At 39.9% G+C, this 119859-nt stretch overlaps 6 protein-coding genes across 8 annotated transcripts; 4 read left to right on the top strand and 2 right to left on the bottom strand.

Annotated features, from left to right (window-relative positions):
- Positions 1–5640: 5640 nt before the first annotated feature.
- LOC309395831 (olfactory receptor 2F1-like) lies at positions 5641–6569 on the bottom strand (the record flags this gene model as incomplete). Its single annotated transcript, XM_081960417.1, has 2 exons — positions 5641–6030; positions 6132–6569. The coding sequence occupies 2 exons, from the start codon at positions 6567–6569 to the stop codon at positions 5641–5643; spliced, it is 828 nt and encodes a 275-aa protein (XP_081816543.1).
- Positions 6570–16190: 9621 nt separating this feature from the next.
- On the top strand, positions 16191–17109 carry LOC309395756 (olfactory receptor 13H1-like; the record flags this gene model as incomplete). The annotated part of the gene is given in 2 exon segments (XM_081960290.1): positions 16191–16900; positions 16902–17109. Coding segments are annotated over 2 exon segments (918 nt in total).
- Positions 17110–33621: 16512 nt separating this feature from the next.
- LOC309395693 (olfactory receptor 13H1-like) lies at positions 33622–34554 on the top strand (the record flags this gene model as incomplete). The annotated part of the gene is made up of 1 exon (XM_081960162.1): positions 33622–34554. The coding sequence occupies one exon, from the start codon at positions 33622–33624 to the stop codon at positions 34552–34554; it is 933 nt and encodes a 310-aa protein (XP_081816288.1).
- A 1537-nt stretch (positions 34555–36091) lies between these two features.
- Positions 36092–39899, top strand: LOC309395624 (olfactory receptor 13H1-like; the record flags this gene model as incomplete). Its single annotated transcript, XM_081960045.1, has 3 exons — positions 36092–36144; positions 37200–37350; positions 38949–39899. The coding sequence occupies 3 exons, from the start codon at positions 36092–36094 to the stop codon at positions 39897–39899; spliced, it is 1155 nt and encodes a 384-aa protein (XP_081816171.1).
- Positions 39900–41717: 1818 nt separating this feature from the next.
- LOC309383717 (lysozyme C, milk isozyme-like) lies at positions 41718–100296 on the bottom strand. Of its 3 annotated transcripts, XM_081936554.1 has the most exons (5): positions 100278–100296; positions 90253–90432; positions 89311–89472; positions 89137–89215; positions 83312–83522 (listed from the first exon to the last, which is right to left on the bottom strand). In XM_081936554.1, the coding sequence occupies exons 2-5, from the start codon at positions 90386–90388 to the stop codon at positions 83459–83461; spliced, it is 441 nt and encodes a 146-aa protein (XP_081792680.1). In that variant the 5' UTR covers positions 90389–90432; positions 100278–100296; the 3' UTR covers positions 83312–83458. The 3 variants fall into 3 exon arrangements, with proteins under 3 accessions (XP_081792679.1, XP_081792678.1, XP_081792680.1); XM_081936553.1 differs by lacking the exons at positions 83312–83522; positions 100278–100296 and adding an exon at positions 41718–42000 and having other exon boundaries at positions 90253–90438; XM_081936552.1 differs by lacking the exons at positions 83312–83522; positions 89137–89215; positions 89311–89472; positions 90253–90432; positions 100278–100296 and adding exons at positions 41781–42000; positions 42935–43013; positions 43649–43810; positions 44591–44760.
- LOC309384123 (olfactory receptor 13H1-like) lies at positions 81688–82632 on the top strand (the record flags this gene model as incomplete). Its single annotated transcript, XM_081937315.1, has 1 exon — positions 81688–82632. One exon carries the CDS (start codon positions 81688–81690, stop codon positions 82630–82632), a length of 945 nt encoding a protein of 314 aa, XP_081793441.1.
- Positions 100297–119859: the final 19563 nt, after the last annotated feature.

Below are 119859 nucleotides of genomic sequence, written 5' to 3'. Positions count from 1 at the left end.
GTCAAATATTACTAATAAACAATCAAATTACACTAGGAAACAATTAAAACAATATAAAATTTAAAGATACAAAGATAAAAATAGATACATCAAATGAGGAAAACAACTAAGTATAGAATTCTTTTCCATACTGTAGTTTTTCTGTTCCACTTTAAAACTTCTTGTGAGCCGTAGTGACCACAGTCTTCCAGATTTCCTATTCCCACACAGATATCTCCTTTTAGCTGATCCTTCTATCTAAAGTTATACAGCATTCTGGTAATTTTTGTTTGCATTATTTACTAGATGACAAAAATGTTTTTTTCTTAAATATCACCAAGGATTGTCACATTGTGTGCTGTTTCCTCTCCAGAGGACTAACAATTGCCAGTGCATGGGTTTTTTTGGGGGTACTTATTTTGCTGGGTCATGGTCTGTAAACATAATCGCCTAAATTCCTTCCTTCATAGGTGTTTGAAAGATAAGAAAATTTGTTAGACCACAACTGTGATAAAACACCCAGACACAAACTGAGCAATGTAGTATATGCAATACAATGCAATGAGACATGTGCAGATCTGTACATTGGGGAAACAAAACATACACATCACAAGTATGTAGCACATCTTTTTTTGAGTTTATTCCTCACTATCCAATCAGAGCTGAAGAAGCTTCTTGGATGAGAAGTAAAACATCTTCAAAGAAAAAATAAGAAAATTCAGTTGCCTCTTGAAAAAGCACCTTTGGGACCAACTCTAAAATCTCCAACAGGAAAATAAGTATAATAATGTAATACATGGAGCAGTAATCATATTAACTATTAAATTAATACAAATTAAATGAACTGAAATATAATGTTCTCTTAGCACTAGTAAGAATAGCCCCATTGTTTCTGCTTGCCCCACTCGATCTATCAGTGACATTGTGCTCCATGTCTCTTTCTTCAAACAATAGGCCCATCTTGTTGGACTCAGCAATTCTTTCTTCTCTATGGCAGGGCTTATCCTGTGGAGCAGCATCTCTCTAGAACACTCAGATGGTCCCAACCCTGTTAGATGTTGCAAGGCACTGAGGATCTGACTGCTCTCCCAGGTGTTTGACAAGAAAGTTAATCAAGGTCTACTGGCTAATGTTGTTTTTTATAAAGTTGACATTATGTTTTGACTTGCATGTTGTGTTAAATTATGTGCTAACTTTGTATGCCCCCAAGAATGGGCAGCCGTATAAATAATATCAACAAATGAATCTTTGTGTTCTAGTCATCTTTAAGGTTTGGATTGTAGTTTCAGTATTTCTCCCAACCTTCACATACCTCCACCCTGAAATGTTATACATACCTGTCTTCCAGCTCTCAAAGGTTCTTTATTTCTAAGGGAACAAAAGTGATCTGCCCAAAAAGTCCAAAGCCAAAAAACTAACCCAGTGTCTCTGTTGGTAGCTGAGATACCACTTCAGTTATTTGCTACTCCTTCGACGGGACAATAATTTGTAATCTGAGATCAGCAGAAGAAAAGTGGCCAGTCACAGTTTGATTCTGTCAAATCATTTCCCTTGAACCCAGATACCCAAATCCAGCTAACCCCTATGTCCTACTCTTTACACACTATCCATTTGCATATGGACAGATTCTGAAAATGAATGATAAAAATACACTACCTAAAACAACAGATTTCCCACAACATCTGGGAAAGGATAATTTCACTGTAGTAAGTCAGTGCTTGCTTAGATGAGAGTTGCAATGTTGTTTCTCAACTGTTTATATTGTCTCTGGAGATATTCAGGTTCATGATGTCATAACTGAAGATGTGAGGTGCCTTTGGGAGCTTGGATGGTCACCTCCTGAGATTATTCACCAAGGAGAGCATAGAACAAATATTACCAGCATATGCTTCATTGTGTACCAACTAAGTTACAAAAGATACTTTAAGAGTTTGTGAGATTATTCAAAGTACAAATTGTGCTGGATATGATAAGACGTCTAGTCAAGTCTAGTTCCTATGTTGCAAAATTGGCTTGAATATAATTGAATTAAAACAAAGCACTTTTTGTCTCTGTATTCAACTGGAATTAGAACTACAACTGAGAAATTGCAGCCCTAAAGAAATATGAAATCATTGTTGAAAGGAAAGTCAGATTTGAAGCAACTGTTGAGGGAACTTTAATCAGATCACTGTAGTTTAGAAAATACATTCCTATTAATTATAAATTGCTGCTTGATTTTGCATAACAGAGAATCTGACGTTAATCAACCAAAGGCAAATTCATTCAAATAAATTTTTATTCATTCATTTGTCTCTGTATTGCCATTTGAGCCTTCCTTTAAGCCCTTTGAGCCCTCCAAATACTCAAAGCAAATTATATAATGCTACTCTGTTTTCCCCAAAATAAGACCTCCCCGGATAATAAGCCCAATTGGGTTTTTGAGCGCATGCACTCAAAATAAGAGTTCAGCCACGTCCATTGTACCCTGGGACACCATAAAGTGAATTTTACCACAGCTGTCCAAAAGAAGGTTACAAGCCTTCAACTTGACCCTAAGGGATTATCAGGGGAACAACATCACCATTATTGGAAGTGGCAAGTTTAGAGTGAAATACAAAGGATTCAGCGGCTGACTGCCTTTGATTTTAGTTGAAGAAAACCTGCCAAGCCTCCTGGGCCTTGACTGATTCGAATTCTTGAGCCTCAAGATCAGTGGAATAAGCCTCATACAGCATGCAGACCTGGACATTTTGGAGCAAGAATTCCCATCCGTTTTTGATGGCAGGCTGGGCACATACAAAGGAAATCCAGTTTCTTTCAACCTGGATGCCAAAATAGCTCCTATTCACATGAAACCACGGCGAGTCCCTTTTGTGCTTAAAGCTAAAGTAGATGCAGAGCTGATCACACAAGGAATACTTGAACCAGTGGACCATTCAAAATGGGAGACCTCCATAGTCACCCCGATCAAACCTGACGAGTCCGTTCACATCTGCGCAGACTACAAGTGTACCCTAAACCGCACACTGCCAGCCAACACGCACCCGGTGCCTATTGTCTAGCACTTCCTGCACTTGCTGGATAAGGGCAATATTTTTGTGAAGTTGGACTTGGCTCAAGCCTACCAACAGTTGCTGGTAGATGATGAGACAGAGGAGGCCCAGGCCATCATTATGCACAGAGGGGCACTTAGATGTCGCTGCCTCCAATTTGAAGTCAGCGTCGCCCCGAGGCTTTTCCAGAGGCTGGTGGAAAGGTTGCTGCAAGGGATCCATGGGGTCATCCCTTATTTCGATGACATGCTCACCTCGGCAACCACCCGTTCCAACCTGATATTTCTGTTGGAATAATTCAGTTGTAACCTGCCAGTTCTTGTGCTTTCTACTCTGCAATTTCATTATGGTGAAATAATATCAACGCTAACATATCAATTAACCAGGTAGATGTAATTGGAAAGAAGTGGTCCCTAATACTAAACATACATTTTATTTCTTAGCTAATGATCACAATACCTAGTTTTTAACTGGTCAACCCCACACAACCAAGGAATAAAAAATGCACCGTAACAAAGCTAAGTTTCACAGGGGTTGCCTAAGACCATCGGAAAACACATATTTTCAATGGTCTTAGGAACTGAGACACCAATTTTATGGTTGGGGGTCACCACAACATGAGGAACTTTATTAAAGGTTTGCGGCATTGGGAAGGTTGGGAACCACTGCTCTATAATTTAATTAAATAAACAAACAAATGTTTCAGCATTTATGTTTCATTTTAGTCCAACCTTACTTAAGTGAACTATTTAGAACTTTTTCTTTTATCTTCTTAAGACCTTGGTGACCTTTTAGGAAATAATGTTCCATGTAATAATTCTTTAGATATAAGATATTAAACTACTTAAGTGCCTCCAACAATTCCAACAATACACTATCATTGTTGCTGCATTATATGTATACATGTAAATGCATATAGACACACACACACATATATAAACATTAACACAAATAAATAAACAGTAACAGAAGCAAAGGAAGGAAAAAGAAATAGAAAAGAAAAAGTGCAAAAAGAGAGAAGCAAAAGAAATAGAGGCTTCCAATTTCTTCTGCCGCAAATATAAATACAACTGCAATATTAATTATGATTACAACAAATCACACGTATTTATCTTATCCAGATTTCTCTAATCATCAAAATCATGAATGCATTTTCTCTGTTTTAAGCAAAAAATCTAAGAGATGTTTCTAACCAGTTATATTGTTTTTCCACTAATCAGAGATTAATTTAGCCATCTCTACAAGTTCTACCATCTTCACCAGCCATTCTTCCTTTGTGGGTAGTGTCAGCCCTTGCACCTTTGAGCTCATAATAGTATTGTTGCAGTTATCTATATAAATAAAAATGTAATGTTTGTTCAAAATCTCAAATCTCCGAAAGTTCTTTATCAATTGCTTTGAAATTTTGACACAATGTTGCATTCGACTACGCGCATGTTTTTATATATGTATATTATATAGATGTCACACCTGTGACAGGTAAAAACATGTTTTTTTGTAAAAACATGCTTTTTTGAAAACCAGCACCATCTGCTGGACGTAAAAGCAACACACGCTATACCATAGCATTCATTTCTTGAGTATAGTATATTCGGAACAGTTCAGCCTCTCTCCAGCTTCGTCCCGATGGTCCCTTTATATGTGTCGCTGGGCTGCGGCTGCACCCTTTCCCCTTTCAGCCCCTCCTCCAACAAGCTTCGCCATTTCCACCTAGGAGAGCCAAAGCCTTTCAGCCTCCCCCTCCTCTCATTCTCCTCCCCTCCCACCAGGCCTTTGCTGTCTATATGGGCGATGCCTGCCCCATCCCTCGGCTGCCTCCTCCCACCCTTAAGCCGGCCTCCCCCTGCCCAGCCCAGTGGAGCTCCAGAGGAGGTGGAGGCAGAGCATCTCCCCAGCCCGGCCAGCTGCACGTACTCTCCAACCCCCTCACAGGGAGCCAGCTAAGGCCTCACCAAGGCAGCTCCAACAGGGCAGCGGCGGTGTCAGCCTGAGGCGCAGCAGGGCTGGGGTGGCCTCTGGGTGCCCCGTGAGGCGGTGACTGCAGTGGCAACAGCGTCTCTGGATGGGGCCATGGCCAGTGGGGGTTGCCTTGTGTCCGTGTCACCAGAGGCAGCTCCTTCCTCCTCCTCCTCCTGCTCCTCAGGGGACGCAGGCCATCTCCTCTCACCACCACCGCTGAGGGAAGCCGGGTCGGGGGCGGAAGCTGCCTCCTCATCCTCCTCTCCTCTTCAGCTCGGCCAGGCCGGGGCCTCCATGGCGTCTCATGCAGGAGCCCCCGTGGCTCATTTCCATGCGGGGCCCACCTCTGCTGGGGGACGTGCGCTTTCTATTTTCTTTCTTTTCCATTTAACCAGACTGGGCCACATCAACGCGTGGCCGGGTAAAACTAGTCATACATAAAAACAAAATCCCATAACTGTTTTTAGTTGCCTGTCCATTTGCAATCAGTTCAATTCTTTAGTGATTTCATACTTATCAGCCTTAGCTAGCATGGACAAAGAGGGGAGAGGTGATATAGGATGATACTTAGAGAATGACACTTCACAAAGTCCTCTCTCATAAAATGACAAAACCACATGAAAAAGACTGGCTTGTGGAACATCTATCAACCTGGTTCCTGGGTGGTTTATTCCTCTACTTTCTTCCCAGCCAGTCTGCAGAAGGCTCCCTTCACATCCCTGTTCCTCAGGCTGTAAATGATGGGGTTTAACATGGGGATCACAACTCCGTAAAAGACTGCCACTACTTTTTCCCTATTGGAGAATGTCTTGGCTTGAGGCCACAAATACATGGCCAGGATGGTGCCATAATAAATGCTCACCACAGTGAGATGAGATCCACAAGAGGACAAGGCTTTGCTCCGATCTTGTGTCGAATGGATACGCAAAACAGTGAATCCAATACAGCCATAGGTCACCAGGATAAAGAAGAAGGGGAATGCTAGTGTAATGGCACTTGTTATTACCATGGTAATTCCACTGGCATGGGTATCAGAGCAAGCCAGTTTCAACACTGCCTGCATTTAAAATGATTCACCATGTTTGGCCCACACAAAGTTGCCTGCATGGTGAAAAAGGGTATAATAGTCAAAAGGAAGGCACTGACCCACAGACTCACAGCCAGCTGGATGCATAAATTACGACTCATGATCGAATTGTAGTGCAGAAGGTAGCATATTGCCACAAAACAGTCATAAGCCATCACAGCTAACAAAAGACACTCCAGCACAGCTAATAGGAGAGCACTATACATCTGAGCAAAACATCTGCCCAGTGGGATAGTAGGCCTGTCCATGAAGCAGTGGACCAGCATCTGTGGGACAGAGGTGGTGATATAACTGATGTCAATGAAGGAGAGATTGCTAAGGAAAAAATACATGGGTGTGTGGAGGTGGGAATCTACGATAATCAGCACCAATATGAGGCCATTGCCAGCTACAGCAATGAGATAGATAACCAAGAAGAGGACAAACAATCCAGCACGAACTTTGAAGTTTTTAGAGAGCCCAATAAGCACAAATTCAGTCACTGTGGTTGCATTTCCCCATTTTTCCATGTTACCTATAAGAGTGAAACAAATTTAAAGGTAAAGGTATTGTAAGTTCTTCTGAAATTCTTCATAAATATTCCACACAAACATGGGGCTTAAGAATGGGAGAGTTGCTTTTAAAAGAGGAAGCTAGCTTTGGGAGGAAATGATTCGAGGATAGATATACAGTAGATATACAGTATAGAATAGAATAGAATAGAATTCTTTATTGGCCAAGTTTGATTGGACACACAAGGAATTTGTCTTTGGTGCATATGCTCTCGGACTATTTAAAGTATAATAAAATAGAATACATTCATCAAGAATCATAAGATACAAAACTTAGTGATAGTCAAATATTACTAATAAACAATCAAATTATACTAGGAAACAATTAAAACAATATAAAATGTAAAGATACAAAGATAAAAATAGATACATCAAATGAGGAAAACAACTAAGTATAGAATTCTTTTCCATACTGTAGTTTTTCTGTTCCACTTTAAAACTTCTTGTGAGCCATAGTGACCACAGTCTTCCAGATTTCCTATTCCCAGTTATCTGTAAGAGTGAAATCAGTTTTCAGAACGTGATAAAATTAGTGTAAATTGTTTTGGACTGCTGATTAAATGATGAACACAAACACTAGTTATAAGAATGGAAGAGCTGCTTTTAAGAGAGGAAGCTAGCTTTGGGAAGATGTGATTCAGAGAAAAATACGATGGGGAGGAAAAGAATTAAATATGCAAGCCTCCTATACATTTTCTCCCTCCATTCAAATTTTTCTGAAACATTTTTCTTGCTCTTTTTTAAATAGAAGCCCATTCTTTTTAAAAATTTCACACCATTTTGTCTTTTGCATTTAAGAAGACCATCTGATAATTGGGAGAAGGAAAAATTGGTATCAAGCAACTATCATCCATGGGTGGACAAGCTGAAATTTTCCTAAAGTATTAGCAATGCCACCAGAGCTGTTTAAATTTTGTTTCTAAAACCATGTTTTTCAATGCTGTATGGTGGAAGTTTAAAATGATTTAAAACATAGCAAAGTATCATGGTACTTAGTGAAATTTAAATAAAATCGACAAATCCATTTTAATTCTTTCCTTTAGTTTACTCATTTGCCTAATTTACACAGATTCATTCATATGCTATTTCATTGTAGGATATATGGACCTCTAAGAAAACGTCCATAACTAGCATTTTTTTCACTTTGTTGAATTTTTACAAACACAAATAAATTCTCTTTTTCACATACCTTTTAAAAAAGATTTAATGGATTTTTAAAAGGTCTCATATGCCCCTTAACATTAATCTTGTTGAATAATATTTTAGTATTTTTATATTTTTATCCTGATAAAATATTATCCTGACATTTTTATCCTGACCGAAAATGCCCTAAAGGCTGACTTACAAAACAAATATTAATAAAGCAAATACAATGGAAGTATTAATATAACACTAACATACTACTAAAATAATAACACTTCAGGAATCAATTTTAAATTATAAAATCTTGGGGAGATGGAACACAAAAATATTTTTACAATTTTTTACCTTTAATAGTAGCAGTTTTCCCACTATATATTTTAAACTTCTATTTTTTAATATACATTCCCAGATTCAAGAATTTTCTATACCAATAACAATTCTGAAAATTGTCTTGATGAAATCTATGCACTTACCACAAATGTAGAAAAAATAAACACCAAAATAGGGATGCTCTTAATATTTGCTTCATTACTCCTATCTGATTCATATAATTATTTTTAAAATTTTTCAGCATACATTACTAACTTTTCAGAAAGTCGTTCCAGCATGATATAATATATCCTGAAAATGGTTTGTTTTTTTAATTAAAGTTTTTTTATTGTTTTAATTAAACACACACACACACACACAAACCATTCTTCATTACATCTTCCAGAAAGCATGTCGATTGGTTACAGATAAATTTCATGTGTTACTACCACAATCATTCTTTATACTTCATTCATATTGGATTATATATTTTAAATGAAAAATCATTATACACCATCAATGTACCATCACTCTCATTTAACTATATTTGTTTAAACGTGCTTTTATCTAGTGTTGGAAGAAATGTCCTTCTGGGTTCGGCTCCAAGTGGGGAAAAAGACACTGGAGACATGGAGGCTGCTTGGAAAGATGGTTTTAATGGTGGACAGAACTGCATGGCTTGAGTCCTGAATAGAAAAGGTGATCACATGCTTCAATGTTGGTGGAGAAGAAGAGAAGAGAAGGGAAGAGAAGAGGGCTTGCAGGGATTTTTATAATCTGTTCGGCCCCACCTATCTGTTTCCTGTTCCTGTGTAAGACATGTATTCTGATTGGTTGCCAGGCTCCCATGGGCCCGTGCAAGGGCAACCCTCTAGGCTGAGTTTTGAATTCAGGTTTGATTGAGTTCAGATGCCATGTGGTCAGTTGAGTAAAGGCTTATATTATCATGCCTTCATTGTCACTGCCAGAACTCTACACCCATCCCCCTGGAGCTGAAGGGGAGAACTCTTTATTATGTAAAGTGGACTAGCTTGGCCTTCTTAATGGCCCATTGATAAAGTGAGGATGGCAGGAAGCTGTAGGAATTTACTTTGTGTTTAAAATGTGTTTCTCTCTTTTTTCACATCCAGGAAATATAATATTCTGCCTTATCAATATTTCCTAGGATATTTCATTTTTCTGGGAGAGGGCTCGGTGATAACTTCCTACACTAGAATCATTTGTATTTAAGGACACAACCACATACTGGCATTCGTTAGCTATTTCTATAAATTTCAGGCTTATATCCAATTGCTTTCACCAATGCCAACCCATATAAAATCATTAAACATTATCCATTAACATTTCGTTATTATTATTGTAGTTATCTAACATCTTTATAATAAATCTAGACAAAATTTATTACTAGAATTTATAAGTACCCAGGAAAGATTACATCTTTATAAAAAATGGTTTGTTTTTTGTACAGATTTGGTCTAAGGGTTATCTACTGATATCACCTAGGAAAAGATCAGCTCACTGTAATAATTTAATACTTCAAATAAAAGTTTTCACTTTGTTCTACAAACATTTATACTGTCTCTTGAGATTTGACAAGACATTATATTTGAAGATGTGAGTTCACGCCTTTGGGAACTTGAATGGTTCATCTTCAGAGATTCTTCAGAGATTCTTCACCAAAGAGAGCACGGAGCAAACTTTACAAGCATATACATCAACAATTGGTATCTTCAGGGTTATTCAATGTATAAGTTATCCTACCTGGAATAATGGATTAAAGATAGTGGTGTTACAGCCATCTTGAGAGTACCAAACTGGTGAAAGCTAAAAAGTACGAGATACTGATATCAAACATAGAAGATCGTGGCATCACATCAAAATACTGCTTTTGCATGTTGTTTTTGCCTAGAAAATAAAATTAACACCCAAAATTGCAGTTGTGTTATTGTGATCAGAACTGGATGCAGTATTCCAAGTGTGGCCTCTTTAGTGCAGCATAGAGTGGTACTATCACTTCCCATCATCTTGATGCTGTCCTTCTATTCAAGCAGCCTAGGACTGTACTGGCTTTTTTGGTATCTGCAGCACACTGCTGACTCATACTTAAGAGGTGGTCTCTCATAGAAACTACTATTCCTTTCATAGAAACTACTATTGAGCCAGGTACTGGCTATTCTATACTTGTGATTTGGATTTCCTTGCCTAATTACAGGATCTTACTTTTCTCACCGCTGAACTGCATCTTGTTGGATAGGGCCCATTCCTCATGTCTGTCACAATCCTTCTGACACTTCAGTTTATCTTCCAAAGTGTTAGCAATTCATTCTCACATAGTGTCATCTGCAAAGTTGGTGAGTGTCCCTTCAATCCCCTCATCCCTCCATCATTTATGAAGATCTTGGAGAACCCTGAGCCCAAGACAGAACTTTGAGGTACCACACTGAATCAGCATGATGAACAAGTAAGAAGACAAATAATGTAGCCTGCACTTCAAATCAACTGAGCAAATCCACAAGTACAATTTAGTTATGTTGTTTGTGTTATCTGATTCTTCTATCTTAAGGTATTTTTAATAATAGAAAATCACATTAATGTTATGTTCTCTCTTAGTTATAGTTCTCATTTGTTCAAAGTTGCCCAAAGAATTTTATTAGGAATTTAAGGTTGGGGGTAACACATGAAAGGTAAAACAAGTAATTCATATTAACAATTTCTCCATTAAGAATCAAAATAGTATTTTTCTGAAATGTTGATACAATTACAAATAAAAAGAACAAGATGTACCCAAATGCTTATATTAGCAGGTTACATGTTTAATTCTTTAATTGTACTATAATTCACATGAAGGAGGAGTACCTCAAAATAGAAAATAAGACTTATTAGATCTTTAGAAATATTTTTTTCACAGAATGAAGAATAGATATTATGGAAACATTTAAATTAATAAGCATACAGAAAGTCATAACTTCATGCAAGAATACTGTGTTATTGCTTTGATTCCATTGAGACCATATCCCATGATGATAATTAGTTGAAGCAAAACAACATTCCTCCTGCTAACTTCTATGGAACTTGAAATAAAATAAAATCAGTATGACTACAAACTCATTAAAGGCCATTCAGTAGCCTAGCTCAGCCAAGACTTAAGCCTAGATAAGATTTATTATCTTTTTACTTGAATTACATTTGGACAAACCAGGGTTTAGTGTGAAGTAGGACCCATAAATAATGCTGTTGTTTCCCATGTACTGATGTCTAAATCAATCACAGACAGTCCTTGTTAAGGAACACGACTAGGTCCAGCAACTTGATCACTAAGTGAAGCAGTCACTAAGTGAAACCATGACTGTGCTTATTGTTAGATCGGGTAAAGGAAGACACAAAAGACTAGCGATAACAGCTCTTTATTGAAGTACATGCAAACATCCACTGAGGAGATGATCGGCCAGCTCCCCTTTTTAAATGGGAGCTGTCCAGCCTCTCAGCCAATCAGGTGCCCCTCTGTTCCTGCCGGCAATAGAGGACCTGAGTGGAGACTTCTATTGTTTAGCCGCAATAGAGGGGGAAGTATCTAACACTTATGATCTTACTTCATCATTCCTTTGTTTTACAGATACGAGAAGTTTGTGAATGTGAGAATTGGTTCTAAAGTTCCCTTTTTATCACTGTTTCTGTCGCTAAACTGAAAGCTACATCAGCTATTCTAAAACATTATATGTATATGCAGGAGACAGTATGCTCATAATCAAGTCATATTGTGCAATCAGATTGCCCCGAATCTGGTAGCCATTATCAAGACTAGAAAAATGGGTGAGCCCATTCTTTATTGTATTCATTAGGGATGTCTGTTATGTTTTCTTCATAGCTATTTTATGTTATTTATAGTTTTGCTTTCTCTTTTTTGTTTATTTTATTTATATCCTGCCTTTATTACTTTTATAATAAAGCATATAATATGCAGCAAACATAGTAATACTTTCCCTCCTCCTATTTCCCCCATAACTCTGTGAGATGTCTCAAAGGTGCTTTTCCAAGAGGCAATTTGATTTTCAGAACAACTCTGTGAGATGAGTTGGGCTGAGAAGAGAGTGATTGTCCCAGAATCCCCCAGTTAACTTTCATGCCTGAGGCGGAACTAGAAATCCTGCTCTTCTGGCTTCTAGCCTAGTGCCTTAAATACTAAACCAAACTGGCTCTCTTTTATTTTAATTATTAGCTGCTTAGAGTAATGTATTTGAGATGGCTGGGCACATACATTTAACAAATAAACAAATAGTTATCCACAAATGAAATCTTTTCACAACCTTTCTCAAGAAGGAAACTGGGGGAAGGTCAAACTGGGGGCAGGTTGGTGTAAGGATGGTTTATTAAGGAGGAGACATATCACCCCCCTCCTTTAAGGAAAGAGGGACAACACCCACACTCACCTCCTAGGTAGCCTTGACCAAGCAGGAGGGGCCAGGACCTAATGCAGAGATCTCCAAACTTGAAATTTTTAATATTCGTGGACTTCAACTCCCTGATTTCCCCAGCCAGCATGTCTGGCTGGGGAATTCTGAGAGTTGAAGTCCACAAGTCTTAAAAATGCCAACTTTGGAGACCCCTGACCTAATGTGTAAGTCACAGCACTAACACTGATAAGAACCTATTTCCTTGAGACTTAGAGTTTCAAGCTCTTCCCAATAGGACAAAAACTTTCCTCAGTCAACTCTGCAAGACTTCCCCAGCCTGAGTCCAACTGAGTGATTTCATCCAGTGCTACACCACTTATTATCCAGTACAATCCACTGCCTATTGTGCCATAAACAGGTCCATTGTAAATCTCCCCTGCTGGGATTCTCAGCACATCAGTCCAGTTGCTGCCATTGTCAACCAACTACTATGCCAGGCATTTCTCCTAGGAGACTATCAAGGCTTGCGACTCTGTGCCTCTGGTGCCCCAGGCTTCATAGCCCTTGATGTTCCTACTCACTACCAGCAAGGGACTGTCTGGCAGATGCCAACTCTTTATTATCTGTTGCTTTTTTTCTGTCATTGTTGAATTTACTTGCTCCCGACAGTTCCAGACCTCTCATTACCTCTGCTCAAACTTTGCAGCCACAACAAGCCACCTACAATTTTTGCTCATTATATACACCATTTTGGATTACCTCTGACTTTTCCAACTATCAAGTGTCTCCAATGGTCATCAACAGGCATAACCAACACTGTCTCCGTACTGTCTCTTCCTTGCCCAGTATTGGCTCTGCTTAAAATTCTGTTAAGCAGAGTTTTGTTATAATGATGCATAAAGGGATATTAAGTAGGGCATTTTTAATTCTGTGAATGATTCCTACTAATGGATGTGAAAGCGGAAGTTTTCTTATTGCCCAATTTTAGGAACATGTAAAGACAAAAAATAGGGTAAGTCTTCTGCCTTAAAAGCAAAATGTGTGTGATTTTCCACAGAGTCCATTTAAAGTCCAGTCCTTGAATCCATTCTGGGCCAGCCAGTCTTACTGTTAAGTGGACCATCAGCAGTAACAGAACATGTCAGGAATCAGGGAGTAGCTGGGAGCAAAATTGTTATCTTTTCTAACTACAAATGTGGAAGCTTTTTTGGTCAAGGATGAAGAACAGTTCATATTCCTTTTTTTCTCTATGAACCTATTTTTGAAAACATCTGCTGTAATGAGCTTTAACACCTCTTCCTACTTTTCCCATTCATATTGTTTTTTTTTTGTGATTGGCACTGCTCAAATGCCAATTTTTTTATTCTCTACCAGCATTTGGAAATAAAGGGAGTTTTCTGATCCAGATCTATTGGTATTGACTTTTGAATTCAACATAACAACTGACAATGCGACCTGGATTTATTTTCTGAAATGTTCCAAGTAGCTGAGATTTCTCTGTCTCTGTCTTTCTCTCTGTCTCTCTCTGTCTCTCTCTGTCTGTCTCTTTCTCTCTCTGTCTGTCTCTCTGTCTCTGTCTGTCACTCTGTGTCTGTGTCTGTCTCCCTGCCTCTGTCTGTCTCTCTGTCTCTTTCTGTCTGTCTGTCTTTTTCTGTCTCTGTCTCTCTCTGCCTGCCTGCCTGCCTGTCTGTCTCTCTGTCTCTGTCTGTCTCTGTCTCTCTCTGCCTGCCTGCCTGCCTGTCTCTCTGTCTCTGTCTGTCTCTCTGTCTCTCTGTCTCTGTCTGTCTCTGTCTCTCTCTGCCTGCCTGTCTGTCTGTCTCTCTGTCTCTGTCTGTCTCTGTCTCTCTCTTTCTGTCTCTGTCTGTCTGTGTGTCTCTGTCTCAGTCTTTCTGTCTGTTTCTCTCTTTCTGTCTCTCTGTCTTTGTTTGTGTGTCTGTCTCTCTCTTTCTGTCTTTGTTTGTGTCTCTGTCTCTGTCTGTTTGTCTGTGTCTGCCTGCCTGCCTGCCTGCCTGTCTCTGTCTCTCTGTCTTTCTCTGTCTCTCTGTCTCTCTGTCTCTCTGTCTCTCTCTGTCTCTCTCTCTCTCTGTCTCTCTCTGTCTCTCTCTCTCTCTCTCTCTCTCTCTGTTTCTCTCTTGCTCTTAAGCTCAGCACATAAGGCATTGGGACTGTCTATAGAGTAGATAGCTTTGAGTCTCCAGAGATTACCTTGTACATTGCAGAATGTAAAATAACTCCCTTCTATATCTATTATAAAAGTTTTCCATCTAAAATAGATGGAATGGGGTACCTGATATTGGATTTATTTAACAGTTGTATAATACAATAGGTTGTACCTGACACATCCTTTTCTGATTCAGGAAACCTTTATCATATTCTGGGTTCATTTCCCCCCTTTTTTCCTCAGTATTGAGGGACAAGTCTTTCTTGTTACTTGAGATATTTTTTCCAGTAATATAGGTTTGCAATTTAAGTATTTCTATAGTTTTTTTTTTTAAAAAGATAGAAGCTGAGTGTCAGAGTATATGCAGCTATTTGCAATCAAACATTTCAATAAAGCATTGCAAACACTGTCCAAATGCATATAATTTGTGGCAATTGTGCTTATTCTGTAATTGGTCTGAAAATGTGGATTTAAAATGAAAAATGTACAATCCCTAAATATGAATAAAACTGGAAAAGTTTGAAATTAAGTTGAAAGGCTGAACAAAAGTTGCAATTAGTCATTTCAATTCTCTAAAGTTTTTGGAGCAATTTCTCTATTTTACATCACTAGCAATAAAATTGTTATAAGAAAGGAAAAAATAAACTAGGCTTAAACATTTCTAACTCCATGCTGTATTCAGATTATTGAAATCACTGGACTGAAATTCAAGACATAGGAAGATATATATGGCATCTCTAGTTGAACATACTTATTGAACCTCTGTATTGATTCCTTCACTTTCATCCTTTTAATAAAAATCTTACTTGTTTTCCATTAAAAATTTCTGACTTTCAAAAGGCATGAATGCTTTTTGGCTCCAGAGTTGTGGGTTCTCTGACACTGGAGGTTTTAAAGAAGAGATTGGATAGCCATCTGTCTGAAATGTTATAGGGTTTCCTGCATGAGCAGGGGGTTGGACTAGAAGACCTCCAAGATCTCTTCCAACTCTGTTATTCTGTTAAAGTGTAATGAGACTTAGTATGACTTAAGAACAAGAAAATAATACTATTGAACAATATTTAAGGTAGCATTCAGTAAGTTATCACTCATTTAAAATTTAAGTACTTTTCTGGAAATGCTAAATATTGAATTAATATTTTGAAACTTGATATGCAGAATTATCCTGATGAATTATAATGCATAGCCCAAATATGCTATAAAAAGGAGGAAAGGGATAAGCCACCATTTATTATTTTTTTCTACTAAATGTATCACTGTATAACTGTTCCGATTTGTGTTAATACACAAAGTTGTCTATCTTTATTTACTGTTTGAATGCCAGACCAGTTGAGACTGAAATGCTGTCTTTTACTCATTTTTATTAATCAACACAGCATAAATTTCTATTGAATAAAATAGGATTTCTTTCAGGGGTTGAATTTAAGTCTTAGATTGAGGATCTTATTAGACATATCTGTCATAGGAATCAACTTGTTTTACTCCCTCTCATGTATTAATAGAAATATCTAACACCTCCTTTAATCTAACTTTATTCCTTCTTCCATGCAGAAAGAAGAAGTATATAATATTGTTATGGCATCTACTAATGAAACCGTGGTAATAGAATTCATCTTAGTTGGATTATCTGACCAACCTAGAGCCCAGATGATCTTCTTTTGGCTCCTGTTGATGGTGTACCTTGTTAGTCTTCTTGGCAATGGCCTCATCATCACATTAATTATTGTGGACTCCCAACTTCATACCCCTATGTATTTTTTTATTGGTGTCCTCTCCTTGATAGACTTCATTCTCATCAACAATGTAGTTCCCGAGGTTCTCATCAACTGCTTCATTTACAGGCCCACCATTTCATTCTCCAGATGTTTGTCTCAAATGTATCTGGGTCTGCTGCTTGTCTCAACAGAGTGTCTCGTCCTTGCTGTCATGGCTTATGATCGTTTTGCAGCTATATGTAAACCCTTACACTACATGCAGGTCATGAGTTGGCGATTATGTTTTTGTCTGATGGCTGTGTCTGTAAGTTTTCCTTCCCTGACAACTCTCACCAATGCACTATTGCCACCCACTAACCTTTGTGGTCAATATGTCATCAATCATTTTGTATGTGAATTACAATCTTTCCTTAAACTGGCTTGCTCTGACACACAAATTAGTGAGATCTTGATGCAAATTGTCACCTTCACGCTTGTAATCCCACCATTTGGCTTCATAGTGATGACTTATGGGAAAATAGGTCATGCTGTATTGCGTATCCATTCATCCCAGGGTCGTAGGAAGGCCTTCCCATCTTGCTGTAGTCAGTGTCTTTTATGGGACAATTATGATCATGTACTTGATGCCACAAGGGAAAACTATTTCTGACAAGGAAAAGATCCTATCTGTAGTCTATGGAGCTCTGACTCCTATGTTGAATCCTATAATTTATAGCCTGAAAAAGAAGGATGTGAAGGGAGCTTTTTGGAAAGTGATTGGACAAAAGATGATAGGATAGATTGGAGGCCTCTGTTTTGTACAATGTAGAGACAATAGTACTTACCGACTGTTAGTAAACATTATTTCCTTCCACCTGCTTTGTATGATCATTTCAACCAAGCTACACTTCCTAATAGCAATCAGGTGTAATTGAAAATGGTGAAATTCCTCATTTGTGTTAGAGAAAGATTTGTGACAATCAGACAGCAATAGTTTTCTCAGGCTAAAAGCCATTCTCTCCATCATAGGCAAATAGATACCAGATGACTGTGATAATTGCTTACTATTCACGAGAACTGCAAAACTGAGATCATACTTGAGATCATAAATAAAATCACATTTGAGAAGGATATCCAACAATCTACCCTCCTGGAGGCTTTATGGCACTGTTCCATAAGTGAGCACCATTTACTATAGATTTAGTCTGGTGAGATTTTGTATAAGCAAATAAAGAATTGGACTTGACTAGATCTGACTGTCTCAACTCTGAGCTTGGATCTGACATCTGTACTGTTGGTTGAAATATGTTTATCATAAGTAAAGCTTCTGGAAAACCATTTTGATTCCCTAGTAGTTTTTCTTATTGATGATGATGTTGAGATCTACTACTGCTATTATTGCCAGTTTACCACAAATGAGGAACTTAGCTGGTGAAATTTCTGCCTTTTGACATGCCCTTGAAAGATCAAAACCATATTTGCAACTGATAACAATTTCTTAGCTGTCACTCTATTGGTCCAATTTGCTAATAGCTGATATCAGGTGAGAATGCAGTACCTATTGTTTTTAGTTCCCAAGATCAATCTATATCTATCTATCATCTATCTATCTATCTATCTATCTATCTATCTATCTATCTATCTATCTATCTATCTATCATCTATCTATCTATCTATCTATCTATCTATCTATCTATCTATCTATCATCTACCTACCTACCTGCCTATCTATCATCTCTCTATCTCTCTATCTATCTCTATCTCTCCATCCCTCCCTCCCTCCCTCCCTCCATCCCTCCATCATTCTATCATTCTATCATTCTATCATTCTATCATTCTATCATTCTATCATTCTATCATTCCATCATTCTATCATCTGTTATTTGCCACTCACCTTTCTGTTGGCTTACAATCTGATAAAACTATAGTATAAAAGATTAAAATAGTAGAACAATAAATACATTAAAATTAAGTAATTTTAGAGTAAGTAATTTTAGAGTAAGGTTCTACATTTAGGCAACAAAAACAGAATGCACAGGTACAGTATAGGTGGTACCGTGCTCAATAGTAGTAACTGTGAGAGGGATCTTGGAGTTCTAGTGGACAACCATTTAAATATGAGCCAGCAGTGTGCAGCAGCTGCCAAAAAAGCCAACACAGTTCTAGGCTGCATCAACAGAGGGATAGAATCAAGATCACGTGAAGTGTTAATACCACTTTATAATGCCTTGGTAAGGCCACACTTGGAATACTGCATTCAGTTCTGGTCGCCACGATGTAAAAAAGATGTGGAGACTCTAGAAAGAGTGCAGAGAAGAGCAACAAAGATGATTAGGGGACTGGAGACTAAAACATATGAAGAACGGTTGCAGGAACTGGATATGTCTAGCTTAAGAGAAAGAAGGACTAGGGGAGACATGATAGCAGTGTTCCAATATCTCAGGGGTTGCCACAAAGAAGAGGGAGTCAAGCTATTCTACAAGGCACCTGTGGACAGAACAAGAAGCAATGGGTGGAAACTAATCAAGGAGAGAAGCAACTTAGAACTGAGGAGAAACTTCCTGACAGTTAGAACAATTAATCGGTGGAACAGCTTGCCTCCAGAAGTTGTGAATGCCCCAACACTGGAAGTCTTTAAGAAGATGTTGGATAGCCATTTGTCTGGAACGGTATAGGGTTTCCTGCCTAGGCAGGGGGTTGGACTAGAAGACCTCCAAGGTCCCTTCCAACTCTACTATTGTATTATTGTATTAATGAAAAATAATTAAAATAGTGTGGGGTATTCAGTAGAATAGAGGTGAGATCTTCTATTTAATCCAGTAACCACATCCGGGATGACATGCTACTATCTGGGCATCAGGCCAATAGGCAGAGCTAGGTTTTAAGGCCTTTACGGAAGGCTAAGAGGTTGGAGACATGTAACTCTAGAGGGAGGAAGCCATGGCAGAAAAGGCTCTTCTCCTGGATCCTGCCAGCTGAAATTCCTTGACCGATATGATCCACTACATGCCCCTTCTGCCAGTGCAAATGGTGCACGGCGATCTCATTGGAAGGAGATCCTTCTTCAATTAAGCTGGACCCAGGCTATTTCTTTTGATAGACAAAGATAGAGAAACATGTGTACTGATATGAATGGCTTACTCATATACAAGGCATTTTTCCAAGGATGAATGAACTTGCAAAAACCATGTTTAGATGGATGTTAAATCATTGAGCATGTTTTGAATATGAGCCAAGGTAGTTTTAAGAACAGTCCTTCCTTCTGGGCAGAGAAATAAAGTAAATCCTTTAGCTCAGGCATCTCAAACTATGGCCTGCGGACAGGATATAGCCCGCCAATGCAACGTATCTGGCCCATGGAGTGGTGGGATGAAAAGTAGCTGTCAGATTGTAAAGTAGTGCTTTAAAAGTCTTTAAAATGCTTTAAAACAGCCTTTTAGATGTTTTTCACAGCCATGTGATCCAGGGCCAGTGGGTGAGTAGGGGAGGGGGTGGTGGCGGCTGGTAAAGCAGCTGCCAGCTTGTAAAGTAGTGCTTTAAAAGTCCTTAAAGGTCTTTAAAAACACTTTAAAAACAGCCTTTCAGATGTTTTTTACAGTCATGCGATCCAGGGCCGGTAGGTGAGTAGGGAAGGGGCTGCTTTTAAAGTAGCGCTTTAAAAGTGGGTGGGTGAACATCAATGGTATCAACTCACTAGCCAAGCGAAAACAAACAATAACAAGACTCATAGACAGAATATGGATATTATCTGCCTACAGGAGGTCCATATCAAAGAAAAATATGGTAATATTCTAGAATGTCCCAAATTAGAAAAGCTGCATTTGGCATTAGCACAAAATAAGAAAAGAGGGATTGAGGTATACATAAAAGATTGGTTAAATTCGAGGAAAATATTCAGTGATAGAGAAGGCAGATTTTTAATGAGGGAAATAACAACAAATCAAAAAAGAATTCTGCTACTGATAATCTACGCTCCAAATATAAATAAAAAAGAATTCTATAACAAATTACACAAGAAAATAATTGAATCAGATTGGGAAAATGTCTGTATAATAGGTGATTTTAATGCGATGGCAGACAACAAAAAAGATTATAAGAATACAAAAAAGAATAAAAAGAAAAGATGCCAATTACTGAGGATCTTCTTTGAAATGGTGCAAGAATTAAATTTAAGGGATGCCTGGAGACAGCTAAATCCAAGGAAAAAACAGTATCCCATATATTTCAGAGTATAAGACGCACCGGAGTATAAGACGCACCAAGATTTTGAAGAGGCAAATTTTTAAAAAAGTTTTTGCACTCTGCAGACCTCCGAAAACCGGCCCGGTTTTTTTTTTTTTTGGAAAAATGGAACTGTTTTCCCCCCCCCAAAAAAGGGCATGACTAGACTTTAGGAGGCTTGTAGAGTGCTCCTGTTGGTGGGGAGGTGGGGCAAAAATGAGCAAAAAATGAGCTATGCATGTCTTTTTTTTGTCAAAAAAGGGCACTCATAGCTTTTAGGAGTGCTCCTTGGGGTGGGGGCAAAATTGAGCCAAAACCAGCCTATTTTTCGCTCATTTCTGTCCTCCCCAGCCCCCAGGAGCACTCTGAAAGCCCCCTAAAGGCTATGCACTGCCATTTTGGTGAAATGGTTAGGGTTTTGGGAGGCAGAAAATGCTATATTCAGTGTATAAGATGCACCCAGATTTTCAGCCTCTTTTTTGAGGGAAAAAGGTGCATCTTATACTCCGAAAAATATGGTACTCCCCCCCCCCCTTCTCACAATTCATGGTTGTGAATAGATATGGCATGGATGAACCCAGAATTGATTAATAACATAGAAGATATCGAGATTTTGCCAAATACGTGGGCAGACCACAATTCACTAATGGTAAAATGGAAAGGTCAGAGGAAAAAATTCAGATGGACGCTAAATCAGATAATTATAAAAGAAAAAGCATATATACAAATGATGGATGAGGAATTAGATATTTTTTCAAAGAAAATAAGAAAGATCAAACAACACTACAAAACTTATGGGATACCACAAAAGTCTATGTGCAGGGTATAACAATACCATATACGGCAAGGAGAAATAAGGAAAAAAGGAAACAGCAAACACTATTATAGGAGTAACTTAAAGAATTGGAGACTGCGTTGTAGAAAGAACCGCAAAATACTAAAATCAAAGAAGAGAGAGATTTGGTGAAACATAAAATCCATTTAACATGAAAGAAGAAATGATACGGAATATAAAAATGGCAAAACAAAACTATTTTGAAACAGCAAATAAACCAGATAGATGGTTGGCCCACAAATTGAAGAAAGAAAAAATAAAAAAGTTAATACAGCAAAAAGTTTTTGAGCAAGCAAATAAACCAGGAAGGTGGCTATCTTATAGATTGAGAAAAGAAAGAGAAAAAAGATTAATATATCAACTCCAAGAGGAAACGGGTGAATTACAACACACAATGGAAGGAAAAAAAAGATTGTACATAAATATTTCGAGAAGTTATATAAGGGGGAACAAATAGATGACAAACAAATACAAGAATATTTAAACAGAGAAGAACCCCCAGTAATACCGGAAGAGGTGAAAGAAATGCTAACAAAACAAATAACAAAAATTGAACTGAAACAGGCAATTCAAAAACAGAAAAATAATAAAACACCAGGCCCAGATGGATTCCCAGCAGAATGGTACAAAACGATAAACGATCTGAATGAATCAATAGAACCCCTAATGCTGGAGATGTATAACGAAACATTGACGAAACGAAAAATACCGAACACATGGAGGGAAGCATACATTACATTAATATATAAAGAAGATACAGACCAAAACCAAATTCAAAATTACAGGCCAATCTTGTTGCTGAACGCGGACTATAAAATATTTGCAACAATAATAGCGGAGAGACTAAAAAAATTACTAAATGACTACATACACCCAGATCAAAATGGATTTCTCCCAACAAGACAAATTAGAAACAATACCAGAATAATAGCTAATATCTTGGAGTATTATGAGGTGCATACAGAGAAACAAGTGGCACTTGTATTCCTGGATGCACAGAAGGCATTCAATAATTTAAATTGGCAATACATGAAACAACAAATTAAAAATATGAATTTAGGAAATAAATTTGAAAGATTAATAGAAACAATATACTCCACCCAAAAGGCAAACATACTATTGAATGGGGAAAATACAGAGTCCTTTGAAATAACGAAAGGAGTAAGACAGGGCTGCCCACTATCACCTCTGCTTTTTATTTTGATGCTAGAAAGCCTTCTGATACGAATTAGAAAAAAACAGGAAATAAGAGGAACCAAAATTAAAAATGAAGAATACAAAATACAGGCCTTTGCAGATGACTTAGTATTTATTATAGAAGATCCATTAGAAACAGGGAACAGGTTAATGCAAGAACTAGAAAAATATGGAGATGTGGCAGGACTAAAAATTAATAGAGAAAAGACCAAAATAATAACCAAAAATTTGAAGGAAGAACAGAACAAAGAATTAGAAAAAACAATAGGACTCCAGGTAGTAAAGAAAGTCAAATATTTAGGAATATGGCTAACTGCAAAGTGCTCAACCATAAAAGAAAATAATTACACAAAATTAGTGCAACAAATAAAAAAAGACTTAGAACTATGGGGGAAATTACAACTATCATTACTAGGGAAAATAGCAACTATAAAAATGAACATACTACCAAGAGTCCTATATCTATTTCAAACGATCCCCATAAAATTAGAGAAAAAATTCTTTACCGAACTGAACAAAATAATACTAAAATTCATCTGGCAAGGGAAAAAAGGTAGGATAAAACTGAAAGCATTACAGGACGATAGAAGCAGAGGTGGTATGGGGCTACCTGACTGGGAACTCTACTATAATGCAGCAGCACTAATTTGGATTAAAGATTGGATAAATTTAAAAAACAAAAGAATATTAGCAATAGAAGGCCATGACCTGCAAACAGGATGGCACTTTTTCTTATGAGAAGAGAGTAAAAAGAAGCAAAAATATTTCCATACACATTACATTAGAGAAGCATTGATTCAGGTCTGGAACAAAATTAAAGCAAAACACTATATGAAAATACCGGCATGGCTTTCCACCATGGAAGCCATGACACACCCCAGTACGCTAGATCTATCAAAAATGGTTAGGTATAGTGAAATTTTAGATAACCAGGGGAATCTGAAAACAAACCAAGAACTAAAAGAGAACAATATCAATATAGATTGGTGGCCATACCTCCAATTACAATCAAGATACAAAAAAGATATAAAAGAATATGGAATATATACAGAACTGCAACAAATAGACAAAATCTTAATTGGCCCAGAAAACAAATTTATAACGAAAATGTATAAATATTTGCTAGAAATAAACTTAGATGAAGAAATAGTTAAAGGCTGTATGATAGCATGGGCCAAAAATTTTGGTTATAATATAGATCTAGCGGATTGGGAAAAAATTTGGAATATAAATTATAAATTAACAAGATCAGCAACACTGAAAGAAAATATATACAAAACGTTTTATCGTTGGCACCTACCACCAACAAGATTGGCAAAAATGTACCCAACACTGAAACCGACCTGTTGGAAATGTAAAAAAGAACAAGGGACCTACTACCACATGTGGTGGACCTGCCCGGAATCGCAAAAATATTGGAAAAGAATCTGGAAGTGGGCACAAGAAATTACGGGGGAACAAATAAAGTATAAACCCGAAACCTTCTTACTAGGAATAATTAAAGGGAACTATACAAAAAAAATTAAATATCTACTAACACATATATTAACCACAGCTAGAATTGCCTTTGCCCAATGCTGAAAGCAAAATAATACACCGCCAGATGAATTAGTGATAAAAAAAAACCTTGGATTGTGCAGAGATGGACAAATTAACCCTAAAATTAAAGGACAAAGAATAGGAATACTACGAAATTTGGAATAAGTGGTATGAATGGTTGGAAAATAAGAAAAACAATTAAGCCAAAAACAATATACATAAATAAACATAGAACTGTATATAAAAGTAGGTAAATATGTAAAATATCATAAAAATGTATAGATAAGATGACATAATGATTGTAATATATGGTAAAGAGAGGAAAACATACATAGATACGACGATGTAACATTGTACAAACTGTTGATATAAAGATTGTAATATGTGATGAAAAGACAAAAACAATAAAAAAATATTACAAAAAAAAAGAAAAAATCAAAAAGTTAATACAGCAATTACAGAACAATCATGGGGATTTGTTCCATAAGACAGAAAAGAAAAAAGTATAATCCAAAACTTTTTTCAAACTCTATACAGTCAGGAAAACATATCAGAAAAAGAAATCCAAAATTATTTGCAAGAGAGAAACCTACCAAGTATTTCAGAGGAAGCTAGAGAAATGCTAAATGAAAAAATTACTCTAACACAGATGAAGGAGGCAATTAAGAAACAAAAATAATAATAAATCACCACAGAGATATATAAAAAATTCCAAGAAACTTTTGAGGAAATCATGTTCAAATTGTACAATGAGGTATTAGAACAAGCAAAAATGCCAAATTCATGGACTGAACTGAGGCATTTATAACATTAATCCCAAAAGAAGAAACAGGCAATCAATTGATCCAATATTATAAGCCAATCTTGCTGCTAAATGTTGGCTATAAAATATTTACAATGATTATTGTGGAAAGACTCAAAAATATTAAATAAAAGTATTCCTTTGGACCAAAACTGATTCCTACTCAAAAGACAATTAGGAAACAATACTAGAATTATAATGAATGTATTAGAATACTATGAAGCACATCCAGAAAAACAATTAGCATTAGTATTGGTAGATGCGCAGAAAGTTTTTGATAATTTAAACTGGCAATTTCTTATTGCACAATTAACTATTGTGAAATGTGGAGAATTTTTTTTTAGAATGATTAAGGCAATATATTCAAACCAGACAGCTAAAATAATGGTGAATGGAGAACTAACAGAGAAAATCACTATAAATAAAGGGGTCAGACAAGGATGCCCACTATCTCCTCTTCTATTATCCTCTCATTTGAGGTTTTACTAACACAGATTAGGGAAAAAGAGGAAATAAAAGGGTTAAAAATTAAAAAAGGAAGAGTATAAAACACAGGCGTTTGCGGATGACCTGGTCTTTATAATAGAAGACCCCCTTGAAACAGGGAAAATATTAATTCAGGATGTAGAGGAATTTGGTAAAGTTGCAGGCTTAAAAATAAACAAAAATAAAACGAAGATAATTACTAAAAATCTCACACAACAGCAAAATGAGGAATTAGAGAGAGTATTGGAAATACAAATAGTTAAAAAGGTAAAATATCTTGGAATCTGGCTAATGGCTAAATGTTCCACTATAAAAGAAGACAATTATTCAAAATTACTACAACAAATACAAAAAGACTTTGAAAATTGGGCTAAATTACAACTATCTCTGATTAGAAGAATTGTGACCAATAAAATGAATATCCCATCAAAATTTTTATTTTTATTCCAAACTGTACCAGTAAAATTAGGGAATTTTTTTTAATGGAACTAAATAAAATAATTTGAAAATTCATTTGGCTGGGAAAAAAAGCTAGGATAAAATTAAAACTACTACAAGACTCTAGAATCAAAGGAGGATTCGGCCTCCCAGATTGGGAACTTCACTACCAGGCAGTAGCGGTAACATGGCTCAAAGAATGGATAGTACTACAAAATAAAAGAATATTGACTATTGAGGGCTATGATTTACAGCTGGGCTGCCATGCCTTTATTTGGGAGGGAGAGATAAAGCCTAATAAATATTTCCAGAGACATCAGGTAAGAGAGGCCTTATTAAAGATTTGGATGAAAATCAAAAGAAACTTATACACAAAAATTCCTAGATGGATATCAACCATGGAAGCAATGATTTACCCCAATGTAATAGATTTGAACAGGATATTGACATATAAGGAGTTATTGGATGGGCAAGGAAAACTTAAAACAAATCAGGAGTTAAAATTACAGGGAATTGAAATAGGCTGATGGCCGTATCTACAGATTCAAACAAGATATAAAAAAGGTTGTAGAACAGTACGGATTTCAAAATGAACAACAAGAATTGGACAAAATAGTAACAGGAACAGAAGAAAAAAATGATTACAAGAACATACAATTGCCTTTTAAAATTCAAAATGGAGGAGGAAACTGTGAAGGAAACAATGATAATTTGGACTAAAATCTTCGGGTACAATATTGAATTGGAGCACCGGGAAAAATTATGGGGAAAAATATAAATTGACAATGTTGGCATCATACAAGGAAAACATCTACAAAATGTTTTATAGGTGACATTTACCCTGGGCGAGATTGGCCAAAATGTTCCCAAATAGACCTCCAAACTGTAATCACCAGCAGGGGGCCTTCTATCATATGTGATGGTCATGTCCGAAAGCCAAAGAATTCTGGTCAAAACTCCAAAAATGGTTGGAAGAAGTAAGAGAACAAAAAATTGATATGAAGCCTGAGCTGTTTCTTGTAGGAAGAATAAAAATAAATATTAGTAAGGATATCCAATATATAATGCTTCATATAATTATTGCAGCCTGTATCTCAATTGCCCAAAGTTGGAAACATAAAACTATTCCCTCAAATGCAGAGATCATAAAAAAGGTGCTAGAATGCACCGAAATGGACAAACTAACAATGGAACTAAGAGATAGAGAGGAAACAGAGTACTATAAGATATGGAACAGGTGGTGAAACACTGCCCCTTCACCAAAATGGCTGTGCATAGCTTTTAGGAGGCTTTCAGAGTGCTCCTGGGGGCTGAGGAGGACAGAAATGAGCCAAAAATAGGCTGTTTTTTGCTCAGTTTTGCCCCCCCCCCAGCCTCCAGGAGCACTCTATAAGCCTCCTAAAGGCTATCCATGCCCTTTTTAAAAACAAAAAATGGGCCATTTTTTGCTTGTTTTTGCCCCCCCTCCCCAGGAGCACCTTACAAGCGTCCTAAGGCTATTTGTGCCCTTTTTTTGAAAAATAAATGGGCCCGTTTTCATGAAAAACTGGCCATTTTTGGGTGTTTGCAGAGTGTAAAAACTTTTTTAAAAAATTTACTTCTTCAAAACGTTGGTGTGTCGGAGATCACTTCTTGTTCCTGCTGGCGACGGACGTGCTGTCTGCCGCTCGTCTCCTTGGTTGGCTCCGTAGGGAGCACAGAAGGCCTTGGAGGGGTCTCCTGCCGAAGGACAGTTCACTGAATCCCCCTGGACTTGGTGGCAGCCAACGGGGGTGTTTTCAGCCTCGCCCAGGAGCCGAGGAATGGAGGGGGGGGGCATGGTACAGCTTCGGGCTGTCCGCCCTTTTGCCGAATGGATTCCAGGAGGAAGGAGTTAATCTAGGAGTGGCTGAATGCTGGTGGAGGGGGACCCATCCCGATCTCCTTAATAGTCCTTAAAGGATAAGCAGCAGACTACTGTAAGTTTGTGTTCAACTTATTTGAAACCGAAGATTAGAGTGGTGTGGTTTTTTTACACCCCCCCCTCGGACAAAACGGCATTTAAACTATCTCTCTCTACATCAGAATGGAGAAAAAACAAAGGCTGACTTGCCACTTGAATTAACTATGGGAGAAAGATCGAAATCACAGTTGCAAGAGGGGATTGCTGAGCTGTTTTCTTAAAGAATGGAAACTTTTGCTCTTCTCCCTGCGAAAGGAGGAGTCAAGATGGCTTCTCCCCCCATCTTTGTGTTTGTACTTATAAATGAAGTCTGCCTTTTGAAACCACCTTCGGGAAAAAAAATCTCTGGTATCGTCTTAAAACCTCCCCTGAAGGTGCTCTGGACTTCTCCTATTGCGTGGTCTTCCTGGATTTTGATTATTTGACTTTCCCCTTTTTGGGGTATCTCCGTGCCTTGGAACAGTGAAGGAGAACTAACTTCTCACTTTCGGTTTTGCCTGCCACCTTGGATCGGCCTGGCTGCACGCTCCGCTGACGCCATTTTCTTTGTAAAAGACTTATCATCTCTGAATTCAGACAAATGGGACCTAAAAAGCCACCAACGGGCAAGTCATTCTCGGCTCCTGCCTCTGCAACCTCCAGTCCAAGCATGCAGCAGACTAAAATTACCTCATTGTTACAAAAAGAAGGGGCTGGAGAGAGCTCAAAAGAATTATCTGTCAACCAAATGTTTCAGGAAATTATGAGGGGTCAAAATGAGCTGAAGAAGGAGGTGGCAGATCTCAAAGACAAACTCAGAGGGGTACAACATCATATTACAGAAAATAAACAGAGAATTGTGATGTTGGAGGAGGGGACAGCTAGGCTGGAAAAGAGGTTAAGGCAGCCCGGAAGGGAAATTTAGAATTGGATAACCTTATGGCAAAAATAGAACTTGAAAGAATGTCCTTTTTTCTCCAATTCCAGAACCTACCAGAAACAGAGAATGAAAACCTTAAAGATATTATGAGTACAATTTTAGCAGAATATATCAAGACAAATAAAGAACAGTTGTGGTGGGATATGGATCTGGTGTATAGAATTAATTCAGCATATGCTAGAACCCATAACGTTCCAAGGGAGGTACATGTTAAATTTCTTAGGAGGACCACGAGGGATGAGGTGCTAGGGGCCCAAAGGGAGGGACCATTAAAATATCAAGATAAAGAAATTACCATTCTTAAGCAAATTCCCCCCCCCCCCCAAAAAAAATAGAGAGAAAGAAGGAGGAAGTATTCCTCCTTATCAAAGAAATTATACAATAAAGGAGTTTGGTTTAGATGGTTATTGCCAGAGGGAATGCTGATTTTCTGGGAGGGAAACAGAATTAGAATTAACACAGTGGAAGAGGCTGAAGCCTTCACTAAAAAACATTTTTCTCTCCTAGAGGATGAAAATAAGGGAGGTGGTGAAAAATGCAGCAATGTACAAGACTATGGGGGAGGGGGAGGCGTGGCTCCACCTGTGGACGGGGAGGAGGGAGCAATATCGAAAAGGCTCAGATCACAAAAATAAATGTATTTGAAATACTATTGTAATTGTTGATATACTAAAAAGTGACAAAGAACGAGATGATTGAAGACATGATTGATATAATGTAAGAATTCTGTTTATGCTTATCTTTTAAACGTTGTTTTCAAAATTGAAAAAATTGTGAGATTTGGAGGGATTTCTACCACTAGCACGGGAGCTGCCAAATTTTTTTATGTACCTTTGTACCCTTTCCCCATAAATGTTTTAAAAAACCAATAAAATCTTTTTTTTAAAAAAAATCCTTGGTGTGTCATACTCCGGTGCGTCTGAAAAATACAGTATTTTTTTTAAAAGTGGGTGGGTAGATGGATGACATGTCTCCACATTTCCTAGCTTTTGAATTAACACTAATTCAAATGCAACCACAGTATAATGCCTGAAGGAGAATTCATCCACTGCTTTGATTCTTCCCATATATAAAGTATACCAAATTAGTTGCGGAACAATTTTGGTAGATATTCATGTGTGTATATACACATAGTGTGGCAAAAAGCAAATCAGTTTGTGAAATCTCCTCCAGGCTTAAAATACCTTTAGACCTGTAATCCCAAATAAGCAGGCCCATACTTCCCATTGAATTAGTAGTATATGTTGGTTAAAATTGTTCTTCATTTTAAATATTGCATTATCTCATGATTTTTTGCACAGAAATGAAGATATGGGCAGTGTTCATAGAAGTTTGTTCATTTTTTTCAAACTATAGTTAGATCCCCAACAATCTGAGGGACCATTATCCATCCTCAATTCACCATTGGAGTGTGTGTGTGTGTGTGTGTGTGTGTGTGTGTTGATTCTTGGCTTCTTCTGCCTGCTTCCAATGTCTCTCAATGCCCATCTTGGGGCTTTTAGTTGCAGTCTTAATTGGTGCAGTTCTCAGTCTGGTTTATTGTGTGGTTATCTGAAACATATGATCAGGAGCTATTTTGAAGGAAATTGTGTTTTTTTTTTTAATGGCTTATTTTAAGGAGCCTGAAGCTGCTGTTGTAATGAAGTTAGGCAAGTAGCAAGAAAGTTTGCGCTGTTTCCTTTGGGGGGGAGGTCCTCAGTAAATAGATTCCTTGGGTTGAACAAGTACAGCAAGGGCAAAGGCAAAATGGACTGCTAAATTGGCCATGCCCACCCAGACATATGACCATCTAGCCATGCCCACCCAGCTGGTCCGGCCCCCAACAGTGTGAGGGACTATGAATCGACCCCCTGTTCAAAAAGTTTGAGGACTTCTGCCTTAGCTCAATGGACCTTGCATGGTTAAAAACGTATAAGGAATATCAAACACATATTAAAGTTTTGGCAGTGTGAAAATATTATGTATAGTGTGCCTGTGAAAAAGCAAAGACATTTTGGGCACAAATTCATACAAAGATACAAGATTATTATATGCACAAAAATGAAAGAGTAAGGAAATGCCCGTAGTTAAAAAAATGGATTATTGATGGAACTTGCGGAAATGGCAAAGCTAACAGTTTGATCAAGGAAAAAAAGATAAATACTTTTTTGTTGAAGGACTAGAAAACCTATATGTACTTTTTTCAACAAAGGCTGAATTGTGATTTATGGATTTGGGAACCAAAAAGGGCTAAAAGAAAGGGCATTACTAAGTAAGAAAAAAAAAAGCGGAGGAGAAACAGTAAGATGATAATTTCATATAGAAAGAAGGAGAGAAATCATAATTCTATTCCTCCTCCTCCATTTGGTTGTTTAAACTTTTATTGTAGTTAAAATTCTAATAATAAATAACTTCACCAAATAAGGAAGAGGCATGAAGGTTTATTCATGTTAAACATTGATTCTGGGTCTTATGCTGATCGCATTGCTACCTGTAGTTGCAAGATAATTAGGGGCAGTTTTGCATAGTTCCTAAAGTTCAGGAAAGTGTATAATAGCAAGTAATCCTGGAGAGTAAAGAGATTCCTCATGGAATTCAAGTAGAGTCCAGTCCATAAATAATTTCTGGGCCAACCCTTCTTACTCCATGTGGACCATCAGCAGTAAGAGTGCTTGTGACTCACTAAGAAAGAGCTTGAATCAAAATCATCATCTCCTTTTTCTCCTTTTTTTGTTGGGGCAGGAATGAAGAATGGATCATGTAAGTATTTCCATACACCCCAACCTATTTTCAAAATATCTGCTATAGGGAACAGAAATATCCATTTTTTAATTTAAGCAGTGTTTTTCCTTTACAACTGATATTGCTGCTCAGCAATCATATTTGTGTATCAGTCCTAATCTTCTTCTCTTTCAAAAGTGTTTTGGATTAAATTGTACATATTACAGAAGAACTGAATCTCATCTCAGGGTACCTTTGCTGAAATGAATATTAGGTAAATGATTCCACATTTGCAACAGAAGCATGAAAGCCTACCACTACAAACCTATACCTAAGTGTATGCCCCATATTATTGAATAGGAGATTATTTCTAAATAAACGAGTTTCTTTGATTACTGCATAACTGCCACTTTGGCTTGCATTTTATTAAGTTTTGAATATCATTTATTTATAAACTTTCTGTTTTTACCCTTTGGCAAATGTTCCCTAAGAAGAAACCACTTATAATTTAAACTTGGAGTTGGGGATAGCCAGTAAAGTAACAGAAGCCAAGGACAAGACCAATTTCTTTACAAACGGATAACTAGACTGCAACACAACAGATTCTTTTCCAACCCTGGAAAGGTGACATCCTGCACCATGGCCTGAAGACAGCAGCAGGTAAGCTTAGGGAAAGGAAGTAAACCGTATATTTGCAAAGAAATACAATCCTGTCCTTAACGCATTAACTCAGTTCATGAATTTTTCATCACACTTTTTGCACGACCTAAGATTCAGACTGAGTGGACCAAACACAGGTCTTCTCTGTTGAACTTTTCAGATTTGGGAAGTGCTTATAGGATCTATGACATTTGTGTATTGATTTTTTTAAAATTAAAACTATTTGGGAAAAAATGATAAGACCAGAGTTAAGATCCAGATTTGGGGTCTGAAAGGATAAGTAAGAGGGGGCCCTTTGCAGAGTCAACAGTTTTCTACAGCTTGTAGAAATTGTCATACAAATATACAATATGTCATGGTGGTAAGGCTAATGCAGGATGCTTCAAATCACTCCTTGCTTCACTTCATATATTTTACAGAGTGAGAGCATCCCTCAGTTTGACTCCACTGTAGATTTTTTTTTTAATGGAAGAATAAATATTGAGTTGATTCCATAGCATTTGTCCTTCCAAGGTTCTACAGGCCAGGAACCACCCACATTTGTACCCCTAAACTCCGTGACGCAATGATTTTTAGCTTCAATTCAGGTCATAGAAATTGTGATTTATCACTCTCACATTATCACACATTTATCACTTCAAAACCGTGAAATGATTATGATGCGCTTTCTTGAAATATACTGTATGGTAAATGTATACCATAGATGACCCCCGTTAAGGCATCCACCTGGTATCCAATTTCATGGGTCTATGAAGCTTAAGGCAATAATTATAAGTGGGTGAAGCCTGACTCATTATGGCCTCATGTGTCCATGAATATTTGTCACCAGTTTTCTCTGGTTTTTTTATTGCACTCCAGTCCAGTCTCAAGCTCAGTGATTTTTCAGATGTCTCCTATCCAAATACTATCAGAATCTGCTTATCTTATGTTCTCAGTCCAACCCAGACTGAGCCTGAGCTATGTTTTCAGAATATATTTCTCTCTTATTACTCTTCAGAATTGTTCTAATTAGGAAACATATTTAACTAAGACCGAAGAGTTGATCAGACTGGAATATTGATCTAGATTGGAGTTTTACTTTCTTGTATTGATCAATAGATCTACAGTTTTACTGAACAACTTAGAATATTTTACCCAGATCCAAAGTAAACCCTAAATTAAACATGTATTATATTATATGCATCTATTGCACTCACTACTTTCTTTAACACAGAGACATTCTCATCCCTAAAATATGAATAGCATTATCTAATAAGTACTATAAATACATATATAAAATAACTTCCTTGTGGTTTTAGGTTTTTTTTTTTGTTGGAGTATTTTATCAATGAATTAATAACAGTTTATATATAACATGCATACTTTATCTTCACTGTGAATAATGGGGAGTTTGATGGCCATATTTATTTGTAATCACTGAATATTTATTTGCAACCACTGAATAAAAAGAAAAAGATAAAGAAAATGCCCACGTCTTTTAAAGATTATCAATTATCTTAATTTCTTCTATAGTCACCTGCAAAAATTATTTATCCCCACCCCTTACAGGAGACAGAGAACACCTAATGCTACTATGGCAACAACAAATGAAACAGTGGCAGTAGTATTCATCTTAATTGGATTATCTGACCAACCCAGAGCCCAGGTTATCTTCTTTTGGCTCTTGTTGATGGTGTACCTCGTTAGTTTTGTTGGCAATGGACTCATCATTGTATTAATTATTATGGACCACCGACTTCATACTCCTATGTATTTCTTTATTTGTGTCCTCTCCTTGATAGACTTCATTCTCATCAACAATGTAGTTCCTGAAGTTCTCATCAACTGCTTCATTTACAGGCCCATTATCTCGTTCTCCAGATGTTTGTTTCAAATGTATCTTGGTCTGCTGCTTGTTTCAACAGAGTGTGTTCTCCTTGCAGTCATGGCATATGATCGCTTTGCAGCTATATGCCAACCCTTACACTACATGCAGGTCATGAGTTGGAGCTTATGCACTTTGCTGGTAGCCACATCTGTGACACTTGCTTTCGCGTTTACCTTGATCAATGGGCTTTTGCAGCCCACTGACTTCTGTGGCCATCGCGTTATCAACCATTTTGTCTGTGAGCTGCAATCTTTTGTCAAACTGGGTTGTTCCAACTCACATATCAGTGAGGTCTTGATGAATGTTTCCAGCCTCTTTCTCTTAATCCCTCCCTTTGGCTTCATAGTTGTGACATATGGCCGCATAGGCCGGGCTGTAATGCACATTCGCTCAAATCAGGGTTACAAAAAGGCCCTTTCCACTTGCAGCTCACACCTTGCTGTTGTCAGCGTCTTTTACGGGACAATCATCATAATGTACATGGTGCCGGAAAAAGAATCTGTTTCTGACAAGGGAAAGATCCTATCTATAGTCTATGGTGCTCTGACCCCTATGCTGAATCCTGTAATTTACAGCTTGAGAAACAGGGATGTGAAGGGAGCTTTTTGGAAACTGGTTGGAAAAAAGATATCAGATTAAATCTCTGCCTATTACCCAGAGGCACCTGTAGCTGGCAGTTATTCATAACTACCAGTAATTATTGTAGGTAGTAAAAATTAGCTTTCCTCCCTTATCACTGTTTCAGCCATGGAACAATAACCTACAAAGAACTCATATCTGGCTGAAAACAGTGAAATCTCCCCTCTCAAGAATCAAGAATATATCCCATTTTTGCAGTTGAGAGTGAGGTCTTCTGCCTATTTATATATAGTAGCTTGCTCTACAAGTTTTGGGAGGGATTTAGTTTCTTTCTTGGTGATTCCTTGATTAGAGCATTGTAAATCTAATAAAGTTCAGACAATACCTGTTTTGACATCTGGTGCACCATTTAAACAGTGATGTAATTACATATCTAAATATGTGTGGCAGTGAAAAAAAACCTGCAAGTTAAATATAAGGTGCTACAAGATGCAAAGAAAAAAGGAGGATTGGGTTTAGTTGATATACAACAACAAATCATTGGTTTGGATGATAAGTGTTGCTGAGAAATAGGATGTTTGTAGAGTAAGAGGTATACGACCTGGGATATGGGGGCATGGATATTTGTGATACGGCAAAGTCAAAGTTAATGTGGATTTTAAAAATTATTAGATATGCCATATTGAGAAAATGGAATACATTGAAATCCATGTTGTGCCCCAAAACATCTATGTGGCTCTCAGCACAAGAAGCATTTTAAAAATGAGAAATAATAATAAGTGAACACAAATGGCTGACTTATTGTGAGATATTAGAATTTTGTCAAGGGGAATGTAAAATAAAATAAATAAAATTCTGACCATTTGAAGTTCTGGGTGGCCTTCAAGGGCAGCCCCACGTAGAGTGCATTGCAGCAATCCAAAGGGGGAAGTGACAAATGCATGAGTTATCATGAGAGAGACCTTGCAGTTCAGGAAAGGATGCAATTGGCACACTAGATGAATCAGTGCAAAGCCCCACCCCACTAGAGGTGGTATTCAGTCAGTTCTGACAGGTTCTGAAGAATGGTAGTAGAAATTTTGAGTAGTTTGGAGAAGCAGCAAAGTCCTCCCCATCCAGACTTTTGCTCTTGACTTCTGCTCTGCAACTGAAAGATATTGTAGAACTTGAAGGGCAGGAGAACATGATTCATTTCAATGATTCAAAACAACACAAAATACCTCTATCTCTGAATTGCATAACTACTTATATAAATCAGTGCAATTCTGTGCTACTCCACTGTAGTGGATACCTTTAAAATGGATCAGAACATTGCTCGCAATCAAATTCCAAAATTTGGGATTTCAAATAGGACGCAACTGTTCAGAGGTCTCTGAGGTGGCTTTTCACGTAATGGATTGTGTTTTGTGGGGCTGAGATTTTAGCCTGAGGACCCCCAATCTCAACCTCAGAATATTGCATGTTAAAACTGTAGGTCAACAGCACAACATACACCCGGTCCAAATGAGTGGTCAGGACACTGAAGGGCAGCAAGATTTAGAGCAACATGACTTCCTTCTAGAATGGGAGGGGAACATGGTGAAGCAGCTAGATTGGGATGGTTTATTCAGAGGCATTCAGAGTAAAAAGAAATGACAAACGGGCCATCCAGTATGGTCTCCAAGCTGCTTTGGTTCTCTGTCTAGTATTGGAAATCCAGATTAGAATGTAGCTTTATAATCATTCTCATTTAAAAGACCCTGGGAATAGAAGAAAAGGGAGGAAAAAGGAGACACACACAGATAAAAAGGCAATTTTAATATTTATACAGTAGTATTGTGTTGAGAGCTTTTACATTATTTGTATACCTCCTATGACACATCCAGAGTACTCCTTGCCCTTGAGTGAGAATGGCCCATTAGCCACTTCCAATGAAAATATCCACATGCTGCTATTACTTGTACTTCATCATCCATCTGTGGCTGAGGCTCCCTGCGGATAGCTTTAAGCAGTGGATCTGTAAGTGATGTTTTCCCTCATCTATCCAACCTTCAGACTCTACCAAGAGAAAATTGATGTGAATAAGGGTAAAGAATTTGAAATGAAGGATTCCATGTCAACAAAGGTGTGTCTCCCATTGGTTCTGCCAGCTTCCTGAGCGACAACCACCATTCTATGTGGTCATTAAACTATTATCCCACCTCTGGATTCTAATTTGGTTGTGAAGCACACCAAAACACTGGCTTCTACAGCCATTTTATGTTATAAATGTTGTCAGTCTCTGAGAAACTAAAAAAACCATTGGTTTTGCTGTAAAGCTGCATTTCTGGAAAATAATGCCATAGTTGAACTTAAATGATGAAATAATTTATCTATTCGACTTTAAACTTAATGGGAACTTAAAGAAAATTCCCTTGAAATTCAATTAAAGACCTATCCTTGGACTTTTATCTCGGCCTTCTTCCAGCAGAAATGCCATTTATTAGCCACTGGGGAAAAGATGAGAATGAAAAAAAAACCCTTTTACCTCAAGGAACTGGCAGTGTTGTTCTCAATGCCAAGGCAAAGAACAGATCTAAGACACTATCCTACTGCTAATATATTTCCCCTTTAAGTGCTTGTTTTCCTTTTGGAGCTGTTGCTCAGAAGTAAAAGCAACCACAATGAGGAAGACTACACTTAGCAAAAATACACGATGCAAAGATAGTATGACTGTATGATGCTAGAAAACTTCAGTCCACAAATCTGGATCTAAACTTCACCAAATCCCCAGTTTCTTTGAAAGCAAACAGCACCATTTTTTCCACTTTTCTTTTCACAATTACTTTGGAAGACATAAAAAAAATATTTGATCATTTATCACTGGAAAAACACTGGGTAAGCAAAACTTCAGAGATAAAAAGACAAATACAGAAGATAATTTAAGTTTGGTAAGTTGCTCTCTGTTTGTATTTGCAAAATAAATCATGGAGTCCTTGATCCAGACAGGAGACTTTGAAGCCGTGTCTTCAGAAGGAGCTTTGCCTGGTGGCAATCCCATGCAATTGCTATGAAGTGAGCACAAGGAGCATATGTCAAACTCCATCATATCTATGGGTGGGTGGGGACTGTTTGAGTGTCTGTATTTCAATGCGCATCTACAGATATAGCAGTATTATGTCTTATGTTTCCCACTAAATGATGAAACAGAAATAGGGTGAATGACCTTTAAATTATCCATCTGAACAAAGCTAATTCAAAAAGGGAAGAAGGGACAGAAAAAGAAAGTCTAGATGTAAATTTTAATTAAAAGAAGATTGGTGCCGAAAAAAAAAAAAAGGAATGAGAATGGAACTGCGACTGAAATGAATTGTGTTGTGGTCTGGTTATTCTAATGCTTATCTTTCTGATAAGGTTGGACTTGTTGCTAGCATCTCTTCTCTCACTACTCTCTTCACCTTTCATTCTGAAAATGTTTTTCCTTTTGTGAGATTTAGTTCTCTAACCAACCTTTATTCTCAATCTTAACCTTTTATGAGAAAGAGGCCAAGAATTTGATTTATAACATCTGCTTTGGATTTTAATACAGCATAAAACAAGTGTTCTGGAGAGTTTGAGAATGGACTATCTAGTATTGTTAGTTTTTTCCTAATAATAGCATCAGCCTATTTTCTATTCTGAATAGTAACGTAATTGTTTTGCAATCTTTCCACCCTCCCAATGAATGAATTGGTGACATTAAGTGAAATTCTGATCATCCTTTAACTAACAATAATTCCAAAGTATTATCGTTAAAATATTAGTGCCCTCTTTATAATAAAGCAAAGAAAAATAAATATCTCTCTTAATAGTGATACCTCATGTTTAGTAACAACATTATGCCCTGCAACAAATCGTACTTGCTTACAACGTACCCTGCGTGCCATTCCTTCTTTTTTTTGGGGGGGGGGGGGGGCTTTGTCAAATCCAAAAAAGAAAGGATGGTGTTCTTGATTCTGCTTTGCTTTGTGAGTTATCTAAACATTACCTCATTGCTTGTAATGATTTGACTCAGGACATTTTTGTTCAGTATCTACTGTCCTACTGGTAAATTAGGGATGCGGATGAAGCTGCCTGTTTGCTGCTTTCATTACTTTTGGAAAAGGATTTCTTCATTTTCTATCTGGGGTTGGGTCTGAATACCTACAGTAGCTATGAGACAGAGTGTAGCTTATTGAGTTTTGGCTTAGCAGTTTATGCTCTCATTGCAGTTTGCAGACAACATGTACCTTAATGCAGTGTGTGAACCTACCCATGTGAGAATCCAACAATTGTATTTAATAAATCATGGTTAAAACAAATTCTATCTAAGCATGATGTGCAGAGCAATTTTCAATCACTTTTTATTGCATTTATATTTTCTCTATACAGAAAATGGCAATCTAAACCCTTAAAGTGAAAGTATTGCATCTCTATTGAATGTACTCAGTTATCACACCATTCATTATTTCCTGCAGGAGAAAATGAGAGAAAATAGGATAGGAACTTCAAATGAATCACTGGTGACCAAATTCACCCTGATTGGATTATCAGAATATCCCAGAGCTCAGATCATTCTCTTTTGGTTCCTCTTGATGGTGTATCTCATTAGCTTTCTGGGCAATGGACTCATCATCACGTTGATCATTGCTGACTCCCGGCTTCATATTCCCATGTATTTCTTCATTTGTGTCCTTTCCACAGTAGACTTTATTCTTACCAACAATGCACTTCCTGAGATTTTAGTGAACTGCTTCATCTACAGGCCCACAATTTCTTTCTCCAGATGTTTGGTCCAAATGTACATAGGCTTATTTCTGGTTGTAACAGAGTGCATTATTTTGGCAGTCATGGCATATGATCGCTTGGCAGCTATATGCCAGCCGTTATACTACACGCAGATCATGAGTTGGAAATTATGCTTTTATCTAGTTGCCATGTCAGTGTCCCTTGCCTTCATGACGACACTGGTCAATGTGCTCTTGCAACCGACAGATTTCTGTGGCCATCACACCATCAACCATTTTGCATGTGAGCTGCAATCTTTACTCAAACTGGCTTGTTCCAACACAGTCAGTGAGCTCTTTATGCATATCTCCAGCTTCTTTCTGCTGTTCCCTCCCTGTGGCTTCATAGTTGTGACATACGTCCGCATAGGCCTGGCAATACGATGTATCAGCTCTACCCAGGGACGCAGAAAAGCCTTCTCCACTTGCAGTTCTCACCTTGCTGTGGTCAGTGTCTTTTATGGAACAATCATGATCATGTACTTGAGACCTGAAGGGAAATCCATTTCTGAAAAGGACAAGGTCATATCCTTAGCATACGGAGCTCTGACTCCAATGCTCAATCCTCTGATCTACAGCCTGAGAAACAAGGATGTCAAGGGGGCATTTTGGAAGCTGGTTCAAAGAAAAATCTTGATATAATGTACATGTATGCTCACCATGTCCCATGTAGGTTTTTACTGCTGACAATCTCTATTAACCTTTTAGGTTAATAGGTGCCAAAATACACTCCTAAAAACACCACTGTTTCAGCTTATTGTATATATAGTAATACTTTTTTAAAAAAAGATTTGTTATCCCATATGAGTTCACAGATAAGCCATCCATTAATAAATTGATCCTTGATTTTCTAAGCAAAATACCTGTGCTGGAATATAATGAGGTGGATTCTGGAGAGGGAGGGGGGTGTATTTCATAGGAATAAAAGGTGATTCAATCCAGATATTTTGTATGAGAGAAAAATGGGTGAAGACAGCCGCTCCCTAATAGTTTGCAGACTAAGTTGTAGAAGCTGACAGTAGCATTTTTAATAGGAAAGATTTTGTCCGTAGGTGTGAATATTAAAAAACTCGCTGGCAAAAATTACCTTGTGTCATTCTTGATTTCGAGCCTGGCATTTTTATGCATAGCCAGTTTAGTCTCACAATTAAGGCACCAGGCTAGAAAGAAGGAGACTGTGAGTTCAAATCCTGTCATAGCCATGAAAGCCATCTGGGTGGGTTTGGGTCAGTCACTCTCTCTCAGCTCTACCTACCTCACAGGGTTGTTGTGGGGTAATAGGAGAGGGATGTTGTGTTGGATATGTGTGCTGTCTTGAGTTATTTGTCAAAATAATAAGGGTGGGATACAAATAAATAAATAATAAGGTGACCAACCGTCCTCCTTTAGGGAGGACAGTCCTTCTTTTGTAAGTTCTGTCCTCCCTCGAAAAGTGTCCTCCTACATGTCCTCCTTTTCGATATTTGAAGGCTAATCTGTTGCGCGTTATGTGACGTATTTTATTAAACAGTTTTTAATGGGTTTTTTTACTTCATCGCAAGTTTATTGAACAGATATTGAATCTTGTGTTGAATTTTTATCTAAAGAAATGCTAGACATTAAAATAGACGACAATTGTCTCTTTGAAGAAATTAGAAGACTGAATGTATATTTAAATTCTGAAAAATTAATACAATGGGAAAATCAACATGTTGAAATTGATAAAAGATGGGTGGATATTTTCAGCCATTTCAAAAATGAACATATTCCATGTGAACATTTATTTATACTTGTTCAATTTACGTTGTGCTGCCCTGGAACTAATGCAGCAGTTGAAAGAGTGTTTTTCAATTGCCAATGATTTTTCGACAAGTGAGAAATCGAGATTGAATGCTGATACTCTAGCTGCAGCACTTGCTGTAAAATTTAATATGAAGGATATTTCTTGTTCAGATATTTCCAATATATTGTTAGAAGATGATACATTTACAAAAAATATTAATTCAATGGAAAAGTACTCATTTAAATAATAATTAACAGGCATGTAAGCATAATTACAATATAAAATGTTGCAAATGTTTTTATTATGCATATATCATATTTTAGTGTATTATTGTTGCAATGAATAAAATATTTCTTTTATTTACGATATATTTTTTCCAATTTATTTGTCCTCCTTTTCATTGTAAAAAAGTTGGTCACCTTAGCATTTTGGACAATAGAACGTGTTTTGTCCTCCTTTTCATTGTAAAAAAGTTGGTCACCTTATAAATAAGAATTTAAAGAAAGTTTACAAATATTGTATGAAGAGATGCATCAGGATCTCTGTCAGGTGAAGTTAAGCTTTGAACCTATAACATTTGTGTTTGAATAGATCTGCTGTGCCAGAGGAATGATTGTAGCCTGTTCAATTATGCAGGAATCATGAAGGATGAAAGAAAATTTAAAGAAAGCATGAAACAGGGAAAGGAATAATACACAATACACATTTTATTAAAGCAGGTTTTGAGGATTTGAAAAAGCAGACTCATTTCCTCTTCCCCACCCAGAAACCTTTTAAAAACCATCATTTATATGCAAAGAAATCCATTCATCCCAACTTGTGGAATACAAGGATAGAATCAAGTTGTTAAGCAGTTATATAAGAAATAGCATTGTTTTCATCCCAGGAGGAGGAGGTGAAATGCAGGATCATCACTCTCAGAGGTTGCAGCCCTGAGTCCATCTTGACACATCTCCTTGGCAGTTGCTGCTCCAGCCATACCTAGGAGTAAAATAAGATTATTGCTTTCCTTTCTACAATGGAAATGCATGATTGTTCCTTTGATGATTACTTCAAGAGATTCAGGAAGTTTCAAGGGAGCTAGTTTTTCATTGAATGTCCTTTCCCCCATCTTAAAATCAAAGGAAAATAATTGTTTTAGCTAAAATAGTTCCGAGTTTCTATTTCTCATAATAAAGCCTATATGCCACTGACCAATAGATAGTTTGGACTCCCACATAATCTTGCAAGAATCCTTGTTAGGATTGAAGAGACTTAAAGTATGTGGGGGCACCAGAGGCTCACAAAATCCTTCCCAAAACCAAGGTTGACTCAGCCTTCTATCCTTCTGAGGTCAGTAAAATGAGAACCCAGGTTGTTGGGGGCAATTTTCTAACTCTATAAACGGTTTAGAGAGTGCTGTAAAGGACTATGAAGTGGTATATAAGTCTAAGTCTTGGGATCAGAATCCTGGTGTTTAAAAGGCCATTTGCCAAATTCTTTTCCTGCCTGTCCCAACTGGTGTTAAACCTCAATGGTGTTTAAAAAGATGTATAAATAACCAGCAAACAAAAACTGGTTAATGGATGTCAAATTATGGGAAGAAATTTTCCAGCCCATAAAAATAGGCCTCAACATTCACCCTGCTAATCTGTGTGCCAATTACCCACCTTTAATCTCCTTTTAATCTACTTTCAAACTGTGATTTAAAAGACCATTAAACCCAAATTCAAAAGGCTGTTAAACCCCTATTCTAAAGCATCCAGAATGGAAGTATAGCAATAAAAATACAGTGTGTCATATTCTGAAAGTATTTTTCTCCACGATTGTTAAAGTTGTACAATAATCTAAAGAAAGGTAATTATTTTTCATGAGCAATAGTTGATTTGCTACTGAATGCTACAAGTAGAAAGATGTTAATGAGAGATGGACTCACCAGGCATACATCCCATTGGGATCACGCACAATTCTCTTAGCACAAGCAATATCATCTGTGATGTCATCATTTGTGAAATCTGATGGGAGAAGCAAATAAAAATATGTCCCATCCCAGATGTTTCAACGTTATTTTCAAACATTTGCATACAATTATTGTATAAAGCAAAAAAAAAAGTAAGAGAGATTGTGAGAATATTGAGCCATGTGGGACACTAGGACCTCATCAAATACGAGTCTGGTGCTCATTAAAACTCAGACCACACTGGATTGGGTGGTGTGGAGGCACAAAGTCAGATATGTCTTTGTAGGGGAAGGTAGACAACTTGTGAGGAGCAGATTGAGGAAGGATAACAGGTCAACAAAGAACAATATGTCTAGGTACTATTACAAATTATGACCCAAGTAGGAACTCGTAACAATTTTGTGTGGCAGGATGATTAAACACAAACCTTCATGAAGTGATGGGTGCAATTGGACAATAAAGGAGAAGGTTTAGAATTTCCCTACAAAATTTTCAATTGAGTTATTTGGGACATTTCACTTTTTTGCTTTTCGAATGAAATAGGTGTCAGCCCTTGGTAGTAGATCAGGTCAGGAAGCAAACACTACATGGATTGTGGGAATCTATACTACTTCATTGTCATAGACCACAATAATAAGAATAGAGCATTCCTTTATCAAGATTATATCTCTTCTACCCTACATATCTTACCACTACAAGGCTTATTGCAGCCATTAGATGTACGGCCCCGGTTATTGTTGCACCAATAGCGGCTGTTTATCTGGAAAATCCCATAGTCGCGACTGCCATTGCTGTTTATACTACTCACGGCTTGGGTGTCAAAGCTGCTCTCATGAGCAACCATACAGATCCCTGGAAGAAAGCAAATGGAAAAGGGCTAAAAAAGGACTATGTTGTAAATGAAAAAGCTGTCCTTGTTTCTCACACAGAACATTTAAAACAGAATATTTAACTATCTTTCCATTCTTTCCCCAATCAAGGAAGGAGCCAAGAAGTTCAATACATTTTGGAAACCTTCAGGAGAATTTGGACTAAGCCTGATTGTTGTCTCCAAGATATTCCTGGGGTTGTTAATGGCATTTAAAGCCCCCCCTCTTCTTTATCTCTTTTTTTATCTAGGCCTTCCAGGGAAGAGATATTTGTCGATTGTGGATCTTTTGCACTGCTGCTCCTATGGAAAACTTTCTTTAACCATATCTGGAATTGAAATGTTTTGGGGGAATCTGGCAGAACTTAACCTTTGAGAGGATGCTCATAGCAGCCTATTTGTAAACTGTCTATATTAGTTAAGCCAATTATTGTTAATAGGCAATGCAGCGTTCTAAGCAAATCCCACTTCTGCTCTTGCCCGAAACAGATGACAGGCTGGAGATCAATCACCCTAATTAAAGTCAGAGTGCTAATGCAGGTTTCCCAATCCAGCCATTTCCGATTCTAGAGTTCAGGATGAAACATGATATCTCCTCAGTTGTGATGGGGAAAAGGGGTATTTTCTTATTCTAAGAATATAGAACAGAGCTTTTTAATCACTGAGTGGGCTGGATAAAATTTTCTGGAAATAAATTGCCCCATTTAGGATCCCTCTTGCAAACCTGGGTCTTGGTAAGGTGGGGAAAAAGAGAGTAAACTCACAGTTTTCCAAGCTGATACCCTCATATCCGTCCATGGCACTTTGTTTCAGAAGTAAAGCCAGTTCACATCTGGAAAATCTTTTGCCTTCATTGGCTGCAATGAGGAGGAAGAGGAGGGTGAGCACTAATGCCTTCATTGCTGCGGCTTCTTGTAAGATGATATCTTACTTCTCCAGGATAGCTGCAGGATTTTATAGTCACAGAAATTGGCACATCTGGAGACATTGTAAACAAAGTATGTAGCAACAATAATTCTGAAACCTGAGGTAATTATGCACTGATCAGCAGAGAGTTGAAAGGGCAAAAGCCAAAGGGAAAGAAAAACACAATTTTAAATGTCATTTCAATTGAAAAATCAAACGCAACCAAAATGGGGCAGAAGTATTTTTTATAACCTGTATGATCCTGGGTCAAGGGAGTCTGCATGAGGGGTATCAAAATTGTAGAAGTGAGGGTTGCAACTGTGTGATTGAAGCCCCAACCATTTTATGTGTCTTGCACCTGAAAAAGGAACTGGGTTTTCATTGTGTGGTGGCTTCCGACATCTTTATTTTTCTCAATCCCACCCCATAGATATTCCTCTTTGGGCGCCCATTGCTTATTTGACTTTTCTGTTCGTTTGTTTGTTTGTTTGAATTGCAACTGTGGTTTCAGTGTATATTTTATGTTTAGTATGTAGAGAAAATTGACAGACTGAAACAAGTGAGAGAACTGTATTTTATTTATTGTTTTTCTTGCCATATTTACCCTCCCTGAAGGCACAGAAAGTGGAAGAGGGACAAAGGGAGAGAAAGGTGGGAATGAGGCTCTAATTTTGTCCTTTCTGTTCATTTGGGAATACCTGACATGGATGTGTAATGAATTCACATCTTCTAGGATTCGGCAACTCTTAACAGGATGCTTTATTTTTTTTGGAAATTTTATTGATTTTACAAATTTTACAGGGAAAGAGGGTTAAAAGGTTATAGAACATTTTGACAGCTACATCGTGCGGGGGGGGGGAAGCAGCCCCCCCAAGTCTCGCAACTTTTACAAACATGAACAAAAAAAAAAATCAACATTTGCATAAGTATTAGCAGTTTTAAGTTTTACACAAAATCATCAGTATGTTTCAATCATTTTGTTTTGTATCACTTCCATAAAGGTACATTGTAACAACAATTGCAATAATGTTTCAAATCACTTTTGTGATCTGAGTCTTCTAGTTGTCGCATCCTCCCTCCCATCCACTGGCAGAGCGTCAGCCCCTCCCTCCCTTGTTTCTTGTGTAACATCCCCCATTTCGCCTAGGAGAGCACTGTGTTTTTTTAGTGAAAGCCTCCGCTTCCACCACTGTGTTGATTCTAATTCTACTGCCCTCCCAGAAAATCAACATGCCTTGTGGTAACAGCCACCTAGACCAGATCCCATTATTATATTTTTTTTTGCTAAGAAGGAATATTTCCTCCTCTTATCTCTTACTTTCTTTGGGATCTGTTTAAGAATGGTTATTTCTTTATCCTTGTATTTTAGTGGTGCTCCCCTTTGAGCTCCTAGAACCTCATCTCTTGTAGTCTTTCTAAGAAATTTAACATGAACTTCCCTTGGAACATTATGTGTTCTTGCATAAGCTGAATTAATCCTATAGATCAGGTCAATAAGCTGTTGTTTATCTCTATTGATGTATTCTGCTAGTATTGTGGTCATAATCTCCTTAAGAACTTCATTCTCAACTTCTGGCAAGTTTTGGAACCTAAGGAAAAAAGACATCCTTTCAAATTCCATTTTTATCATGTGGTTATCAAATTCTGCATTCTCCCTTTGGATTGTCTTCATCTCGTCCCTCATCCCAACCGCACCCTCCTCCAGTACACCAATCCTCTGTTCATTCCTTATGGTTTGTTGTTTTGTTTCTCTGAGCTGATCATTTAAGTCCTGCAGTTGTTTTTTCATTTCATCCTGTCCCTTTAAGATAGATTGAAGCATCTGTTGGATAGACAAATCCTTTGCACTCTCTTCAGGGGCTTTAGGTTGTAAAAAGGACCCCAATTGTGACTGGTGAGCAATCAGGATTGACGTAGAAGATGTCGTGGCCGATGAGACCTTACCAGGCTGTAATTTCTTTGGACCCATCATGAAGCTCAGAGATAGTTATTGTTCTGTACAAAGAGATGGTGTCTGTAGGAGAGCACAGCAGGTAGAGATCACCAGGCAAACAAATCCAAAAGAGAATAAATCCTCTGATACAAAACTAAAGCAGATAGATGGGTCAAATTATTCCAAATCCAGGGGAAAAACATATTTGAAGAGGCTCCTGGAGATCTCTGGGGTGGAAGTTAGTTCAAAGCCACAAAGTTTTCCAAGGGAGGAGTCTCATTCACAAAGACAAAGAAGAAGGAGGAAGTTGGCCATATTGGCTCAGCCAGTACAGGTGGTCAGAAAACAACAAGATCAAAATTCCCATACATAGTTTAGAGAAGAATCAGTTCAGTCATCCTTTCTCTCGCAGTTGTAGTCAGAAGAGAAAATTTTTTCCTATTATTTAAGGGAAGTGAAAGTAATTTTAGACTTTCTCTCTCTCCCATAAAAGGGAGAGATTTTCCAAGTGCTGCTTTTCCAAGGGGGGTGGAAATCCCCCCTCCAATCTTAACTCCTCCAAAAGTTGAAACAGAGTCCCAAGAAAAAAAAACCCTGCAGATCAATCAATAGAGTAGAAACAATAGAAGACCTGGGGAGACCTCTCACCTCTCCGTGCTTCAGCTGTATCTTTCAAATGTCATTTCCTTCCAGGCTGCGTTTGGCGAAGTGCGCGGTGGCATTCCGCATACCCCCTATGCTTCCCAGCTCCTGGGGCAAAGCTGGAGACCCCCTGCGGCTGCTGCCGCTCCAGGGGGTCCCAGCAAGCCGCCCCTATGGCATGGCACCCCTCCAAGGCACCCTGTGCTCCCCCTAGGATTCAGGGGAGCCCACCGGGACAGCGAAAAGGCGGACGCACATGTCCGTCGCTTTCGGCTGCCGGAAGTTGTCTAACAGGATGCTTTATTAAAAGCTTTTTTAGAACAAAGTTTGGTGGGACAGTATGGGACCAGGGGTAGGTTCCTGCTGGTTCTAACCAGTTCGGTAGAAGAGGTTCCAGAAATTTACCGTGCCAGTTAGAACCCATTCCACCAGTAGACTGGTACTGGAACGCCTGCCCCGGCCTGTCATTCACTCACCCCTGCCCATCCGCTCGCCGCTCGTCTCTCACTCCCCCGCTGGTCCGCACTAAGCTAGCCAATCAGTGAGCGGGCTGGAGTCACTCCGCCCGCTCCTAACACCCATTTAAAAGCATGGCGCCAAGAGCCTACTTTCCTCTTTTGAAAAGAGTCCTTCTCTTTTGAAAAGAGTCCTTCTCTTTTGAAAAGAGTCCTTTTCCGAGCAGGTGTCGCATTGCGCTAGCTGATCGGATCCTCACTTTGCTTCGCTTTGCCTTCCCTGCTGCTCTTGCTGCTTCCCTCAGGTAAGCTATTAAGCATGAGGTGGAGCAGTGGCGGCAAGAGGCTAGGGTATGCCAGCCCACGGCTTTCGCGAGGGAAGGCCTTCCCTCCTTTGGGAAAGCTGCGGGCTGGCGTATGCCACATGGCTGAAAGGGGGTTTCCTGCTACCCCGCAACCCCACCCCAGTCCCCAGCCTCATCTAGCTGGCTAAGCCTGCCCGGCGGTGGGCCTAGCTGACCCAGTTGTCCCTTGTCCCTTCAGTCCAGCTTACCTGCTGCCTTGTCGCCTGCCTGCCCTTCTCCCTGCTGCATCCATCACATCAGAGAGCAGCTGGTTCTGCCTCCTGGTAAGTGACTTGTGTTTTTTTTTCTTTTATGCTTTTAATGATTTTTTAAAGAATATTTTATTTATTGTGTATAGAATTTTTTAAAATTGTTTTATTTAAAAGTATTGAGTATAGCATTTTTTAATGGTTTATTATAATTTATTTTAAAAATGGAAAGGGCAAAAGCCAAAGGGAAACAAAAGCACAATTTTAACGGAAATTTAATTTAAAGATCGAACACAACCAAAATCGGGGAGAAGCATTTTTTTGTAACCTGTAAGATCCTGGGTCAAGGGAGCCTGCATGAGGGGTACCAAAATTGTAGAAGTGAGGGTTGCAACTGTGTGATTGAAGCCCCAACCATTTTATATGTCTTGCACATAAAAAGGAACTTTGTTTTCATTGTGTGGTGGCTTCTGACATCTTTATTTTTCTCAGTCCCATCCAATAGACATTCCTCTTTGGGGACCCATTGCTTATTTTAGTTTTCTGTTTGTTTGTTTGTTTGAATTGCAACTGTGGTTTCAGTGTATATTTCTTTTGTTAGGAGAAGTTTGTAGAGAAACGAAACACACTGAAACAACTGAGAGAACTATATTTTATTCCCTGCTTTGCTTTCCATATCAACCCTCCCTGAAGCAGTGGTGGGTTTCAATTTTTTTAGAACCTCTTCTGAAGGTGTGGCCTGTTTTGTGGGAGTCACTTGCCAGCCATGTGACCGGGTGGGAGTGGCTTGCCAGCCATATGACCAACTTGGAGTGGCTTGGCAGTCATGTGACTGGGTGGGCGTGGCCAACTTGTAAAATGTGGTGAAACCCACTTAACAATGCTCTTGCTTAGCAACCAAAATGTTGGCTCAGAAATTCTGGCATTTGAAGCACGCAGGTCTTAAAGCTGTAAAGTTACAAGACCCTTGCACACCTAACCCTTTAGAAAAAAAAACCTCAGGGGCAGTGGTGGGTTTCTGCCGGATCGCACCGGATCACGCGATCCGGTTGGCCAATGAACCCGGAAGTAAGTTTCCTGCCCCGCCCCTGTCACGGGACGGCGCTTGCCTGTGCTCCACCAGCTTGGGTGCAACCGGAGAAGTTTCTCTTCTCAGAAATGTCTTCAGTGGAGCGGTGGCAGCCTGCGTCCCTTTCAGGAGCTCCACTGAGGAAGCTTCTCCAGTCGCGCCCAAGCTAGTTCACGCTGCAGAGACAAAATGCCAGCCTTCGGGTTGCAAACCCTACCTGCCTCCCCTTCGCGCCTCTTGCAGCTGCCAGCTGCTCAGGAAAGGCGGGAGGCTTCAGCTGGCCAACTTGTGTAAGACAAGACAGGCAAGCTGGTGGGCGCATGCCCAGGACAACATAGAAGGTGCAGAATCAGCTCTGTCTGAAGGCGAGAAGGCTCGGAGCCACCACCACCCCTGCTTGCCCACCAGCCGAAGCCTCCGGGGAGGTTTTGGCTGATGGGTGCGTGGGGGGAGGTCCAAGCTTTTTGCCTCCAGGCAGAGCTGATTCCGCGCCTTCTACGTTTTCTCCGGCAGAGTCACGCGCCCACCCGCCTGCCTGTCTTATCTTACACAAGTTGGCCAAAGCGGCTTCTCTCTCCTCCTCCTGCCAGCCGAAGGAAAAGCCCCGGGGAGACGGGCTCCATGCGCTGCTCTGCCAGGCTGTCACTGCCGCAGCCGATCCTCTGCTAACCCCTATAGAAGAGGATCCACCACCGCTTCTTCTTTAGGGGTCAGCGGAGGATCGGCTGTGACAGCCCTGCAGAGCAGCGCATGGAGCCCATCTCCCCGGGGCTTTTCCTTTGGCTGGCAGGAGGAGGAGGGAGAAGCCGCTTCGGCCAACTTGTGTAAGATAAGACAGGCAGGCGGGTGGGCGCGTGACTCTGCCGGAGAAAACGTAGAAGGCATGCCCACCCGCCTGCCTGTCTTATCTTACACAAGTTGGCCGAAGCGGCTTCTCTCTCCTCCTCCTACCAGCCGAAGGAAAAGCCCCGGGGAGACGGGCTCCACGCGGTGCTCTGCCGGGCTGCAGCGCGCAGAGCCCGTCTCCCCGGGGCTTTTCCTTCGGCTGCAGGAGGAGGAGAGAGAAGCCACTTTAGCCACTCTCTTCCAGACGCCCAGCTGGGACCGAAAAGGCACCCTTTTGGCCAAGAAGGGATCAGCTGTGGATGTGGAACCGCGGGGTCTTTTCAAGTGCGTAAGCTGAGCAGAAGGAACATCCGTTCCTCAAACCCGGACAGCGCTACTCCCACCTCTCCATTGTCCGAGTTGCAGCAAGTGAAGTGCCACGGGCGGCAGGCAAAAGGAGGCTTCTTTGCCAGCCTCCCAGCTGGCAAAACAGAAATTTTCGCCAACTGGAAGGTATGTGTGTGTGAGGGGGGGGGAGAGTGAGAAAGAAAGAGTAAGAGAGAAAGGAAGGAAGGGAGAGAGAGAGAAAGAGAGAGAGAGACAAAGATAGAAAGAGAAAGAGAGAAAGAAAGAGAAAGAAGGAAAGAGAAAGAAAGAACCTTGGAGAGAGAGACACAAGAAGGATGGAGGGAAGGAAGGGAGGAGGGAGGAAATAAGTGGGGGAGAGAGACAAGAAAGAAAGAAGGAAGGAAGGAAGGAAGACAGAGGAAGAGAAAGGAAAGAAAGAAAGAGGGAAAGAGAGGCACAAAGAGGAATGAAGAAAGAAAGTAAGTGGGGGAGAGAGACAAAAGAAAGAAAGAAGAAGGGAGGAAGAAAGGAAGAGGGAGAGAGAGACACAAGAAAGGAAGGAAGGAAGGAAAGAAAGGAAGGAAGGAAAGAAAGAGGGAGAGAGAGACACAAGAAAGAAAGGAAGAAGGAAGGAAGAAAGAAAAAGAAAGAAAGAAAAAGAAGAGAACTTATGATCACAATTGAGCCCAAAATTTTGGTTCCTAAGCAAGAGCATTGTTAAATGAGTTTCACCACATTTACAAGTTGGTCACTCCCACCCGGTCACATGACCACTAAGCCACGCCCACAAAATAGGCCACACCTACGGAATAGGTTCTAAAAAAATTTGAACCCACCACTGCTCAGGGGTGTTCAAACTTGACAGCTTTGTGACTTGTGGATTTCAACTCCAGGAATTCCTCCTCCAGTCATGTTGGCTCAGGAACTCTGGCATTGAAGTCTGCAAGTCTTAAAGCTGTCAAGTTACAAGACCCTTGCACACCTAACCCTTTAGAAAAAAAAACCTCAGGGGTGTTCAAACTTGACAGCTTTGTGACTTGTGGATTTCAACTCCGGGAATTCCTCCTCCAGTCATGTTGGCTCAGGAACTCTGGCATTGAAGTGTGCAAGTCTTAAAGCTGTCAAGTTACAAGACCCTTGCACACCTAACCCTTTAGAAAAAAACTCCAGGGATGTTCAAACTTGACAGATTTAAGACTTTAAGGTTTAGATAGGATTCTTAGAGGCGGGTGGAGCAATTGGTGAGCCAGCCAATCAATGAGCAGTGGGTGGGGCAAGCGTGGTGCAGATGGGCAAAGGGAGGAAGCTGGAACCGGTTCTAAATGGCAGAGTAGATTTGTGGAACCTCTTCTACAGAAAAGGTTAGAACTGGCAGGAACCCACCCCTGCCCTGAAGGCACAGAAAGTGGGAGAGAGACAAAGGGAATGAGGCTCTAATTATGCCCTTTCTGTTCATAAAGGAATACCTGGTGTGGGTGTATAATGAATTGACACCTTCTAGGATTTGGCAATTCTTAACAGGATGCTTTATTAAAAGCATTTTGAGAACAAAGTTTGGTCAGACAGGATGGGACCTTTCTTCTTCAATTGAGATTACCAGAGAGATGAAATTCACTTAATCTGCCACACACACCCTGACCCCCCCAACTAGGCACAACCATCTAAGGAACTTCAGGGTGAGTCCATGTCGCTCCTTTTCCAGTCCAGGAGTGAACCAGCTACAGAAGCCTGCTTCTAGAATCCAAAGCTGCCATTTGTCCAACAGAGCAGAGACATGCTCACCTGGACCAGAATGCCATTTCTGGGTTGAGTCCTAGGATTTGGCAATTCTTAGAAGGATGCTTTATTAAAAGCTTTCTGAAATACAATATTGGTCCGTTAATTCATTTTTATCTTGAATCAAATTGGATTGAATTGAATTGAATTAAGTGTTTTGCAATCATGGTGATATTAGTGCGAAAAAGACCTTTGTGTTGCGATACTAAGGATATGGAATAAATGCAAGCCCAGGTTGTATCCAAAAATACCTTTACTGCTCTTAGAGCAGACAGCATTTTATAGGAAAGAGAAACATCAGGTGAAGGTTAAATGGTTAACATATGAAGATGTATTAGTACAAAAGGTTGGAAAATTTGAGATAGAGGACAATTGACTGCAGTGGAATTAGAATTTTGGTTATAATATACAGATAAATCAGAGGGAGAGAATGTGGTAAAATGGGATAAAATTCCAATTATGTTCTAATTTAAAAGAGAAGGATTATGAAATGATGGATTGCTTGGCATATGATATCAGAGAAATGATCAAACACATATAAAGGTACTTCTACTAAAGAATTGTGCAAAGAATTTTGAAGATTAATATTGAGAACTCAACACTCTTTTTATTTGGGACATATGGATAGCCAATTAGAAAAGAGTTGTGGAAAAGTGTTTTTAAATATGGTAACTACAGAGAAAGAATATTATATGCACAACAATAGAGAAATACTAAGATACCACAATGGAGGGATAGACTGCGAAACCAGCCGAACTGGCAGAACGGATCTGTTTCTTCAGGAATTCAAGTAATTTTAACAGAGACTGGAAACCTTTTATGGATTTTTTGCTAAAAATGAAAAGAAGTGAAATGATGATTTCCAGATCTGACAGTTCAAAATGGAATTGAAGAAAAGGCTGAAAGGGTTTAGCAAGTGGTAGGAAGGACAGTGAGTTTGCTTATAACCATTACAATGAAGGTCAGAGATCATTTATTTTTTCTGGTTCCAATTTCTTTAATTTTCATTCTTTTCTCTTCACGTGCTCTCTCTCTCTCTCTCTCTCTCTCTCTCTCTCTCTCTCTCTCTCTCTCTCTCTCTCTCTCTCTCTCTCTTCCCTTTCTCTCTCTCTCTCTCTCTCTCTCTCTCTCTCTCTCTCATATTTTTATATTTGTCTTTTATATAAGTAAAACATTTAATGAAAAAAAATCACATAAAAACAGAGAAATTCCCTCCATCCACTCAATTATTCTTTTTTCAGAAATCTGGGGGGGAAAGTTCTTTTTGTCAATACCAAATTTTTACTTTTATGAAGCATCCATACATGCCCATTGGAACAAAGAATAATAACAACAAAAAATGGCATAAGCACAGGTCATGATAACATAAGCTAATTGGTTCTTCTATTCCTCCCTATTGATTATCGGAGGCCATAACACAAGCAAGGTGGGAAAACAAGACTGGAACTGAACTCTGGGATTTCTTCCAGTTTGCATGTTGACCTGGCTGAATTTACACAATCTGAATCAATATAAATTCTGAAATCACTTCTCCTAAAGAGATGCACTTACTGGCCAGTGAGTCTTTTTACTGGAAATTTTACTGAAAACTTACTGGAAGCTTTGGCTAAAAGATATGATCCTTCTAGCCAATGAACAGACATTAACATCTTTACTACAAAAACCTCCTGAGGAGGACCTAACCTAGCAGATGCTTCAAAAGATTTTAAAGGGGCAGGAGGAATTGAAAAATCAACTGAAAGAAATGAATGAACAACTCAGAGAGAACCAAAACCGAATGGCCCAAAACTCACAGAGACTGGAACTTTTGGAGGAGAGGATGGCTGAGATGAGAAGGGAGGTGAGGGGGGTCCAGGGAGGAAACCAAGAACTTGAGAACCACCAGTTAAAAATAGAATTTGAAAGGATGTCTTTTTTCCTTAGATTTCAAAATGTAATTGAGGCTGACAATGAAGATTTGAGGGAGATAATGACAAACTTACTTGCTGAATACATCAAAAAAGACAAACAGCAGTTGGGGTGGGAAATTGACCTGATCTATAGAGTCAATTCAGCCTATGCTAGAACACATAATGTTCCAAGAGAGGTTGATATTAAATTTCTTAGAAAGATTACAAGAGATGAGATTCTGAGTGCGCAAAGGGGGCAAACGTTAAAATACAAGGAGAGAGAGATAGTCATCTTGAAACAAATCCCAAAGAAAGTCAGAGATAAAAGAAAAAAATATTCGTTTTTAGTGAAAAAACTATTTGAAAAAGGGGTTTGGTTTCGATGGCTTCTACCAGAAGGGATGTTGATATTTTGGGAGAGTGGCAGAGTTAGAATTAATACAATCATGGAGGCGGAGGCCTTCATGGAAAAAAACAATGCTCTCCTAGATAAAGCTGTTGATATTACACAGGACACGCAGGACAAGGGAGGTGCTGGAGCCTTGCTGGTGGGAGGGGGGGAAGAGGCAACATCGAGAAAACTTAGATCACAAAAGTGAGCTAGAAAAACATTGCAATTGCTGATACAGGGAATTTTTCTGTTGGATATATAATAGATTGAAAATACTGGAAGATATAAGGTAAAATATGCTGTCAAAACTTTTTGCTAAGTAGTATTTTACCTAATGTATCAATGTATTAACAAGTGAAAACTATGAGAGTCGGGGTGGGGGTGCCATTCTCTCACAATGTAGCTGCCATAATTTGTACCCCTTTCCACTACCCTTTTTCCTGAAAATTTTGTAAAACCAATAAAATTTTTGTTCAAAAAAAAAAAAAAAAGAAGAACTGGCAAGAACCCACCCCTGCCCTGAAGACACAGAAAGTGGGAGAGAGACAAAGGGAACGAGGCTCTAATTATGCCCTTTCTGTTCATAAAGGAATACCTGGTGTGGGTGTATAATGAACTGACACCTTCTAGGATTTGGCAATTCTTAACAGGATGCTTTATTAAAAGCATTTTGAGAACAAAGTTTGGTCAGACAGGATGGGACCCTTCTCCTTCAGTTGAGATTACCAGAGAGATGAAATTCACTTAATCTGCCACACACACCCTGACCCCCCAACTAGGCAGAACCATCTAAGGAACTTCAGGGTGAGTCCATGTCGCTCCTTTTCCAGTCCAGGAGTGAACCGGCTACAGAAGACATCTTCTAGAATCCAAAGCTGCCATTTGTCCAACAGAGCAGAGACATGCTCACCTGGACCAGAATGCCATTTCTGGGTTGAGTCCTAGGATTTGGCAATTCTTAAAAGGATGCTTTATTAAAAGCTTTCTGAAATACAATATTGGTCCATTAATTCATTTTTATCTTGAATCAAATTGGATTGAATCAAATTAAGTGTCTTGCAATCATGGTGATATTAGTGAGAAAAAGACCTTTGTGTTGCGATACTAAGGATATGGAATAAATGCAAGCCCAGGTTGGATCCAAAAATACCTTTACTGCTCTTAGAGCAGACAGCATTTTATAGGAAAGAGGAACATTAGGTGAAGGTTAAATGGTTAACATATGAAGATGTATTAGTACAAAAGGTTGGAAAATTTGAGATGAAGTCTAGAGGACAATTGACTGCAGTGGAATTAGAATTTTGGTTATAATACACAAATGAATCAGAGGGAGAGAATGTGGTTAAATGGGATAAAATTCCAATTATGTTCTAATTTAAAAGAGAAGGATTATGAAATGATGGATTGCTTGGCATATGATATCAGAGAAATGATCAAACACATATAAAGGTACTTCTACTAAAGAATTGTGCAAAGAATTTTGAAGATTAATATTGAGAACTCAACACTCTTTTTATTTGGGACATATGGATAGCCAATTAGAAAAGAGTTGTGGAAAAGTGATTTTAAATATGGTAACTACAGAGAAAGAATATTATATGCACAACAATAGAGAAATACTAAGATACCACAATGGAGGGATAGACTGCGAAACCAGCCGAACTGGCAGAACGGATCTGTTTCTTCAGGTATTCAAGTAATTTTAACAGAGACTGGAAACCTTTTATGGATTTTTTGCTAAAAATGAAAAGAAGTGAAATGATGATTTCCAGATCTGACAGTTCAAAATGGAATTGAAGAAAAGGCTGAAAGGGTTTAGCAAGTGGTAGGAAGGACAGTGAGTTTGCTTATAACCATTACAATGAAGGTCAGAGATCATATATTTTTTCTGGTTCCAATTTCTTTAATTTTCATTCTTTTCTCTTCACGTGCTCTCTCTCTCTCTCTCTCTCTCTCTCTCTCTCTCTCTCTCTCTCTCTCTCTCTCTCTCTCTCTCATATATTTTTATATTTGTCTTTTATATAAGTAAAACATTTAATGAAAAAAAATCACATAAAAACAGAGAAATTCCCTCCATCCACTCAATTATTCTTTTTTCAGAAATCTGGGGGGGAAAGTTCTTTTTGTCAATACCAAATTTTTACTTTTATGAAGCATCCATACATGCCCATTGGAACAAAGAATAATAACAAGAAAAAATTGCATAAGCACATGTCATAATAACATAAGCCAATTGGTTCTTCTATTCCTCCCTATTGATTATCGGAGGTCATAACACAAACAAGGTGGGAAAACAAGACTGGAACTGAACTCTGGGATTTCTTCCAGTTTGCATGTTGACCTGGCTGAATTTACACAATCTGAATCAATATAAATTCTGAAATCACTTCTCCTAAAGAACTGCACTTACTGGCCAGTGAGTCTTTTTACTGGAAATTTTACTGAAAACTTACTGGAAGCTTTGGCTAAAAGATATGATCCTTCTAGCCAATGAACAGACATTAACATCTTTACTACAAAAACCTCCTGAGGAGGACCTAACCCAGCAGATGCTTCAAAAGATTTTAAAGGGGCAGGGGGAATTGAAAAATCAACTGAAAGAAATGAATGAACAACTCAGAGAGAACCAAAACCGAACGGCCCAAAACTCACAGAGACTGGAACTTTTGGAGGAGGGGACGGCTGAGATGAGAAGGGAGGTGAGGGGGGTCCAGAGAGGAAACCAAGAACTTGAGAACCACCAGTTAAAAATAGAATTTGAAAGGATGTCTTTTTTCCTTAGATTTCAAAATGTAATTGAGGCTGACAATGAAGATTTGAGGGAGATTATGACAAATTTACTCGCTGAATACATCAAAAAAGACAAACAGCAGTTGGGGTGGGAAATTGACCTGATCTATAGAGTCAATTCAGCCTATGCTAGAACACATAATGTTCCAAGAGAGGTTCACATTAAATTTCTTAGAAAGATTACAAGAGATGAGATTCTGAGTGCGCAAAGGGGGCAAACGTTAAAATACAAGGAGAGAGAGATAGTCATCTTGAAACAAATCCCAAAGAAAGTCAGAGATGAAAGAAAAAAATATTCGTTTTTAGCGAAAAAACTATTTGAAAAAGGGGTTTGGTTTCAATGGCTTCTACCAGAAGGGATGTTGATATTTTGGGAGAGTGGCAGAGTTAGAATTAATACAATCATGGAGGCGGAGGCCTTCATGGAAAAAAACAATGCTCTCCTAGATAAAGCTGTTGATACTACACAGGACACGCGGGACACGGGAGGTGCTGGAGCCTTGCTGGGGGGGGGGGGGGGAAGAGGCAACATCGAGAAAACTTAGATCACAAAAGTGAGCTAGAAAAACATTGCAATTGCTGAAACAGGGAATTTTTCTGTTGGATATATAATAGATTGAAAATACTGGAAGATATAAGGTAAAATATGTGGTCAAAAAAAATTGCTAAGTAGTATTTTACCTAATGTATCAATGTATTAACAAGTGAAAACTATAAGAGTTGGGGGGGTGCCATTCTCTCACAGTGTAGCTGCCATAATTTGTACCCCTTTCCACTACCCTTTTTCCTGAAAATTTTGTAAAACCAATAAAAAATTTTTTCAAAAAAAAAGAAAAAAAAAGAAGAAGAACTGGCAGGAACCCACCCCTGCCCTGAAGGCACAGAAAGTGGGAGAGAGACAAAGGGAATGAGGCTCTAATTATGCCCTTTCTGTTCATAAAGGAATACCTGGTGTGGGTGTATAATGAATTGACACCTTCTAGGATTTGGCAATTCTTAACAGGATGCTTTATTAAAAGCATTTTGAGAACAAAGTTTGGTCAGACAGGATGGGACCTTTCTTCTTCAATTGAGATTACCAGATAGATGAAATTCACTTAATCTGCCACACGCACCCTGACCCCCCAACTAGGCACAACCATCTAAGGAACTTCAGGGTGAGTCCATGTCGCTCCTTTTCCCGTCCAAGTGTGAACCGGCTACAGAAGACAGCTTCTAGAATCCAAAGCTGCCATTTGTCCAACAGAGCAGAGACATGCTCACCTGGACCAGAATGCCATTTCTGGGTTGAGTCCTAGGATTTGGCAATTCTTAGAAGGATGCTTTATTAAAAGCTTTCTGAAATACAATATTGGTCCATTAATTCATTTTTATCTTGAATCAAAATGGATTGAATTGAATTGAATCAAATTAAGTGTTTTGCAATCATGGTGATATTAGTGAGAAAAAGACCTTTGTGTTGCGATACTAAGGATATGGAATAAATGCAAGCCCAGGTTGGATCCAAAAATACCTTTACTGCTCTTAGAGCAGGCAGCATTTTATAGGAAAGAGAAACATCAGGTAAAGGTTAAATGGTTAACATATGAAGATGTATTAGTACAAAAGGTTGGAAAATTTGAGATAGAGGACAATTGACTGCAGTGGAATAATATACAGATAAATCAGAGGGAGAGACTGTGGTTAAATGGGATGAAATTCCAATTGTGTTCTAATTTAAAAGAGATGGATTATGAAATGATGGATTGCTTGGCATATGATATCAGAGAAACGATCAAACACATATAAAGGTACTTCTAGTAAAGAATTGTGCAAAGAATTTTGAAGATTAATATTGAGAACTCAACACTCTTTTTATTTGGGACATATGGATAGCCAATTAGAAAAGAGTTGTGGAAAAGTGATTTTAAATATGGTAACTACAGAGAAAGAATATTATATGCACAACAATAGAGAAATACTAAGATACCACAATGGAGGGATAGACTGCGAAACCAGCCGAACTGGCAGAACGGATCTGTTTCTTCAGGAATTCAAGTAATTTTAACAGAAACTGGAAACCTTTTATGGATTTTTTGCTAAAAATGAAAAGAAGTGAAATGATGATTTCCAGATCTGACAATTCAAAATGGAATTGAAGAAAAGGCTGAAAGGGTTTTAGTAAGTGGTAGGAAGGACAGTGAGTTTGCTTATAAGCATTACAATGAAGGTCAGAGATCATTTATTTTTTCTGGTTCCAATTTCTTTAATTTTCATTCTTTTCTCTTCACGTGCTCTCTCTCTCTCTCTCTCTCTCTCTCTCTCTCTCTCTCTCTTTCTCTTTCTCTCTCTCTCTCTCTCACTCTCTCTCTCTCTCTCTCTCTCTCATATATTTTTATATTTGTCTTTTATATAAGTAAAACATTTAATGAAAAAAAATCACATAAAAACAGAGAAATTCCCTCCATCCACTCAATTATTCTTTTTTCAGAAATCTGGGGGGGAAAGTTCTTTTTGTCAATACCAAATTTTTACTTTTATGAAGCATCCATACATGCCCATTGGAACAAAGAATAATAACAACAAAAAATGGCATAAGCACAGGTCATGATAACATAAGCTAATTGGTTCTTCTATTCCTCCCTATTGATTATCGGAGGCCATAACACAAGCAAGGTGGGAAAACAAGACTGGAACTGAACTCTGGGATTTCTTCCAGTTTGCATGTTGACCTGGCTGAATTTACACAATCTGAATCAATATAAATTCTGAAATCACTTCTCCTAAAGAGATGCACTTACTGGCCAGTGAGTCTTTTTACTGGAAATTTTACTGAAAACTTACTGGAAGCTTTGGCTAAAAGATATGATCCTTCTAGCCAATGAACAGACATTAACATCTTTACTACAAAAACCTCCTGAGGAGGACCTAACCTAGCAGATGCTTCAAAAGATTTTAAAGGGGCAGGAGGAATTGAAAAATCAACTGAAAGAAATGAATGAACAACTCAGAGAGAACCAAAACCGAATGGCCCAAAACTCACAGAGACTGGAACTTTTGGAGGAGAGGATGGCTGAGATGAGAAGGGAGGTGAGGGGGGTCCAGGGAGGAAACCAAGAACTTGAGAACCACCAGTTAAAAATAGAATTTGAAAGGATGTCTTTTTTCCTTAGATTTCAAAATGTAATTGAGGCTGACAATGAAGATTTGAGGGAGATAATGACAAACTTACTTGCTGAATACATCAAAAAAGACAAACAGCAGTTGGGGTGGGAAATTGACCTGATCTATAGAGTCAATTCAGCCTATGCTAGAACACATAATGTTCCAAGAGAGGTTGATATTAAATTTCTTAGAAAGATTACAAGAGATGAGATTCTGAGTGCGCAAAGGGGGCAAACGTTAAAATACAAGGAGAGAGAGATAGTCATCTTGAAACAAATCCCAAAGAAAGTCAGAGATAAAAGAAAAAAATATTCGTTTTTAGCGAAAAAACTATTTGAAAAAGGGGTTTGGTTTCGATGGCTTCTACCAGAAGGGATGTTGATATTTTGGGAGAGTGGCAGAGTTAGAATTAATACAATCATGGAGGCGGAGGCCTTCATGGAAAAAAACAATGCTCTCCTAGATAAAGCTGTTGATATTACACAGGACACGCAGGACAAGGGAGGTGCTGGAGCCTTGCTGGTGGGAGGGGGGGAAGAGGCAACATCAAGAAAACTTAGATCACAAAAGTGAGCTAGAAAAACATTGCAATTGCTGATACAGGGAATTTTTCTGTTGGATATATAATAGATTGAAAATACTGGAAGATATAAGGTAAAATATGCTGTCAAAACTTTTTGCTAAGTAGTATTTTACCTAATGTATCAATGTATTAACAAGTGAAAACTATGAGAGTCGGGGGGGGGGTGCCATTCTCTCACAATGTAGCTGCCATAATTTGTACCCCTTTCCACTACCCTTTTTCCTGAAAATTTTGTAAAACCAATAAAATTTTTGTTCAAAAAAAAAAAAAAAAAAGAAGAACTGGCAAGAACCCACTCCTGCCCTGAAGACACAGAAAGTGGGAGAGAGACAAAGGGAACGAGGCTCTAATTATGCCCTTTCTGTTCATAAAGGAATACCTGGTGTGGGTGTATAATGAATTGACACCTTCTAGGATTTGGCAATTCTTAACAGGATGCTTTATTAAAAGCATTTTGAGAACAAAGTTTGGTCAGACAGGATGGGACCCTTATCCTTCAGTTGAGATTACCAGAGAGATGAAATTCACTTAATCTGCCACACACACCCTGACCCCCCAACTAGGCAGAACCATCTAAGGAACTTCAGGGTGAGTCCATGTCGCTCCTTTTCCAGTCCAGGAGTGAACCGGCTACAGAAGACATCTTCTAGAATCCAAAGCTGCCATTTGTCCAACAGAGCAGAGACATGCTCACCTGGACCAGAATGCCATTTCTGGGTTGAGTCCTAGGATTTGGCAATTCTTAAAAGGATGCTTTATTAAAAGCTTTCTGAAATACAATATTGGTCCATTAATTCATTTTTATCTTGAATCAAATTGGATTGAATCAAATTAAGTGTCTTGCAATCATGGTGATATTAGTGAGAAAAAGACCTTTGTGTTGCGATACTAAGGATATGGAATAAATGCAAGCCCAGGTTGGATCCAAAAATACCTTTACTGCTCTTAGAGCAGACAGCATTTTATAGGAAAGAGGAACATTAGGTGAAGGTTAAATGGTTAACATATGAAGATGTATTAGTACAAAAGGTTGGAAAATTTGAGATGAAATCTAGAGGACAATTGACTGCAGTGGAATTAGAATTTTGGTTATAATACACAAATGAATCAGAGGGAGAGAATGTGGTTAAATGGGATAAAATTCCAATTATGTTCTAATTTAAAAGAGAAGGATTATGAAATGATGGATTGCTTGGCATATGATATCAGAGAAATGATCAAACACATATAAAGGTACTTCTACTAAAGAATTGTGCAAAGAATTTTGAAGATTAATATTGAGAACTCAACACTCTTTTTATTTGGGACATATGGATAGCCAATTAGAAAAGAGTTGTGGAAAAGTGATTTTAAATATGGTAACTACAGAGAAAGAATATTATATGCACAACAATAGAGAAATACTAAGATACCACAATGGAGGGATAGACTGCGAAACCAGCCGAACTGGCAGAACGGATCTGTTTCTTCAGGTATTCAAGTAATTTTAACAGAGACTGGAAACCTTTTATGGATTTTTTGCTAAAAATGAAAAGAAGTGAAATGATGATTTCTAGATCTGACAGTTCAAAATGGAATTGAAGAAAAGGCTGAAAGGGTTTAGCAAGTGGTAGGAAGGACAGTGAGTTTGCTTATAACCATTACAATGAAGGTCAGAGATCATATATTTTTTCTGGTTCCAATTTCTTTAATTTTCATTCTTTTCTCTTCACGTGCTCTCTCTCTCTCTCTCTCTCTCTCTCTCTCTCTCTCTCTCTCTCTCTCTCTCTCTCTCTCTCTCTCTCTCTCTCTCTCATATATTTTTATATTTGTCTTTTATATAAGTAAAACATTTAATGAAAAAAAATCACATAAAAACAGAGAAATTCCCTCCATCTACTCAATTATTCTTTTTTCAGAAATCTGGGGGGGAAAGTTCTTTTTGTCAATACCAAATTTTTACTTTTATGAAGCATCCATACATGCCCATTGGAACAAAGAATAATAACAAGAAAAAATTGCATAAGCACATGTCATAATAACATAAGCCAATTGGTTCTTCTATTCCTCCCTATTGATTATCGGAGGTCATAACACAAACAAGGTGGGAAAACAAGACTGGAACTGAACTCTGGGATTTCTTCCAGTTTGCATGTTGACCTGGCTGAATTTACACAATCTGAATCAATATAAATTCTGAAATCACTTCTCCTAAAGAACTGCACTTACTGGCCAGTGAGTCTTTTTACTGGAAATTTTACTGAAAACTTACTGGAAGCTTTGGCTAAAAGATATGATCCTTCTAGCCAATGAACAGACATTAACATCTTTACTACAAAAACCTCCTGAGGAGGACCTAACCCAGCAGATGCTTCAAAAGATTTTAAAGGGGCAGGGGGAATTGAAAAATCAACTGAAAGAAATGAATGAACAACTCAGAGAGAACCAAAACCGAACGGCCCAAAACTCACAGAGACTGGAACTTTTGGAGGAGGGGACGGCTGAGATGAGAAGGGAGGTGAGGGGGGTCCAGAGAGGAAACCAAGAACTTGAGAACCACCAGTTAAAAATAGAATTTGAAAGGATGTCTTTTTTCCTTAGATTTCAAAATGTAATTGAGGCTGACAATGAAGATTTGAGGGAGATTATGACAAACTTACTCGCTGAATACATCAAAAAAGACAAACAGCAGTTGGGGTGGGAAATTGAACTGATCTATAGAGTCAATTCAGCCTATGCTAGAACACATAATGTTCCAAGAGAGGTTCACATTAAATTTCTTAGAAAGATTACAAGAGATGAGATTCTGAGTGCGCAAAGGGGGCAAACGTTAAAATACAAGGAGACAGAGATAGTCATCTTGAAACAAATCCCAAAGAAAGTCAGAGATGAAAGAAAAAAATATTCGTTTTTAGCGAAAAAACTATTTGAAAAAGGGGTTTGGTTTCAATGGCTTCTACCAGAAGGGATGTTGATATTTTGGGAAAGTGGCAGAGTTAGAATTAATACAATCATGGAGGCGGAGGCCTTCATGGAAAAAAACAATGCTCTCCTAGATAAAGCTGTTGATACTACACAGGACACGCGGGACACGGGAGGTGCTGGAGCCTTGCTGGGGGGGGGGAGGGAAGAGGCAACATCGAGAAAACTTAGATCACAAAAGTGAGCTAGAAAAACATTGCAATTGCTGAAACAGGGAATTTTTCTGTTGGATATATAATAGATTGAAAATACTGGAAGATATAAGGTAAAATATGTGGTCAAAAAAAATTGCTAAGTAGTATTTTACCTAATGTATCAATGTATTAACAAGTGAAAACTATAAGAGTTGGGGGGGTGCCATTCTCTCACAATGTAGCTGCCATAATTTGTACCCCTTTCCACTACCCTTTTTCCTGAAAATTTTGTAAAACCAATACAATTTTTGTTCAAAAAAAAAAAGAAAAAAAAGAAGAAGAACTGGCAGGAACCCACCCCTGCCCTGAAGGCACAGAAAGTGGGAGAGAGACAAAGGGAATGAGGCTCTAATTATGCCCTTTCTGTTCATAAAGGAATACCTGGTGTGGGTGTATAATGAATTGACACCTTCTAGGATTTGGCAATTCTTAACAGGATGCTTTATTAAAAGCATTTTGAGAACAAAGTTTGGTCAGACAGGATGGGACCTTTCTTCTTCAATTGAGATTACCAGAGAGATGAAATTCACTTAATCTGCCACACGCACCCTGACCCCCCAACTAGGCACAACCATCTAAGGAACTTCAGGGTGAGTCCATGTCGCTCTTTTTCCCGTCCAAGTGTGAACCGGCTACAGAAGACAGCTTCTAGAATCCAAAGCTGCCATTTGTCCAACAGAGCAGAGACATGCTCACCTGGACCAGAATGCCATTTCTGGGTTGAGTCCTAGGATTTGGCAATTCTTAGAAGGATGCTTTATTAAAAGCTTTCTGAAATACAATATTGGTCCATTAATTCATTTTTATCTTGAATCAAAATGGATTGAATTGAATTGAATCAAATTAAGTGTTTTGCAATCATGGTGATATTAGTGAGAAAAAGACCTTTGTGTTGCGATACTAAGGATATGGAATAAATGCAAGCCCAGGTTGGATCCAAAAATACCTTTACTGCTCTTAGAGCAGGCAGCATTTTATAGGAAAGAGAAACATCAGGTAAAGGTTAAATGGTTAACATATGAAGATGTATTAGTACAAAAGGTTGGAAAATTTGAGATAGAGGACAATTGACTGCAGTGGAATAATATACAGATAAATCAGAGGGAGAGACTGTGGTTAAATGGGATGAAATTCCAATTGTGTTCTAATTTAAAAGAGATGGATTATGAAATGATGGATTGCTTGGCATATGATATCAGAGAAACGATCAAACACATATAAAGGTACTTCTAGTAAAGAATTGTGCAAAGAATTTTGAAGATTAATATTGAGAACTCAACACTCTTTTTATTTGGGACATATGGATAGCCAATTAGAAAAGAGTTGTGGAAAAGTGATTTTAAATATGGTAACTACAGAGAAAGAATATTATATGCACAACAATAGAGAAATACTAAGATACCACAATGGAGGGATAGACTGCGAAACCAGCCGAACTGGCAGAACGGATCTGTTTCTTCAGGAATTCAAGTAATTTTAACAGAGACTGGAAACCTTTTATGGATTTTTTGCTAAAAATGAAAAGAAGTGAAATGATGATTTCCAGATCTGACAATTCAAAATGGAATTGAAGAAAAGGCTGAAAGGGTTTTAGTAAGTGGTAGGAAGGACAGTGAGTTTGCTTATAAGCATTACAATGAAGGTCAGAGATCATTTATTTTTTCTGGTTCCAATTTCTTTAATTTTCATTCTTTTCTCTTCACGTGCGCTCTCTCTCTCTCTCTCTCTCTCTCTCTCTCTCTCTCTCTCTCTCTTTCTCTTTCTCTCTCTCTCTCTCTCACTCTCTCTCTCTCTCTCTCTCTCTCTCTCTCATATATTTTTATATTTGTCTTTTATATAAGTAAAACATTTAATGAAAAAAAATCACATAAAAACAGAGAAATTCCCTCCATCCACTCAATTATTCTTTTTTCAGAAATCTGGGGGGGAAAGTTCTTTTTGTCAATACCAAATTTTTACTTTTATGAAGCATCCATACATGCCCATTGGAACAAAGAATAATAACAACAAAAAATTGCATAAGCACATGTCATAATAACATAAGCCAATTGGTTCTTCTATTCCTCCCTATTGATTATCGGAGGTCATAACACAAACAAGGTGGGAAAACAAGACTGGAACTGAACTCTGGGATTTCTTCCAGTTTGCATGTTGACCTGGCTGAATTTACACAATCTGAATCAATATAAATTCTGAAATCACTTCTCCTAAAGAACTGCACTTACTGGCCAGTGAGTCTTTTTACTGGAAATTTTACTGAAAACTTACTGGAAGCTTTGGCTAAAAGATATGATCCTTCTAGCCAATGAACAGACATTAACATCTTTACTACAAAAACCTCCTGAGGAGGACCTAACCCAGCAGATGCTTCAAAAGATTTTAAAGGGGCAGGGGGAATTGAAAAATCAACTGAAAGAAATGAATGAACAACTCAGAGAGAACCAAAACCGAACGGCCCAAAACTCACAGAGACTGAAACTTTTGGAGGAGGGGACGGCTGAGATGAGAAGGGAGGTGAGGGGGGTCCAGAGAGGAAACCAAGAACTTGAGAACCACCAGTTAAAAATAGAATTTGAAAGGATGTCTTTTTTCCTTAGATTTCAAAATGTAATTGAGGCTGACAATGAAGATTTGAGGGAGATTATGACAAACTTACTCGCTGAATACATCAAAAAAGACAAACAGCAGTTGGGGTGGGAAATTGACCTGATCTATAGAGTCAATTCAGCCTATGCTAGAACACATAATGTTCCAAGAGAGGTTCACATTAAATTTCTTAGAAAGATTACAAGAGATGAGATTCTGAGTGCGCAAAGGGGGCAAACGTTAAAATACAAGGAGAGAGAGATAGTCATCTTGAAACAAATCCCAAAGAAAGTCAGAGATGAAAGAAAAAAATATTCGTTTTTAGCGAAAAAACTATTTGAAAAAGGGGTTTGGTTTCAATGGCTTCTACCAGAAGGGATGTTGATATTTTGGGAGAGTGGCAGAGTTAGAATTAATACAATCATGGAGGCGGAGGCCTTCATGGAAAAAAACAATGCTCTCCTAGATAAAGCTGTTGATACTACACAGGACACGCGGGACATGGGAGGTGCTGGAGCCTTGCTGGGGGGGGGGGGGAAGAGGCAACATCGAGAAAACTTAGATCACAAAAGTGAGCTAGAAAAACATTGCAATTGCTGAAACAGGGAATTTTTCTGTTGGATATATAATAGATTGAAAATACTGGAAGATATAAGGTAAAATATGTGGTCAAAAAAAATTGCTAAGTAGTATTTTACCTAATGTATCAATGTATTAACAAGTGAAAACTATAAGAGTTGGGGGGGTGCCATTCTCTCACAATGTAGCTGCCATAATTTGTACCCCTTTCCACTACCCTTTTTCCTGAAAATTTTGTAAAACCAATAAAATTTTTGTTCAAAAAAAAAAGAAAAAAAAAGAAGAAGAACTGGCAGGAACCCACCCCTGCCCTGAAGGCACAGAAAGTGGGAGAGAGACAAAGGGAATGAGGCTCTAATTATGCCCTTTCTGTTCATAAAGGAATACCTGGTGTGGGTGTATAATGAATTGACACCTTCTAGGATTTGGCAATTCTTAACAGGATGCTTTATTAAAAGCATTTTGAGAACAAAGTTTGGTCAGACAGGATGGGACCTTTCTTCTTCAATTGAGATTACCAGAGAGATGAAATTCACTTAATCTGCCACACACACCCTGACCCCCCAACTAGGCACAACCATCTAAGGAACTTCAGGGTGAGTCCATGTCGCTCCTTTTCCCGTCCAAGTGTGAACCGGCTACAGAAGACAGCTTCTAGAATCCAAAGCTGCCATTTGTCCAACAGAGCAGAGACATGCTCACCTGGACCAGAATGCCATTTCTGGGTTGAGTCCTAGGATTTGGCAATTCTTAGAAGGATGCTTTATTAAAAGCTTTCTGAAATACAATATTGGTCCATTAATTCATTTTTATCTTGAATCAAAATGGATTGAATTGAATTGAATCAAATTAAGTGTTTTGCAATCATGGTGATATTAGTGAGAAAAAGACCTTTGTGTTGCGATACTAAGGATATGGAATAAATGCAAGCCCAGGTTGGATCCAAAAATACCTTTACTGCTCTTAGAGCAGGCAGCATTTTATAGGAAAGAGAAACATCAGGTAAAGGTTAAATGGTTAACATATGAAGATGTATTAGTACAAAAGGTTGGAAAATTTGAGATAGAGGACAATTGACTGCAGTGGAATAATATACAGATAAATCAGAGGGAGAGACTGTGGTTAAATGGGATGAAATTCCAATTGTGTTCTAATTTAAAAGAGATGGATTATGAAATGATGGATTGCTTGGCATATGATATCAGAGAAACGATCAAACACATATAAAGGTACTTCTAGTAAAGAATTGTGCAAAGAATTTTGAAGATTAATATTGAGAACTCAACACTCTTTTTATTTGGGACATATGGATAGCCAATTAGAAAAGAGTTGTGGAAAAGTGATTTTAAATATGGTAACTACAGAGAAAGAATATTATATGCACAACAATAGAGAAATACTAAGATACCACAATGGAGGGATAGACTGCGAAACCAGCCGAACTGGCAGAACGGATCTGTTTCTTCAGGAATTCAAGTAATTTTAACAGAAACTGGAAACCTTTTATGGATTTTTTGCTAAAAATGAAAAGAAGTGAAATGATGATTTCCAGATCTGACAATTCAAAATGGAATTGAAGAAAAGGCTGAAAGGGTTTTAGTAAGTGGTAGGAAGGACAGTGAGTTTGCTTATAAGCATTACAATGAAGGTCAGAGATCATTTATTTTTTCTGGTTCCAATTTCTTTAATTTTCATTCTTTTCTCTTCACGTGCTCTCTCTCTCTCTCTCTCTCTCTCTCTCTCTCTCTCTCTCTCTCTCTCTCTCTCTCTCTTTCTCTTTCTCTCTCTCTCTCTCTCTCTCACTCTCTCTCTCTCTCTCTCTCTCTCTCTCATATATTTTTATATTTGTCTTTTATATAAGTAAAACATTTAATGAAAAAAAATCACATAAAAACAGAGAAATTCCCTCCATCCACTCAATTATTCTTTTTTCAGAAATCTGGGGGGGAAAGTTCTTTTTGTCAATACCAAATTTTTACTTTTATGAAGCATCCATACATGCCCATTGGAACAAAGAATAATAACAACAAAAAATGGCATAAGCACAGGTCATGATAACATAAGCTAATTGGTTCTTCTATTCCTCCCTATTGATTATCGGAGGCCATAACACAAGCAAGGTGGGAAAACAAGACTGGAACTGAACTCTGGGATTTCTTCCAGTTTGCATGTTGACCTGGCTGAATTTACACAATCTGAATCAATATAAATTCTGAAATCACTTCTCCTAAAGAGATGCACTTACTGGCCAGTGAGTCTTTTTACTGGAAATTTTACTGAAAACTTACTGGAAGCTTTGGCTAAAAGATATGATCCTTCTAGCCAATGAACAGACATTAACATCTTTACTACAAAAACCTCCTGAGGAGGACCTAACCTAGCAGATGCTTCAAAAGATTTTAAAGGGGCAGGAGGAATTGAAAAATCAACTGAAAGAAATGAATGAACAACTCAGAGAGAATCAAAACCGAATGGCCCAAAACTCACAGAGACTGGAACTTTTGGAGGAGAGGATGGCTGAGATGAGAAGGGAGGTGAGGGGGGTCCAGGGAGGAAACCAAGAACTTGAGAACCACCAGTTAAAAATAGAATTTGAAAGGATGTCTTTTTTCCTTAGATTTCAAAATGTAATTGAGGCTGACAATGAAGATTTGAGGGAGATAATGACAAACTTACTTGCTGAATACATCAAAAAAGACAAACAGCAGTTGGGGTGGGAAATTGACCTGATCTATAGAGTCAATTCAGCCTATGCTAGAACACATAATGTTCCAAGAGAGGTTGATATTAAATTTCTTAGAAAGATTACAAGAGATGAGATTCTGAGTGCGCAAAGGGGGCAAACGTTAAAATACAAGGAGAGAGAGATAGTCATCTTGAAACAAATCCCAAAGAAAGTCAGAGATAAAAGAAAAAAATATTCGTTTTTAGCGAAAAAACTATTTGAAAAAGGGGTTTGGTTTCGATGGCTTCTACCAGAAGGGATGTTGATATTTTGGGAGAGTGGCAGAGTTAGAATTAATACAATCATGGAGGCGGAGGCCTTCATGGAAAAAAACAATGCTCTCCTAGATAAAGCTGTTGATATTACACAGGACACGCAGGACAAGGGAGGTGCTGGAGCCTTGCTGGTGGGAGGGGGGGAAGAGGCAACATCGAGAAAACTTAGATCACAAAAGTGAGCTAGAAAAACATTGCAATTGCTGATACAGGGAATTTTTCTGTTGGATATATAATAGATTGAAAATACTGGAAGATATAAGGTAAAATATGCTGTCAAAACTTTTTGCTAAGTAGTATTTTACCTAATGTATCAATGTATTAACAAGTGAAAACTATGAGAGTCGGGGGGGGGGGTGCCATTCTCTCACAATGTAGCTGCCATAATTTGTACCCCTTTCCACTACCCTTTTTCCTGAAAATTTTGTAAAACCAATAAAATTTTTGTTCAAAAAAAAAAAAAAAAAGAAGAACTGGCAAGAACCCACCCCTGCCCTGAAGACACAGAAAGTGGGAGAGAGACAAAGGGAACGAGGCTCTAATTATGCCCTTTCTGTTCATAAAGGAATACCTGGTGTGGGTGTATAATGAATTGACACCTTCTAGGATTTGGCAATTCTTAACAGGATGCTTTATTAAAAGCATTTTGAGAACAAAGTTTGGTCAGACAGGATGGGACCCTTATCCTTCAGTTGAGATTACCAGAGAGATGAAATTCACTTAATCTGCCACACACACCCTGACCCCCCAACTAGGCAGAACCATCTAAGGAACTTCAGGGTGAGTCCATGTCGCTCCTTTTCCAGTCCAGGAGTGAACCGGCTACAGAAGACATCTTCTAGAATCCAAAGCTGCCATTTGTCCAACAGAGCAGAGACATGCTCACCTGGACCAGAATGCCATTTCTGGGTTGAGTCCTAGGATTTGGCAATTCTTAAAAGGATGCTTTATTAAAAGCTTTCTGAAATACAATATTGGTCCATTAATTCATTTTTATCTTGAATCAAATTGGATTGAATCAAATTAAGTGTCTTGCAATCATGGTGATATTAGTGAGAAAAAGACCTTTGTGTTGCGATACTAAGGATATGGAATAAATGCAAGCCCAGGTTGAATCCAAAAATACCTTTACTGCTCTTAGAGCAGACAGCATTTTATAGGAAAGAGGAACATTAGGTGAAGGTTAAATGGTTAACATATGAAGATGTATTAGTACAAAAGGTTGGAAAATTTGAGATGAAGTCTAGAGGACAATTGACTGCAGTGGAATTAGAATTTTGGTTATAATACACAAATGAATCAGAGGGAGAGAATGTGGTTAAATGGGATAAAATTCCAATTATGTTCTAATTTAAAAGAGAAGGATTATGAAATGATGGATTGCTTGGCATATGATATCAGAGAAATGATCAAACACATATAAAGGTACTTCTACTAAAGAATTGTGCAAAGAATTTTGAAGATTAATATTGAGAACTCAACACTCTTTTTATTTGGGACATATGGATAGCCAATTAGAAAAGAGTTGTGGAAAAGTGATTTTAAATATGGTAACTACAGAGAAAGAATATTATATGCACAACAATAGAGAAATACTAAGATACCACAATGGAGGGATAGACTGCGAAACCAGCCGAACTGGCAGAACGGATCTGTTTCTTCAGGTATTCAAGTAATTTTAACAGAGACTGGAAACGTTTTATGGATTTTTTGCTAAAAATGAAAAGAAGTGAAATGATGATTTCCAGATCTGACAATTCAAAATGGAATTGAAGAAAAGGCTGAAAGGGTTTTAGTAAGTGGTAGGAAGGACAGTGAGTTTGCTTATAAGCATTACAATGAAGGTCAGAGATCATATATTTTTTCTGGTTCCAATTTCTTTAATTTTCATTCTTTTCTCTTCACGTGCTCTCTCTCTCTCTCTCTCTCTCTCTCTCTCTCTCTCTCTCTCTCTCTCTCTCTCTCTCTCTCTCTCTCTCCTCTCCCTCTCCCTCTCCCTCTCCCTCTCCCTCTCCCTCTCCCCCTCTCTCTCTCTCATATATTTTTATATTTTTCTTTTATATATGTAAAACTTTTAATGAAAAAAATCACATAAAAACAGAGAAATTCCCTCCATCCACTCAATTATTCTTTTTTCATAAATCTGGGGGGGAAAGTTCTTTTTGTCAATACCAAATTTTTACTTTTATGAAGCATCCATACATGCCCATTGGAACAAAGAATAATAACAAGAAAAAATTGCATAAGCACATGTCATAATAACATAAGCCAATTGGTTCTTCTATTCCTCCCTATTGATTATCGGAGGTCATAACACAAACAAGGTGGGAAAACAAGACTGGAACTGAACTCTGGGATTTCTTCCAGTTTGCATGTTGACCTGGCTGAATTTACACAATCTGAATCAATATAAATTCTGAAATCACTTCTCCTAAAGAACTGCACTTACTGGCCAGTGAGTCTTTTTACTTGAAATTTTACTGAAAACTTACTGGAAGCTTTGGCTAAAAGATATGATCCTTCTAGCCAATGAACAGACATTAACATCTTTACTACAAAAACCTCCTGAGGAGGACCTAACCCAGCAGATGCTTCAAAAGATTTTAAAGGGGCAGGGGGAATTGAAAAATCAACTGAAAGAAATGAATGAACAACTCAGAGAGAACCAAAACCGAACGGCCCAAAACTCACAGAGACTGGAACTTTTGGAGGAGGGGACGGCTGAGATGAGAAGGGAGGTGAGGGGGGTCCAGAGAGGAAACCAAGAACTTGAGAACCACCAGTTAAAAATAGAATTTGAAAGGATGTCTTTTTTCCTTAGATTTCAAAATGTAATTGAGGCTGACAATGAAGATTTGAGGGAGATTATGACAAACTTACTCGCTGAATACATCAAAAAAGACAAACAGCAGTTGGGGTGGGAAATTGTCCTGATCTATAGAGTCAATTCAGCCTATGCTAGAACACATAATGTTCCAAGAGAGGTTCACATTAAATTTCTTAGAAAGATTACAAGAGATGAGATTCTGAGTGCGCAAAGGGGGCAAACGTTAAAATACAAGGAGAGAGAGATAGTCATCTTGAAACAAATCCCAAAGAAAGTCAGAGATGAAAGAAAAAAATATTCGTTTTTAGCGAAAAAACTATTTGAAAAAGGGGTTTGGTTTCAATGGCTTCTACCAGAAGGGATGTTGATATTTTGGGAGAGTGGCAGAGTTAGAATTAATACAATCATGGAGGCGGAGGCCTTCATGGAAAAAAACAATGCTCTCCTAGATAAAGCTGTTGATACTACACAGGACACGCGGGACACGGGAGGTGCTGGAGCCTTGCTGGTGGGGGGGGGGAAGAGGCAACATCGAGAAAACTTAGATCACAAAAGTGAGCTAGAAAAACATTGCAATTGCTGAAACAGGGAATTTTTCTGTTGGATATATAATAGATTGAAAATACTGGAAGATATAAGGTAAAATATGTGGTCAAAAAAAATTGCTAAGTAGTATTTTATCTAATGTATCAATGTATTAACAAGTGAAAACTATAAGAGTTGGGGGGGTGCCATTCTCTCACAATGTAGCTGCCATAATTTGTACCCCTTTCCACTACCCTTTTTCCTGAAAATTTTGTAAAACCAATAAAATTTTTGTTCAAAAAAAAAGAAAAAAAAAGAAGAAGAACTGGCAGGAACCCACCCCTGCCCTGAAGGCACAGAAAGTGGGAGAGAGACAAAGGGAATGAGGCTCTAATTATGCCCTTTCTGTTCATAAAGGAATACCTGGTGTGGGTGTATAATGAATTGACACCTTCTAGGATTTGGCAATTCTTAACAGGATGCTTTATTAAAAGCATTTTGAGAACAAAGTTTGGTCAGACAGGATGGGACCTTTCTTCTTCAATTGAGATTACCAGAGAGATGAAATTCACTTAATCTGCCACACGCACCCTGACCCCCCAACTAGGCACAACCATCTAAGGAACTTCAGGGTGAATCCATGTCGCTCCTTTTCCCGTTCAAGTGTGAACCGGCTACAGAACACAGCTTCTAGAATCCAAAGCTGCCATTTGTCCAACAGAGCAGAGACATGCTCACCTGGACCAGAATGCCATTTCTGGGTTGAGTCCTAGGATTTGGCAATTCTTAGAAGGATGCTTTATTAAAAGCTTTCTGAAATACAATATTGGTCCATTAATTCATTTTTATCTTGAATCAAAATGGATTGAATTGAATTGAATCAAATTAAGTGTTTTGCAATCATGGTGATATTAGTGAGAAAAAGACCTTTGTGTTGCGATACTAAGGATATGGAATAAATGCAAGCCCAGGTTGGATCCAAAAATACCTTTACTGCTCTTAGAGCAGGCAGCATTTTATAGGAAAGAGAAACATCAGGTAAAGGTTAAATGGTTAACATATGAAGATGTATTAGTACAAAAGGTTGGAAAATTTGAGATAGAGGACAGTTGACTGCAGTGGAATAATATACAGATAAATCAGAGGGAGAGACTGTGGTTAAATGGGATGAAATTCCAATTGTGTTCTAATTTAAAAGAGATGGATTATGAAATGATGGATTGCTTGGCATATGATATCAGAGAAACGATCAAACACATATAAAGGTACTTCTAGTAAAGAATTGTGCAAAGAATTTTGAAGATTAATATTGAGAACTCAACACTCTTTTTATTTGGGACATATGGATAGCCAATTAGAAAAGAGTTGTGGAAAAGTGATTTTAAATATGGTAACTACAGAGAAAGAATATTATATGCACAACAATAGAGAAATACTAAGATACCACAATGGAGGGATAGACTGTGAAACCAGCCGAACTGGCAGAACGGATCTGTTTCTTCAGGAATTCAAGTAATTTTAACAGAGACTGGAAACCTTTTATGGATTTTTTGCTAAAAATGAAAAGAAGTGAAATGATGATTTCCAGATCTGACAATTCAAAATGGAATTGAAGAAAAGGCTGAAAGGGTTTTAGTAAGTGGTAGGAAGGACAGTGAGTTTGCTTATAAGCATTACAATGAAGGTCAGAGATCATATATTTTTTCTGGTTCCAATTTCTTTAATTTTCATTCCTTTCTCTTCACGTGCTTCCTCTCTCTCTCTCTCTCTCTCTCTCTCTCTCTCTCTCTCTCTCTCTCTCTCTCTCTCTCTCTCTCCCTCTCCCTCTCCCTCTCCCTCTCCCTCTCCCTCTCCCCCTCTCTCTCTCTCATATATTTTTATATTTTTCTTTTATATATGTAAAACTTTTAATGAAAAAAATCACATAAAAACAGAGAAATTCCCTCCATCCACTCAATTATTCTTTTTTCATAAATCTGGGGGGGAAAGTTCTTTTTGTCAATACCAAATTTTTACTTTTATGAAGCATCCATACATGCCCATTGGAACAAAGAATAATAACAAGAAAAAATTGCATAAGCACATGTCATAATAACATAAGCCAATTGGTTCTTCTATTCCTCCCTATTGATTATCGGAGGTCATAACACAAACAAGGTGGGAAAACAAGACTGGAACTGAACTCTGGGATTTCTTCCAGTTTGCATGTTGACCTGGCTGAATTTACACAATCTGAATCAATATAAATTCTGAAATCACTTCTCCTAAAGAACTGCACTTACTGGCCAGTGAGTCTTTTTACTGGAAATTTTACTGAAAACTTACCGGAAGCTTTGGCTAAAAGATATGATCCTTCTAGCCAATGAATAGGCAGTTTTAGACTCTGCTGTGTGCTAGGCCAGGGCCTGACCTTCTCCCATCCAACTGCACTATTTAGCCAGTCCAACAGTACTACAAAAACCATGTTTCAAATATTACAAAATTCATCCTGTCTGGCCCTCACACTTGACTGAAAAATATATTCAGTCTTCCAAGATCCCTTTATCCACTGTCTATATACATGAATCAAACTTGTGATTCAGTTTTCATGGAAACTTTTAGCAGTGCTGGCTCCAGATTATATGGCACAGCTAGGCCACATTGAGTGATGGCACCATTTCCCGTTGATGTAAGGAGTCAGTGCTCCCTAAGCTTTGGGAGTCCATGCCTACTGGCCCTGCCTTTAAGCACAACCTTATATCTTCTACAATTGACTCCCCTCTTACATGCATTTCATATAAATGATAGACTCGGGGTGAGATGTGATACAACTGGACTTTTCTTAGATGTAGTCGTGCAAGCTAGCAATAGGCTTAAGCAATGATATATCCTAAGTGCTTCATTATTCACTTACAGTATTATATCACTGCAACAGTGGAGTATTTACTAAAAAGAGCATCATCTCTTCATGATTGACAACAAGTCCATAATTATTCTATTTTATGCTGATGATGGGATAATACTATCACAGATTGCTGTAGAATGTAGAGCACCATGCTAGTTCTGTAAGCATCATTTATTGCAAATTCATTACAGGAAATCAAAGCTCATACAACTTGAGAGGGAGTAAAAAAACAAATTCTGCAAATTCTGGATGGGATTCCTCATGCATTTAGAAGGAAGTGAAATGCCCGGTGTTAGATATCTACAATAGTAAGTATGTTTTCCACCAAGGTCCTCTGTTCTGGCGGGAACAGAGGTTTGATTCTATTGGTTGAGAGACTGACAGCTCCTTATAAAAAGGCTGCTGTCAGACCCAGTCTTTGCTGGATTGTTCACACTTGTTGTTGCTGTTAATAAAGAGCTGTTGCACTGTTAGCCCGTGTCTGCCTATCCATTGCCCAATCTAACACCCAGCTTTCCTTGCTTTCTATGAGGATTTAGAAAAATTCAGCTGCAATTTTTCTTTCTTTTTTCTCCAGAAGCACAAAATGTTGCTCTGTGAATATCTGAAGTCAAACTGTTGGCCTAGCTCCACATGGGGGTTGTTAAATCAGAAATGGGCTGCTCTTTGTTCGGCCCAGATTGGGCAAATCGGTAGTAGCGGAGGCGGGAGGCCCCACCATCCCTCCTGGACGCTTCTGCGCATGTGCAGAAGTGTTGTGTGTAAGTGTGCCCAAAAGAGTAATAAAAAACTTGGCAACCCACTACTGAGTTACATCCCAATATTGATGATACAAACCAGGAAACCAATGCAAATTAATTTCTTAAACAAACTGTTCAAGTAGGAGAAGGCATTCCAGGGCAGCCCTGGAGCAGGAGGCAGGGCTCCAAAGAGATGAAACACATTCAAGACTTAGTGGTTTTGAAACATTCATTAATTTTAAATCCCAGGTCTTTACTCCTTTTGCCAGAAAATTGTTGTTCCCCTTCAAAGATCATACTGAACATAAACTTCCAAAACTGGGAAAGGTAGCCATTCTTCAGAGTTACAGACAGTCACCGAAAGGGTTTTATGTGGTGAGAGACAAGTATACATGGGGAACAGTGATATTAACTGGATTCAATTAAATATATATGAAATTAATGGAAATTAGTGGAAACAAACACTAATTGGTTTTCCTATTGGCACTATTCTATAACTATGAATTTTATTTTTCCCATCCCACATAAACACATGGCATCCTAGTTGTAAATCATGACCTTCTAATATCAAAATCCTTTTATTTTTTTTAGCTCTATCCAATCTTTAATCTACGTAAGTGCTGTTGCCTGGTAGTATGTCTCCCAATCTGGGAGTCCAAAGCCTCTTCTTTCTTTGCTATTGGTTGAGTATTTCCAAATCCTAGACACACTCCTCTTGGCCCTAATAATCCTAGAGACAGGCATGAAACAGAAAGTGTGGCATCTTTCATGCGTAGAACAAACACATTGCGGTAAAGGTTTCAGTAGTATCAGGTCCAGACAATTGTGGTCTGGCCAAACTGAAACACATCACAGAAACTCAGTTTTGCAGGTTGATTAAGTCGCCCCCTAAAGGTGAATTTATTTATTATTATTGTAATGAAGTCTGGAAATATAAAGATAACAAATTAATGCAAACTATAAACATACAAAAAGTAAAAAAAAAAAAGAAATGCAAAGGGATTGAAAAAAGGAAGGGAAAAAAATCTATAAAAGATCACTTGTCCCTCCTTCCAACTATTATAAACAGTTTCAGTAATGTGGCAGTGTCTCTAGCATTTTAAGAAGAGTGAGAAAACAACCCTTCTTTCCACATTTTCCTCTTATTAATAATCAAATTACAAAAAAACCCATTCAACCCATTCAGCCCTAATCAATCTAAATACATTAAGAGTTATCAGAAACAGTAACATACAGTACATATTTTCACAATCAAATATATTTAATCCAATTTGTCATTCATTGTAAAAAAATTAAACAAAAGAAAACTTTCCCCATTTATAAACCAATCTTAAAGCTTCGTCATTCAGTCCTGATCAAAAAGAAGTTCCTTCATTCTACCATAAACCACAACATATATATATATTAGCTGTAGTAAGGTAAATAAACCTCTTGTTGCTTTTTAAAAGTTAGATCTTTTTAAATTTTTCTTCTGAGATAAAGAAGTATAAAATAAAATAGTAGGAAAGATAGGGGAAGGAAAAGTGTGGGAAAGAGAGGGAAAAGGAGAAAAGGGTGCTGATAACCTCAACTTTTTACTTTGATTCCCAAAAGTTTGATCTTTAATCCGATAATGTCCCAACCAATGGATTTCTTATCATTTTCTCTTTGTCTTCTTTCAGGAACAAATGGAAGGGCCTTGAGGGTTTTCTATTGCAAGCTCCTACTCAAGCAGGAGACCCCATACCAGGGGTGTCCAAACTTGGGAACTTTAAGACTTGTGGACTTCAACTCCAAGAATTCCCCAGCCAGAATTCTGGGAGTTGAAGTCCACAAGTCTTAAAGTTCCCAAGTTTGGACACCCCTGCCCTATACCATTCCAGACAAATGGCTGTCCAATTTCTTCTTAAAAACTTCTAGTAATGGAGTATCTGCAACTTCTGGAGGAAAGTCATTCCACTGATTAATTGTTCCAACTGTCAGGAAACCTCTCCTTAGTTCTCCTTGATTAGTTTCCATCCATTGCTTCTTGTCCTGCCTTTGGGTGCTTTAGAGACTGACCCCTACTTCTTTATGACAGCCCCCTAGATATTGGGACACAGTGTTATTAGTATAACACATTTTTTTTTGTAAATTGAAGATGAGAAAACTTTCCAAGTTACTCTTTTGATTCATTATTTGTATATATTTATTTATTTATTTATTATGAAGACATTATCTGATTTCATTTGTAAATCCATTTTACTATATTTTTCCATATTACTTTTATACACTGGCATTTTAAAATCCAAATTCAGATCCACAAGATCTTTTTCTATGTCACCTTGTGATTTAGTACTTTAAAAAAAATCCAAATCCATATTCAAATTAGCCTCGGTCTCTATTTTATCTAATAAAATGTTGTTCTGTCTATATCCTCTATTATAGTATCAGACAATCGTGTAAGTAATTTCTGAGTACATTATTCCCAAACAGACTTAATTTCTTGTATAGTCATTATTGCCCCATAGCATTAACGGATCACTTTAACTGAACATTGTTCTCTTATTCCCTCTAATCAACCTTAGTTCTCTCTCCCAAGGTTTCTTGTAGTTAATTTCAAAAATGTTATATTGTTTTGTAAATTTTTAAATACTCTGCAGGAAATATTCTACCCCCTTAACTTTCCAAAATCAACACTCTAGCTCCCTCTTTTTGCTGTTTTCCAAAGATTAATCCTTGTTCATCCTTAAACTTACTCAGAGCATCTTGGATGGAAGGAGATTCTCCTGTTGTAAATCACCTTGTCTTTTGGAAAGCTCTTAACATCCAAAGACTCATTAACAAGCAACTTCCTAAAATGCTTAAGAATTATGAGTGAACCAAGTGACTTTTTGAAGGTGTTGAAATGGCTTAGGCAGAATGTTTTCTCCTGCCTCTCAGAACTCTCAAATACACCGGAGATCCCTATTTTACTCTCTCCTGCAGGGAGGCTCTCAATGGAGCAAACCTGTTGTCAGGGTTCCAAGTAACAAATCCATTGCAAGCAAAACTCCAAGGCAGGTAAATTCCTCAAAGAATAGCTTTATTGAAAATATATTGGCACATATCTGGTGAAAACCAACTCTGAAAGGCCCCTTGGCTTTCACCTAATTAAACGTAAAAGTTTTCCCCTCAACCCCAAACAATCAGTCACATGGCCCAATCACTGCATCCTCTGGTCATCACTCCTCCTCCCTTCTGCCAGGTGTGAGAATGTCCTTGGTTCCCAGGATAAATCTTAAGAAAGTATTTTACTTTGACTGCACAACTCTAGCTGTCTCTAATCCCCTATCCCTATCCCTTACTCCAATGTGGCAACACTGAAGCTCCAAGATAGCTTCACCCAGGTCAGCTTCAGGGTTGATACCTGTAAGTGACCCTAATCCTTTCCTTTATCCAGAAGGAGGTTCGTAGGAACCAATCCATCCACTGGCTTCTTATTTCATCGGGGTTGTCAGTTCCCTTCTTGTGGAGCCAACTTCCCTCCACTATTACTCTCCTGGAAATCCAGCTCAAAGCCCATACAGAAGGGCAGGCAGTCCAGCATAGTAATATCAATGAAAAGATTAGCTAATCCTGAAGAAGTGGGAAATATTAATAAGAGATGAATGAGATATCCATTCCAGGCTTAGCCACCAGTTTCATGACAAATTCAAGATTATCTTCAATATTACCATGTAGAAAGTTACCAAAAGTTTTAATGGTTGAGCATTTTCAAATTCTAGACATGCTTCCTTTGATCCCCATGATCCTAGATAAAGTCTGAAAGTGAAATTTCTTTTTGCATCAATGAACACCTTGGGGTAGAGGGTTCATTTGAACCAGTTCCAGACACTTGTGGTCTGGTCAATCTGAAACTCAGAACAGAAAATCAGACCCTAGCAGTGTTTTGCAAGTGGAGTGAGTCAGTGGGCTACATGTTCTATACCACGACCCCTTTATGAATCATTTCTATGGGACACCATCCTCCAGTGGTCTGAGGTGGGCAATCTCTAATCCTGTCAATATAAATATCATTTCGATAAATCTTTATTAATTATTAGCATCCGGTGTCTTTCGTAGCGTTCACTTACGTTGATATCTGACATGCAACTACACTAGCCAAGAGAGGTCTAAACATGATGTGCAAAACAGTTTTCAAACAGATGCATTTTTATTTTTTCTATACAGCTTTGGCAGTCTAAACATTTAAAGTGAAGGCATAGCATCTCTATTGAATGTACTCAGTAATCAAACCATTCATTCTTTCCTGCAGGAGAAAATGAGAGAAAGTAGGATAGGAACTTCAAATGAATCACTGGTGACCAAATTCACCCTGATTGGACTATCAGAATATCCCAGAGCTCAGATTATTCTCTTTTGGTTCCTCTTGATGGTATATCTCATTAGCTTTCTTGGCAATGGACTCATCGTCACGTTGATTATTGCTGACTCCTGGCTTCATATTCCCATGTATTTCTTCATTTGTGTCCTTTCCACAGTAGACTTTATTCTTACCAACAATGCACTTCCTGAGATTTTAGTGAACTGCTTCATCTACAGGCCCACAATTTCTTTCTCCAGATGTTTGGTCCAAATGTACATAGGCTTATTTCTGGTTGTAACAGAGTGCATTATTTTGGCAGTCATGGCATATGATCGCTTGGCAGCTATATGCCAGCCGTTATATTACACGCAGATCATGAGTTGGAAATTATGCTTTTATCTAGTTGCCATGTCAGTGGCCCTTGCCTTCATGACGACACTGGTCAATGTGCTCTTGCAACCGACAGATTTCTGTGGCCATCACACCATCAACCATTTTGCATGTGAGCTGCAATCTTTACTCAAACTGGCTTGCTCCAACACAGTCAGTGAGCTCTTTATGCATATCTCCAGCTTCTTTCTGCTGTTCCCTCCCTGTGGCTTCATAGTTGTGACATACGTCCGCATAGGCCTGGCAATACGATGTATCAGCTCTACCCAGGGACGCAGAAAAGCCTTCTCCACTTGCAGTTCTCACCTTGCTGTGGTCAGTGTCTTTTATGGAACAATCATGATCATGTACTTGAGACCCGAAGGGAAATCCATTTCTGAGAAGGACAAGGTCATATCCTTAGCATACGGAGCTCTGACTCCAATGCTCAATCCTCTGATCTACAGCCTGAGAAACAAGGATGTCAAGGGGGCATTTTGGAAGCTGGTTCAAAGAAAAATCTTGATATAATGTACACGTATGCTCACCATATCCCATGTAGGTTTTTACTGCTGACAATCTCTATTAACCTTTTAGGTTAATAGGTGCCAAAATACACTCCTAAAAACACTACTGTTTCAGCTTATTGTATATATAGTAATACTTTTTTAAAAAAAGATTTGTTATCCCATATGAGTTCACAGATAAGCCATCCATTAATAAATTGATCCTTGATTTTCTAAGCAAAATACCTGTGCTGGAAAATAATGAGGTGGATTCTGGAGAGGGAGGGGGGCGTATTTCATAGGAATAAAAGGTGATTCAATCCAGATATTTTGTATGAGAGAAACATGGGTGAAGACAGCCGCTCCCTAATAGTTTGCAGACTAAGTTGTAGAAGTTGACAGTAGCATTTTTAATAGGAAATATTTTGTTTGTAGGTGTGAACATTAAAAAACTCGCTGGAAGTTTTAATTTAAGAATTTAAAGAAAGTTTACAAATATTGTATGAAGAGATGCATCAGGATCTCTGTCAGGTGAATTTAAGCTTTGAACCTATAACATTTGTGTTTGAATAGATCTGCTATGCCAGAGGAATGATTGTAGAAAACATGAAACAGGGAAAGGAATAATACACAATACACATTTTATTAAAGCAGGTTTTGAGGATTTGAAAAAGCAGACTCATTTCCTCTTCCCCACCCAGAAACCTTTTAAAAACCATCATTTATATGCAAAGAAATCCATTCATCCCAACTTGTGGAAAACAAGGATAGAATCAAGTTGTTAAGCAGTTATATAAGAAATAGCATTGTTTTCATCCCAGAAGGAGAAGGAGAAATTCAGGATCATCCCCTCAGAGGTTGCAGCCCTGAGTCCATCTTGACACATCTCCTTGGCAGTTGCTTCTCCAGCCAACCCTAGGAGTAAAATAAGATTATTGCTTTCCTTCCTACAATGGAAATGCATGATTGTTCCTTTGATGATTACTTCAAGAGATTCAGGAAGTTTCAAGGGAGCTAGTTTTTCATTGAATGTCCATTCCCCCATCTTAAAATCAAAGGAAAATAATTGTTTTAGCTAATTTAGTCCTGAGTTTCTATTTCTCATAATAAAGCCTATATGCCACTGATGCTCAATAGATAGTTTGGACTCCCACATAATCTTGCAAGAAACCTTGTTAGGATTGAAGGGACTTAAAGTATGCGGAGGCACCAGAGCAGTGGTGGGTTTCTGCCGGATCGCACCGGATCGCGCAATCTGGTTGGTCAATGAACCCGGAAGTAATTTCCTGCCCTGCCCCCTTGGTGTTTTTTGCATCGGGGCTTGCTGCAAGAGAGAGGGAGTAAAGACCTTTTCCGGATTGTTGGTAGTGGAGGTGCGGGCCCGTGCTCACTGAAGCAAGTCCGGGGAAGTCCTTTGCGCCAGTTGGAAAAGGTCTTCACTCCCCCCCTTGCAGCATGCCCCCGATGCAAAAAATGGCGAGATCGGCACACTTGGGGCTGCTGCTGCGATGTCCAAGCCGCGCGCCTCTCCCAGCCACTTTTGTAGCTTCCCGGAGCGCCAAGAACCTTCGCGCTCTTCTCCGTGCTCCTCGGCACCTCACAAAGGCGAACTGAGCAACACGTGATTCACCTCACTCACTGTCTCCCTGGTGACAGGACAGCGCTTGCCTGCGCTCCACCAGCTTGGGCGCGACCGGAGAAGTTTCTCTTCAAAGAAATGTCTTCAGTGGAGCGGTGGCAGCCTGCGTCCCTTTCAGGAGCTCCAGTGAGGAAACTTCTCCGGTCGCGCCTGAGCTGGTGGAGTGCAGGGAAGCGCCGTCCTGTTGCCAGGGAGACAGTGAGTGAGGGGAATCATGTGTTGCTCAGATCACACGGGCGCAGTCCGGTCGAGCACCGGGCAATGGGCGGTAGTTTGTTAGGGCAGCAGAGAACGAAAGTAGATAGCCTAGCTGAGGGCAAAGGATCCTGCAGCCTCCTTTATTCCTTCCTTCCCTCAGCGCCCCCCAAAGCGTTCCCCCTGCTCGGCTGCTGTTGCAGCTGCCACACCATCTCTGCGTGCCCGCCTGGGCACCAGCCTGAGTGGTAGTGAGCAATGGCGCAGGGTGGCTACTGCTCCTGGGCTAGCTATGGGTCATGCTGCTCAGCGGGCAGCGCCCTGACTCCCCGCTGCCACTGCTGCGCTACCTCATGTTCCTTGTCTTCTGGCCGCGGCCCCACTCCGTGGAAAACATAGGCGCAATTGCAGCCCGGAGCAGGACCAAAGATCCTTTCCCAACTGGCCCTTCCTACCTCGGAAGGCTTCGGAGGGAAGCTTCTGCAGAAGCCCGGGCAAGTGACAACAAGTTCCCGCCATTACGAAGTCTCCGAGGCTGTAATTTTCTGAGCTGTGCGCACGTGCCTATGTTTTCCACGGTGTGGAGCAGCAGCAAGGCTCTGCACGGCCAGCGATGATTCCAGAGGCCATCAGTGAGGGGCAGGGTCCCCCCTCGCGTTCCTCATCTTCCTGGATGGCCTCCGGAGTCATTGCTGGCCATGCAGAACCTCGCCGCTGCTCCACGCTGTGGAAAACAGGTGCGCATGCCCAGCTCAGAAAATTACAGCCTCGGAGACTTCGTAATGGCGGGAACTTGTTGTCACTTGCCCGGGCTTCTGCAGAAGCTTCCCTCTGAAGCCCTCCAAGTGAGGAAAGGCCAGTTGGAAAAGGGGCTTTGGTCCTGCTCCGGGCTGTAAGCTTCCCTCCGAAGTCTTGGGATGTTCTGAGGAGCCCCCCAAGGAAAAATGCCGCTGCCAGGTACTTTTAACCATATATTTTGGTCCTATGACTGCAGAATGCTGCAAAATACCAAAAATGCAGGCCAGTTGTTGAGTGTTTCAAATGTGATTGGAACACTCAACAAGGTGACCACAGTGTGTGTGTGTGTGTGTGTGTGTGTGTGTGTGAGTGAGACAGACAGACAGACAGAGAGAGGAACAAAGAGAGACAGAGAGAGGGAGTGAGGGAGGGAATCAGAGAGAGACTGACAGACACACACACACACACACACACACAGACACAGACACAGAGGGGGAGGGAGGGAGAGAAAGAGAGACAGACAGAGAGAGACACACACAGAGTGAGTGATTAAGTGAATGAGTGAGAGACAGAGACACCCACATACACACACAGAGTGACAGAGAGAGGGAGGGAGGGGAGAGAGACAGAGAGAGGGAGAGACAGAGACAGACACACACACAGAGAGTGAGTGAGAGACAGACAGACAGATACACACACACAGAGTGACAGAGATGGAGGAGGGAGGAGAGAGAGACAGATATATATATATATATATATAGAGAGAGAGACAGACAGACAGATAGACACACAGAGAAAATGACAGAGGGAGACAGAGAGGGAGGGAGGGAGAGAGAGACAAAGAGCCAGAGAGAAAAAAAAGAAAAAAGAAAGAAAGTGGGAGAGAGAGATGAAAGAAAGAAAGAAAAAGAAAGAGAACTTATGACCACAATTGAGCCAAAAATTTTGGTTGCTAAGCAAGAGTGTCGTTAAGTGAGTTTCACCACATTTTCCAAGTTAGCCATGCCCACCTGGTCACATGACTGCCAAGCCACTCCCACCCACTCACATGGTCTGCAAGCCACTCCCACCCGGTCACATGGCCGGCACGCCACTCCCACCAGGTCACATGGCCGGCAAGCCACTCCCACAAAGGAGGCCACACCCACAGAGTAGGTTCCCAAAAAATTTGAAACCCACCACTGCACCAGAGGCTCATAAAATCCTTCCCAAAATCAAGGTTGACTCAGCCTTCTATCCTTCTGAGGTCAGTAAAATGAGAACCCAGGTTGGAGACAGCTTCCGGTTTCTGAAGGCAACGGACGTGTTGTCTGCCGTTCATCTCCCCGGCTGGCTCCATAAGGAGCACCGGGGGCCCTGAAGGGGTTACCCTGCTGAAGGGCAGCTTGCTGAAGCCCCCTGAAAGGCGGCAGCCAGCGGGGGTGCTTTTCAGCCTTCGCCCAGGGGCCGGGGAGCGGGGGGGGGGCGAGGACAGCATAGTGCTGCCTGCCCTCTTGCCAGATGGACCCGGAGAAGAGAATGTACTTGGAGAAGTGCAGCAGGATCCTGGTGTTAGGAGAACCATTCTGAACTCTTTGACTGATTAAAGGAAAAGCAGCAGACTTTTGTAAATTTTGTGTTCATCCTATTTGAATGGAGATTAGAGGGGGGTGTTTCTTTTCTTAAACCCCGCCTCGGAATAAGCGGCATTTGAATGATCTCCCTTAAAAGAGTGACAACAAAGGCTGACCTGTCACTTGAGCTAGCTAATGGTGAAAGATCTTTATCACGATTGCCAGGAATGACTGTGGAGACTTTCTTCTTTAAAAACCTGGATAGAGATTTCTGTTTTCTTTCTCCCGGTAGAAAGAGGAGCTGAGATGGCGCCCGCCCTTCTTTGTTTGTCTAATTATAAATGAAGCTGCCCTTCGAAACCACCTTCAGCCTCATTACTCTCTCTGAAGGAAACCGAGACCCCTCCCTGAAATGTGGTTCTACTGAACTTTGCCTATTAGATATCCTACATTTGGTTTGCCTCGGTGCCTTGGAACTGTGAACTGTGAAGGGCCACTTTCGGCATTGTTTTGTATTTTGGGGACCGGCACAGCTGCGCAATCCTCAGATGCCATTTCCTTGGAAAAAGACTGACATCTCTGAACTTTAAACAAATGGTGCCAAAGAAGCCACCGATGGGCAAGTCATTTTCAGCCCCCCCCCATCTGTCTCCTCCAGTCCCAGCATGCAACAGACAAAGATTACATCATTGTTACAGCCAGGGGGGGCTGGAGAGGGATCCAAAGAACTATCTGTTACACAAATGTTTCAAGAATTGATGAGGGGGCAGAATGACTTGAAAAAAGAAATAACAGAGCTTAAAGAAGAACTCAGAGATGTTAAGCATCATATCGCAGAAAATAAACAAAGGATTTTGGTGTTAGAGGAAGGAGCGGCTGAGCTGGGGGGAGAAATTAAAACAATACAGAAGGGAAATGTAGACTTGGAAAACTTTTTGGCAAAAATAGAATTTGAAAGAATGTCCTTTTTTCTTAGATTCCAGAACCTACTAGAGACAGAAAATGAAGACCTTAAGGATATCATGAGTACAATATTAGCAGACTATATTAAGAGAGACAAAAATCAGTTGTGGTGGGATATGGATCTAGTCTATAGGATAAATTCAGCATATGCTAGAAGTCATAATGTTCCAAGGGAGGTACATGTTAAATTTCTCAGGAGGACCACAGGGGATGAGGTACTTGGGACCCAAAGGGAGAGACCATTGAAATATAAAGATGAAGAAATCACCATTCTCAAGCAGATTCCAAAAAAGATAAGAGAGAGAAGGAGAAAGTACACCTCCTTATCAAAGATATTATATAATAAAGGAATCTGGTTTAGATGGTTATTACCAGAAGGAATGTTGATCTTTTGGGAGGGAAACAGGATTAGAATCAACACAGTACAGGTGGCTGAAGCCTTCATCAAAAAGAATTCTCTCCTCCTAGAGGACGAACATAGCGAAGGTGGGGGGAGGGACAGGATGGTGCAGGATAAGAAGGAGGGGGAGGGCTGAAGGCTCCTCTGGGGACAGGGAGGAAGAAGCAATATCGAAAAGGCTCAGATCACAAAAATAAAAATATTTGAAATAAATAGCAATTGGTGATACTCTAGAAAGTGACAAAGGAAAATGAATGAACACATGGTTAACATTATAGAATAAGATCTTGTTTTCTGCTTATCTTTTGTATTTGTTTTCAAGATTGTAAAAACTGTGAGTGCTGGATGGGTTACTAACACCAGTGTGGGAGCTGCCAAAAAATTTTGTATATCCACTTACCTTTCCCCATATATGTGTAAAAACCAATAAACTTTTTTGACAAAAAAAAAAAGAGGACCCAGGTTGTTGGGGGCAATTTTCTAACTCTATAAACGGTTTAGAGAGCGCTGTAAAGGACTATGAAGTGGTATATAAATCTAAATCTAATTGCTATTGCTGTTTTTGGGATCAGAATCCTGGTGTTTAAAAGGCCATTTGCCAAATTCTATTCCCACCTGCTGTTAAACCTCAATGGTGAACCTGTGTTTAAAAAGATGTATAAATAACCAGCAAACAAAAACTGGTTAATGGATGTCAAATTATGGGAAGAAATTTTCCAGCCCATAAAAATAGGCCTCAACATTCACCCTGCTAATCTGTGTGCCAATTACCCACCTTTAATCTCCTTTTAATCTACTTTCAAACCGTGATTTAAAAGACCATTAAACCCAAATTCAAAAGGCTGTTAAACCCCTATTCTAAAGCATCCAGAATGGAAGTATAGCAATAAAAATACAGTGTGTCATATTCTGAAAGTATTTTTCTCCACCAATGTTAAAGTTGTACAATAATCTAAAGAAAGGTAATTATTTTTCATGAGCAATAGTGGATTTGCTACTGAATGCTACAAGTAGAAAGATGTTAATGAGAGATGGACTCACCAGGCATACATCCCATTGGGATCACGCACAACTCTCTTAGCACAAGCAATATCATCTGTGATGTCATCATTTGTGAAATCTGATGGGAGAAGCAAATAAAAATATGTCCCATCCCAGATGTTTCAACGTTATAGATTATATTAGATTATATCTCTTCTACCCAATGTATCTTACCACTACAAGGCTTATTGCAGCCATTAGCTGTACGGCCCTGGTAATTGTTGCACCAATAGCGGCTGTTTATCTGGAAAATCCCATAGTCGCGACTGCCATTGCTGTTTATCCTACTCACGGCTTGGGTGTCAAAGCTGCTCTCGTGACCAACCATACAGATCCCTGGAAGAAAGCAAATGGAATAGGGCTACAAAAGGACTATGTTGTAAATGAAAAAGCTGTCCTTGTTTCTCACACAGAACATTTAAAACAGAATATTTAACTATCTTTCCATTCTTTCCCCAATCAAGGAAGGAGCCAAGAAGTTCAATACATTTTGGAAACCTTCAGGAGAATTTGGACTAAGCCTGATTGTTGTCTCCAAGATATTCCTGGGGTTGTTAATGGCATTTAAAGCCCTCCCTCTTCTTTATCTCTTTTTTTATCTAGGCCTTCCAGGGAGGAGATATTTGTTGATTGTGGATCTTTTGCACTGCTGCTCCTATGGAAAACTTTCTTTAACCATATCTGGAATTGAAATGTTTTGGGGGAATCTGGCAGAACTTAACCTTTGAGAGGATGCTCATAGCAGCCTATTTGTAAACTGTCTATATTAGTTAAGCCAATTATTGTTAATAGGCAATACAGCGTTCTAAGCAAATCCCACTTCTGCTCTTGCCCGAAGCAGATGACAGACTGGAGATCAATCACCCTCATTAAAGTCAGAGTGCTAATGCAGGTTTCCCAGTCCAGCCATTTCTGATTCTAGAGTTCAGGATGAAACATGATATCTCCTCAGTTGTGATGGGGAAAAGGGGTATTTTCTCATTCTAAGAATATAGAACAGAGGTTTTTAATCACTGAGTGGGCTGGATAAAATTTTCTGGAAATAAATTGCCCCATTTAGGATCCCTCTTGCAAACCTGGGTCTTGCTAAGGTGGGGAAAAAGAGAGTAAACTCACAGTTTTCCAAGCTGATACCCTCATATCCGTCCATGGCACTTTGTTTCAGAAGTAAAGCCAGTTCACATCTGGAAAATCTTTTGCCTTCATTGGCTGCAATGAGGAGGAAGAGGAGGGTGAGCACTAATGCCTTCATTGCTGCGGCTTCTTGTAAGATGATATCTTACTTCTCCAGGATAGCTGCGGGATTTTATAGTCACAGAAATTGGCACATTTGGAGGCATTGTAAACAAAGTATGTAGCAACAATAATTCTGAAACCTGAGGTAATTATGTACTGATCAACAGAGAGTGGAAAAGGCAAAAGCCAAAGGGAAAGAAAGAAAAATTCACTGTCATTTTTAATTTTATAAAAAGTCAGAAAGAACTAAAATGGGTGAGAAAAGCATTTTTAACGCTCTGGGTGATCCTGGGTCAAGGGAATCTGAACGAAGCCCCAACCATTTTTTTTCCTTGCACATGAAAAAGGAACAAGACATTCATTGTGTGGTGGCTTCTAACATTTTCGGATCTCCACCCATTGACATGCCTCTCTATGGGACTCAATGCTTATTTTTTGGTTTTCGGATTTTTTGTTTTTGTTTCAATTGCAACTCTGGTTTCAGTGCATTTTTCTTTTGTTGGATGAGGTTTGTAGATAAAAGAAACATACTGAAATAAATAAGGAAACTGTATTTTATTTCGTGATTTTCTTGCCACATTTACCTTCCTTGAAGGCACAGAAAGTGGGAGAGGGACAAAGGGAGAGAAAGATGGGACGAGGCTCTAATTTTATACTTTCTGAACACAAAGGAATGCTTGGCCTGTGCAGAAGCAGATAGGCTCACTTTGGAACTTAAAAATAAAGGGCAATCAGAATATTTTGAGGTATGGAATAGATTTTATGACTGGTATAAGTTAAGATAACAAGACTGGAACAAATGTATATATTGTGATCGAACAGAAGGACAGACAATGTATTAAGCAGAATAACTGGTAATGGTTGAAACTAGCTGTACATAATGTGAATATATGATCATCCCCGACTCCGCGGCATTGCATTGTTTTAAATGTAAAAACAATAAAAAAATATTAAAAAAAAAGAATGCTTGATATGGACGCACAATGAATTCACACCTGCTAGGAAATGGCTATTTTTAACAGGATGCTTCACAGGTAATCCTCAATTTATGACCACAATTGAGCCCAAGTCAGATATTAGTTGTGAATTTTGCCTCATTTAATTACCTCTTGTTGTTAAGTGAATCACTGCACTTGTTAAGTTAGCAATACCATTGTCAATTGGCTTCCCCATTGACTTTGCTTGTCAGAAGATTGAAAAAGATGATCACATGACCCCTGGGACGCAGAAATGGTTATAAACATGAATCAGTTGCCAAGCATCTGAATTTTGATCATATGATCATGGGGATGGTGCATGGTCATAACTCTGAAAAACGGTCATAAGTCACTTTTTTCAGTGATGTAACTTTGAACAGTCATTAAATGAACTGTTGTAAGTCGAGGTCCACCTGTATTAAAAGCTTTCCGAAACACAATCTAAAAAGTCCATTAATTTAATTTAATTTAGTTTAATTTTTAATTTGATTGAATTTAATCAAGTTTGGTTTGCAGCAGGGGTGAAATCAACTTATCTTCATTAACCAGTTCGCAAATGTGAGTGCGCGCTCACCTGCTAATTTTCTGCCATGAATTTTCTGGTGGGTTTCAGGCACGTCTTTTGGAAGAAACATAAGTTTGTTTGTTTGTTTGTTTGTTTGTTTGGATTTATATGCCGCCCTTCTCCAAAAGGATTCAGGGCGGCGTACAACATTAAAAAAAAAACACATCCCAAAAGTTTTTTAAAAAATTAAATACATATCCAAAAAAAAAAAAAAACGAATTTAAAAGACAATACATTTAAAATAAGTTAAAATTAACAGGCCAGGCCGGCTTGCTGGAAAAGCCAACTTTTTAGGGCGCGTCGGAACGACCGGAGGTCAGGGATTATGAGAAGCTCCGGGGGCAGCTCATTCCAGAGGGAAGGCGCTCCCACAGAGAAGGCTCTCCCCCTGGAGGTCACCAGCCGACACTGCTTGGCCGACGGCACCCTGAGGAGGCCAACTCTGTGGGATCATACTGGACGGTGGGAGGCTACTGGTGGCAGTAGGTGGTCTCGCAGGTACCCTGGGCCTAAGCCATGGAGTGCTTTAAAGGTCATAATTAATACCTTGAATCGCACCTGGAAAACAACCGGCAACCAGTGCAGGCCGCCTAAAAGGGGTGTAACATGGGAGCACCTAGGTACCCCCATGACAGCCCACGCGGCCGCATTCTGGACCAGCTGAAGCCTCCGGGTGCTCTTCAAGGGCAGCCCCATGTAGAGAGCATTGCAATAGTCCAGGTGAGAAAGGACGAGGGCATGAGTGACTGTGCACAGAGCATCCCGATCCAGGAAGGGGCGCAACTGACGTACCAGGCGAACCTGGTAAAAGGACCCCCTGGTGTTCTTCTAAACTAAGCCGCGTATCCAGGAGGACTCCCAGATTGCGAGCCTTCTCTGAGGGGGTTAAAATTTCTCCCCCTATCGTCAAAGATGGTACAAGATGTACAAATCGGGATGACGGAAACCACAGCCACTCAGTCTTGGAGAGATTGAGCTTGAGCCTGTTCCTCCCCATCCAGATCCGCACAGCCTCCAGGCATCGGGACGCCACGTCGAGGGCATCGTTTGGGTGGTTTGGGGTAGAGATGAAAAGTTGGGTATCATCAGCGTATTGATGATACCGTACCCCAAAACCACGGATGATCTCGCCCAGCGGTTTCATGTATATGTTGAACAGGAAGGGTGGGAGAACCGACTCCTGGGGCACCCCACAAGTCGATCTCTGCCCTCCAGTCAACACAAACTGCGACCGATCCAACAGGTAGGAGGAGAACCACCGTAAAACGGTGCCCCCCACTCCCAACCCCCCGAGTCGTCGCAGTAGGATACCATGGTCAATGGTATCGAAAGCCGCCGAGAGGTCTAATAGGACCAGGACAGAGAAGCAGCCCCTGTCCTGGGCCTGCCAGAGATCATTGACCAACGTGACCAATGCCATCTCCGTGCTGTACCCGGGCCTGAAACCTGACTGGAACAGATCCAGGTAGACAGCTTCATCCAGGTACTGGGGAAGCTGACGTGCTACCACACTCTCGACAACCTTTGCTACAAAGCGAAGGTTGGAGACCGGACGATAGTTGTCTAAAGAAGCTGGGTCCAGGGAAGGCTTCTTAAGGAGGGGCCTCACCACCGCCTCCTTCAAGGCGGTGGGAAAGAACCCCTCTCTCAATGAAGCGTTGGTAATCGCCTGGAGCCAGCCTCGTGTCACTTCCCGGGAAGCCGAAACTAACCAAGAGGGACACAGGTCCAGCACACAAGTGGCAGCACTGAGTCTCCCCATAATCCTGTCCATGTCTTCGGGGGTCACGGGGTCAAACCCATCCCAGATTGTCTCCTCAAGATTCATCCCTGTCGGCTCGCCCGAATCTACCCAGTCAGAGTCCAAGCCTGCCCGGATCTGAACGATTTTATCCTGCAGATACTGAACAAATTCTTCAGCCCTACCCTGCAAGGGGTCTTCCCCAGTTCCTTGGTTAAGTAAGGAGCGGGTCACCCTAAACAGGGCGGCTGGGCGGTTATCTGCAGACGCGATAAGAGCGGAAGAATATTGCCATTTTGCCGCTTCTATCGCCACTAAGTAGGATTTAATATGAATTCTTACTAGTGTTCGAGCAGGTTCGGACCGGCTGGCCCTCCAGCCACTCTCCAGCCGTCTTTTCCGGCGTTTCATCTCCCGGAGCTCCTCGGTAAACCAGGGAGCCATCTGGGATTGACACTGGGTCAGAGGCCGCAAAGGCACAACGCGATCCAAGGCCCCAGTGGCAGCCCTATCCCAGGCTTCCACTAGGGCTTCGGTCGAGGTGTGAGCAAGGGATTCAGGAAAAGTCCCAAGCTCCATCAGGAACCTTTCGGGGTCCATCAGGTGCCTGGGGCAGAACCATCTAGTCAGTTCCGCCTCCCTGCTGCGAGGTGTAGCGGTATGGAAGTCAAGCCTGATGAGGAAATGATCAGACAATGACAAGGGTTGAATAGAAATATCCCCTAAATCTAGATCATTCATCCACTGCCCAGAGACAAAAATCAGGTTGAGTGTGTGTCCCCCATTATGGGTGGGGTCTTGAATTAACTGAGTTAGGTCCATAGCTGTCATGGAAGCCATGAACTTCCAAGCTGACTCGGATGTCTCGCCAATGGAAGGCAGATTGAAATCCCCCAGGACCATGAGCCTGGGGAAATCAACCGCCAATCCAGCTAATACATTCAGCAGCTCCAGCAGGACCGATGAAACGTAGCAGGGAGACAGGTATGTAACAAAAAGGCCCACCTGAGTTCCAAGGCCCCACTTCACACAGAGGGACTCACACCCACCTATCTGAGGCACAGTGACCTCCTGAGGTCTGAGACTTTCCCTAATAACCACCGCCACCCCACCGCCCCTGCCTGTGCTCTCGGCTGGTGAAACGCCCGGAAGCCTGGTGGGCATAGTTTGCTAAGGGGCAAACCCTCCTCATGGCCCAACTAGGTCTCCATAATGCACGCCAGGTCCACTCTACCCTCTTGTATGAGGTCGTAAATGAGGGGAGCCTTATGAACCATGGACCTGGTATTAAGCGACACCAGCCGGAGACCAGGGTCCTGTAATCCCGAGCAACCGGGGATGCGAGAAGGGTGATGAGGGTCGGAACGCGCGATCGCTCTTAAACAGCAAACCCGCGTCCTCTGAACATCATTTGGCCCTCGGCCCCCACCATATCTGCCTCTCCCACAAACAGTAGAGATGGTGAACCCCCCAATGGAATGGCTTAGCATCTTCCCCGGAATCCCAACCCTTCCCAGCCCTCCCAACCCACGCCCATTAGTTAGCTCTGGCCTGTGCCCTGGCAGACTCCCCCCCAAGCCTGTCTGAGCCATCCGAATCAACCCCCCTCCCCCCCTTAAAATTTGGTTTAAAAGCCTCTGTAAAAAACCCCTAAGAAATCTCTTCTTCGCATGCCACCTCTCGGGATCCCAAGATCCGTCATTAAGGAAGCGTCTTGATAGGTCAGAAGGCCATCCCTGGGAAAGGGGGAGTTCCCGGAGGGAATAAAGTTCTGTCGCAGAATAACATAGAGGAGAGTGTGGCATCAACCAAACGGGATGACATCATGGGGAGATGGAATGAGGAGATGACATGTCCACGGGGGGGGGGGGGGCAGCCAGCAGTGTTCAAGGGGGTAGCAGGAAGCTATGTCCATCATAAAAATAGTTGGTGTTTGGGACAATATGTAAGAGTAATGGACAGCTGTCCAAAATCGCAGCAAATGCTAGCTTACGAGGTGGTGAAGCGGCCAGTGATGGCGGCAACGAGGACAGAAGCGCATCGGCGGCTGCTCCAACTCCGACTCCAACAGCTAAGCTCCACCCACACCAGCCACACTCACATCCATCGCCAGGGCCGCACTCCGTTGACCCAGTCCATAATATCACAGGAGAGAGGGCCAAATGGCCAAATGGCAAAGTACGGTGGCCCAGGCAATGGTGGCAACACCGGGGGGGCAACGAAGGACCCTCCCCACTCCAACTATGCCCACGCCAACTCCCGAAGCCATCTTCCGCTGGCATTCGTATCCATGCCAGCTGCCTCAGCCCCTCCCCGCTGATCTAATTTATCATGTTCATAAGCAAGGAGGAGGGGGGGGGAGCAACCGGGATAACACCACGGCGTGTTGAAAATTACCACCCCCTCCCTGCTGGTTGCAGCCCAGGCCCCGCCTGCCCTGCTTAGCTGAAAGTGGCGAGGGAGCAAGCCGCGATGAGCAGGAAGGGAAATGAGCACTGGCCACTATCCCTCTGCTTTTTCGCGGCAGTGGGGAAGACTTCTTTGCCAGCCTCTCAGGTGATCGGTCCCATCCAGCCCCTGTTACACACACACACACACACACACACACACACACACACTGCTTGTTGCCGCGTGAGACCAGCGCTGCTGGGTAGAAATCTGGGAGGGGGAGAAGAAAACAATCTTCTGCTAGGGATGGTCTTCTCCCCCCTCTCCCCCTAATTTCTCCCCAGCAGCGCTCACCTTGCACGGCAACAAGTGGTGTGTGTGTGTGTGTGTGTGTGTATGTGTGGCTGGCGCTCATTTCCCTTCCTGCTCATCGCGGCTTGCTCCCTCACCACTTTCAGCTAAGCAGGGCAGGCGGGGCCTGGGCTGCAACCAGCAGGTAGGGGGTGGTAATGATCCTTCCTGCCGGGGCAGCGGCAGCGAAAAGTAAGGGAAGCGAATGCCAGCCAGCATCTCTGCCTTCTTCCTCCAAGAGCCGCTTCTTCGCCAGCCTCTCAGCTGATCGGTCCCAGCCAGACCCCCATTACACACACACGCACACACACACTTTGCTGCCGCGCGAAGCGAGCGCTGCCAAGGCGTCCCAGTACCAGGGCTGAAGGGGTGGCGGTGGCGAGGACGGGCGGCCAAGGGCTTCCCTCCCTCCCCACCCAAGCAGACTTCTTGCACGGCTCCAGCCTGCAGCTCTGATGAGGATCCGCAGTCCGGAGAGCTGCTGCTTCCAGCGGGATATATTCTTCCAGGCCCTTGGCGGCATCTTTTTGCGGTTAGCTCGCCTCCCCACCAGCAGCTCCTCCGCCAGCATCCCGGGTGGAAGCAAAAGCGCAACAGCCGCTGTTGGGGAAGGGAGTAAGGGGTGGCGGTCACCTGTTCTCGCCCGTATATATCCCGCTGGAAGCGGCAGCACTCCGGACCACGGATCCTCATCAGAGGCGCAGCCTGGAGCCGTGCAAGAAGCCCACTTAGGTGGGAGGGAGGGAAGCCTGGCGGCTATCACAGTGCCGCTTCTGGCTGGTGTGGGAGTGGCTGCAGGGACCGACTGGCCGCTCCTGCCCTTCCCCTTGTGGCTGCCGCTGCCGCTGCTTTTCTGAAGTGCCCGAGCCGGCCAAGCCCTTTGGACTGCAGATGAGCCATGGGCTGGAGGGCGAGGGCCATGCAAGAAGCCCACTCGGGCAGGGAGGGAGGGAAACCCTGACCACAGCTCTGCTCTACTAAGCGACGGCCGGGATCCCCTCTCCATGTCTTTTGGCACGCGCGGCCCTTGCTCTTCCTGTTGGTGTTTTTTTGCGTGCGCATGTGCACACTGAAAACAAGTCATTTTCCTGGTGTGCGCATGCGCACCGGGGGGCTCCTCTTCTGTTTTCTGGCACGCCAATGCACGTAAAGACCAGCTGGATGCTGCACCCGAACCCGGAAGAGCAACTGGTGATGGCTCCGCGTGCCAGGAGAAATGGCTCTGCGTGCCACTTCCGGCACGCGTGACATAGGTTCGCCATCACGGCCATAGGCTAATAATCACAATCATATTCATAATTCATTTCACTCATTCATTCATCCATGCACTCATTCAGCCATGAAGACAACTGTTGTGGGAGAAGGTCTTGGGGAAGGATTATTTTTGCCATTTAAAGCAAAATCTTTACTTATGATAATAGGGATTAATAAAGTGATACATTGAGAAAAACACTGAGAAAATCTGCTTTGAGAGAGTAAATCCAGCATAAAAGTATTCTAACTGAGGTCTCCAACAGTGGCTGTCAAAGCTGCCACCTGTTACATTCTCTTTGCCTTCCAGCATCCAATGAAGAAGAACACTTTGCAAAGAATAATACTTGGTACATCTAAAGCTTGTCACAGGGTCCATATCAAAGAATAGCATCTCACCACTTTACATTATAGAATATATGCAGGTTTCCTGATGGGAAGCTATTTAGCCATTCCCTCCCTCCCCCCCTCCCAGTGATCTACTAATGTCAGTTGAAGTTCCTGCTGCCCAATTTTCATGAAAAACAGACTATAGTATCATGCTACATGATATGTTTCTTATTGCTGACATTACCAAATACATGCTGGCTAATGGGACTATGTATTTATATCATGTTAAGTTTAATCCAAAGGGAAGAGCTTTTCTTTTCTTTTTTAAATTAGATTGCGATCCTGTAGTGTAGACATTTTAAATGCCGGTAAGTATAATTGAACTCAATGGGTCTCGGTTCTCACAACTCCACATACTGTAGTTTGGGTTGTTTGTGAAGAGGTTTCAAGGAGATGCTTAGAGGTTAATGTCTGAAAATTGAAGAAAGTCAGAAAACAGTTAACTATAACTGCAGTATCAGTAGACCTTGGGGGGCATTTGAGGGAAAGTACAAATGTTTCAACAAATTGGAATGATAAATAGAAGTCCAAGTACACAATTAATTAAGGATCAATCAAAATCCAAAAGATGAATGCACTTGATCGCAAACCAAACAATTTCATTTCATAATCTTTATTTCTTGGCTGCCAGCAATAGAAAACTGAGATGGCTTTTAACCAGGCAATTGGCTCTTAAAACACACTCAGATCCACAAAATCCACCTGATTTCAGGAATGAGGAAATTTTTGACTTTTGTTCCTTGATTTGCCTTCCAGGGACAGAAGAACATATTCACTTCATTAAAGCAATATGCTTGCTTAAGTTAGTTACACATCTAGTTACTGAATTAGTACACAATAGTTTTGGTTAGCTTTAACATTTGTTAAAGGTTTTGCTTCAATGTATTGTTCAATGTCATAAAATGGGTTGAGTAACCAGGTTATGTGTGAAAACAGTCTTCAGTTTCTTCTGTGCTAACAAGTTTCCAGTTCAAGAAGACTTAGAATTTAGACTTAGGATAACTTTATTGTCACTTTGAATGTACACTAATCAGCATACATTAAAATGACATTTCATTGCATACAGATCTCAAAGGTCACCACCTCCAATATGCATTACATAGACAAGACAAGATAAATAAATAATATGTATATACCCACATATACATATGACACAGAGAAACAACACAGTCTATTCAGATTTGTACATGAACATGGCGAGAGAAACAAATCTTGTGAGTTTGCCAGACGGATAGCATAGGGAACAAAGCTGTTACAGAATCTGGTACTTCTGCTACCGGTTTGCTTCGTGCACACTTTGCGTGCCCAGAACATTTTATAACGAACTGTGCACATACACACACTGCAAAACATGCCAGCATTGGCAGCAGGGACCAGGGAACCGGTTCAGGGGCGTGGCCAGCCTGGGTCACTACCGGTTTTGGGACCCAGGCCAAAAAACCACTACCGGGTCAGCCAAACTGGGCCGAACCAGGAGCAACCCACCTCTGATGCATGCTTCACTAAGGATGACATATGGAGAGACCAATTCAGATCACTGGTTATCTGAAGTAACTGAAAGAGTAAATTTGTAGTTTTAACTGAAGCTTTCTTTCCTGGGTTTCTTTGTTCCAACTCAGTTATTTCTCAACAAGAAATTGTTTGAGAGGGCAATATCAGGAAAGAGGCATCTAGCAAACATTGCGATTCCTAAGGACTAATTAATATGCTGCACAGCCAAGACAACATATGATAGATTATCCATCACATTTACCTCTGAGGTTAAGGATCAGTAGTGAGTCTCAGAAAAGCTGATCAACTGTTTATTAAAGACATGATGAATCTGTCTTTTCCTCTAATTTCTCCCCTATATTTCTTCTATTTTCAGTTTTACTTCAGCAAAGTAGTAACACACACATATATACACGCATACCCATATATGTATAGTATATTCAAAAAGTATTCAGACCTCCTTCACTTTTGCCAATTTTGTTATGCTGCAGCCTGATTCTACAGTTGTGGAAATTCATTTTTTCCTCCTTAATCTACATTCAATACTCCATAATGACAAGGTGAAAAAATAATTTTAGAAATGTCTATACATTTATTAAATTTTCAGGGGGTCTGAATATTTTTATATATATAATATATATATATAAAACAAAAAGATGAATCAGATGAATTCATAATTAATAGAAATAATGACTTCGTCAGAATTAGATGAATTAAGATGACAACCATTTCAATCAATCAATCTTCTTACCTGCGAACCTTCTTCCCTGTACGGATTGAAATCTCACTTCCATTTCTCCACTTCTGATATAGCTGAGCTACATTTCAAAAGGGCAGGTTTACCTACCTTACTAAACTCTGAACAGCCTTGCAAAATTGCATAAACATCAAGAATAAACAGTTCCAAAATATTAATATTTTAGTTTTGGAAATGAGTTTCAAGCAAACATGCTGCAATCTCCTAAGATTTCACACCACATTTCTGCATTTGTGCAATTTTGACATACCTGGGGAGAATTTTTTTCCATTTTATGAATAATTGTTCTATTTTAGGTGCAAATTAGGGACCTAAATAAGCATGGTCTAAATTAGTAATGCCAGTGGCTATTTTATAGATATTTTATAAAATATTTTATAAAGGTGATGACAAAATTCATTTTGTCTAGTTTTTGAGGCTGATGAACTGGTTTGGAATATGTGGGCATTATTATGATGAAGATGAATTGTATGTTACTTTAAAATAGTTATATTAAAACATGGTATGTAATAATAAAGGATTATATTAAGATAGGATAAATTAAAATTGTCTTCCAAATTGCTGTTCAATTGCTGTTGGAGATAATTTCTGTGATAAAAATGAGTGTTTTGATTAGAACGATTTTTTGTTGATTGTTGTTTTAGACAATATCTGTTGTGGCAATGATGTACCATTCAAGCAATGGCAAACAGACATATCTAAATTTGGATGGCAAGAGAAAAACCATGAGATAAGTATAAAGGCAAGATGCAAAAAAACCAAAATATAGAAATAGATGATAGATGATAGATAGATAGATAGATAGATAGATAGATAGATAGATAGATAGAGATAGATAGACAAAGTCACTCAAATCCGGATGGGATGGGCCCCTTTCAGTGGTCCAGTCGAGGCGCCCGAGGCGAGTCTTGAGGGACCATTCTGGGAGGAGTTTGACTCGGTTGCCATCGAGGATTTGGACAGGCTGCGTGGACGCCTGCGACCTACCACATGTTTATTGGACCCGTGTCCCTCCTGGCTTGTACTGGCATCCTGGGAGGTTACACGCGACTGGCTCCTGGGCCTAGTGAACGCTTCGTTGGGCGAGGGGTCTCTGCCGGCCGCCTTGAAAGAGGCGGTTGTGAGGCCCCTGCTCAAGAAGCCTTCCCTGGACCCAACGGAGCTAGTTAATTATCGTCCAGTCTCCAACCTTCCCTTTTTAGCGAAGGTTGTAGAGAGTGTGGTGGCACAACAGTTCCCACGTCACCTGGAGGAGAATGATTATCTAGACCCGCGCCAGTCCGGCTTCCGACCCGGGCACAGCACGGAGACGGCCTTGGTCGCGTTGGTTGATGATCTCTGGAGGGCCAGAGATAGGGGTTGTTCCTCTATCCTGGTCCTATTAGATCTCTCGGCGGTGTTCGATACCATCGACCATGGTATCCTGTTGCACCGGCTAGAGGGGTTGGGAGTCAGGGGCACCGTTCTACGGTGGTTTGGCTCCTACCTCTCTGGCCGAACGCAACGTGTGTTGGCAGGGGAGCAGAGATCGACCCTGAGCCCCCTCACATGTGGGGTGCCACAGGGGTCGGTGTTCTCGCCTCTCCTGTTCAACACATACATGAAACCGCTGGGCGAGATCATCCGTGGCTTTGGGGTGGGATATCATCTGTATGCTGATGATACTCAGCTGTACATTTCCACCCCGAACCACCCCAACGAGGTCGTCGAAATGATGTCCCGGTGTTTGGAGTCCGTACGGGTCTGGATGGATGGCAACCGAGTAAAACTCAACCCCTCCAAGACGGAGTGGTTGTGGCTTCCGGCCCCCCGGTTCAACCAGTTGCTTCCATCTCTGGCCATCGGGGGCGAGCAACTGGCCCCCGTGGAACGGGTGCGCAATTTGGGCGTCCTCCTGGATGCCCGGCTGTCCATGGATGACCATGTAACAGCCGTGGCAAGGGGGGCGTTCCATCAGGTTCGCCTGATGCGCCAATTGCGCCCCTTATTGGACTGGGATGCCCTACGCACAGTCACCCATGCGCTGGTGACGTCTCGCCTGGACTACTGCAATGCTCTCTACATGGGGCTTCCCTTGAGATGCACTCAGAGACTGCAGTTGGTCCAGAATGCGGCCGTGCGGGTGATTATGGGGAGGACTAGATACTCCCCTGTAACACCTCTCCTGCACGAGCTGCACTGGCTTCCTGTAGTCTATCGAGTGCGTTTCAAGGTTTTGATTACGATCTTTAAAGCGCTTCATGGCACAGGACCTAGTTACATGCGGGATCGCATCCTGCCCCATACATCCCTACGACCAATCCGCTCACACAGAGAGGGACTTCTCCGGGTGCCGTCCACTAAACAGTGTCGGGGGGTGACACCCAGGAGCAGAGCCTTCTCTGTGATGGGCCCAGCCCTGTGGAATGACCTCCCCCGTGACATCAGGATTACTTCCGATCTCCGCTCCTTCCGTGTACAGCTTAAGACCCACCTTTTTCAATTATCTGGCCTGGCTCAACCGTAGTTTTTTCTTATTCCTCCTGACAGTCCTTTTAAATTTTACATTGTGTTATTATTAAGGGGTATTTTAATGGCTGATTTTTTAACATTCTTAATGTGATGTAATTGTTACCTCCTCCGTGCATGTATGTCTTTGTATATGTGTGGATTTGCTGTTTATGTGTTTGCACATATGTTTTTATGTTTTATATGTTTTATTGTACGCCGCCCCGAGTCCTTTTTGGAGAGGGAGCGGCTAATAAATTAAAAATTATTATTATTATTATTATTATTATTATTATTATTATTATTATTATTATTATTATTATTAATTTGAAATTGTATTCTGCAGCTTGTAGTTTGGTTTGGATGAAAGAACGATTGTTGCTGAGAAATAAAAGACTTTTAGAGTTAGAAGACCATGACCTAAGGTATGGATATTTATAGTAAATGAATGCATTACGCCCTATAGACAAATATGTGATGAAATTGACATTATTTGCTGAGCTGGACAAACTGACTTCTTTGATTAGAAAAAGTTCATTATTAACATTCATCAATGACTGAAAACTTCTTATGGACTTTTTACATTAAAAAGAAAATGATTTTATGACTCATGGTTGAGATTAAAAAGAATAGGTTATAGCAGGGGTGTCAAACTGGTGGCCTGCAGGCCTGATGTGTGATACACAGGCCAAGCACACCCCAGTTCCGCAAATGGGAAAAACATTGCAAAATATCATGTGAGAGCAGCGTGATGCAGCGAGTTTGACACCTGTGAGTTATAGAATGAAAGGAATCATAATGTCATCTTAGAGAAAGAGGTTTGATAGAATTGTAGAAAAAGATTAAAAGTCAAAGAGAGAATGAGAAAGTATTCTGCTCATTTATTTCTGCCCTCTTTTTCCTTCTTTTCCTTGTTTTTTTCCTTTTCTGTTTTTCTTTTCCACATTTACTTTACTATTTTTCCTTTTCTTTCCTTTGAATGTATTTCATTCATTCAAAAACTAGTTTTAAAAAAGAATCTTGGATTGCATTGTTGCTCTATCTACCAGTGACGTGCGGTGAGGTTTATGACTGGTGAGGCAGTGACACAGTGCTGGTTTCAAATATTTTTAGACTTGTGGACTTGAACTCCCAGAATTCCACAGCCAGGCATGCTCAGTTCCAATTTAAAGCGACAGCATTTGTTTTTCTCCTTTGCTCCTTCTTTCTTTTTCTTTTTCTTCTCCTTCCCCTCCTTCCTCCCTCTCTCCCTTCCTCCCCCTCTCTCAACACACACACACACACACACACACACACACACACAGAAGTTGGATTGGACTATCTCTCCTACCCCTTCCCTCTCTCACTCACTCTCAAACAACCCCCCCCCACACACAAAAGTTGGATTGGATATTTTTTCCAGTGGCTTGAAAGCAGCTCCTCTGCCATCCCCATTCCCCTGCTGCCTTTCCCAAACACCTCCACCATTGCAAATGCAGCCTGCTGTCTTGGTGGGAAATGCCTGGAACACAATAAAGCCCACCCACCACCTCCTGCTGGCAGGCTGGGGTGAGAGGAGTGGCAGAGAAGCTGGAGGGGAGCCGAGCCGAGCCTTCCAAAAGAAAGAGGCTGGGGGGGAAGTGTGTGTACTACAGCATGGCTCTTTGCCTGGCTTCCTGCCTCCTCCTGTGGTCTCCTCAGTGCTCCCTTGTGCTCTCCCTCCCCAAGTGTAGTTTGATTGCAGGTGGAGCCACGTTGCCTTTTCAAACTTGTAATCAGTGAAGCTGGGCTAGATTTTTATATAGTTTTATCCAGCTGTGTGTGTGTGAGAGAGAAATGAATGGGGGCCTGGGGAGGAAGTCACTATACTTGGGGAGGGAGAGCACCAGTGAGGTTAAGCAGAGTTGATTGCAGGTGGAGCCACGTTGCCTTTTCAAACTTGTAATCAGTGAAGCTGGGCTAGATTTTTATGTAGTTTTATCCAGCTGTGTGTGTGAGAGAGAGAAATGAATGGGGGCCTGGGGAGGAAGTCACTACACTTGGGGAGGGAGAGCACCAGTGAGGTTAAGCAGAGTCATCCACGGTGAGGCAGCAACTAGCTCAGCTTTTTCCTTTTACTTTTTTTTTCATGATGAGAGTGGTGAGGCTGTGCCTCACCTGCCTGATCTGACTGCACGTCACTGCTATCTACCAATAACATTGTAAACCACCCAGAATCACTTAGGTGAGATGGGTAACATAGAAATTTGATACATGCATAGATGGCTAGATAGATGATGGACAGATGATAGATAGATGGATAGATAGTTAGATAGATAGATAGATAGATAGATAGATAGATAGATAGATAGATAAATAGATCAGAAGATCAGAAACTTGATATCCATTCATATAACCAGATCATGTAGAATGCATATTTTTACTAATAGTGTACATGATAAAGTTGCAGTTCAAATGTTTGTATCCCAATGTAACATCAATATTAGTCCTTTGAAAATAACAATTATATCTGCCTCATAAAATGACATGGAAAGGGCCCCTTCTTCTTTATGCTGATGATGCAGTTCTCCTTTCATTGTCAAGGCCAGGACTGAAAAGATTACTTTCTGCATTTGGGTCTTACTGTGCTGAAAACCATTTGGCTATTAACTATGATAAATCAAAAGTACTAGTGTTTACTAGAGCCCGGAAATTGTATAACTGGGATATCAGTGGCAATTCTGTTAAGCAGGTTTTCCATTTTAAGTATTCAATTTCAGAACACCGGTGCCTGGACTAGACATTGAACCCAGGTGCTGAACTCGGCCTCCGGTAGTCACCAGCAGATTTTAAGATTCTTTTATATCCAGGGTGGCCAGTTCATTCCCTCTGCCCTACGTAGGTACAAAGCCAAAATGCTGGCCCAAACTCTTTACGGCATTCCCATATGGATACAGGGCTTCAAGGATTGCATTGAAAGAACCCAGGCTGCTTTCCTTAGAAAACTTCTGGGTCTCCCCCCTTGTGCTGGTTTTGCCCCGATATACCTGGAACTAGGCATTCGATCGGTGGAATGTATGGACTGGATAAACACCTTTAAATGGTGGTTTCGGGTGCTCTTTCTGGCAGTTCCTGGCAGCTACCTCTCCCTGGTGTTCACGGACTCCCATATTTCCCGCTGGGAGAAAGAGCTGCTGAAGAAACTTCATCTGCTAGGTTTCACAGACGATGCCTTGGGAAACTACGACCTCAAGGATGCCCAAATTAGGATAGCCCAACGGCTTGTGGACATTGATTTACAATATTTATGAGCCAGAGCCAATAAAACTTGCTCCCCCCTGACTCTCAACCAAGTTAATAACTATGGTTTGAGGAAGGCTTCCTATTTTTATACCCTAACCATTCCCAAGTATAGAAGAGCTTTTTTCCTAGCTCGCTTCAATGTCTTGCCCTCAGCACTTCTGGATGGTCGTTACAAGAGGCTCCCGATTAATAAGCGGCTGTGCCCTTGTGACAGAGCCGAGGTTGAGACAGCGGAGCATGTCCTTCTATTTTGCCCTATGTATAGCGTGGACAGATCTAGGTTACTGTCTCTTCCTGAAATCGTCCCCTCTGGTCCTGATGGCTGTGATTTGTTTGTGCATTGCCTTGGGGATGTCTCCTCGTACATCACCTCTCAGGTTTCCAGGTTTTTCTTGAGAGCTGTGACCATTAGAGGAGAGAGCTGAATCCTCCCTTAGTGGGGCTTTTGGTGACTGGCTGCTGTGTCTCTTTTGTAGTGATCTTGTTTTGGTCTGTGACTGTGAATAAAGTATTATTATTATTATTATTAATTTGATTGAATTTAATCAAGTTTGGTTTGCAGCAGGGGTGAAATCAACTTATCTTCATTAACCAGTTCGCAAATGTGAGTGCGCGCTCACCTGCTAATTTTCTGCCATGAATTCTCTGGTGGGTTTCAGGCACGTCTTTTGGAGGAAACATAAGTTGATAGAATCAGAACCTCCATGCCTTCAAAATAAACAAAGGATGCGCAATATTACTGTGATGGGTTTATAACTCTTTTGTTACCTTTCAGGGTATGAAATGGCATGAAACAAATAGGTAGAAACTCAGAACCTAGCAAGGTTGATTGTGTCACCCCATAAAGGTGAACATTTATTATTATTTTACTGAAATCTAGACTTGTAAAGATTATAAACTACCCTAAACCACAATATATATATTTTAACCCTAGTCAGATAGATTTACTTCATAAACCTCCTGTTTACTTTTTTTTAAAAAATGATATTTAATCCCATCAAATAACGTCCCATGAATTGATTTCTTAGAATGTTCTCTTTGTCTCCTTTCAGGAAGAGAATATAGCATACAGAATAAAAGTTGAAAGGGACCTTGGAGGTCTTCTAGTCCAACCCCCTGCTCAAGCAGGAAGCGCCATACCATTCCAGACAAATGGCTGTCCAATCTCTTCATAAAAACCTCCAGTGATGGAGCACCCACAACTTCTGGTGGCAAGTCGTTCCACTGATTAATTGTTCCAACTGCCAGGAACAATTTCTCCTTGGTTCTCGGTTGCTTCTCTCCTTGATTAGTTTCCATCAATTGCTTCTTGTCCTGTTTTCTGGTGCTTTGGAGAATAGATTGACACTCCTCTTGTTTGTAGCAGCCCCTGAGATATTGGAACACAGTTTTATTAGAGTAGCACATTTTTTTTTGTAAATTGAAGTGAGCTATCCAAATTACTCTTCTGATTCATTATTTGTATATCCATTTTTATTATGAAGACATTAGCTGGTTTCATTTGTAAATCCATTTTAGCATCTTTTTCCATATTACTTTTATAGTCTGACATTTTAAAATCCAGTTTCAGATCCACAAGATCTTTTTCTATATCACCCTTGTCATCCAGCATTTTTTTTTAAAAAAATTCAATTCCATATTTAAATTAGCCTCAGTCTCTATTTTATCTAATAAAATGTTGTTCTACATCCTCTGTTATAGTATCAGACAATCTATGTGAGCAGTTTCTGAGTGTATTGTATTGTTCCCAAACTTCCTTAATTTAATCAACCTTAATGTTCTTACAGTTAATTTATATATTGTTTTGTAAATTTTTAAATACCCCACAGGAAATATTCTATCCCCTAATGTTCCAAAACGAACATTCTAGCTCCCTCAACTCCCCCTCCCTTTTTTTGCTGTTTTCAGGAAATGGATTTCATGCAACTCCCTTGAGTCCTTACTTGCGTGAGGATAACGGCCAATCAAAGAATGAAGGTCAGATTCCAAAACTGGGAATATACATCTTCATCTCAATAGGATCTCTCTCTCTCCCTCCCTCCCCCCTCTCTAGCGATCATCTATCCATCCATTCATTCATTGAGATGCGGTGGCTTAGTGGTTCATTGATTGGTCTCAGATGGCCTCAGCTCCAGCGGTTCAAGCCTAGACCCTGCGTGGCAGGGTGAGCTCCTGTCACCCTCCTCAGCTTCTATCCACCTAACATTTCGAAAGCATGTTCTGTACAAGTAGGTAGATAGGTACCACACTTCAGTGGGGAGACAAGCTGGTGATCTTTGCAGACTGACTGATTCCTGATAGCTCTGAAGCTTCCCGGCTGCAATGCCCTGTTACAAGGTAGCTCTGGGAAGTGATGGGGCTTTGGGTAACACTGCAGGAAAACCCGCTTGTCTTTTCACTGGTGTGAAGCTAGCTCGCCCTCCTGTGGCACAACTTGGGAAGTGTGCAAGGATGTCTTCGAGCTGGTACCTTGACAAGACAAACGACTACTCTGCAATAGCTCCTGGCTAGTGTAACAACACCATACGCTAATAATCACAATTATATTCATAATTCATTTCACTCATTCATTCATGCACTCATTCAGCCATGAAGACAACTGTTGTGGGAGAAGGTCTTGGGGAAGGATTATTTTTGCCATTTAAAGCAAAATCTTTACTTATGATAATAGGGATTAATAAAGTGATACATTGAGAAAAACACTGAGAAAATCTGCTTGGAGAGAGTAAATCCAGCATAAAAGTGTTCTAACTGAGGTCTCCAACAGTGGCTGTCAAAGCTGCCGCCTGTTACATTCTCTGTGCCTTCCAGCATCCAATGAAGAAGAACACTTTGCAAAGAATAATACTTGGTACATCTAAAGCTTGTCACAGGGTCCATATCAAAGAATAGCATCTCACCACTTTACATTATAGAATATATGCAGGTTTCCTGATGGGAAGCTATTTAGCCATTCCCTCCCTCCCCCCCTCCCAGTGATCTACTAATGTCAGTTGAAGTTCCTGCTGCCCAATTTTCATGAAAAACAGACTATAGTATCATGCTACATGATATGTTTCTTATTGCTGACATTACCAAATACATGCTGGCTAATGGGACTATGTATTTATATAATGTTAAGTTTAATCCAAAGGGAAGAGCTTTTCTTTTCTTTTTTAAATTAGATTGCGATCCTGTAGTGTGGACATTTTAAATGCCGGTAAGTATAATTGAACTCAATGGGTCTCGGTTCTCACAACTCCACATACTATAGTTTGGGTTGTTTGTGAAGAGGTTTCAAGGAGATGCTTAGAGGTTAATGTCTGAAAATTGAAGAAAGTCAGAAAACAGTTAACTATAACTGCAGTATCAGTAGACCTTGGAGGGCATTTGAGGGAAAGTACAAATGTTTCAACAAATTGGAATGATAAATAGAAGTCCAAGTACACAATTAATTAAGGATCAATCAAAATCCAAAAGATGAATGCACTTGATCGCAAACCAAACAATTTCATTTCATAATCTTTATTTCTTGGCTGCCAGCAATAGAAAACTGAGATGGCTTTTAACCAGGCAATTGGCTCTTAAAACACACTCAGATCCACAAAATCCACCTGATTTCAGGAATGAGGAAATTTTTGACTTTTGTTCCTTGATTTGCCTTCCAGGGACAGAAGAACATATTCACTTCATTAAAGCAATATGCTTGCTTAAGTTAGTTACACATCTAGTTACTGAATTAGGACACGATAGTTTTGGTTAGCTTTAACATTTGTTAAAGGTTTTGCTTCAATGTATTGTTCAATGTCATAAAATGGGTTAAGTAACCAGGTTATGTGTGAAAACAGTCTTCAGTTTCTTCTGTGCTAACAAGTTTCCAGTTCAAGAAGACTTAGAATTTCTACTTAGGATAACTTTATTGTCACTTTGAATGTACACTAATCAGCATACATTAAAATGACATTTAATTGCATACAGATCTCAAAGGTCACCACCTCCAATATGCATTACATAGACAAGACAAGATAAATAAATAATATGTATATACCAACATATACATATGACACAGAGAAACAACACAGTCTATTCAGATTTGTACATGAACATGGCGAGAGAAACAAATCTTGTGAGTTTGCCAGACGGATGGCATAGGGAACAAAGCTGTTACAGAATCTGGTACTTCTGCTACCGGTTTGCTTCGTGCACACTTTGCGTGCCCAGAACAATTTATAACGAACTGTGCACATACACACACTGCAAAACATGCCAGCATTGGCAGCAGGGACCAGAGAACCGGTTCGGGGGCGTGGCCAGCCTGGGTCACTACCGGTTTTAGGACCCAGGCCAAAAAACCACTACCGGGTCAGCCAAACTGGGCCGAACCAGGAGCAACCCACCTCTGATGCATGCTTCACTAAGGACGACATATGGAGAGACCAATTCAGATCACTGGTTATCTGAAGTAACTAAAAGAGTAAATTTGTAGTTTTACCTGAAGCTTTCTTTCCTGGGTTTCTTTGTTCCAACTCAGTTATTTCTCAACAGGTTTGTTTGAGAGGGCAATATCAGGAAAGAGGAATCTAGCAAACATTGCGATTCTTAAGGAATAATTAATATGCTGCATAGCCAAGACAACATGTGATAGATTATCCATCACATTTACCTCTGAGGTTAAGGATCAGTAGTGAGTCTCAGGAAAGCTGATCAACTGTTTATTAAAGACATGATGAATCTGTCTTTTCCTCTAATTTCTCCCCTATATTTCTTCTATTTTCAGTTTTACTTCAGCAAAGTAGTAACACACACATATATACACGCATACCCATATATGTATAGTATATTCAAAAAGTATTCAGACCTCCTTCACTTTTGCCAATTTTGTTATGCTGCAGCCTGATTCTACAGTTGTGGAAATTCATTTTTTCCTCCTTAATCTACATTCAATACTCCATAATGACAAGGTGAAAAAATAATTTTAGAAATGTCTATACATTTATTAAATTTTCAGGGGGTCTGAATATTTATATATATATAATATATATATAAAACAAAAAGATGAATCAGATGAATTCATAATTAATAGAAGTAATGACTTCGTCAGAATTAGATGAATTAAGATGACAACCATTTCAATCAATCAATCTTCTTACCTGCGAACCTTCTTCCCTGTACGGATTGAAATCTTACTTTCATTTCTCCACTTCTGATCTAGCTGAGCTACATTTCAAAAGGGCAGGTTTACCTACCTTACTAAACTCTGAACAGCCTTGCAAAATTGCATAAACATCAAGAATAAACAGTTCCAAAATATTACAATTTTAGTTTTGGAAATGAGTTTCAAGCAAACATGCTGCAATCTCCTAAGATTTCACACCACATTTCTGCATTTGTGCAATTTTGACATACCTGGGGAGAATGTTTTCCATTTTATGAATAATTGTTCTATTTTAGGTGCAACTTAGGGACCTAAATAAGCATGGTCTAAATTAGTAATGCCAGTGGCTATTTTATAGATATTTTATAAAATATTTTATAAAGGTGATGACAAAATTCATTTTGTCTAGTTTTTGAGGCTGATGAACTGGTTTGGAATATGTGGGCATTATTATGATGAAGATGAATTGTATGTTACTTTAAAATAGTTATATTAAAACATGGTATGTAATAATAAAGGATTATATTAGGATAAATTAAAATTGTCTTCCAAATTGCTGTTCAATTGCTGTTGGAGATAATTTCTGTGATAAAAATGAGTGTTTTGATTAGAACGATTTTTTGTTGATTGTTGTTTTAGACAATATCTGTTGTGACAATGATGTACCATTCAAGCAATGGCAAACAGACATATCTAAATTTACATGGCAAGAGAAAAACCATGAGATAAGTATAAAGGCAAGATGCAAAAAAACCAAAATATAGAAATAGATGATAGATGATAGATAGATAGATAGATAGATAGATAGATAGATAGAGATAGATAGATAGATAGATAGATAGATAGATAGATAGATATAGAATTTATCAATTTGAAATTGTATTCTGCAGCTTGTAGTTTGGTTTGGATGAAAGAACGATTGTTGCTGAGAAATAAAAGACTTTTAGAGTTAGAAGACCATGACCTGAGGTATGGATATTTGTAGTAAATGAATGCATTACGCCCTATAGACAAATATGTGATGAAATTGACATTATTTGCTGAGCTGGACAAACTGATTTCTTTGATTAGAAAAAGTTCATTATTAACATTCATCAATGACTGAAAACTTCTTATGGACTTTTTACATTAAAAAGAAAATGATTTTATGACTCATGGTTGAGATTAAAAAGAATAGGTTATAGCAGGGGTGTCAAACTGGTGGCCTGCAGGCCTGATGTGTGATACACAGGCCAAGCACACCCCAGTTCCGCAAATGGGAAAAACATTGCAAAATATCATGTGAGAGCAGCGTGATGCAGCGAGTTTGACACCTGTGAGTTATAGAATGAAAGGAATCATAATGTCATCTTAGAGAAAGAGGTTTGATAGAATTGTAGAAAAAGATTAAAAGTCAAAGAGAGAATGAGAAAGTATTCTGCTCATTTATTTCTGCCCTCTTTTTCCTGCTTTTCTTTGTTTTTTTTCCTTTTCTGTTTTTCTTTTCCACATTAACTTTACTATTTTTCCTTTTCTTTCCTTTGAATGTATTTCATTCATTCAAAAACTAGTTTTAAAAAAGAATCTTGGATTGCATTGTTGCTCTATCTACCAATAACATTGTAAACCACCCAGAATCACTTAGGTGAGATGGGTAACATAGAAATTTGATACATGCATAGATGGCTAGATAGATGATGGACAGATGATAGATAGATGGATAGATAGATAGATAGATAGATGATAGATAGATAGATAGATAGATAGATAGATCAGAAGATCAGAAACTTGATATCCATTCATATAACCAGATCATGTAGAATGCATATTTTTACTAATAGTGTACATGATAAAGTTGCAGTTCAAATGTTTGTATCCCAATGTAACAGCAATATTAGTCCTTTGAAAATAACAATTATATCTGCCTCATAAAATGACATGGAAAGGGCCCCTTCTTCTTTACGCTGATGATGCAGTTCTCCTTTCATTGTCAAGGCCAGGACTGAAAAGATTACTTTCTGCATTTGGGTTTTACTGTGCTGAAAACCATTTGGCTATTAACTATGATAAATCAAAAGTACTAGTGTTTACTAGAGCCCGGTGTCATGATGTTAAAAAGTTTGCTAGGCCTGAACTGCCTGAATTGACACTCAAGAGTTAAACTAAGAAAGCTTTATTGCGCAGGTCATAAAACAAAATGTTATCTGAAAGTGATTTATTGCGCACGCATTACACATTCCTAAATTCCTCTCTTCTTTGTTCGGCAGCCAACTTTGGCAGACGTAGCTTTCATTATCAAAATGTAACCAATTAGTTATTTCTGTTTCATTTACTTTTATTATTTTATTATTAAAGTTTGTTATTAATTAGAATACTTTTAAAAGACTTTTAATTTTTTCTCAATATCTCAAAAGATATGCGGAAGGGAATCAGCCACGGTCCATTGATCTCAGATATCAGGCGTTTTTACCCTGACAACTTGGTAGCAGAGTTGGTCCGATGATACAAGCTGAGATGGCTACAATTTATGGCTGTATTTTCCCTTCATGCTATCTAAAGATAACCGACTAAGGCTAATTAGCCATGTCAAAGAAGAGAAAGAAAAGAAAAAAACACGGACATGGAAAGCGCTCGAAAGAATCCATTCCCTCAGACACAGAGGAGCAAGATTCTTCAGGTGCCGAGCCAGATGTGGGGGAAGGAGTTACAGAAGGCAAGATCCACGGACTGAGGTCAGTAAATCTTCCTCATTATCAAGATACAATTAACGAACGGCAAAAGTCTAAACGGCAACTGCCGGCAGAGAAAAAATCCTCCCACGCAGAAAGCAAAGTTTATGAAATCTCCCCAGATGATGAGCAAGAAATGCAAAGCTATCTTGATCAAATAAAGCTGTTTGAAAAATATACTAGGGAGGTGAGAGAGTGCTTTAACAAAATAAAGCGAAGTAGGAGGAGCTCCCCCACTCCCAAAATGTCTGAGGACGCCATCTTGTCTTCAAAACAACAGCCTAAGACAAACCCCACAGAGTTCATTGGTCAATCAGAACAAAGAGACATGTACACGTCACCGAGGTCACGTGGTCCCTTTGAGTCAACTGAACTTCCGCATACGTATAGAAAGGTGAGGCAGCCAAAAAGTGAAGCTGCACTGCCATCTGCTGGCGGAGAAAAATTATTACAGCAAAAGATGAAGCAATTGGACCAGATTTTTAGAGATCTGTCTATGAGTTTTACAGAAGCCCAAACTTTGCCCCCAAAGGTTAAGTCTTCAACACCCCCTGGCGGCGTTGAATCCTCCCTAGATGGAAAAAGGCAAAGCCAAAGGCGAATTCGAGGAAGCCAATTTGATGTTGCCACGCAAAGGCCAATGATGCAACCCCAGCATCCCCTGGTTCAACAACCAGATTTGCAACCAGAGCAACAAATTGTTCCTCAGCAGGTATTCACAGTCACCCCCTTGACTGGTGAGTCCAAATTAAAGGAGTCAGGAGAGAATTATAAAGCCTGGGTCAGTGAAATTGCGCTCTTACTTCGAAGAGAAGGCACACATTCCATGATTTTTAATCCTCCTCCTCCACCGTGGACGCCTGCAATAAGAGACCTCGAAAACAGAGCAATCACGACTTTACTCATGTCAATGGAAATTGAGATCCAAGGTATCTTTCCACCTGATGCAACTGCCCAAGAAATATGGGCTATTTTGGAAGATTGCTACAGGCCCGTTTCAATTGAATCTTCATGTTTGCTCATGTCTGAGTTCCATGGTTCGAAGTTGAAACCTGGTGAACGAATTGGTGGACATTTGACCAAACTGAAAAGAATGAGAAGTGAATTGAGACAAAATGGCCATGTAATCGATGATATCCAAATGATTAGCATCATCATTAACTCATTGAATTATGAATGGAAAGATGCTGTTGCAAAGATTAACTACGTGCCTATTGCTCAACGCACAGTTAACCACGTTTGCAGACTTTTAGTGGAAGACGAAGCTATCAGGTTAGCTACCCCACATCTGCAACGACCTCCAGCGTCAAAGGCTCCAGCCAGATGTCCCTTCCGAGGAAGAGGCTACGCTCCAAGGATGCCAAAATGCTACACCTGCAACAGTGTGGGACATGACACCCGGGATTGTCCCCAACGAGTTCCAGCTCCCGCCACGTACCAGCCCAGAGGAACAGATTCCAGAGGCAGAGGTAGAGGCGGAAGACAAGGTCGTCGTGGTCCAAGGTGTGATTCACAAGCTCCACTTGTGACACTGGCCATAACCAACGTTCCACAACCTGATCCAAAGTTCGACAGACGTCTTTTGTGGACTTTAGATAGTGGAGCAGCTGTGCACGTTACCCACAGAAGGGAACTTTTCACAGAGATGGGCGAACCAGAGCCCGAGTATCGAGAACTGTATTCCTTCACCAACCACACTTGCAAGGTCATGGGAAAAGGAACTGTTTACATTGAAGAGCTCGATACACACATCCCTGATGTTTATTACATACCTTCAGCAGCCAGTAATTTGCTTAGTCAAAGTCACTTGTCTAGAGAGTTAAAGTTCCAGGTTCACCACCTCGAAAAAGCAAGTTACTTAGTTAAAGATGGTGATATTGTTGCTGAAACCATGCTGATTGGTGGTGTTTATTACTTAAAGCCAAAGCCTAAAGGGCAAGCACAGGCAAGTATGCAAACTCCAAAAAGGCACAACGCAAACCCAGAGAGAGTTGTCCCAGAGAGAGAAAGCGTTACTGTGCCAAAGGCTCCTAAAGCCAACAAACAAAGAAAACAGAAACAGATTGCTCAGAGCAAGCCTGAGGGTCCTCATGAAACTGTTAATGTTGAGAATTCACTAACTGGTAAACCTTTGCATTCCAGGTGTATTCATAAGTGGCACAGAAGATTGGGGCATGCCAGTTTCCGTGTTCTTAGAAAGATGCCGGAGTTCGCAAAAGGTTTGGATCTAAAGGGGTGTAAGGTGTTTTTGGATTGTGCGGTTTGCAAAAAGGCTAAATCCAAAGCGGCTGCAATTCCCAAACACGCTACACGCATGTCAACACGCATTTTTGATTTGGTACACACTGACATAGTGGGTCCTTTCCCACCAACACTTGGTGGCAGAAAGTATTTTTTAACAATTGTAGATAATCATTCTAGATATGGATTTGTATATCCTATGAGAGAGAAATCTGAGACCTTTCAGATCTTTAAAGACTTTGCAGCTTTTGTTTCTACACAATACCAAGTTCGCATCGCCAGAATCCAGAGTGACCGTGGTGCAGAATTCATGTCTCAGCGTTTCCAGGACTGGATGCGTAAGAATGGAATTCTTCATCAGACATCTGCTCCATATACACCGGCTCATAACGGAGTCGTAGAAAGAAGACAAGGGGTTCTACAAACCATGATGCGTTGTCTTCTAGAAGATGCCAATCTCAGTAACGCATACTGGGGTGAAGCAATCAAATATGCAAATTACATTGTCAACCGTACTTGGAGCAGTGTAATCAATCAAACTCCTTTCTACATGCTGTATGGCTACAAGCCTGATCTCAAGAACCTCCACATTTTTGGTTCATATGCTATGGTGAACACTCCCTTAAGTCAAAGAAGAAAGGGAGGTACAGTAGCAAAGAGACTGAGATTTATGGGTATTGATGATAATTCAAAATGGTACAAATTCATTGATACTAAACATGTGATTGTCATTTCACAATCTGCTAATTTTGAGGAAGACATTGACTGGTCCAGGATTCATTCCAATGATCCTGAAGTTTATTTTCCTAGAGATGGTGTTCCAGATGCCACGCAGCCTGATAACAATTTGCAGGCAGATGTTCCTTCTACCAGCTCTTCACAACCTGATGTTCCGTCTTCGCAAGCCGCGGATGCTGATGCTAGCGACGAACGTGAGGACGAGGATGATGATGAAGAAGAAGAAGACTGGTCTGTTGTTCCTAGACGCTCCAAGAGGGCCACAAAAGGCATCCCTCCACAACGTTATTCATGGCAACTGACAAAAACACCAGTACCTTTGATTTGCAACGTTACTCTTCCTCCTGAGACATTCACACAAATCAAACAGCTTCCTGATTCAGAACAAGACAAGTGGTATGATGCAATGCAGGATGAAATGGACAGTTTAAAGAAACTTAATGTATTCACACCTGCAAAACCTCCAGCAAATAAGAAAGTCATTGGCACCCGATGGGTCTACAGAATCAAGAAGAAACCAAATGGTGAGTCTTTATACAAAGCCAGACTGGTAGCTCAGGGTTTCGCTCAACGTTATCCTGAGGACTACACAAACACTTACTCACCAACAGTCAGAACTGAAAGTGTAAAAATTGCCTTAACCACTGCAACTATTCTTGGTTTAGAAGTTTTCCAATTTGATGTGGACACAGCTTATCTACATGCAGACCTAGATGAAGAGATCTACGTGAGAAGCCCTCCAGGATTCCGAAAGCAAGAAGGGGATACCTGGTTCCTGAACAAAAGTCTTTATGGTCTGAAACAGTCAGGTTTAATGTGGTATTTATGTCTTACTGACAAACTAAATTCAATGGGCTTTATTAAGTCCGAAACTGATGAATGCGTGTTCACAAAAAGATCTAACAATGCATATGAGATAATTCTTGTTTATGTTGATGATATTGTTTATATTGGTCCAAATAAGAAAATGAGTGAGATTTTTGCCAAAAGTTTGCAGAGATACTTCACACTAAAATCTTTAGGACACATTAGCACTTATTTAGGTGTTCAAATTGAAAAGACACAGAAGGGGTTTAGTCTTTCACAAGAAGAGAAAATTGACCACATTCTACATCATTGCAACATGAAAGATGCTAGCACAACAAAGACACCCATGCAAACAGATTTTCACAACTTAACACATGAACCAAGTCCTGAGTTCGAGGATCAAACACTTTATCGTTCAGTCTTTGGTTCACTATTATACATTAGTAGTTGGACCAGACCTGACATCGCACTTAGTGTTAATCTTTTATCACGACACGTAGGTAAGGCAACACAATTTCATTGGTCATGCATTAAGAAGTTGTTGAAACACCTGAAACACACTAAGCACATGAAGTTATTGCTAGAACCAACACACACTGATCAACCAAAGTTGATTTGTTTTGTTGATTCCGACTGGGCGAGCGACAAGAAGTCACGCAAAAGCACTTCTGGTTACATGATGTTCCTAAATGGTTGTCCTGTTTACTGGCAAGTGAGAAAACAGAGTTTTGTTTCACGTTCATCTACTGAAGCTGAATATGCTTGTGTTTCAGATGCTTGTAATTCTCTAACGTGGTTTGATGCTTTGATCACAGATATCTGGACACGTCCGATTCGACCAATCACCGTGATGGAAGATAATGTATCTGTTGTTTATATTTCTGAGTCACATTTTACAGGTTCTAGGTCCAGACACATTGACATTCATTATCAAAACACAAAGCAATTAGTTAAGCAAGGTTTTGTTAAATTGCAATATGTTTCTACACATGATCAGATTGCAGACATGCTTAACAAACCACTCGCCGCAAATCAACATGAGTATCTGCGAAAGAAGATGTGCCTTAATTGATGATTTGATGACGTCAGCCCAGACTAGCAAAAGAAGGGGTGTCACGATGTTAAAAAGTTTGCTAGGCCTGAACTGCCTGAATTGACACTCAAGAGTTAAACTAAGAAAGCTTTATTGCGCAGGTCATAAAACAAAATGTTATCTGAAAGTGATTTATTGCGCACGCGTTACACATTCCTAAATTCCTCTCTTCTTTGTTCGGCAGCCAACTTTGGCAGACGTAGCTTTCATGATCAAAATGTAACCAATTAGTTATTTCTGTTTCATTTACTTTTATTATTTTATTATTAAAGTTTGTTTATTAATTAGAATACTTTTAAAAGACTTTTAATTTTTTCTCAATATCTCAAAAGATATGCGGAAGGGAATCAGCCACGGTCCATTGATCTCAGATATCAGGCGTTTTTACCCTGACACCTGGAAATTGTATAACTGGGATATCAGTGGCAATTCTGTTAAGCAGGTTTTCCATTTTAAGTATTCAATTTCAGAACACTGGTGCCTGGACTAGACATCGAACCCAGGTGCTGAACTCGGCCTCCTGTAGTCACCAGCAGATTTTAAGATTCTTTTATATCCAGGGTGGCCAGTTCATTCCCTCTGCCCTACGTAGTTACAAAGCCAAAATGCTGGCCCAAACTCTTTACGGCATTCCCATATGGATACAGGGCTTCAAGGATTGCATTGAAAGAACCCAGGCTGCTTTCCTTAGAAAACTTCTGGGTCTCCCCCCCTTGTGCTGGTTTTGCCCCGATATACCTGGAACTGGGCATTCGATCGGTGGAATGTATGGACTGGATAAACACCTTTAAATGGTGGTTTCGGGTGCTCTTTCTGGCAGTTCCTGGCAGCTACCTCTCCCTGGTGTTCACGGACTCCCATATTTCCCGCTGGGAGAAAGAGCTGCTGAAGAAACTTCATCTGCTAGGTTTCACGGACGATGCCTTGGGAAACTACGACCTCAAGGATGCCCAAATTAGGATAGCCCAACGGCTTGTGGACATTGATTTACAATATTTATGAGCCAGAGCCAATAAAACTTGCTCCCCCCTGACTCTCAACCAAGTTAATAACTATGGTTTGAGGAAGGCTTCCTATTTTTATACCCTAACCATTCCCAAGTATAGA

This window comes from Natrix helvetica, assembly GCF_964273705.1.
Source record: "Natrix helvetica genome assembly, chromosome: 1".
NCBI classification, from domain to species: domain Eukaryota; kingdom Metazoa; phylum Chordata; class Lepidosauria; order Squamata; family Natricidae; genus Natrix; species Natrix helvetica.
The sequence above is the reverse complement of the archived record's forward strand: the minus strand, read 5'-3'. Positions and strand labels throughout refer to the sequence as shown.

What these genes read in the sequence shown, in the direction of transcription:
- LOC309383717 (XM_081936554.1), bottom strand. Translation starts at nt 90,388, where the DNA reads ATGAAGGCATTAGTGCTCACCCTCCTCTTCCTCCTCATTGCAGCCAAT. An exon ending in GGGTATCAGCTTGGAAAACT is followed by an intron (nt 89,473 to 90,252) that starts GTGAGTTTACTC and finishes GCTTTCTTCCAG; the next exon opens with GGATCTGTATGGTTGGTCAC. An exon ending in CTGCAATAAGCCTTGTAGTG is followed by an intron (nt 89,216 to 89,310) that starts GTAAGATACATT and finishes TTCTCCCATCAG; the next exon opens with ATTTCACAAATGATGACATC.